We start from the raw sequence: 144,179 nt of genomic DNA, 5'->3' as shown, positions 1-144,179 counted from the left end.
GGGGCTGTATCGCTCCTCAGCGAGGGTTCAGGAGACAGGAGCTGAATCTGGTGTCCGGGCCCTTTTGAGGCCTAGAAACGGGGACTTTTCAATGAAATAACGTGCACACTGAGAAACGTGGCAACGTAACTTTACATAGGCCTGATATTCGTAGTATTCACGAGAACTGGAAACTAGCATACTAGGGATGGACACAACTGTAATTGCGTCTTTAGTCGAACATGGGGGATACACATGCATATTAATCATGCACACATAACATAAGATGGGGAACATGTAGGGGCACAGAACATGGCAAAATTTACTTTTCCACATACTAGGGACTTATAAGGGTACTCCAGTATCCAATCTGGGAGTACCTAAGTATTGAACATAACAATTTAGGGAGAAATCAGATAGACAGGGGTCAGAGTAGTCAGTAACAGCTTATCACCAGGCAAAAAGTGGGGGTTACCATAGAAGCATATCCTGCACTCCTACACACACACCCCAAACATAGGGAATTGAGACTAACCTTGCCCAGCTGAGTTTTCATTTTCTAAGTGGAAATATCTGGAGAGTCTATCTGCATTGGCATGGTTAGTCTCAGGTCTATGGTCCACTGTATAGTCCATCCCCTGTAGGGAAATGGACAATCTCAAAAGCTTGGGGTTTTCACCCTTCATCTGTTTAAGCCACAAGAAGGTTACTTGTAAGCTTAAAAGACATAACTCGCAAAGTATTTATTGGAATGTTGTTATTTTGGTCTTGCTCTATTTATAATACAATACACTATTTCTACAAACATGTGTGGAGCCTTTTTGTGTTTGTGCTTGTGTTACTGTGTGTGTGTGTGTGTTGCACAAATACTTTACACATTGGCTTTTTTATTAGCCTGCCTGCTGTGTTCCATGCTACTCGAGGGCGATTGCAGGTTCTTAGTTGTGTATCTAACTTACCATGACTAGAGTGGTGGGTTCTTCCTGGCCTTGGTGTATACCTCAGTCAACCAGTAACCCCATTTCTAACAAATCTTTCACCCCCTCCTTGTTGTGGAGGCCACTTTTCTGTTCTTAAAACATTCTTTTGGATTAGATAGTTCTCTGACATATGATTGCTTCCCTGCTTGTCCTGGGAACATATCTTTCCAGGGACCCTGTTTATATGATCAAGTTTGTACCACAATGTGGAAAATGTAAGCTCGTTATACTTTTTTCAGGCAACAGTTCTGCTCAGGCTTATTGGTGGCATCCAGCCATCAGAATTTGCACATGCTGATCTACTGACTGGGGTATTGACTTATTCTATGAAAAGCTCTTTCCTAAGATCCTGTTTGATTGTGTGTACGAGGTTTAATAGAACACGGGTGTTGCAGATTTACCCAAATGTCACGCGACGCAGTGCAGCACAGTAAGATACCTTGCTGTGCTTCATTGTGTGACAGGAAGAGGACAGAAATGCCCCATATTACCTATCATATAGTGCATTCCAATCCTCTCCCTGCGCTGGCGCACTATGTGAAAGGGTGCCTGGATTGCAGAATTGATCACTTAGTGCAGGAAGGAACACCTTCCTGCACAAAATAGTCCTCTGAGGATTGTTTCCACTGTCTATGTGTGCTGCAGAATGCAGAAAATGTAGGAAGAGGAAAGAACAAGGGGAAATAAGGATATTTCTCCTCTATATGCCTCCCTTGGGAAGGCGTAGCTTTTTGACGCATTTCCAGTTCTACCAAAAATGGCACATCTAGGAATGTGACAAAATCTATGGGTAGATACATGATAACACTTGTAATCCACCCAAGGAACACCTCCCTGGGGCTGAGTAAGAGAAGACAGTGAATTGTGTTGCTTTGCGTTATTCCAAATTTTCAAAGACACACAGGGTCACACAAGGTGGCTCTGTGCAACTTGGTGAACCTCATTATAGTTTTTGTGTCAACCTTAATCCCCTTTTAATGGCACAAAGGTGATGGAAATCTTTTGATTAATCTTGCCTTGGATCTTTAGCTGTCGAGGAAGACCTGTTGTTGCCACACACTTACCACACAACACACACCGTACACATGTACACAACATGCTTCTACAGAAAGAGGGTTTAGGTCAGCTCATGCATACCATTAGCTGGTGTGGGCAAGCAACCTTCATAAATTGTGTAAGGAATGATTTTCCATGATTGGTATATTTGATTTACTACTAAGTCCCTAGTAGAGTGCACTGTGTGTGCCCAGGGCCAGTAAATCAAATGCTACTAGTGAGCCTGCAACACTAGTTGTGCAACCCACACAGGTAGCCTTTCAAAGGTGTCTAAAAACTGCCCCTGCAGTGTCTGCACACAATTTTTACTGCAATGTCGACCTGGCAACTGCCCCCAGACCCTAACATTCTCTTTTCTTACATGTGATTCACCCCTAAAGAAGGCCCAAGGCAGCCCCATAGGCAGGATCCAGTGTATGTGAAAGGTAGGACATGCGGTAGGGTGTCCGTTTTCACTATTGAAAGGCTGTCTGTCTGATAGGTTAACATGGGAGCTGCCATGTAACATCTTAAAAATATAACTTTACATTTGGACAAGACAGAGAAACAGAGTTTAGGCTCTCTGAACTCAGAATTTAATAACACATCTTTTAGTAAAGGTGGCTTTTAAATTGTGTGTTTGAAAATGCCACTGTTAGAAAGTGGGCGTTTTCTTACTTAACCATCCTGTGTGCCTCTGCCTCTTTGTGTATTCACTGTGTGGTTTTGGAGTGACAGGGGCTGGGGATGTGCATTCATCCTAGATTGTCACAAGGGGGTTGAGGTGTGTCCTGCCTCTCCTAGGTGACTCATAGCCAGGCTGAATAGATCTTTTCTGTATTTAGAGTGGTTGGAGGAGTTTACACTAGCACCTGATTAGGCTGTGTCTGCTCTGTAAAATGCTGTCTCCATCTCTTGTAGTGAAACTGGATCAGGGAGGACAGAACTGGTTTCTACTGAATTCAGATACTTTCTGCCTACAACTTCAAAGGGAAAAGTACATATTGAGGCCTAGACCCCAGACCTTTTCAACTCTTTTGGACTAAGGGCCTGCCAAGAAGAAGAGCTGGAGAAGCTGCCAGGAGGAATTACCACGTTGCTGTGTGCTTTGTTGTGTTGGCCTGCAGTGGCTGCTTCTGGCTTGGGCAGTGAAAGGACTCAACTGGACTTTCTGCAACTTATTTTCCTGAGTTTCACCAAGTGCGTGAGGTAGAGCTTGACCCCTGATCAAGTAGTCTCAGGAACAGCAAAGATTTAAGATCATCTGCTACGAGCACTGGGAACTGTGGGGCATATTACTAAGCAATAGCGATAATTATCGCTATTGCTTGGTTAGAGACAAAAATTTACCGCTGAGCTGCGGTGATTTTTCTCGCAGATAAACCTTGGTATTACCAAGGTTTATCGCAAATGCGATAAAAATCGGCCGCAATGCATGAATATCGCTGAAAAGTCAGCGATATTCATGCATTACCGAGCTATTGCTTTTAATCATGTTATTCACCTCCCATTGGATAACATGGCTAAGAACTGCTCAGGGGCAGGTGTTAGCTTTTGGAGATATTCACGCTTAGCGCGAATATCTCCAAAAGTTGGTAATAGGAGATAGCAATGTTAGCAACTGTTTCCAGTTGCTAACATCTTGGCATGCCCACTTTGCAAGTCATTAGTAATAAATATCACTGACATGCAAAGTGGGGCCCAAGATGGTCGCTATCTCCTACTAGCTGTCGCTAACTGGTGTGTAACAGGGAGATAATTTTATCTCCACTTTCTTGGCTTTTAAAGCCAAAAACGCGGAGATAAACCCCCTTGATAATATGCCCCTGTGTGTCTCATGCTGCAACAGAAGAAAAAGCAACCCGACACTGTTGACGATGACGCTGTTGGCTCCATAACCAGTTTTCACTGCAGAGAGTGCTGCCCCGCTCAGCACTGCAACCCTGGTCTCACTGACGACAGCATGCAGTGCCACCACCCAGCTGCTGTTTGCAGCGCAACCTGAGGGCACCGCACTTTGCACCACCTCGCTTCACATTGCCGCCCTGGTATCGCCGACAATGATGTCCACGCCGACATCGATACCCCTGCCTGTGCCGTGGCCTGGTGGTACCGCTCGTAAGTTACTCAACAAACCCTTCCATCCCACACCGCATCCTTGGCCTACCAACCCCAGCGCCATAGACTCCAGTGATTCAGCAACAACGACGCTGCTGCTTGCACCGTGACCTGCCAGCACTGCGATGAGCATCGCCCCACTTTGCACCGGAGCCCCGGTCTAACCCACACTGCTGGATGCCACCGTCGAGCAGCTGCCTGCACTGCAACCTGAGGGCACTGCATGCTCAACTGCTGCACTTTGCACCGCAGCCCTGATGCCTGCTGAATTCAATGCTCCTGACTTCAACCTCAGGGAGTTCGATCTACACTGCGTGTGAATTCAATGGCCCAATGACTCCTGCACTGACCTCCTGGACCAGCGCACACCTCTTTGGAGCCCAGCGCAAGGTCCACAACGCTCTGCATTTCGAAGGTACTGTTTACAGTTCTTCCCAATACCATAGATGGCCCAAACTGTTGGATTTGTCTGTTCACGACGTCATGATAACCCAGGACAGAGCTAACTACTCTACTCAGAGCTGTATTTTAAGTTTATTGTTGCAAAATTCAAATCTTGATTACAGTATGTTGGATTGCTATTTTTCCAAAACAGGTGTGGTTTCCTTTTGTAGTGTTTTAACTGTATCACTGTGTGTTGTGGGGAAATGCTTTACACATTGCCTCTGAGATAGGCCTGACTGCTCGTGCCAAGCTAACAAGGCAGTGAGTAGGGTTTATAATCGCCCCTATCCTAACTAGAAAGAAGGGTCCCTACTTGGACAGGGTACAAACCTGCCAACCAGAGACCCGATTCCTAACAGATGCCTAATACGCATCTCTGATGGCTGTAGTGCAATGGTAATTCATGGCATTGTGTGGTAAACATCACTTACAACAAAACTTTTACAACGCACTACCATTACAACGCGGTCATTACACCGCAAACTATTACAACGCATTGCGCTGGGGGGCGCTCTAGGATAGGGAATAGGTTAATTTACTATCCAATAACCTTTCCTAGTGTCCACGGGGACTGGAGTTGGAATAGTAAATTAAACTATTCACTATCCAACACCCAAAAGCGCTATGCGTTGTAATGGTATGCAATGTAAAAACCGCGTTGTAAAGGCAGGCGTTGTAATAGCCTGCGTTGTAACGTCATACATCCCATTGTGTAGATGCTACCCCTGCCTAATGGTGGTGATCTTTGGTAACTTTGGGGATCCATCTGATGATGCCCATTGCACATCTGTAGTAAAATGCTGAACCTCTCATAATGAGGATAGTTCTTGGAAACTTGAGGTCATTCATGAGATGTTGCCCACCCATGGTTAAATGCTAACCCTCACATAATGATGGCATTTCTTGGCAACTTGAATACATAATGAAAAATGTCCTAGCTAGCGTAATGGAAAGTTTCAATTCTATTAGGGACTCGGAGGCGAGGATTATGCTTTTCTTTCTTCACTTTATTAACAGCAGCCACTTTAAAGTCAAACAACTGCTATTCCCATGAATCAAAGGGAATAAGCAACAGAAAACAATAGAGTGTCCACATATAGAACATCCCATCCAGAGCACCAATCAGGAGACCACAGGGTGCTGATAGTCCTCTTTAAGTATGTGGGAAATTTCCGAATTCGCGGTCCGCGAATTCGTGCAAAATTGCAAAAATAGTCAGCGAGTTCGCGAATTTTCATGCGAACTCGCGGATTTTTGTGCCATTTGCACAAATATGTGACCACGTGTGCCTGTAACTTTGCCAGCACGCCAAAAGGCGCCGAGGTCCCTTGAGTGAGCTGGCCTTTATAGTGGGGACGGGAGGGAAGACGTTTCATACCGCTAGTGTGTGGTGGATGGGGTCAAACGGGCGGGGCTTCTATGCGAGTTCACATGCATCTTGTTTATAAAGGGTCAGAGACCGAGCAGAGCAGCAGATGAGGAGAAAGCAGCCTCCTAGTCACAGGAGCTACACGGGGATGGCGCTCGGGAAACTCATGGATGCAAAAATACGTTTGGCACAGGACCCCAGATTCCTTCAGATGTCCAAGATAGCTCTGCTGCGCGTGTTGGTACAAAGCCATTCTGATCCTGTTCAGTGGGTTCAGGTGCATGCAGCTGCTGCTGCTGGACAATGTGCCATCACATACTAACTGCCCCGTACAGGCATATGCTGGCGCTGGGCAGTAGGGTGCAGTGGCATGTGGGTGCTCCACGCCTGGTACATGCGCATACCGGTGCCAGGGGGACACGTGTTTATTGGTGCTGTGTAGCAAGTTATGACTTTACATTTTGACTGCACCAGATGGTGGTACCACCTACACGGATCAGGAGCATCCAGGCACCAGACTTCATGGTGCAGGAGCATAATGGTGCTGTGCGGTATGGGTATATTTGTACTGGGGGCAGGGGGACACTTAGCACAATGTGTGCTCACACCCAGAGGCCTCCCAGGCAATTGAGCACAAATGATTTTCACACTGAGAGGGCTCCGGGGCAGTTCAGCAGCACGGGGGCTCACACCCACTGGGCCCCGGGGCAGTTCAGTAGCGCGTGGGCTCACAACCCCTGGGCAGCTCAGCAGCACAGGGGCTCACACCCACAGGGCTCTGGGGCAGTTTAGCAGCGCCACCCTCTGGTTCATCACTGCCACCCTCTGGTTCATCACTGCCACCCTCTGGTTCACCTCTGCCACCCTCTGGGTTATCACTGCCACCGTCTGGTTCACCACTGCCCCCCTCTGGTTCACCACTGTCACCCTCTGGTTCATCACGGTCACCCTCTGGTTCATCACTGCCACCCTCTGGTTCACCACGGCCACCCTCTGGTTCATGACTGTCACCCTCTGGTTCATCACTGCCACCCTCTGGTTCATCACAGCACCCTCTGGTTCACCATTGCCACCCTCTGATTCACCACTGCCACCCTCTGGTTCATCACTGTCACCCTCTGGTTCATCACTGCCACCCTCTGGTTCATTACTGCCACCCTCTGGTTCACCACTGCCACCCTCTGGATCATCACTTCCACCCTCTGGTTCATCACTGCCACCCTCTGGTTTGCCACTGCCACCCTCTGGGTTATCACTGTCACCCTCTGGTTCATCACAGCACCCTCTGGTTCACCAGTGCCACCCTCTGGTTGATCACTGCCATCCCCTGGTTCATCACAGCACCCTCTGGTTCACCACTGCCACCCTCTGGATCATCACTGTCACCCTCTGTTTCACCACTGCCACCCTCTGGTTCACCACTGACACCCTCTGGTTCACCCCTGCCACCCTGTGGTTCACCCCTGCCACCATCTGGTTCATCACAGCACCATCTGGTTCACCACTGTCACCTTCTAGTTTATCACTGCCACCCTCTGGTTCACCACTGCCACCCTCTGGTTCACCACTGCCACCCTCTGGTTCACCACTGCCACCCTCTGGTTCACCGCTGCCACCCTCTGATTCACCACTGCCACCCTCTGATTCATCACAGTACCCTCTGGTTCACAACTGCACCTTCTGGTTCATCACAGCACCCTCTGGTTCACCACTGTAGATTATGGGGAGAAAGCACACCTGCCCAGCCTCAACCGGGGGCTGGTTAATGTGTTACTGAATTTGAGCTTCAAGTCCGGCACCTGCTTCCTTATCTGTAAGTGCTTCCTGTTGTGGTTTAATTTTTGTGACAGCCTGGAGCATTGTGCCATACTTGTAACTATTATCTGACCCTGCTTCGAGGGCCAGAGCAGGGTCAGAGAATAGTTGCAAGTAGGCAACAACTCTGGAGGCGCCGCTCAGGAAGCACTTACAGGGTTACAGCAAGTGCCCAAGTTGAAGCTAATTTCTTTGTAACCATTTTGTAAATGGTTACAAAGAAATTAGCTTCAACTTGGGCACCTGCTGTAACCTTGTAAGTGCTTCATGTACTTCAGTTTTTGAAAATCCGTCCCGAACGCGATTTCGAGGATTTTTCTGCAATTTCGCGAGATTTGCGGACCGCGAAATTGCAGAAAATCTGCAAATTCCGCAAACGGAACGGATTTTAGGCCCATGCTTAGTCCTCTGTCCACGTCCATGCTTCCTCTTTCGTCGCTCAGTCAGCCAATAATTCCACATCATGAGTCCTGTTTACTCAAATCCCCTGGAAATTTAAGAGAAGACGTAAGCGACTGGAGAGGCTAAGGATTAAGCCTAAGAAAGGAAATCGTCAAGCATGAACATGATCACAACAGTCACATGAACATAGTATAACATTGAAATTGAACACCTTACTTACTCCATTACAAGGGAGGGAAGGCGACATTCAAGTTGTACCCTGGGTGGGATAATCCTCGCCTACAAGTCCTTAATAGAATTGAAACTTTCCGTTACGCTAGCTAGGAAATCTTTCATTCTATGTCAAGAATAGAGGCAAGGATTATGCTAGTTTAAAGCTTGCTCACAACCAGTTGAGCCATGTCAATAATTGGTTTGAAGTAAAACCGCTTAAAGGTAGAGTCTGAAGACCAATCCGCTGCATTGAGGATGTCTTCAAGACGAGCTTCCAGGGTAAAAGCTATGGAGGCCATAGCCCCTCTGGTAGAATGAGCCCCAGAGGCTCGTAAGTCAATCACTGCTTCCTGCATAACCCAACGAACCCAACGGGCAATAGTGGAGGAGGACATTGCCTTAGGAGGTTTCTTGAGTGCTATGAGCAACTGGCGTTCCCCGGGGGGTCTCAATTCCTCTGTGATTTCCTCATAAGCTTTAAGACAGGACACTACACACAACTATGGACAGTCCATGAAAGCAGGATAGGAGACTGACATTGTCCCACACTTTGTGTGTCGACGTATAGTAAACGTGACACCTGTGGGAGAAAAAACATCTTCCACACACATCAAGGGCCCTAACATCGGATACCCGTATGCAGGAGATAAGGCACAGCAGCATGGCTAGTTTCGCTGATAACTCCTTTCTGGAAAGGAACCTATTCATTGCCAGGATTTAAAAAGGTTTAAAACCATATTGACATCCCACAGCTGAGAGTAACGAGGTTCTGGGGGAAGTGAGAGCCGAATACCTCGAAGGAAGCGGCAAACCAAAGGATTTTCCCCAATAGGGGCACCATCGATCAAAACATGCCCAGCGGGAATGGCAGACCTAAATGTACTGACGGTCCTATAGGCAAGACCGTCCTCAGCCAGGGATGCAAAAAAATTCAAAATATTGGTCACATCTGTTGCCACAGGTTTGAAACCCCGTCGCAGACATCAACGACACCACCGTCTCCAAGTGGATTGATACCGTTTGAGGGTGCTGTCGGCCTATGCCTTGGACAGGAAAGTCTCAGCCCCTCCCGAAAGGCCCGGGACGGCCCATCGTCCCCTGTAATCCGCCACGCCATGAGAGCCAGGGTACCGGCTCTATCAATGGGTGAGGACGGCCCTCTGGACTCAGAAGAAGAGTCGGAAAGAGGGGGAGTGGGATTGGAAAATCCCAAGAAAGTTCCAGAAGAACTGGAAACCAAACTTGAGACCTCCAGATCGGCGAGATGAGCGCCACGGTCGCTGTCTGGCAACAAACCTGGGCTGACACCAGAGTTATCAATGCAAATGGGGTAAAAGCGTAACCCGCTTCTACCCGCCAATTCTGGAGGAATGCACCCGTCTGCTCCACCAGAGGGTCCGACCTCCAACTGTAAAACCTGGGGAGCTGGTGATCCAGGCGAGAGACGAAGAGGTCCACAGAAAAAGGACCCCAGAGACCCTGGATGTCCGCAAAGACTCCTGGGTGCAGCTTTCAGAGAATCAGGTCATGAAAATGACGGGAGTGGAAATCCGCCACTTGGTTGTCTTTTCCGGGAAGATACTCTGCTGTGATGGAGATGTGATGGTCCAGGCGGTACTGCCAACATTTCGCCGGTAGATCCGAGGGAGCCCTCGATCGCGTGCCTCCCAAATGATTGATATACCGGACCACGGAGACATTGTCCATTTTGAGAAGAACACAGGACTGCACTGAGTCCTTGGTCCAGCATTTGATTGCGAACGAACCCGCCAAAAGTTCTAAACAGTTGATGTGTAACTGTTGTTCTGAAGGAGACCACACACCCCCTGTGGTGAAAGCACCGCAAGTAACGCCCCACCAGGATCTGCTCACGTCGGATTCGATAAAGATATCTGGTGCAGAACCGAAGATGGCGCGGCCAATCCACGCTTCCATGTTGGAGAGCCACCACTGAAGCTCCTCCCTGGTCTCCTCTGTCAGACTTACCTTGTAGGAATAAGGGCGGCCCTTTGGAAGATGCACCGCTTTGAGGCGCAGCAGTGCCCTGTAGTGGAGCGGACGGGAAAAATCACCTGAATAGAGGCTGACAGGAGGCCCACTATCTGTCTGAGAGAAATCTGAGCCATGGATAACGCTCTCTGGATCTTGTGGCAAATTTTCATTGTCTTGCGGGAGAGAAGAATGAGAGTAGACTCCACGGAGTCTATTAAGAAACCCAAGAAAACTATTTTCTGGGAGGGAGAGAGAGTGGACTTTGACTCGTTTATCATGAACCCCAGGTTCTGAAGGAGGTCCACCGCTGTCTGTAACTGTCACGAGTGGGGCCTGGGATCCTGCGTCATCAGCAAGATGTCGTCGAGATAAATGATAAGCTGCATGCCTGACGCTCAAAGGCGCTCCACTACCGGCCTCAAAACCTTGGTGAAACACTAGGGAGCGCAGGAAAGGCCGAAAGGCAGAGTGGTGAACTCGTAGATTTTTTCTCGCCAAGGAAACTGAAGGAACCGGCGATGGGGTTGGGGAAATCTGTATGGCCAGGTAAGAGTCCTTGAGGTTGAGGCGCGCCATCCAGTCGCCCGGCCTGAGAATGTCCCGAAGGAGGTGAATCCCCTCCATCTTGAAGTGGTATTGCACCAGCCACTCGTTGAACTCCCTCAAGTTTATTACGGGACGTTGGCCACCCTCCACCTTGTTCACCAGGAAGAGGTTGCTGGGGAAACCCCTGGGATGGGGCTGTGTTTCCACAATCGCCCCCTTGAGGAGAAGGGCCTGGACCTCCTGATCGATCAAAGCAGCTTCTGCCTCGGAAAACCAAAGTGGCCGGCGAGGAGTTACCTGCGAAGGAGTTCCCTGAAACTCTATATGAAAGCCCTGTACAGTCTGTAGAAACCAAGCGTCTCTCATGATAGAAGTCCACATTGGGAAAAAACGCGGCAGACAGCCCCCCGCTTTTAGAAGGGAAGAAGGGAGAACACTCTCCGAAGGAATTGGAGCCGCCTCCTCTTCTGCCTCCACGTTTCTTGCCACGTCGTCCACGGGTGGGATAGAAATTTCCAAAACGGGCTTAAACTTGGTATTATCCATGGTTGGAGCCTTGCCCTCTGTTCTGATTTGGCCGGACGGACGAATGGCCCCTACCTCATCCAGCCCCTCGGAAAACCCGAGGGCGAAACACTTTCCGAATGGAGGTCTGTGCCCTGTCCAGGGAGGTAAAAGTATTAACAAAGCTCCTGAGCTCCTTGATAAAGTGCTCACCAAAGAGGCCTCTTTGAGCCACTGGGCCCGCCTCGTTGTCAGCAAGATCCCCAAGCTTAGGGTCAACCTTAATGAGGAGGGATCTGCGCCTCTCAGTAGAGAGCGCACAGTTGGCTTTCCCCAGGAATATCACCACCCTTTGGGGGAAACGAGGGAGCCCGAAACCTTCGCTTCTTCTGCCATATCCAAAATTCAGGTGGCAGGCCCCAAGATGTCTTGACAGGCACGCCAGGACCTGTCAATACCCTTCTTGGGGTCCTTGACAAACTTTTGTACAAAAGTAGCCATCCTGGGGTCAATTTCAGGGGTGGCGGCAACCTTCCCTTACTAGGGAAGGGCGGGGACATTCTGCCCTAAGGCAATTCCTAGTGGCAGAATCAAGAGCGCGGCGGATTCTGCTGGCCACATATTGGGCGACTTTTTTTGGAGGGGGCCAAGTCTGAGGAACGCGGGTGGAGGACATCGTCCGGGTCCAGCATGTCCACATATAAATTAGTGTCACCAGCAGGTGCCGGCTTCAAAGGCTACCAGGTAATGGACTGTTCAGGAGAGGTGTCCACATCCAGTGGATCCCCGGGGTCCCCGCCCACAGAGGTGGAGGGCAAAGGCAAAGGCACAGGAAGGGGGGTGGACGGCGGAGCACAACTTGCCTGGAACACCTGTTTAAGGCGAGAGAAGGTGTCGGTACTCATGCCAGTGTCTCTAGCCCGCTTGGGAGGAGGAGGTTGTGGGTCAGTGACTGAAGCACCGGCAGAGGTACCTGAAGAAGGATTCTGTGTGGCGCTGGCCAACCGTTCGCACGCTTGATCTATTTTGCATGACAACCGCTCCTCAAGAGGAGTCATGGCCTGCTCTACGGCCTTGTGGATAGACTCATCCACCGCGTCATAGAAGTCATCCCACCATGAAACGGCCGCTAAGGGGTCCTCTTCCCATTGCTCAACTAAGTATCAACATAGGAGGCCTCCATGCCGAATATATAGGGAAGCAAGGTCCCAGAGATAGCTCACAAGACAAAAGGCTGGGCGTCAGCCTGGATGTGGGTGAGCAATGCTCACAATTAAGGCTCGAGGCCTGGGACCCAACAGCCCTGGTGCTTATGAAATATAAAGGGCGCCTGCTCTGAAATGGTCACTTAAATAAATGCCTACTGACTCTGCCCCCAGAGCCTTATTTGCCTAATTTATTACAGACCCCCACAGCAGAAAATATCTGCAGCACTGCCTGACAGCAGGTACAGACCCATAACCGGGCGTTCAAGGGGGGCGTGAGAGCATTCACAAAGAACCTGCCTGAAAATGCACACAGACCCGATGTGGGCGTAAGAGTCAGGCAAGAAAGGCTCCCACGGCGATGCAGCGCTGGGTTCCGTCTGAATCTTTGAAGCGCGGGAACCCATACGCGCTCGCCACATCGGGACGTTGACAGACTCCCTCTAGCGGTGTCAAAGGAACACCGCGAGCCAGCATCGAGACGGCCGCTAGGGAGGTAAGACGCTCCCACGGCCCAAGCGGTTGCCAAGTAGTGGCGCCCCGCTAATGTAAGGCAAACAAAGGATTAATTAAATCAGCCGCAAGTACTTGAACATCAAAGCAAACTTCAACAACAAAGTTGGGCGACGCGCGTCAGTAGAAAATGGTGCTCGCGCCCGTAAGAACCGCCCTGAGGAGACGGCAGTGCCAATTGTTACCACAGCAAACTCCCAAATAAAGAATCACAGTATAACATTCAGATTAACTCAGCAAATAAGCAGTAAATCACCAATTATTACCAGAAACGTTTAGAGAGTAACTCAGTAAATAAATAGTAAATTATCATTTTTGACAAGAGAAAAAAGAGGTGACGTATCTTGGCTGCAAGCAGCAAAGAAAGAGGAAGCATGGACGTGGATAGAGGACTATCAGCACCCTGGCGTCTCCTGATTGGTGCTCTGGATGGGACGTTCTATATGTGGACACTCTATTGTTTTTTGTTGCTTATTCCCTTTGACTCATGGGAATAGTAGTTGTTTGACTTTAAAGTGGCTGCTGTTAATAAAGTGAAGAAAGAAAAGCATAATCCTCGCCTCTGGTCCTGACATAGAATTGGCATGCCACCCATCCATTAAACCATGCTTGCCCTAGTAATTCTGCAATATTCGGGGACAATCATGGTACATTGGTGCCTATTTCTAGAATCATTCTGGTCCTTGTGCCTTTTCTGACATATTGCATGCATTCTTTGAAAAATGATGCCCACATATGGAAAAAAATAGTCCTGGTAATATTTTTAGTATATTGAGTGTATCAATTGTGCAATAGTGCCCAACCCTGGGTTAATGTTCATCTTGGCACTATGGTGGTATTTCATGTCCTATTTTGAGCATAAATTGGGTAGTATGATCATTCTTAGCACGCTGCAGGCAACCACGGCACTCACACTTTTTGTAATACTGCTCCATACGTTTTGGTGATAATTTATGATACAATAGTACTATAGTTATAATTTGTGGCATATTGTGGGCAGCCATGGCATGATAGTGCAAATAAACTACTGTAAATAACTTTGAATACATAACATTTTAAGAAAGCTCACGACAGAGGAACCAGTTCAAGTGAAAATATGTAATGTGTGTTACAGTGCACATGCTTAATCAACCTTCCTTCCAAAACCCACGATAGATGGGTGTTTGATTATGCCTGGGTTATGTTGAGAGGGCGTGGTAAGGTGAAGGCTACTGTACTTGCAAATGTTTGTTTAAAAGCAGCAATGAAATTTGGCACTACCTTTACCCAGGAGCAAAGTAAATGAGAGCGATGTTACTCCAGAAACTGGACTTGATAATTCTGAGATCTGTTCCATTGACCCTCCACATCTGTGGTGGTATTCTCCTTTTGTCAAGCCTGAATGTTCTCCCTTAGCTGAGTAGAACGTTCTCCCTTAGCTGAGTACAGGCTCATCATCTTCCAATGCACCTTGCACAGATTCGTAATTGTGCACCATATCCAGCCACTCATATATGAATTCTGGCCTTCCCGCCTGCCTCTTGGTCCTTCCAATCATCCTTTCACTACTGATGATGATTGTTTATCTACACAGGGCCAAAACCAAGAAATAAACTTTCGAAGATTATTGTGAAAAAGTGCCAAGACCAAATAAAGCGCCAATCATTAATCACTGTTTATGGGCAACGTGACCTAGTCCTGATCTCAGGTCAACTGCGGTGGAGCATAATTCAGTCAGATACGCCAAGGAAGTTCATCCCATTCAAATATTTCACATTAGGATTTGTCTCTGAAATGGACATCCTTCAATGGGACAAAGTTGTAGACTGTATCTGAAAAAGTCCTTTCAAACCTGGATAGCTATTTGAAGAGGTACAGCTAAAAGTGTTGGTTTTGGAAGGAAAGGCTCCGACCTGGAAAAGTTTACATTTTGCAAAAAGTGAAGTCGTTTGATCAGTCAGATGATTTTCATACCTTCGTCAGGTCAGGCTTTCATGATTCGGACTTAGTCTCTTTTTTTGGAGCTCAGAATCCTCCATCAGGGCAAAGCAACAGGTACGGACTGTATCCGGGAAAGTCGCACCAAAATCAGATAGGCTTGCTGCGAGAGTTCACTGAACAAGTTTTTTTCTATCAAAATAAAGGTCCAAATGGACCAACTTGATTTTATGCCCTGTGAGGTCATGCTTGGAGCAGATAGTCTTAAGGGGTTGGTCCAAATCCTGAGGGGGTCTGCCAGTACACAATTTTGTCTCAACTTTTTGAAGGAATGAAACTAGACACAGGCCGGTGTCCAAGGACCTCAGGGAAGGCACTTGCAGTCAGAACTCATTGAAGCAAAGGCAACTAGCAGGTCCAGCAGCTCCAGTGCAGATAGAACTGCAACTTGTCAGGTGGGCACTTCAGGGAAAAGGCCTCTTGTTGCTTTTTGTGTCGCTGCTTCACACAGGAGGTCAGCCAACTGACCCATGGTGTCCACTTCCATGTCTCCTAACAGGTCTCAAACAGCAGCTGCAGTCCTTCTTCTGTTCTTCTGCTGGTCGGAAAAGTGTTCTGAGGAGTTTGGGTGAGGTGTCAACTTAGTAGGTAGCCTAGGCAGTGGGTAGGGTTATCTCCTTGACTCTCTCTAATCAATGGATAAAAATCCCTGGGGGCAATTCTTCACACTTTCATAACTCATCCTGTTTATCTTACTGCAACTAACCCAGAGTGCACTATTCTAAGGGAAATCTAAGATGGGGCAGACCTTCTGCCTTTGGAGACAGAGTGTGTGCCAATCAGGAGTGTGTTTAGGAAATGAGCAGTCCCCTTATGCTAAGGTGCACCAAACTGGATCTGGGACCAGCTCCCCCTCCTACTGAACTGATACCCCAACAAGCTACTTTTGGCTTAAAGAACAAGGCTATTTATTCCTTAGGGCTCACCTATCAGTAAATTTGAATGGTCACCCTTCACCTATGACCCGTTCAAGATAGTGGTGTTCCTGGAACCTCCCCAGCTGCCCTTCCTGAGCTGATATGTATCACATTATCACCTTCTAGTTAATCCTGTGACCAGGCTAAGACATTGTCTCTGCTCTGGGGCAGTTTAACACCTCATAAAGGTCAAGCACCAGCAGTGCAGAGAGGTCAGGCTAATGCAAATTAGGTTCAGGCAAATAATGGTTTAATCATTTACCTAGTTTGTCCCAAACCCAAGCGTGTAAAAATAATATTTTAATCTGCACTCTAGTTTTCCTGACAGGACAGCCAAAGCCTTCAACAGTGAAAGCATTTTTTGGGGTCTTGCCACTGTGGGACATGGTGAAATTACATTTCTAGGTCTTCCATGTAATAATAACATGTGTAGCCTACATGCCTTATTAATATTTAAAAGGAGGATTTTCCCCTGGAAATAGGATTATTTTGACAGGTCAGGCTGCAGGTTTAAACTGCATCAGTCAGGCTACAATGATAGGCCTAAAACTATGTTTTCATTTGTCACAGAAGTGGAGGCCCCAATCAGTGCTGCAGTCCACAAGTGGTATTTATCTTTTCATGCCATGGGTTTATTTCTGTACCATATAACAAGAACTTTTAAGAAGGGTAAATATGACAATTACGAGTTAGCCAATTTTGTCAGGTTTTAGGGATCAGTGCACATGCACTGGGGCTGATTAGCAGAGTTGCAGTTCACAGAGTCCAAAACCAGCAGCATCAGTCTGAAAAAAAATGTGAGTGTTCACACCAAAAACGGCACTTTCTCCCAATGTAGCGTATAGCGTCATAAACGGATTTTGTTAATAATATTGAAGTTTGTGACCACATTCAAACTGTTCTTCTCTTTCACACATGTATTCACTGTATGCGCCACTTGTGTCCACCAAGCACTTAAACTACAATTGGTTCTTCAGTTATATCCTAACTTTTATTTCTTACATTTTATGTCTCGCCTACGCAGCACACATACGCTGTTTGGGAAAAGGCCTTTAGCCATCGATTCAGTTTGGCTGTCAAAAACGTGCACGTATTACATTGCCTTCAATGGTAACGCATGCACGTTTGGCGATTCCCTTGCGGGAGCGAGCTTTGACATATGGTTCCTGCTCGCTCCCTCAAGGGAATCCGATGCAGGCCCCCTCCTCACTTCCCCTCCCCCTGCTGCCTCCTCCTCTCCTCGTCAGCGCGAGGTGCCCGCTTGTCTTTTTTAGATCCATTTCACAGGGAATCAACTAAATGAAAGAAGGAAAGAGAAGTTGTGAACCGTTTCTTCGAGTCACGGTTTTCAGTAAGTGAGGAGCAAGACAGAAAGAGAGGAAATAATAGGAAGAGAGGGGGGCAGCTGCCAGACATTGTTTTCAGATGGATCTGTGAATTGCTTATGGGAAAAAGTGAGAATTCTCCCTGTTTAAAGTGCAAGCGTATAATGATTGGCTCATGTAAGGGTTTGCAGGCTGTTCTCATGTAGGAGGAGAGCTGACATTCGTCTTTATAATACATGTGTTGAGAGTAAATTTCTCACTGGGCAACTTGAGAGTTCCTCGAATAGAGAGTGCGGAAGTCTGTCGCTTGACTCTACACTGTGTATGACAGAGAAGTGTCAGTAGTGAAGGTGACAGGCTTCTCTTAGTGCACAGGTGCCTTGTGTATGGTCTGTTGTGTGGAAGAGCTGTGGTCGAGTCTCAATTCTAGACTCTGCCCATGACATCCAGGTATACAGAGGAGTCCATCCTGGGTAAGAAGGTCTGTGGTTGTGTCTCAATCCTAGACTGTGCCCACAACATCCATGGACACTGTGAAGTACATTTTCTTAACTACAGGCAAGCTACACGAGATTGATCTACAAACCCTTCCTCAATTCAGTAAATATTTGCTTGTCCTGCATATTGAAATTCTCAAATATTTGCTCAAAGAAGAACCCTGTGTGAGGTACTTGCATGGGCCATTCCATTTCTCCTAAAACTACTCCTCCTCCACAGGACTGATGGAACAGGTGGGAATTGTTAAACGCCATTTATTATTTCTTGAGCTCACACTAGCGTTAAAGAGCTAAAGATCGACAGTTGAAAGCAAGTGTACCACCTTCCTTGGGGACATAGAGCGAGGGATGGACTTCTGTATGGGGCTGGAAATAGTGTAATCCAGGCTATGGGATACCCCCAGAGCCATCAGAAGATTTGGCAGAGGTGAGCTTGTTCTTGGAGCCTGTTCGCATTGCTGAGCTACAACTGGATAAACATGAAAAAAGGTCCTAGATCTGTAATTCGTACTTCAAACAAATTGATTCTTTGCAAAATACTCATACATAGGAGTTAATCCTAAGCAAAAAAGGAAACCCAATATGTTCTTATCCATGTATATATATATATACAATGTACCCAATTAGATGTTCCAAAAGATGTTCATTATGAACATTATCATTTATTCAAATATTTACAATTGCATAAAAATACTTTGTACAGAATTATAAAAGAAATATTATACTGCCAGGCGCAGTAGTAGAGTGCAAGAAATGTGCTCGTGTGATAGGAAAGTTAGATCAAAGAATCAGACAATTCAAACATAGAAAATGAGGTACAATTCCTTATGGCAGAGACCTGACCCGTACAACTTAAATTCAGTTTGTTGATCCAAGAACAAAATGCAATGGACGGGGAAGGACGGGAAAACAGGGAGGGTTCAGGTTTCATACAACTAAGTAGGGGGGAAGGGGAAGGGGAAAATGTCGATGTTTCGACCTTGGCGCGTTGGTGGGTGGATTGACACCTCAGCTACAGGTCTTCATCAGGACTAGGCAGGGACAGGCAAAAGGGGAACCTGGAGTAAAAGCGAATAGATTGTCAAATCCAACGTTCTATATCAATAAAAATAATTTCAAAAAGCCCAACAAATGGGTAGGGTACATTACCTAATGCGTCAGAAGGCAGAACATCACATAGGCGAGCCACCTGGAGATAGATAAAGAACAATGGTCTAAGTGCCAAAGAATGGCACTCGACGGGTGTACACACTACTCATTCATACTAATGAGAAGGAAAAAGATGAGGCACTCACCACTTAATGATGAGCTCCACCCGTAATCAATTAAATTGTATACAAAATATCCTCCAGTCAGTCAATGATAAGGTATGTCCTTTATCGGAATCCAATTCCAAAAGGCTATAATATAAACATGGTTGGAATTCATAAATCATATGTACAACCAGGCACAAGGAATTCACAAAATGCCTCAATCAAATGATCTAGAAGTCCCACTCACCCTGTGAGTGTAATATATAGCCACTCAAAATCAATTTAGACCCAAGAGAGAGCAGAGCTCCGCGTCAGTTCTAAAGGAAAACAATTACAAACGCCATGTCAATAAAGTGAAACCTGGTGGTTCAAGATTATGCTATTAATCACCCAAGAGATATGTAACCATTGCACATACCAGTTCGTCTATACTGACTGTCCGGCAGTTGAGAGTTGTAATAACAAGTTGACTGCGACGGATATACGTAGTCAAAAAACCCTCATGTAGTTCTAAAGAATGCAAAAGCACCCCATTAGTTCAAGTACATGACGTGCATAAGTGGAATCAATTGTCTACAGGAATATATCTCTATGGCACATACCTTTAGATATTAGATAGTTCGGCAGGATTTTACTCTCCTGAAACGCCGTGAAACAAGAGAACCGCATTCAGTAACGGGCGTCTCTAAACACGAGAGACGCCTGCTTCTGTGCTACGTAAAAGGAAACCCGCAGGACGTGTGGCGCTCTCATCTACTTCAAAATAAAAGTTAAACGCTGCTCGGTCATTTCAAAATAAGAGTCCTCTCAGTCATGGGTAGCGTAAACCTTCCTAGATCGATTACAGAATCTCAATGTTAGCGCATTTTTGTGCGGGATGACTCAAAATGTATTCGTTATTGTTCATGTGAAACATGAACCTTTAGACAGCCTGCAATCTACATCTACCGCCTATATTTTAAAGGTCAGGAACAACCCACTGAGAGTTCTATTGAAACTTCATGCTACTAAAAAGCCTTATCACAAGTTAATCAAGTTAGTCAGTTTCATAGAATTTTCAGTATCAGCAAGCAAATCAGAATTACATTAACTGATATTCTCATATTGATAGGTAATATGCAACATAACTTACACGAACATTAAACATCAAGCATAATACATATTGATGGTTGCAAAAGGAGTAAAAAACATGTAACATTGGGAAACACATTTAAATACAATAGACATCAAACACAATTACAAAAGAGAGGATATAGCCCTAAAAGTCCCCTAAAGTCTAATACAACAATAGGTCTACAGTACATATTGAAGGTTCAGTTCTTACCCTCTATATGGTCAATGAGCATCCTACTACCAGTTGTCAAGCACATTACATGATAGCAAAATGGCCGGAACACTACCTACTCTGCAGGGCAGCCATCTGTCTATTGACCTCCTCGTATTCATTCAGACCTCTGTTAACAGTATCGAAAAAGTGCATCCACTTGCATTCACGTATGCTTAAGGTGTTGGCAAAGTTCCCACAACGTGGGTTCCTTGTAACTTTCTCCACCACCCACCATTTCAAACTCTCAGGGGGATGATTGAATTTTACGAAGTGCTCCACCAAGGGGGCACCTTGTACTTTACATCGTACTCGGCTAAAGTGCTGTAGAATACGTGCTTTCACCTTCTGCATTGTTTGCCCGATGTACATAAAACCACACGGGCACAGAATCGCATAAATAACCCCCATGGAGTTACAGTTACTGTGATGTTGTAGGATATGTTTATAGTCGTATGTAAACATTTTTAATTCCAAAGTCATATCACAAGCCTTACATGCCCCACACTCATGATGGCCCAATACTGGGGGCATGTTCCACAATGTTGTCTGATTATCAGTGTTTATCTTAGGGAGAAGAAATTGTACCACAAAGTCCCTGACACTTCTTCCTTTACGAAATGCATGCATAGGTGGGTCCACTATCCCAATTTCATCAGCCACTACATGCCAGTTCTGATTGATTATGTTCTTGATTTAAGTACTACATGTATTATACGTGGTAACACAGGTCATTCTTTCCTTTTCAGCTGGTTTGTCCTGTCTTGGCTCCAGCAAGAAATCCCTATGACAGAACCGTGCCCTCTTCCTAGCTTTTTTAAGGAGACTCTTCGTGCTAAAGGCTCCTGTGTGACGTAGTCTCACTTATAAAGTTTAATAAAGATGTCTTTTAATATTTCAGCTTCTGTGCCTAGTTCTTTTGTATTAGTGATGCTGAAACAAGATAGGGCAAGTCCAAGGAAACTAAAAAGTTAACGATGTCTTGAACATTGATTGGCAATCTCAGATAAAGATCAATCAGGGAAATTGGCTTTGCAGGTCAGTTTCGGGTGACGAAAGTTAGTTTCTTACAGTTTAATCTGGTTAATGTGTACATGACCTGGGGAGGCCAGGCCACTTTGTTCGTCAGCCTAAGTGGCACAAAAGAAAAAAATAAGTCAGATTCAAGGAATTACAGAGCCTTAATATGTGGAATTATCAAAACTGATAGGGTTATAAAAATAAGTGCTACACAATTTGTTTTTTACTATTCATGAAGCTTAATACTTATACTGTGACCTCCTAGCCTTATAATTTAATTTAAGGTATGGTATACTGCATAATAAGGACATTAGCATATAGAATTTCATTTGACCAGGCGTGAAAAACTCATTTTTCTCAGGATTTGCAGGAGATATGTCCAATGTCCAATCTCTGCAATTTGTAAAGAACATTCTGAGGATGATTAATATGTAACATTATTATAGGATATTTATTTTTTAGTGCCCCAAATATCAAAGTCGAATTTGGGTAAAATGTGGGCATTTTTGCCATTTACAATAGCTTTAAAGTGCTTTAGGCTTCAGTAAATGCATACATTTAGGTATAATACAAATTTGCAGGTTTTTCCCATTTGGGTTTCCTTTTAAATAGGTCAGTGAGCCAATGTGCCTGGTGCAGAGGTTTGAGTTTAATATCAGGGTGGAAGGTTTTAACTTTTGCTGGACCTAACTGAGCCTTCATCCATTTAAGGTAGATGAAATGAGTACCATTGCAAACAAGCATTTGTTCTAAAAACTGGTATGTGTGTTATTATGTTCTGCGAATTAGTCACAGTAACTGTTTTAATAATCTAAGTATAGAAATAAAGTGTAGCCCCTAACAGGAGTAATATATATATCATGTGTTTTTAAATAGGGTTGGTTAGTGCAGGTTAGAAAGAGTTGGGAAGTTTTTTTTGTCTTTTTCAGCCTTAGAGTGAGGTGGGAGTTAGGAGTAAGTGTAAACAGATGGAGAAATTATTGCTTGGAAAAGCAGGGCCTCAAAGGGTGTTGGCGCATGGGACACGCAGAGTGTCTGTGAAAAAGTTTTTGGAAAGTTAAAAGGGTTTAGCATGTTTTCAAAAGATGGTTGTTACAGTTGATATTTTGTGTGTTATGTGCAGAAATGTTCGTGCGTTTTACATATTTTTGCATTTTATCCTTTTATGAATTGTTCCTGGTGATGATTTTAAGCCTGACAAATTAAGCAGCCCTGAATATTCTGTTTTGAGCTGCAGGTTCACAGTGCATAAAAGTGCATGCAATAGTGTTGTGTGTTACCGCTTATTTACATATGCTATTGTTTTGTCTATGCTTTTTTTGCTTGATATACTGCGCGTATATCTGGTGGCTTGGCATATGTGTGTTTTTTGTTGGTTTTTTTTGCACTGATACTAAATTTCACAGATATGATTTTTCATGCTGTGAACAAAACAAGACAACACTTCACCAGTGTATGTCAAATTTGGCTTTAATGGTATTTGAAGGAAAATAAAAAAGAGATATACAGAATCAAAGTGTGTCATCTGCAATTAGTCACGATACTGTCCTCTTCCCTTAAAGGAACAGGCAGCCCTAAATTTATGTATCCTGATTGGATGTAAGGATAAATTATAGATTTGTGACTCTTGTACATGGTGACCTAATTTCTATATTACATTAGTCAGTTTTGTTCTGCTTCCTAAGTAGTGTATGGCTTTGTACCATAAAGGAAACAAGGATTCATTTTTACCTAGTTCCATTTCCCTTTTCCAAATTCCTTTCACCAGTTGGTGTATTGCTCAGGTTCACACTTCCAAACTGCAGTAATGTACCAGAGACCCCATATTATGTATAATTCCCTTTTGTATGACCAGACTGGTTTTCTACCTCAATAGGAGACACCTTATGTTTTTTTGAATATGACAAATTCAATGCCTATTTCAATTTGGTTTTTAGTTCCTTTTTCCTGCTGCTTTAATTTTTGATGGACCAGATGTATTTTAAATATTGGAAATACCAGGATTCTCTAGTTCTTGTCTTTTGTTTCCACATTTTGATCATTAGCTTTTGCATTGCATAGTCCACCTGATGCACAATTCTTAAAGGGAGGTATCTACATGTCCCTGATAAAATGTATTATGTGATCTCTCTTTTGAGGTGCTCTAGATAAGGAATTTAGGGAACACCTATATATAATCATTGTGAGGAAAAAAATGTGTTTGCCCCATTAGACAATGCCACCATGTGTGAGGACATCCATTCAGATAGAATTCCCATGTCGCTATCTACCCTTAGATGGTAGAGGATATGCTCTCACATGGAAACCCAATTAAAGAGGCTAGAGGCACTGTTTTGCCTACTGCCTTTGTCTTTGTATTGCCTTTGAGAATGACAGTGTGTTCTAGACCAGAAATGTCCCATGACGTATGGCCACTCCTTTAAAGATTGCAGGCCACTTGCTTGCAGTCCCTTGTTGTACAATGAACTGTTTTTGTACTTAATTGAAGGAAACAACTGTGTCACATTTTCTACGTCACTAGGTTCTGCGGGATCTTCCAGAGTCAAAGGGAGAATGATACCCTGCAGAACGGTGATAAAGATGAGTTCTAATTCTCATCAGTGACAGCTAACAGATGAACAGTCCCAACACCCAGAAAGTGCTTCATCAACTGTATCTCCAACGTATTGTGCTTGCTTCATCAGAAGGCGTTGAACATCAGAAAAGAAGGAGGATCTGATTTTGCCACAGAACCAGAATTTCAGTGCAAAGAGCGAAAGAGAAGGATTCTCGTTGTTTTTGAGGCTTCAGTTTTCCACCCACCTGTCATTTTCTGGTTAACCTCTGACAGTGTGCAGTCCCTTGAGCCCCTTGGCCTAAGTTTTGGCCACACAACCCCTTTTCCTTTGCTCCAACGGAAGGGCAGTGCACCGGAGGATTTGAGATTGGCAAAAGGCACTACATTATGGTGCCCATGAAAGAGCAGCCCGAGCATCCTCTGACATTGAATAGAGAGTGTTGGAGCCTGAAAGTGTTGCTGAGAGTGACAGTCTGTTGCTCTTCCCCGATTAATAGTACTTGGGTCTGCATGAGATGATCTGTGCCCTTGATCAATGAAGAGCACACTTTCTGTAGTGCCTGCAGCACAGGAAATATTGGTGCACTGCATTGAGACATTGAGACTTTCAAGTGAGCTGTGAGTGTTAGCCAGGAAGGCACTCCAACGGATACTGAGTAACATCATTTTCATGAAAGGCCTGAATGTAGAGGCCCACGCAGAAGAAAACAACAGAAACAGGATTTGATGGACAATAGAAGCCTGCCAGAAGAGGCTTTGACGGACTCTGGGTATTTCCCGTGCGATTGTATAGAATTGGTGTTTGGAGACTGATTCTTATTGTTTTATTGGCATTGTCAATAGTCACTGAAATACATAATGTTTGCAAAATAATTTTAGGATTTGCCTGTGTAATGGCAAAAGGGGAGTCTGAGGTTCTTTAATTTTGACTCCATCTTACATTTGTCTTCAATTTGTGTTGCCTTTACACAGACTGCTCTATTCATGAAGTGTTTCTGCCCTTTTGACTGCAACGTGTAGAAAACCCCCTCTGTCCTTGCTTTGAAAGCAATCTCAGACACTAGCTGGCCTAACTGCATACAGACATGTTCTGCCATTACTGAGTGACCTATAAGTGCTGTAATTGATTGACTTGGGCAGAAACACGACGTAAGGGGGACATTCTGGTTACATGATGTTTTTCTATTGGCTAATATTTTGCAGATCTTGTATGTCCATATTAGGTATTTTGTATGCTTGCAAAAGCTAGGACTGCCCCTTTCTTTTATGCTGAGTTTGTAAATCCTAAGCATATAAAAGACCTCTGTGTTCTGTATTCTTTAGACTGCCTCATTCAGGTGCTAAAGGCTCCTGTGTGACGTAGTCTCACTTATTAAGTTTAATAAAGATGTCTTTTAATATTTCAGCTTCTGTGCCAAGTTCTTTTGTATTAGTGAGACCCCTGAGAATGAAGATTTCAGTTCTTCAGAGCACTTCGTAAAATTCAATCATCCCCCTGAGAGTTTGAAATGGTGGGTGGTGGAGAAAGTTACAAGGAACCCACGTCATGGGAACTTTGCCAACACCTTATGCATACGTGAATGCAAGTGGATGCACTTTTTCGATACAGTTAACAGAGGTCTGAATGAATACGAGGAGGTCAATAGACAGATGGCTGCCCTGCAGAGTAGGTAGTGTTCCGGCCATTCTGCTATCATGTAATGTGCTTGACAACTGGTAGTAGGATGCTCATTGACCATATAGAGGGTAAGAACTGAACCTTCAATATGTACTGTAGACCTATTGTTGTATTAGACTTTAGGGGACTTTTAGGGCTATATCCTCTCTTTTGTAATTGTGTTTGATGTCTATTGTATTTAAATGTGTTTCCCAATGTTACATGTTTTTTACTCCTTTTGCAACCATCAATATGTATTAAGCTTGATGTTTAATGTTCGTGTAAGTTATGTTGCACATTACCTATCAATATGAGAATATTAGTTATTGTAATTCTGATTTGCTTGCTGATACTGAAAATTCTATGACACTGACTAACTTGATTAACTTGTGATAAGGCTTTTTAGTAGCATGCAGTTTCAATAGAACTCTCAGTGGGTTGTTCCTGACCTTTAAAATATAGGCGGTAGATTTAGATTGCAGGCTGTCTAAGGGTTCATGTTTCACATGAACAATGACGAATACATTTTGAGTCATCCCGCACAAAAATGCACTAACATTGAGATTCTGTAATCGATCTAGGAAGGTATACGCTACCTATGACTGGGAGGACTCTTAGTTTGAAATGACGGAGCAACCTTTAACTTTTATTTTGAAGTAGATGAGAGCGCCACACGTCCTGCGGGTTTCATTTTACGTAGCACGGAAGCCGGTGTCTCTCGTGTTTAGAGACGCCTGTTACTGAATGCGGTTCTCTTGTTTCACGGCGTTTCAGGAGAGTAAAATCCTGCCGAGCTATCTAATATCTAAAGGTATGTGCCATAGATATATATTCCTGTAGATAATTGATACCACTTATGCACGTCGTTTACTTGAACTAATGGGGCGCTTTTGCATTCTTTAGAAGTACATGAGGGTTTTTTGACTACGTATATCCGTCGCAGTCAACTTGTTATTACAACTCTCAACTGCCGGACAGTCAGTATAGACGAACTGGTATGTGCAATGGTTTCATATCTCTTGGGGTGATTAATAGCATAATCTTGAACCACCAGGTTTCACTTTATTGACATAGCGTTTGTAATTGTTTTCCTTTAGAACTGACGTGGAGCTCTGCTCTCTCTTGGGTCTAAACTGATTTTGACTGGCTATATATTACACTCATACGGTGAGTGGGACTTCTAGATCATTTGATTGAGGCATTTTGTGAATTCCTTGTGCCTGGTTGTAGATATGATTTATGAATTCCAACCATGTTTATATTATAGCCTTTTGGAATTGGATTCCGATAAAGGACATACCTCATCATTGACTGACTGGAGGATATTTTGTATACAATTTAATTGATTGCGGGTGGAGCTCATCATTAAGTGGTGAGTGCCTCATCTTTTTCCTTCTCATTAGTATGAATGAGTAGTGTTTACACCCGTCGAGTGCCATTCTTTGGCACTTAGCTCATTGTTCTTTATCTATCTCCAGGTGGCTCGCCTATGTGATGTGCTGCCTACTGACGCATTAGGTAATGTACCCTACCCATTTGTTGGGCTTTTTGAAATTATTTTTATTGATATAGAACGTTGGATTTGACGACCTATTCACTTTTACTCCAGGTTCCCCTTTTGCCTGTCCCTGCCTAGTCCTGATGAAGACCTGTAGCTGAGGTGTCAATCCACCCACCAATGCGCCAAGGTCGAAACGTCGACATTTGCCCCTTTCCCCCCCTACTTAGTTGTATGAAACCTGAACCCTCCCTGTTTTCCCTTCCTTCCCCGTCCATTGCATTTTGTTCTTGGATCAACAAACTGTTTGGATTTAAGTTGTACGGGTCAGGTCTCTGCCATAAGGAATTGTACCTTATTTTCTATATTTGAATTGTCTGATTCTTTGATCTAACTTTCCTATCACACGAGCACCTTTCTTGCACTCTACTACTGCACCTGGCAGTATAATTTTTCTTTTATAATTCTGTACAAAGTATTTTTATGCAATTGTAAATATTTGAATAAATGATGATGTTCATAATGAACATCTTTTGGAACATCTAATTGGGTACATTGTATATATATATACATAGATAAGAACATATTGGGTTTCCTTTTTTGCTTAGGATTAACTCTTATGTATGAGTATTTTGCAAAGAATCAATTTGTTTGAAGTACGAATTACAGATCTAGGACCTTTTTTCATGTTTATCGCTTGATACCCAGGTCCTATGACTATTTTGGGTGATACCCCATTTTGTTAATAGAGCTACAACTGGAAGCCGAAATCAGACAATATGGCCAAGATATACAGAGGAATGCAGCGAGATCTTGTACTGCAATTATGTAGCTGTTTCAGGCACTGCTTTGTGGAGGAAAGGGGTGCGGCTGGGGGTATTCTGGGCATATGTTCCTGATTTACATGTTTGTGGGGTCTCATCCTGCAGAGTCCTGTGTATGTATACGGACCATCATTATCGTTTGGGTGGCAAAAACCCAATAAAATTTGTTTTGGAAAAAAAGAACCGTAAGGAATGACAGGATCGACCCAGAGTTAATTCTACATCCTTAATTGACAACAAGTGGAAATGCAAGCTAACACTGAATAAATTGTAATTATGGTTAGCAGTCCTTTAAACAATGAGCAGAAACTTCAAAAAAATGGGCCAAAATACTTATTACTCTATGTCTTCTGAATGTCCTAAAGATGAAACACATGGCAGCTGTTTAAAGTGTAACAACAGAAACAAGAAGAAATACAATAAAGAACCAGCATTGCCAGAAGCAATAGGTTTCGCCCGTGAAAACATTTGGCTTTTTCATGCTTGTTTTTCACACAAATGATCGCATTTACAAGCAGGGTGGCTATCCTGGAATGATTTTTCATAAAGCAAAAGGAAAACAGCTAAAGAAGGCCAGTCTGGGGGAGGCTGGGGGGTTTCCTAAGGTTTATTAATTACAGGGCGTGGTGCGAGGCCTGATTATTTCCTCACGATGATACCTATGTATTTGTCTGTTATTCTGCTATTCCTCATGGGTCTAAGAATATCCAGGTGAAGCCTGTATCCAAATAAGTACCATAATGAGAATGTCGATTTGTATACATTTATTGTTATGATGCCATCTGGGGGGGGGGGGGGATTTTTCTTTTGGAACTGTTCAATTACAAACCTGGAAAATAAAGTTAAAAAAAAAAAAAGGCCAGTGTGTAATCATGCCTTCTCATCTTGCAATTGTTTTTCTTATGCTTTACAAAAGTTATTCCATCATGGTGGGCTGTGCATCTGCATTAATTAATGCACAGCACCCTTTTCTGAATGGCATTTCTTAAATAAATAAATGATAATTTCATGATGACCGCTGTCCACACTCTGCATGGTATCCATCTTGGAATAAATTTGATTTTAATTGAGAAACAACATTCAAAGATGGCGGGCATGCATTTGCATGCATGCACGGTCGCCACTATGGAAAGATGTTTTCAATCTTTATTCTAATTTACTGTTCCAAAATAATGGATGACCATTTTGGAATAGAAAATTAAAAAACAACTATGCAATGAATGCTGTGCAAAGGGGGACAAGTGAGCAGTGCAGTAGTATGGTAAAGCTGTTAGGACCCCACAAAAAGAAAAAAAACAATAAAGAAATACATCAGGAGGGACAGGAAAGAGAATGATGCGCTCCTTTGGAGTGCTGAAAAGATATAACAAGCATTGGCATAGCCAATAGGTCTCGACTTTGGAACCTTATAAGCAGGGCCGGCGCTAGGCATGGGCAGTGTGGGCAGCCGCCCAGGGCCTCGCGCTCGGCACAATAACATGGGGCCCCTGTTTCGTGTGAAATACCACACTTTCACAGGCAGCCCTCCTTCTCCCCGAGGCCCCCCTCCCCAACCCGATCACCTTGCTAATGTATTTATAAGCGAGGTGTCTTGACCTCGCTGTTCAGGGCATGGTGGCATTCCTGGGTGTGAAAGGTGGGGGGAGGGTAAACAAGGGGTAGAGAACGTGAAAGCAGCAAAGCCAGTAGTTACCTCAGCATTCTGGAACAAGGGCGGGGCAGCACCTCTGTTAAAAACGTGTGGCGAAATACTTGTCTGCCCTTTGTGTATTTCGTCTCCAGGCGACAGAAGGCCCTTTTGTTTCCACAATGAGCCGGACATTAGCAGGTAAGGAGATGTTGATGAGGGGAGGGGAGAATCTAGCTCAGACTGCCACAGTAAGACAGTGCTCAGCAAAGTGTCTCACTACTGCTTTGATGCACAGAGGAGGTGGTCCTTATCCCCTTTGCCTCGAAGCACTGAATCAGGCTGCAAGGTTAGGTGTGGGGCCCCTTTCACTGGGACTTGGGCAATTATTTAGTGAAGTCCAGGGCAGGGGGGCCTCGCAGCTCTCCACCAGGCTGCAAGGTCCAGATGTGGCCCCCCATCGCAGGACTTTGTAGCCATTATTTTGTGCTGGGAGACCCAGGACAGGGGGGCCCTGTCCTTGGCCTCGCAGCACTACTGTTAGATCATTAATTTTTATTTCCCAGAGAGACTAGCATGTTTGCTTCCCAGTCTAGGCCACCAGTGATAAACCTGAAGGGTTGTCTAGTAAATGCAGCTAAGTGCGTACAAATGGATTACCACCCAATTTCCCCAGCAGGAAGCTCCGTGGCCCCTCTTATCGCGAATGAAGCAGATTTACTGCTTTGTGACACACTTTGAGCCCCTCACTTATGTCAGAGTGGCAGTGAATTTCTTGTCCATTTAATTACTTGTAGGGGATTTCATAGATATTGTTTTGACAGCCCATGTTTGTGCTGCACCTGGGTCTTGTTTAGCAGGGCAGGGAAGGTGGGGTGGGGTGTTGTGGGGTAAAAGGCAGAAGGGAAGTACTGTAGCTGGACAAGGTTTCTCGTTGTGAAAGAGTGTGACACGCTGTCAGCTAATAACCATGAAAACATCTTGTCTGACTTTTCAGATGTAGAAATGACAAGCAACTTCATTGATATTATAAGTTCAAAGACATTGAAAAACATATTCAGTGTAATGTGCAAAGGAATAAATGCATTCCGATGAACTACTCCCGGCAGAGCACCCTTTATCCGTAGGCCCTTGTCCCCAATCAGTTCCTCAGAAAAGCAGCAAGGGTCCTTAAACATCCCTCTTTTTTAGCTCTTCCTTTTGATCTCTGAAGATAGCAAAATGTGGCTGCGCACGTGATTGTTGAAAATCTTTTAGTGCTACTCTGACCCTTTTTAGGGTTGTGCCTGCAAAAACATGCGCTACTGCATGCATCTTGCTTGCGAGACTTTGTTGTATGCATAAAAGGGCTTGGAACCTGCCCGTTGCTTACCACATTTTGATTTGCGTGGTACTCTTCTTTACAGCCTCATAATTGGTCAAGGCAGATCTAACATCACTTCCTTTACTCTCTGTGGAGCAGGGACCAGGCACTGATTAATTCAACTTAATCAGTGCACGTTCGCTGCTCCCAATGTGATTGAGGTACTATTTTATTCTGTTGAACTTTTAGTGTCCTGCAAACAGAAGACGTGAGACCGGTAAAAACGTGCCCAGCAGGACAAACAAAGTTGCAAAGAGTTATTTTCTATAGTTACGTTTCTTTTATTTTGCCTAATCTTCTTTTCTTACTTTTCACTAATGTTTTCTTTTGTTTTTGCTTGTGTACGCTGTTCTCAAATATTATTGCAAATTGACAAGGTTTTTTTCTTATGTGTTTTTTTCTGAAAAATGCTTTAACACATAATAGTTCAGTGCACCTCCAATCGGTCCCACTCTAATCCACGCCAATCCATCCCACATCACCCCACACCAATCCACCCTACTTAATCCAATCCGCCCTAGACCAATCCAAACCACTCCACTCCACCACACTCCAATCCTCTCACCCCACACACCAATCTGCCCCACTTCAATCCAAAACAATCTGCCCCCCTTCAATCCAAAACAATCTGCCCCACTCCAATCTCCGGACTCCAATCTGCCACCCTTCAATCTCCGCATTCCAATCTGGCCCACTCCAATCAAAAACAATCTGCTCCACTCCAATCCAAAACCATGTGCTCCAATCCAATCAGCGCCACTCCAATCCAAAACAATCTGTCACACTCCAATCAGCACCAATCCAAAACTATCTGCCCCACTCCAATCTGCACCACTCCTGTCTGCCCCACTCCTGTCTGCTCCTCTCCAATCCAAAACAATCTGCCCCACTCAGTTCAATCCCTCTCCAATCCAATCCACCCAACTTCAATCCAATCCACCCAAATCCAATCCAATCCACCCAAATCCAATCTACCCCACTCCAATCTGACCCACCACACTCCAATCCAAACCACCCCAATTCAATCCCATCCACCTCACCCCACCACAATCCAATTCACCTCAATTCAAGCCACCACACTCAATAAAATCCACCCCACTGCAATTCAATCTACTCCACTCAAATCCACCCCACCCCAATCTAATTCACCACAACCCATTCCACCCCACCTCACTACATTATACCCCACTCTAGTTACCCCCACACCACTCCACCCCACTCATGTTCACTCTTCTCCACTCCAATCCACTCCACCCCAATCCAGTCCTCCCTTCCCATTTTAATCCACCCCAGTTCAGTCTAATCTATCACATTCAGTCCACCCCTCTCCACTGCAGTTCAATCCACCCCACTTTACTCCAATATACCCAACTCACCCCCAATCCAATCCACCCCGCCCCATTTCAGACCACCCACTCAGTCCAATCCCTCCAGCCCACCACACTTCAATCCACCCCACCCCACCCCACCCCAAACCAATCTAACAGAACCTACTCCAATCCACCTCACCCCATTTCAATCCATACCACTCCAATCCAATCCACCCCACCTACCCAGTCCAACTCACTCTACTCGCTCCATCCCAATTCAACCCAATCCACCCCAATCTACTTCAATCCACTCACTACCGCAGTTCACCCAACCCACTCCACCGATTCCACCCTACTCCAATATACAGCACTCCACTCTATGACTCTGAACTTGATGACACTGCACTCTACGACACTCTCTGACACTGAACGACTAAACTCTACTCCGCTCTACTCAACTGTATGACACTCTACTCCCCCTATTCCACTCTACAACTACTACTCTAAAAAATCCAGTCAATTATACTCTATTCCTATCACTTCACTCAAGGACACTCCATGCCACTAACTTTTAACCATGCTGAAAAACAGTCACACTGGTGTACAACACGGCAACTCAACATTGACAAAGCCAATATTTGTTCTGGCAAGACCGATTGGCTTTGCCAATGCTTGTTAATGGTGATGTTATTCTGAGCCTTTGCCTAAAATATTTAGCATGAAAAGAGGCACACAGCACATTGGATATTAACCTAGTGGTGAAACGCACAATACCTATGTGGTGGTGTGGCAAAGGTATTTTTAGCTGTCATTTGAATTATCACGTACATATAAAGGTGTTTCATTCCACTTTTTCTAAGGAGTTACTATTATATTATTTATTGATGCTCAGATAATGGATCCTGGAAGAATGATTGTGTCTTGCATAGATTCAAACTACTGATCAGCAGTTATATAGCCAGGGTGCAACTCACAAAACTATTATGCTATCAACTGTGAACAAACTGAGGCCTTTGCTTGCCTCCTCTCCAGGCTTTGTTTGTCAACAGATTTACTATCCAATCCTAGGCCCCAATTATTAGCGACAACACACAATGATGAAGGCCCGGCAAGTATTTAGCCATGTTTGTTGAATGTACTAGTACAAATCCACTTTACGGAGAGATCAGCAAGAAGATAGACATTGTGCAAGGGGTTCCTATTGTCCTCGCATGTAAAAGTGTAGCCATAGTTGTGCAATGGTGCTCACTAACTCATTCCTTAATTCCCCATCTTCAGAGTTTGGTTTTGGTACATTGGCAAGATGGCAGCCATTTGAAGCTTTCCATATCAAAGGTTTATCCTTGAGAAACGTAATTTGTAGTGTTGCGAAAAGCATACATTACTGTTACCAAGTTTAAGGATACGTTAATTGTAGGCTGGACAGCCTGTTAAGTGAGTAATTAAATAGGTACACTTCTGAAATTCTACATGAAAGATGAGAGGTCTGAACTTCCATGCCAACCTTATGTCAGCTAGCCTGCTCCAGTTTGCACGCTCATTACAAAAGACATTACGTTAGTCCACCAAGCAGCCTTTTAGATTAACATTCAATGCTGTGTAATCCACAGCAGCAATTTGGAAGCATTTCTAATTCATTTGAATGGGATTTTAGCTTTTCAAGTGTCTTACTTTGATGTGTCCAATTAACATATTGTATGGTATTGTAGCATTTGTTTAATGCTTACTATTCATGTGTGAGGCGCTGAAGCACTTACCAACATAGATACGAAGCTACAACATGTGTGTGGTTGGAAGGGTGTTGTGTTGTTTTGAGCTTATGTGTAATGTTTTTTATGTCCTGCTTGATGGTACAGCTTACTTTATAGGACGCAGCACCAGAGGGTGAGATGGGTGAGGGTATGTGAGAGGGAGACTCACAAACTGTAACTATAATAAGGAATTCCCAGCTTAGCCACAGTGCTAGGGAATGATGTGTGCCTGTTCCCCAAAAAGGGTGATAATCATAGAAGGCCCAGTAATCCACATGGTGACATGTGCCTGGAAGCAAAGGCTTTCAATGAGTAAAAAGATGCCCAAATTTCTAGAAAATATTAATTGGTGACATAAGCTGTAGCCATGCACTATTTTATATATTTATTTATTTAGAGGCAGAGATATGGCCTAATGCAAAAAAAGTACACCTAATTAAGGAGGAAGGAAGCCGAAGAGAAATCAAGGCTGACAACCTCAGCAGACACAAAACATACTTTAAAACATCCGAATTCCACCGACTTCTAAGGGCCGAAGGAAGCCAACATTTTTAGCAGGACTTCACACAAGCCTCTCTCAAGCGGCAGAAGGCTGTCAAACGCAGATAGTCACCAGTTGGACGGGTCTTTTTTGGATTGTGGTTCAGACCCCAGACACACTGGTACCCTGCGGGGATATGCTGCACTAGGATCAAGTGCCCTCAAACACCTGTATGCGTGTCATGCTTCATCATTGGGAAAGCTCCATTTCAGGTCAGCACTGCAATGCCCAATGGGCACCCACAAGGGGGCGCTTTACCGGAGATCTTTTCATAGAACTTTTGGATCATGATATATAGTAAGGGGCATGTATGCTGGACCTAACCACACCTAACACCTTGTGATGTCACAAGCAAATTAGAGGGGCCTCACATCTTCACTTTCGCCCAGGGCCCCACAAGTCTTAGGACCGGCCCTGCTTATAAGGGATGTATGTCATTACATCGCATTCTAATACCACGCATACCATTACAATGCGGGTATTACAACGTGATGACAATGACATCGCATGCCATTACATCGCATACTTTTACCACGAGTATGCTTTTACCACGCATGCCATTACAACGCAAAGGCATGCGTGGTAAAGCTATACTTATGGTAAAAGTATGCAAGGTAAGTTACATCTCTATCCCTACACCTACACAACAAACTACTCCCACCCTTACACTACCCCAACCCAAAAACATTACTACACTACCCACACTACCCACACTACTCCCAACCTTTAAATTACCCTAAACCCTAAAACACTACTACGCTACCCACACTACTCCCACCCCTACACTACCCTAAACCCTAAAACACTACTACGTTACCCACACTACTCCCACCCTTACACTACCCTAAACCCTAAAACACTACTACGCTACCCACACTATTCCCACCCCTACACTACCCTAAACCCTAAAACACTACTACGCTACCCACACTACTCCCACCCCTACACTACCCTAAACCCTAAAACACTACTACGCTACCCACACTACTCCCACCCTTACACTACCCTAAACCCTAAAACACTACTACGCTACCCACACTACTCCCACCCCTACACTACCCTAAACCCTAAAACACTACTACGCTACCCACACTACTCCCACCCCTACACTACCCTAAAACACTACTACGCTACCCACACTACTCCCACCCTTACACTACCCTAAACCCTAAAACACTACTACGCTACCCACACTACTCCCACCCCTACACTACCCTAAACCCTAAAACACTACTACGCTACCCACACTACTCCCACCCCTACACTACCCTAAACCCTAAAACACTACTACGCTACCCACACTACTCCCACCCTTACACTACCCTAAACCCTAAAACACTACTATGCTACCCACACTACTCCCACCCTTACACTACCCTAAACCCTAAAACACTACTACGCTACCCACACTACTCCCACCCCTACACTAGCCTAAACCCTAAAACACTACTACGCTACCCACACTACTCCCACCCCTACACTACCCTAAACCCTAAAACACTACTACGCTACCCACACTACTCCCACCCCTACACTAGCCTAAACCCTAAAACACTACTACGCTACCCACACTACTCCCACCCCATCACTACCCTAAACCCTAATACACTACAATAAACATACACTACAACACTACACTACCCTAAAACCTAAATCACTACACTACATAAACACTACACTACCCTCCCTAAAAAAACACAAACATTACCACACTACTTTAAAACTGCCCTAAACCCTACATAAGTAACCCCCACCCCATGCGCAAAACCACTTACCTGTCTCCTTTCCAACGTCGCCTACGGATCCTGCTTCCTCCTTCCTGCTGAGTTCACGTCGTTGTGAATAGCCGCCCCCGCCGCCGCCGCCATTACACATTACATCGCATGCGTTGTAAAAGCGCTTGCGATGTAATGGTATATGCGATGTGTTGGTATGCGTGGTTTTACCACGCGTTGTAACATCACATGCGTTGTAATACATGCGATGTAAAAGCAACGCGTGGTAAAACCCACATTGTAATGGTTGTTCCCCGCTTATAAGTGTTTAGCCATGCAACACTTGATGTTGTTGCACCAAAGCTATTGTGCTGGATAACTTAACACTTATAAGTTCCAAAAGGCGAGACCTATTGGCCATGCCAATGCTTGTTAAAGCTTTACTACCTCTACAGTTTGAAGTATAGCAGTGTACTGCTTTTATAGTCCATTGTCTATTCGTACATTGACTGATTTAGTGACAGGTTCTGCAATTTTTTTAACACAGGTACCATTGTTGCCTTAATTGCATTTATTTCAGTTTTTATCCCATGTTGCTGTTGAACCTTATGTATGCCGTTGTGTAAAGTATACTAAATGTAAAGCGGCTTCACGTTTAAAAAAAGTATCCAGAATTTAATGTGCGAAGTCGGGCGGAAGCCTGGATTTCACAATGCTTAAATAAGAATTCAAAAATTGAGTTGAAAAATCGAGTCCTTTCTTTTTAATATTCTTCACATTTTTAAAGAATATGCCACTATGCCCTAAAGATACATTGGATATTTCAGTTTAACGAACATTACAGCTGTGTTTGGTACAATACGCCACATTATCTAATTTAGGAAATTCTGAATACATTGCCAGCCAAATTAGCGCTTTTCATTTCCAAGAACTATTCACTGAAGCAGAACTGTGTACCTATTTCGAAACGTTTAAAGAGCCAGACAATCCCCTCAAAGCGCATTCCACACTAAGCAAAAGTGAACAATGGGAGTGCACACATGGAGGCAATCTGAACTGCATTGTAGTTTCGAACAGAAAGACCTACACATTTACCTTGCTAAACTAGAAAAGTCCTCATTTATCAATGTACAAATATGTTTAACGGGTCACTTAAGAGAATGTATTTAAGCGACGCGGTGCTCATCTCTCCACTGCATGGAGCCTGCTAACCATCCCGCATCAAACATGGCAAAGGTGAGAGAATGCTTTGTCAAAAAAATTATTTTTGGAACTTCAAATCATAGACCGGCTTTCATTATTTAAAAAAATACTTCTTCATGTAGGCTGTAGCCAGGGGCGCAACTAGAGCTAAATTCCTTTTTTTATGGGGGGTTGGGCGGGGGACAGAGGGGGCAGATACTTCCAGCAATGTTGAGCCAAATTTTGGGGAGGGAGTAAGGGGGGCGTAATACTTCCAGCAATGTGTCTTTGTATAATGTAATCGGCTGCTCATGCAAAGTGTCTCAATACCTCCGGATGGAGTTTGAGCTATATACAAATGTAAAAGAACGAAACCTAAGGTTACATTTCTGTAAATGCATTTTCACACTGTGGCAGCAAAAGTAATTTGCAATTGTAAAGGATTAGGCAGAGTGTAGATGCAGGGGCTCTAGGATCTGGTGAAAAAACAACAAAGCCTCATTATCGAGTAAATGGTCCTTTAAAGACCTGCCAAATACGCAGGTGCAGCTGTGGGAAGACGCCAGACCAGCCAGCCGACGGCAGCTCAAGAACTGTCTGTGAGTGTGTGGGGAAGCTGTCTCAGCATGAGCTGACACACACGATGAAGCGCTTTGAGCCATATGGAGTTGCACGCCTTTCCGTAGCACTACTATAAAAGGCCAAAAGGCCGCCTATTTTTGCCCGCCTGCGTTTTGTCTGTTTGTTTGTCTTTAACCACAGAGCGTATTCTAAGGTGAACTCACACAGTAATTCTTTGCTCAGCTTTTATGACCTACATTACTACCTGCTACAACTGGCCGTTGGTGGAACGGAGCCCGCAAATGAGCAATAGCCCCGACTTAGCCCGAGTGACAATCAAAATGGCCACACATTTTGAGTGCTTCCGTTCCGTTGTTACCATCATCTGCCCGAACAGGGGGCTTCAGCCAAAGAATCATCCATCATTCTAATCCACGGAGAGGACATACATTTTATCAGTGCCGCTTCCACGCGAGGGACTCTGCCAAGAGCAATACTGGTGCACATATTCAATCAGCTCACAGAGACACTGAGGCCCATATTCATAAAAAATTCATGCAAAGCAGTAAGACCACTTGTTGCGCTGCATGAAAAACAAATGGCAGGAACACTGTCCTTTCCTCGCGCTGGGACACTTTTGGCTGCCTAGCAGCAACTCCGGGTCCCATGTGTCAATTTGCAAAGGTAACTGAGTTGCAGGCAGGATTGTTTTTGTGAAGGAAGGGGCAACTTCCTGCACAAATAACATCTTTATATGCATTTTAGTCTTTCTATGTATGCTGCAGATTGCAGCACACACAGAAAGAGAAACGATGAGGAGAAATAAAGATATTTCTCCTGACTGAGCCTCTGGTAGGGAGGCGCACAATTCTGACACAGTCCTAGCTCTACCAGTGTCAGTAAGTCTGAGACTGTGTCGGAATCCATGGGTGAACATGTGGGAAAACCCACTCTCCTCCCATGAAACGCCTCCCAACTGCAGAGTAACGCAAGACAGCGATTGGCGCTGCCTTGCATTACTCTAGATTTATCAAGCCATGCAGGACCATGCAAGGTGGCCTTGTCTTGTTTGTAAATCTCATTTAGGTTTTACGTCACACTTGCGCCCCCTTGTGCGGTGCAATGGTGATACAAAACCTTGATAAATATAGCCCTGATCATTATCCCAGGCTGAAGCTCTGCTAATAGAATGCCAGAAAAGTATTTTGTCTCAATGTCAAGCAGGTTAATGAGGCTGTATTTTTTTGGAGAGATTTTATCGCCTGTTTTGTGATTTGGAGAAATTGCAGAGCCCTTCCAGGAGACTGGGAGTTGCCCCAGCTGCCTGATTTCACAAAAGAGAGAATCTAGAGTGTCTGCCCATCTTGTTTGAAGAGGGCTGGAGGAATCCCATTAGGTTCTGGTGTTACCTCGCTCCTGCCTTTCGAAATGTAATATTAAATGTTGGCTATGCCAGAAGACCTGTCTACTTCCTGATATTTTACTTTGGTTTTGGGAGTATGATTGCTCTGGAGGACTTTGGCTGTGTTTGAACCTATCGTTGCACTCTCCCGGGCATTCCTGATTTGCTCGTGAAAGTAAGATCTCAGAGATGTGTGATGTCACTCCTCCATGCAGTGGGCACATCACTATATTCACCATAGCCTAAAAGAGCATGATGCTTTTGGCTTTATGGTTAAAAAGGACTTTAAGCCAGAACTCATCTTCTCTAGATCTGTTAATGTCCCATTATAGGGCCCGATTCTGATCTCGTAAGGAAAGCATCCTGACCGATTCACATCCGGAATGTTTTCCGTACGATTCAGAGTGCTGGAGTCTGACCGAGCGAGTTCGATGCATCCGCATGCTTAGAGACTTGGTTCGCTTGGACTCTCACTGAACTCTATCGGGACCTGTATACTGAACGTACACAGGCTCCCAAAGCAAAAAGGGGTGGTTGGGGAAAAACGCACACCCTGTGGTGGGCGATGGTGCCCGCCACACTGTGCATGCTTGGATCAGAGGGACTCACGGGCATCCACACAGGTCTAATTTGGAGGGCTCCAGGTACAGGGGGCCTGCCATGGGCCCCCAAAGAACGATTCTGGATCCCTTTTCAATCCGGACAAACCGTTTTGTAAAGGCTGTCCGAATTGTTCATCGTACTTGCTCGCTCTTAAACAGAGTCCATAGAGCTGTACGAATCGTCTCCGTATTGGGTTAGTAAACTATTCAGTCAACGTGGACGCGATATTCGCATCGTACTTGGTCATTCAGAATGGGTGACAAACCAGTCGGAAACAAGGGCTCCGTAATGGTTTAGACCATTCCGTACACAAATCGGACTCTTTCCTTATGAGATCGGAATTGGGCCCTTAGTTTTTTAAGCATAGTTGTTGTTGTATAATCTTTATTCGGTAAAATTTCTCACCATAAAAGAATACATTTTACACAATAAAACATTAATAAAAACTATCAGCAATAAAATCCATGATTAAAAGGTTCAAACCTTCACATTATACTGTACAGTTGTGATTATTATGGACCCCAATCAACCTCCTCGTCAGTACATTATTACATAATGGTTACTACCTTCAATTCCATCCAGACAGATCATAGCGACCTACCAATAAGGCCTGCTAACAATTTGGTAAGGTGGAGTGTAACTTCAATCTCCTGGAACGTGTCAACCATGCACTGCTCAGATATTTAGCCACCCCACATACCATGACAGAGGATGTTGGGTCCGTAGTAAGTACTCGTAAGGCCATTCTGTGGCACCTCAAACCCAACCCCCTACATACTGGTTTCAACCAAACCTTCCTTGCAACTTTGTAAGCGGGGCAGGCAAAAAGTAAATGCGCCACTGACTCCTTAGGAGCCGCGCACCCAGGGCAGGGTCGCGAAGGACCACCAGCATTAAACCACCCGCTGTAAACTCGTGCACCGGAAGAGTCCCGTACCTGAGTTTTAAATAGAGGGCTCTGTCCAGAGGCTTGGCTATGATGTCAAGGAAGGGTTCCAACTTTCTAGCCCATTTAAACTCTAGAAACCGTTCAGTGAGTGAACCCCCAGCCCCACTGCGTGTTGCCTCTGCCTGTACCCAATCCCAGTATAACTTCTTAATCACTGGTTTGGGGGGAGGCATTTGGCTCTCCCACACATCACTCAAGCCCACTTGCATCGCCAGTTGCCTCACGTTACTCAACCACCCAATCTTATTACTAATATCGAGCAGTATTAGTTCATCCAGCCCAGCAGCGTAATTAGCAAGCTCCTTGGTCCTTCGCAGCCGAGCCCAGAACAATAGAGGGCGCAGGTCTAGATCTTTGAAGGATCGCCTGCCCAGATCTAGCCGCAGTGAGATTAACGGGGTAGAAACGGGGAGAGCCACCACGTCCCTCAAAAACTTATTTTCCGCTAAAATTAGCTCAGGAACACTTTCAAACCCCCATAGCTCAGAGCCATATGATGCAGCCGGGAGTATCTGACCCTCGTAGATTGCCATAACCGGTGTCACAGGTTTACTCGTCGACTCCCGATGCTCCCTCAGGGTCGCCCCTGAAACTCTTTTGTACCCAAGTAACATTTTGGCCAGGTGATCCTTCCAATTCATCCGACTGTTTATCCGCACCCCCAAATAGTCGAATGAATCAACCAACTCCAAGGGTGCCCCATTGAGCGTAAAATTGTTTTTAAATTTTTTGAAGGGTGAAAGGGCCATGAGCTTAGTTTTTGAGGTGTTGATAGTAAGGCCTCTGTCTATGCAAAAGGTACTAAATCGGTGCAAAAGCTTTTGGAGTCCCACCGGGGATTTAGAAATCAGTATGGTGTCATCCGCGAAGAGTAGAGTGGGGATTCTTTCCCCCGCCAGGGATGGTGCATCCGCCTCTTCCTCTCTCAGATGGTCCACCACTCCATTCACAAACAAGGAGAAGAGGGTCGGAGCCATAACGCATCCCTGGCGAACTCCCCTCCTCACGGGCACCCTATCTGTCAGCTGTCCCTGAGATCCCCATCTGATCCTCGCGTAGTTCCCCTCATGGAGCCTTACAATAAAACTCAAAAGTGAACCGGGGAAGCCCATCCTCTCTAGTGTCTCCCACAACTTGGCTCGAGGGACCAGGTCAAAAGCCGTCTTGAGATCTATGAAGGCCATATAAAGGCTGCCCTTTTTGATGGTAACTGACTTCCAATAGATGACAAAAAAACGAAAGACCTGGTCCATCGTACCCACCTTTCGGCGGAATCCTGCTTGGAGGTGGGAGAGGATGTGTTTCTCTTCCATCCATTCACCAACCCTTAAAATAATGACCCTGCCAACCACTTTCTGGATTACATCTATCAAACTGATAGGTCTGTAATTGGCAGGGTCCTCTCTAGCCCCCTTCTTAAACACAGTGACCACCTCTGCCCCCTTCCAGGAGTCTGGCACGGGGTGCCCTCTGACAATCAAATTCATTATAGTGGCAATTAAATTGGCCCAAGCCATAGGTTCCTCGATCAAAAGGTCCCCTGGGATCCCATCCGGACCAGCCGCCTTCTTCGGGGTCAGATGTCTAATGGCCACTACTACTTCCGAGGCCGAAAATGGGTCCTCGGGCTCCCCTATAGGTTCCCCACCCCCACCTCTAGCTACCGTTGAACAGGAGGCGACTTCAGATCCAACATATAGAGCCGAAAAATGATCAAATCATTGCTGGCTTGTTATGTGTGCAGCTAAAGGCTGAGCACTCCGCTGCCTAGCTCTATTGATAAGGTCCCAGAATAGCCTCGAATCCCTCATGCTCGCTGCACCTTTTAGGTCCTGCCAATGTTGTTCCTCCCACTCTCGTTTGGCCAGTGCCAATACTCTCGAGTAATCCTTCCTAGCCGCTCTAACTAGTGATGGATCTTTTTTTAGTAGGGCAACTGTTAGCTCTTTCCTTTTCCCCTTGCACTGGGTCGAGTACCAAGGGTTACTAGAGATGGGAGGAGTGTTGTTAACTCTATGGCATTTCCCTTTAGAAAGGAAGTGTTGGCTCACTTGCTCTATTGTGGTTTTGTAGGCTGTATCAAGGGAAGTGGGTGGCTCCGGGGCACTTCCATTTCCTTGTTCCCATGCCTCCAAATCTACCACAAGATCTACCACAAGAGCTTTTATGCTCCCCAGTTGATCCTCCTTCAATTGAGCCTTGTCCCATTTCAGCCTGCGGTTACTATTGTATGGAATAATCTCTTTGGTTAACCTCAGAGGGGCACTCATCCCCTTACCCTTGGGGTTGCCCCACCTAAACTTACTGCACAGAGGGTTGTGGTCCCTATCCTGTGTAGCTACCACCTCCATATCTAATAGGTCTTTCCACAATCTAACGTCCAGTAAGATATAATCGATTCTGGACGGACCATTAAGCCTGTTGAAGGTCATTGCACCAACAATGTCAGACAGGGTCCTACCGTTGAGTGCTCTTAGTTTGTGTTCCCTAGTGAGGGCATTCATTTGTATTGCCCTAGCAGACCATTTTCGGATAGGGGGTAATGACAAGGCTGGGATGGACCATTTAGAATCTTCTTCCTCGGTGCCTAGAGGATCATCTCCAAAAAGAGGTTCGTACATACAATTAAAGTCCCCACCCACTATGATTTTGGCCGCTGGGGGGCACTTGGCTAATGCTAAATCTAAGCTCGTTAAAGTTGCTGAAGCAGTATCCCCCGGTGCCCCTCTAGCATAAACATTGAATAATTCGAGCCTGTTCCCCTCACTATATCCCCTAGCAGAGAGATGTAGTATATCCCTACACTCTGAGTCATGAGTGGCAACATCCCAGTCCAAATCAATTTTTATCCAAACCGTGAGTCCTCCCGCTGGTCTACCCTTCCCTCTGCTTACTGCTGGAGAGAAAAATGTGGTGTAGCCAGATTTATTTATTGGGAGCAAACTCCAGGTTTCCTGAAACAGGCATACATCAAACTTCTCAATGAATTTGTGCCATTCTGGTAGGGCCATCTTCCTTTTTAACCCTGCCACGTTCCAAGATAATAGGCTTATTACCCTATGACCCTTAGGAACTATAGCAGGGTCCCCCTTGCTCCCACCCCCTCCACCCTCCTTGGGCGTGGGACTGCCATCCACACAGATAGATGACTTGGGGGATGCAATGCTACCAACTATATTATCTGCACACAATACATACAAGGGGGCTCTGGTAATACTACAATCCATACTTTGGGCTACTGGGGGGCCCTCCTGTCTAGTATCTTTACATCCAGCTACCCTTAGAGACTCCAAATCTGTGCCCCTTAAATTCACCGCACCTGATCGTCCTCCTCTCTCCCCCTTAGACTGTAGACATCAGTCGCAATCTTCCATACCGGATAGCAACGAAAACCTATTGCTAGTCTCCAGAGGAGTAAAGGGTCTCAAATGTTCCATTCTGCTATTGTTATTTCTATTATATCTCTGGGGTGCCGTAATCCAGCCAAAGGGATCAGCCGCCTGGGCTGGGTGCTGCCCGTAAGGGACATAGATGTTACTATATAGTGGTGGGAGGTTGGGTCTGGGAGGGTAGAACCCACTTACATGATTGGGGGGAACACAACTGATCTAGGGTAGAAGTATGTCAGAGCCCGGGGGGTAATGCAATTGTCCCTACTTCCGGTGGGCCAATTTAATATATAATCCACTGCCCGTGGGTCTCTGAAATTAACCACCACCAGGTCCCCCTCTATGTCTTTGCATCTGCTACCCAACAAATTAAGCCGCCTGACATGCACTATGTCCCCATCAATATTATGTGTAATGGGCCTATAAGTACTCAGCCAGTGTATTATTTTATTTTTCAGTTGAGCATAGCCCTCCTTCTTGTTATCTACTAACGGCGGAACCCCAGTCAAGACGACCACAAAGGGCACTGCTTGTGGAGGAATCTCCACTTGAGGGCCCTTGGTCGCTGGGCCTCTAGTATATCTACCATTCCCCTGTTCCTCCCGTTTGTTTCCTGTGGGGGCCTTTGTCACTACCCTTTGGGGGTCACCCCCAGGCCCTACTGCTGGGGTGTTTATGTGTTTTGGAGGGAGCAGTTTTGGAAGAACAGGCTCAGCCCTACCATGAGACTGTGGTTTCAGTTTAGGGGGCTGAGATAAAATAATAGGAGCATTAATAGCATTAGTAGAGGGTAGCCTGACCGAGGGTGTGCGTGGCTCAACTCCACTTCCCTGGGCTTTGGTTAGAGTAACCATGCTGTTTATGGCAGTCTCTAAGATGGTCAGTCTAATTTCGACTTTCTTTATACTCTCAGTAATAGGCTGGAGCAGAGATCTGAGTAAGAATTCCAGGTTTCCTACTGAAGTAGGGAGGGATATAGTGTTTGGTGGTCGATCACCAGAGTTAGTATCGTGATCTACAGTGTTAGTGCCCATAGCAAGTGAGGTTGCCACTGGCAATAGTGCCTCAGTTGGGAGAGATTCTGGCACCTCCACTATTGCACTATCATGAATAATGGAGGGTTTTGACACTTTACCAAAGTCAGAGTGGGGAGTTTTAGCTTTACCCTGCCCTGCCCTCATTTTCCTCCTTCGCTTACTAGGTGGTGGGCCGTGCATCTGTACCACAACTAGTTGTTTTGGCTTCGTCTTCCTAGGCATTGCTACGATAGGGGTCTTGGAATTTCGGTCAGCAGCAGTACAACAGAGACTAGGGGGGGGGATGTACTTACAATCTGATCGGGAAACAAACAGGGAGTAGGAGTACAATCGCGCAACAAAAGAGGGACACCATCCTGGCTTGCTACTTCTTCACTAATATCGAGTGAACCTCCCTCCTGGGCCATAGTATAAAGAGCAATATCAGTGAGGGACCTGTTTTTTAAACTTTCAACTGAGCGTCGGCGCTCAGCCCTACGCTCAGCCATAGAGGATTCCTTATCACCATCGCTCAAGACCCTAGGAAAATATTTGTCCAATGACCCATTCCTTAATCTACCCACTTTCCCAGTTGTTCCCTCCTCAGACGGCATAGCCATGACCGTCTCCTATATCGAGGTCCACAGTTCCAGGTCACTACAGGTGTTAGAGAGTAGGCCCAGCCCGGCCTACGTTGGCCTCAGAGGGTCCGCCCTTTGCCCGGGCTTAGCCCTGGGCTGAGTCCCGCGCGCGTCCCGCGTTCGCGGAGGGCGTAGGAAATTAATAAGGCGGAGGAGGAGTCCGGGAAGAGGCCACAGGTGCGTGAGTGTGCTATGCGCAAAGACCTGTGGGCCTCGCAGTCCCGGGCTCTGAATTCCAGCGGCGGTCGTCTAATCACCGTCGGGGGAACAAGCAATGTGAAAACCCAGCAGCAGCAGTATCCTTCCCCACGCAGAACAAACCAGGGAACAAAGCACAGTCAGAGCGGCGACTACGAGCGGCTCCCGCGGAGCGGGGGCCGCGATTCGCTGATAAGGGCGCCAAGATCACAGGGAGGAGTCCGGGAAGAGGCCACAGGTGCGCGAGTGTGCAATGCGCAAAGACCTGTGGGCCTCGCAGTCCCGGGCTCCGAATTCCAGCGGCGGTTGTCTAATCACCGTCGGGGGAACAGGCAATGTGAAAACCCAGCAGCAGCAGTATCCTTCCCCACGCAGAACAAACCAGAGAACAAAGCACAGTCAGAGCGGCGACTACGAGCGTATAGTACTTTGTTGCCGCAATGAAGAACTGAGGATTAAATCTCCGTCTTTGTGCCTCAGTAGTCCGAGCGTTTTGTTTATTGATTTTTTCACTACTTTTAGTTGGTTTCGCTGTGCGCTGGGTACTTTGTTTACACTGCGGGGTGTTCTGTATTTGAATAAATATGCCCAATACCTTGATGGTGAAAGTTTCCTATTTACTGACAGGGTTGCTTACAAGCCCATTTTGGTTCTGTGGCATGCCCTTCACAGCCTGGAGCACCTCCCCTGGGTTAGCTAGCGAGGATTAAATTATTTTAAGGTTAATTATATAGCTGGAGTGCAATTGCCTGAGGGAGTACCTATTGTGGTTGATAGTCACTGTCCCTTTTATCTGCAGAATCAGAGTAGAATGAAGCTGCTGATGGAGAATCTTCAGGGAATCTGCTGTTTAATACCCTAATCGTAATATGCTCCAGGTCTTCCAGTAGACGTCTGGACATGTTGCTCACTCTGCCGTAAAGGCTTCTTTTTTGTTCGGGAATGTTCCAAAGCAGAGATTGAGCCAACACCTCTTCATCATTCGAGGAGCCCAAGAAATATAACTGTAGGTCTCCTGAGAGAATGACGTTAGGGGTGTCCTTTTTGCTTATGGTTGACAAGAGATGGTCCATGGTGTGCCTAGAGTATTGTTTTTTTTGTTTGGGGTTTACATAGGCATTACAAATTAACATCTCATTTTGTATTTCTAATATCATGGGAGGTCTTGATTGTATTGACAGTCATTGAGGGAGAGGGAAATTCCTTTATAGTGGATATGCTTGTTGTTGACACGTAGGCTGCCAGCCCGCCTGCTAGATTGCCGTATCATGGAGGAGATATGGGATTGGCTTGAGAAGTGGCAGCCCTGAAGATCCAATTGGGGCTCCTTTCCCAATCGTGGACCGAAGAAGAGTTGTAGGTCCCTAATGGTTGGACCAATATAGGTAACCCAGCAATCACTCTCCAAGGAACAAGGCACAGACGTTCTGGAATCAGTTCGGAGTTAGGCTAAATTGGTCTCCTGCAGGCCTCAACTCTGAACCACTGAAACTTTTCAAAATACATGGTGAATTAGCACCAGTGCAGTGGGCCTTCGGGTCCAGATCACTAAAAGTATCTGAATTTAACATAACCTTGCTCTTATAGAGATAATAATGTTGATGAGATGCTGAGTTTGCCTGTGTGGCTGGGTAAAGTGACCATCCACAATACGGTGTAATTCTGGATCAATCTATCTGTCTAAGTTTTATGCGGATAGTGGAGGCAGAATTGATTATGCCTCCTATATTATTTCTGATTACTCACCCCTGCACATTTCAGGCTTGGTTTAAAGCTGTGGTTTGAATTACATTTTAAAATGGGTTGACAGGCCCTTTATGTTTTCAAAGTATGTGCAGATGCAAGATCAATGCACAATAATGTGAGCTTGGGAGTAGTTGGGAATGTTAATAATGTTGTTTACATTCATAGGCTCGTTATTGCATAGGTACTTCAGAATGACATGTTGTTGAAATGGCTATCGCATGCTGTCTTGTGCTTTATATGCAAACTTAATCGCACACAGGAAAGGCACCCTTGAAATTCCCTTGTGGAACTTCAACGGTCTGGGTAATAAGAACGAGAGTGGTTTGGTGAACCAACAGATGAAAATCAGCAAATACAGGCAAAACAAAGCACCTTTTGAGACCCAAATGCTTCATCTTTTTTAATAAACTATGAATCTATGTTAAAAATGTGTTGGGGATCCGGCAGAAATATTAATTTTGCCAGGGAAACTTTGAGCCTAATTCAGGACATTACATTGATCTTTTATGCTTTGGAAATGTTTTAATTCAACTAAAACTTAACAGATAAACTTTCTCATTCAATTCATTTTAACTGGTTATGTAAACTGTGTTAAATCCAGGTCATCTTCTATGAGGACCGGAACTTCCAGGGCCCTTTCTATGAGTGTGACTCTGACTGTGCTGACTTGCACTCTTACTTCAGCCGCTGCAGCTCGGTTCGAGTGGAAAATGGTAACTGGATGCTCTATGAGCATCCCTACTACAGGGGACACCAGTACTACTTGAGACGAGGTGAATACCCAGACTTCCAGCAGTGGATGGGGTACCGTGACCCTATCAGATCCTGCCGCTTGACCCCACAGGTAAGTAATACCATGATTATTAGGCCCTACTGTGTGAACTTCATCATCATTACAATGTAAATATGTTTAGAAAGATAAATAACTTTCATATTATATAGTGACATATTTAGTAAATTCACTGTTGGACATTACCATCTTTTGCATGGTATTCTCTCAGATGAATTGCCTTCTTTAAAAGAACCTGTTTTGTTGGGCATAGGACTTTGCATCCTTTATTCCTCCTAACCAGTGGTAAAGGGTTTGTGCTCCGCTTCTAAACATGGGAAAATTGTCCCTTAATAAGCATATATAATTTACTTCTAATTCCCTAATATATGGTACTACACGGACCTAGGATTTGTAAATGAAAAGCAGCTAGTGGGATGCAGCACTCATTGCATCACTCACTAATGTATCCCTGTAAAACATGTCTCCAGCCTAGCCCTTACAGCCTGTGCGCAGGTTTAAACTTACATCCCACATGCCAAAATAAACCTTTTTTGAGGTCTATACTAACCCTGGGCGTAGTGTGCGGAGTGGGGCTCCGCGGAGCTACGCGAAGTGGGCACACAACTACGCCCACCTGCGCACTCCACATAGCCCCACTCCGCGCCGCCCGCCTCCCTCCCGCCCTCCCTAAATACATCAATAAAAGTATAAAAAGCTATTAAAAACACTTACCTTGTCTGTCGTGTCCCCGGGGCTCCCTCTCGCCGTCCCGCGATTCGCTCCGCCACCGACCCGGATACTAATGCGCATGCGCGGGCGGCCGCGCATGCGCATTCCTCATGAGAAATGCGCATGCGCGGCTGCCCGCGCATGCGCATTAGGACCCGAAATGGCGGCGAGAATCGCGGGACGGCGAGAGGGAGCCCCGGGGACGCGGCAGACAAGGTAAGTGTTTTTAATAGCTTTTCATACTTTTATTGATGTATTTAGGGAGGGCAGGAGGGAGGCGGGTGGCGGCCGGCTATGCACCGTCTGCGGAGCGCGCGTAGTGCCGCCTGGCTACGCCCGCTACGCAAAATGCGTAGGAGACGGCACTCCGTGCACTCCATGCACGGAGCGTAGCTGGCCGCCCACCCTTAGTCTATACCTTTATTTTTTAATTTTCGTAAGTTTCCCCTGAGGTAGGCCCTAAATACCCATAGGATGGGGGAAGGTATTTGAAAAGCAGGGCATGTATATTTAATGATTTACATGTGTGGCAGTGAAAGAATCCAAAAGTCTTTTTTCACTGTAACAAAGCTGGGTCTCCTATAAGGAAATGATGGATTACATTATAACAACATATAAAGCTTAACTTCAATTCAGGAGCAGTAGGAAAAATGATTCCAGAACTCATTTTAATAGTAATTTAAAATCCAACTTAATGGTATAGTTAGATGATATATTACTATTTTGAAAATTGTACTTTCAGAAAGTTGTCATTTTCCTGCCTAAGTCAAATGTGCCAAATCTGCCAGTGTCTAGTGTTACCTGACTGGTGAATGAGATGTGGACCACAGACTTGGATGCAAAGAGGTGTTTTTTTTCTTTGAGCAAGATGGCCTGGGGGATGGCCTGTGCCCAGCCCCTTCCTAAGCTTCACAAGGCGCCTACCCTTTCACTCGGAGATATAGGTCACACCTAGGCCCTCCTCTATTTGTCTTCCTATTGAGCTTGGCTCCAAACCCAATGGGAGGGCACAGGAGCCTCAGAACTGGTTAGGAGTGACCACAAGGAAGGAGTTTGCCATTTCCATAGCCATTTCTCCAAGTGGGCACAGTGAGCTCTGACCTATGGAAGAAAAGTTCTGACATCTTGGATTTAGATAGAGAAGAGTGATCTTGGATAGCTTACAGTAAAATACACAAGACATGCTGCACATGTAGGTAGGGTAACCCCATGGAAATGTTACCCTGTTGGTTAGGAGGTGGCCAGTAGTTTTCCCCACTACAGGTTAGAACTGGGTATAAATGTGGCACCCCAAAAACCCCCTCAGAACACTCCTGGACCTGTGAATATCAGAAGGACTGCCCTGCTGTCTATACTTTAGAGCAAAATACTTGGTGCAAAGACACATTTAAACAAAAGCACTACGAACCACAACTGCTCGCATTCTGTTTTGCGAATGCGTTTGCTGCAATTTTTTACAGCAAATTGGACATTACCCTGAATAGTATGTTAATATGTTAAGCTGTATAATGGCATCATTTTGGGAATTTTGTGTAACAAGCATAACTCAAAATGCCTCAAATTAAGCAAATTACAGCAACATAATATACGTTTCATCAAGGTATACGTGTAACTTGAGTGCTGCTCAATGCCAGCCACTGATCTAATTTCCACTATTTATATTTCCATTTCCCGGGGCCTCCCAATGTTTCTACTTTGGTGGAGGGGTTTCTAGCATATGCATTCCTCCCTTCTCCCATAGGCTTTCTTATAGTGGAAAGATGGACCCAGGTTTCAGATCCATGGAACATAACAGCACTGTTGGTCACCAACAGTAAAAAGAAGGACCCTTCAAATGAGGTTTGTGAGAAATTAGGTTGTTAGTTGAAGGGAACATGACCCCTACTTGGGAAACAGCCACATTCCCTGTCAGTGTGAACCACAAAAGTCACTAAATTAACCTTTGCTTAACCCTCTGGTAGCTTGGCACAAAGGCTTAATTTAGAGCCAATGTGTACAGTATATATGAGGAGGGTGGGCACACACTGCCTCACATCCCAACACTCAGTTTGCCCCGATGCATTATAGTAAATGCAGTGCATGATAACACTTACTTCGGTGACAGGTTTCAGTTTTTCACCCTTGTTGGTGCAGCCATTGCTGGTATCTCTAGGCACGTCTTTCAGGATAGGTATCCTTCTTAAGTTAAGAGCAACACATTATTTCTGGGGGTGCTAGAAATGCTGCTCAACGTCTTCTCAGGGCTCCATGCCACTCGCTGGGCACAGGTGCAGCAAACAGTGCTTGTCAGCTCATTAGCTCAAGGGATTCTTTTCAAATGGGAGGTCGGTGTGTGTACACTGGCTCACATCCCATCACTCAGTTTACCCTGCTGTATCATAGTAAATGAAGTGCACGATAACACTTACTTCGGTGACAGGCTTTAGTTTTTCACCCTTGTTGGGGCAGCCAGTGCTGTGTATCTCTAGACATGTGATTCTGGATAGTTGTCCTTCTTCAGTAGAGAGCAACACATTCTTTTTGGGGGTGCAAGAAATGCTTGCCAAAGTCTTCTCAGGTCTCTGTTCCACTCCCTGGGCACGGGTGCATCAACCAGAGCTTGTCAGCTCATTAGCTCAAGGGAGCCTTATTAAACAGGAGGAAGGTGGGCACATACTACCTCATATCCCAGCACTCAGTTAGCCCCGATGCATCATAGTAAATGCTGTGCATGATAACACTTACTTTGGTGACAGGCTTTAGTTTTTCACCCTTGTTGGTGCAGCCAGTGATGTGTCTCCCTAGACACATGTTTCAGGATAGTTAACCTTCTTCAGTAGAGAGTAACACATTCTTTCTGGGAATGCTGGAATGCTGCCCAAAGTCTTCTCAGGTCTCCGTGCCACTCGCTGGGTGCAAGTGCAGCAAACAGAGCTCGTCAGCTCTTTAGCTCAAGGGACCCTTTTCAAACAGAAGGAGGGTGGGCGCACACTGCCTCTCATCCCAGCACTCAGTTTGGTCCCTATATTTGGCTCTCTTTGCATCTGCAAGTTATGCATCTGCAATGTCATTAGCTTAGTTGTTCATTTATCATCTTCTTTTTGATTAACATTTACCTGGACCATAATACCTCAAGAAACCCATTACCAAAAAACAAAAAGACTGCCTGGTGTCAGCTCTCTTTTCTACACAAAGTCAAATTTTTTTTTCCTGAAAGCAACTGCTGTTCAAGCCCTTTTACTCTAGCATCTGGCTGATGGTAATACCCAAATCTATGGCCTTACAGATGCCACACTGGCATCCCTTAAGCACATCCTACCTGCCACAGTATGTCTCATTCAGAGCCTGAAGAAATATGATCACATCCCCGCTATTCTGAGTTTACTACATTGGCTCCCCTTCCAGCCCCCACCATCTTCAAAACTCAGTGCATCATTTACAAAGTCATCATAAACTTCACCTCTGCTTATGTTGCAGACAAGGGCAACATCTGTGTGATTCTGGGCACACCAGCAGCCAGTACACCATCAGCCAGCCCACTAAGAAGTGAAAATAAATTAAAAAAAACAAGAAAGCAGGGATTTTCTATTGATGCACTCAGGATCTGCAACTACATCCATCAGCACCGCCCTAACGCTCCTCCAATTTACAAAAGAGTTGAAGACTCTCCTCTTTAAAGAGAACTACATCGTAATTCATTAACCTTCCGTGTGGGAAATTGGGTTGTTGGTTGAGGGGGGTATGAGCCCTTCTCAAGCAACAACCACAATCCTCGTCAGGGTGAAACATAAAAGTCACCAAATTGACCTGTGCCTAAGCCACTGGTAGCCTGGAACAAAATAAGTCAGGCTTAATTTAGAGGCAATGTGTAAAGTATGTATGCAGCACTCAACATTAATAAAGGGAATGCATACTACACCAATTTAGAAAAATAGAATAATATCTAATACATTATTTGAGATAAAGACAATAAAAATCCAATCAGTAGAACTGGCGATATGCTACATCAAAGATTCATGTAAAAATAGTGCGTAGAACCAGAAAACTCCAACTGTGGTTATATGGTTGCGCCGGAAGGGGACTTAGTCACACATTCAGCCCAACAGCGATGGAGCGTGGGCTGGATACAGGTACAAAGTTAGACCCACTGAATATGGTACCTTAAATCCTGGTTTGCAGAACATAGTGAGATCCATCTTTGAGAATGCATTGTGCAGCTGCAGTTCTGAAGAGCTACAAGGCTGTGATGCGGAGTCCTGCGTCGGAGATGGGTCTTACACAGGTGCTTCAGAGGAAGCTGGTGGGTCGTGATGTGGAGTCCTACATTGTCATCAAGGATGCTGAAGATGAGGGGCTTATAATGCAAAGGCCTGGGTCAAGGATGCATAGCGCCGCAGTGGTTCTGAGGAGACTGCGGGCTGTAATGTGAGGTCCAGCTTTGAGAATCTGTCAAACTACAGAAGTTCTGAAGCAGAGCTGCAAGGAGATGCATTACACTCCATTGGTTTTGTTTCATAGGACCACAGCTGGATTGGCAGAGCACCTTCAGTCCTAGATCCAAGGATCCAGGACTAGGGTGGACCCACTTGAGGGGGTAGGACTCACTGCAGATAGAGACCAGGTGTGGGGATCAAGGCTGTTAGAGCCTTTTCTGTCCCTGAGAGCCTGATTAGGTGTCCAGCCAAATAACCCTTTGAAGTCCCTCTGGTAGTACTGGGTTTAAGATGCCGGTCCAGCCTTTCATTCAGGGAGCAGGGCAAACAAGTAGGAGTCCTTCTTGCAGAGCAGCATAGCAGTCCTTCTGGGTCTTCCACCGGTCCACAGGTGTACTGAAATGTTGGGTCAGAGGGCCCAATGTTTATACCTGGTGCCCACTTTGAAGTAGGAGAAAGTTCTGGAGGTGTCTACCCTCAGAGGTGTCTGGAATTTCCTGGCACCCTGCTCTGGCCCCAGCTTGTCTAGGGCCACAAATGACTAGTGTCAAACCATTTGTGAGTGTGCTCAGGCAAAGCCTTTGTGATGTGCAAGTGTGGTAAGTGACAGCTCCTCCCCGTCATCAAGTCAGAGAAGGTCCATCCTTGCAACAACTATTGCTACTGTCTGGGACCATTACACAAAGACCAACTGTCAGCTATACCAATGCAGGTTGCAGGCACCAAATGGTAAGACATGTCAACTTTCTAATGATGGCATTTTCAGAACTGTGACTTGAAACCTGACTTTACCTTTAAAGAAGGTTTTAAATTACAAATCCTTAGATACCAAAGCTTTCAATATTAGGAGAGTTCCATAAATGATCAAGTTCCAGCTTACTAAGCAATCCTCCTTTTTCTTTTAGCCATAAGATTGAATGAAAACGATCTGCCCTTATAATATCTTTTAGGGCATTTGCAAAGTGCACAAGTTCTGGCGTGGTCATTAGGCGTCTCCAGTATAGCAGCGGACGAAGCCGTGCCAAATCCTTCATACTTTTCCTACCCAGATCATAGGCCAATGCTACGGTAGGAGTACTTTGGGGGACCTCAATCAAGCGGCGGAGAAAACTATTTTCCGCCAATGTTAATTGTTTCAGGTTGGAGAAACCCCAAAGTTCCGAACCGTATAGGGAGGCACTGACTACCTTCATGTTATACATTTCTAGTGCAGGTGTAATAGGCTTGGTCAGCAAAGTTTTATGTTTATGAGCCACTATGCCTGCCAATTGATGAAACTTCAACACAGCCATATCAGTATGTTTTTTCCAGCTCAGATTACTTTGGAGGCTTATTCCCAAGTATGTGAAAGCTTCAACCTGTTCCAATGTGGTGCCATCAAAATTTATAGAACCCCTAAAGGTGTTCCGCTGGTTTAAGCACATGAACTTAGTCTTAGATGTATTTATCTCGAGTCCATGAGCTTTGCAAAACTCTCCGAAGGCATTAACTGCCTTCTGGATTCCACTTGGTGTACGGGAAACTATGAGCGTGTCGTCCGCAAACATGAGAACGGTTACTCGAGCTCCAGCCAGTATCGGTGCATCGGTAGGTGAACGGCTTAGATGGTCTACAATCCCGTTGATGTAAATGGAGAACAATGTCGGTGCTAGGACACACCCCTGCCGCACCCCACGCTCGACAGGGAATGTGTCAGTCACCTCGCCCTGAGCACCCCACCTGATTCTCGCATAGTTGCTCTCATGCAAGCGGACGAGTAACGTCAATAGTTCCGGAGACAATCCAGCTTCAGCAAGTACCCCTCAAAGTTTGGAGCGAGGTACTAAATCAAAAGCTGATTTTAGGTCAACAAACACAGCGTAGAGGGTACCATTGGTGAGAAACACATTCCTCCAATACAGAGCTATAAAGAAAAAGACCTGGTCAACTGAGCTTGTGCAGGGGCGAAACCCGGCTTATTATGGGGATAAGATATCGTTTTCATCGATCCAGGTTTGTAGTTTATTTTGTATTAGACGACCTATTATTTTTTGAGCAGAGTCTATAAGACTAATAGGTCTATAGTTGCTGGGTAATGATTTATTTCCCTTTTTAAAAACCGGAAATATTTCTGCGCCCTTCCAAGAGGCAGGTATGGGAGCACCTCTAGCCACAGAGTTTACTAGCCACACAAAATACTGGCACCAGGATGGGCGATCACTTAAGAACACATCCGCTGGTATGGCGTCCATTCCTGGGGCGCGGCCCCTAGTCACACAATCCAATGCCATGCTGACATCTTTTATAGTAAATAACTGGTATTGGTAGAAGATTGTAGGGGGTAAAGTATATTCCCCTTTAGTTGGCGCAGAAGCGTATTGAGGTCTAAAGAAATCTACCCATTGGTTTTGGGCTACGTTATTTTGTGGGGGTTCGGCCACCCTTCCTCTATCCCATTTAACCAGAGCCCAAAATTGCCTCTGATTCCTTAAGTCGCAGGCGGATTTCAAATCACGCCAATGGGCCTCATCCCACTTTTTCTTAGCCTCTTTTTGTACCTTCCTGTAGTTGACCCTCGCTTTTCTCACCCCTAGAATATTCTTGTTTCTGAGTTCTAAGCTAAGGTTCTCACGGGCTTTTCTACAGGTCTTATCATACCATCCTTGTGTGGGTTTTTTATTCTGAGCATATCCTGGTTTATTCTCCCTCTTAAAAAAACCCTGGAGCTTTGTAAAGAAGGTCGAATGAGCGTCAAGCATGATTTCAGGAACATTTTGCTTGTTGACATGTGTATTAATCTCAGCAACCTCTTCTAACACAGCTTTTTTTAGGTCCTCTAATCTCTCCATGTTCTCAATAAGTCTACCCCATTTAATATGGCACTGGTTGTTCGAAGATACTATGTCTAGGGTAGTTTTATCTTCTCCTAGGTTTGGCATTCTTAATCCTACATTTACTTTGAGAACCATGCAAAGTGGATTGTGGTCACTTTCTATTCGAGTTTTAACTGCCATATCGATCAGGCTATTCCGTAGTCTGACATCCACTAAAATATAATCTATTCGACTGGAGGACCTACCATTATTAAATGTTTTGTTCCCCTGTCGATCTGATGGAGTTCTTTCATTTGCTGCTCTAATTCCTCTTACTAGGCATAGGGCCTTCAATTGGATGACCGCATCTGTCCATCTATTAACTACAGGAAGTTCTAACTGTGGAATACCCCATGTGCTATCTTCTTCATCTGTTAAAGTTTGGTCTTCTTGGCCAAGCGGTTCAAAAGTGGTATTAACATCGCCCCCTACAATAAAAGGCAAGTATGTTGGGAGAACTTCAAGCTCATGATCCAGAGCGGTTATTACTTCTGATGTTTTACCACCCACTAATCCCCTGGCGTAGATATTAAATATGACCATCCCATGACCATTAGTCCAGGTAAGAGTAATTGGCAATATGTCTACTGATGGGGAGCTCCTTTGATGAATACTGCAGCATAGATTTTGGCGAACCCAGATTATTAGTCCCCCTAATGGGCGTCCCTTAGGGTTTTTTGTAGCTGGAATATAAAAATTAAGGTACCCTTGGTGGAGTATTGGGGTCATAGACCATGTTTCCTGGAACAGTAGGATGTCGAATTGTTCTATAAATGTGCACCATTCAGGAGATGTCAACTTGTTGGTTATTCCAGCAATGTTCCAGGAAAGAAAGGTCAACCCTGTCTCTTCTATACCAGCTACCACTGCCTCAGATGGAATCTGGGGAAGGGGAGATCCTTGGAGATCATCACCCCACCCCCATTCTAAATCTAGATGAATATTATTGTGATATGGGGGTTCAAGCATGGGTGCAGCTAGGTCAGGAGCAGATTCCACTATCAAAGGATCTAACTGTGACTTCAAAAGTCTATTCATATTTCCACTACTTAAAGTAAATATTTCCTCTGCCCTTATCCCCGTAAACGAGGAAATGGCATATGTCAAACAGTGCTCCTCCTCTGCGGGGGTATCCTGGTTAGTTAACTCCGCTAGCTTATTTTGTACTGCTCTATCAGCCGGTTTGAGTCAATCACATTCATTCAAATTCGATAATGCCCCAAATCGGTTTTCTAGGTTAATTTCCCATTCGCTAGGTTGGGGAACCTACCCCACTTGTGTGATACCAGGTTCCACTTTGTTTTTAGGATGCTCGGGTTCCCTATTTTACTACTATGGTAGAAAAAATCCAAAGTTAATGGAACGATGTCTGTGCTCCTACGTTGCGGTGGAAAAAGATTTCTCAAAACCTCGGGGAGTACTTCCGGGTTTAAGAAATGTATCCTTCTTAAGTTAAGAGCAACACATTATTTCTGGGGGTGCTAGAAATGCTGCTCAACGTCTTCTCAGGGCTCCATGCCACTCGCTGGGCACAGGTGCAGCAAACAGTGCTTGTCAGCTCATTAGCTCAAGGGATTCTTTTCAAATGGGAGGTCGGTGTGTGTACACTGGCTCACATCCCATCACTCAGTTCACCCTGCTGTATCATGTTATAGCAAATTTCTTGAGCGCACTGACACCGTGAGTTTCCTGGCGCTGATCGGATCCTGAAGAATGATAAGGGTATTTAGTGAAGATGAGGAAAGAGTAATGTTTTTAGGGATTTCCTGAAAGAGAGAAGGGAGCAGGAGGACTTGAGTGAAAGTGGGAGGGAGTTCCACAGCTTGGGGGCCAGACAAGAGAAGCTGCGGCCACCCGATCTAGTGAGTTTAAAGCGGGGGACGACTAGGAGCTGGAGGTGGGTGGACCTCAAAGTGCGAGAGGGACAATAAGGAGTGATTAGGGATTTAAGAAAAGCAGGAGAGGGACCGGTGAGGGCCTTGAAAACCAGGCAGTGGACCTTAAAAGCAATTCTTTCACTGACTGGTAGCCAGTGAAGATGACGTAATAAGGGTTGGGCCGACTGCCATCTGGGGATTTTGAGAGCAAGTCTAGCGGCCTGGTTTTGGATGATCTGTAGCCTGGACAGCTGAGATTTAGGGAGGCCGTGGTATATTGAGTTGGAAAAGTCCAGCCGGGACATCACCAGGGCTATTAAGACTTGTAGCAAGGCTTCCGGAGTCAGGAGGTGGGCGACTTTCCGTATCCTGTATAGCTGGAACATACAGGAAGATGTTACTGCGCTCACTTGGGCCTTGAGAGAGAGCCCAGAGTCGATCAGGACCCCGAGGCTCTTTACACAGCCAGCAGGAGAGGGGGGTGTTCCGAGCTCAATGGGCCAGTACTGGGGACCCCAATAAGGGGCACTTCTCCCAGGGAGGAGGAGCTCAGTCTTGCCCGGATTCAGCTTTAGTTGATTTTGATTCATCCAGTGCTGGATGTGTGTCAATGCCGTCTGAAAGTTGGTGACAGCATCAGGGGAGGTGAGGGGGAAAATAATTTGTAAATCATCCGCGTAGTTAAACACGGTGATATCCCACTTACCTAAAGAGTGAAGGAGGGGTTGAAGGTACAAATTAAAAAGGAGGGGGGACAGAGAAGATCCTTGAGGGACCCCACAAGATGACGGAACGCTGGTGGCGCGAAAAGGGCCCAGGCTGACTGCCTGAGACCTCTCCTCTAAGAAGGATTTAATCCAGGACAGAGCAGCCCCACAGACTCCGGCGGACTCGACACGGTGGATTAAGATGTTATGGTCCACCGTGTCGAAAGCCGCCGATAGGTCAAGTAGGACTAATGCCTGGGGTTGTCCTCTGTCATCGTTGCTTCTGAGGTTGTCCAACACGGCAAGAATCACAGCCTCGGTGGAATGGGCTGGTCTGAACCCGGCCTGGTTGGGCGCCAGGAAGTTGGACTCCTCGATAAATTGCGAGAGGCAGGTCGTGACATGAGCCTCCAAGATTTTAGATAGGAAGGGCAAGAGGGAGATGGGGCGGTAGTTAGCGAGGACCGCAGGATCGGCGCCGGGTTTCTTTAGGAGGGGCACCAGTACGGACTCCTTGAATGAACTGGGGACCGTATCAGAGTTAAGGGAGGAATTAAGTAGAGGAAGAATGCAATGTGGAAGGGTGTGACAGATGTCGCGGAACACAGAGGGGGGGCAGCAGTCTTTGGGGAATCCGGATTTCACGCGGATGGACAACTTGGCGAGAGATTCCGGGTCAAGCGTAGGGAACCGGGAAAAGGTGGAGGTGTTAGCAGGGGAGGGTACTGCTGTGACTGGGGGAGGGGAGTGGGGAATGGAGTTTTTAATTGTGGTGATCTTGTCGATGAAGAAGGAATTTAAAGCATTGCATGATTCTGAGGAGGGAGGCGGGTTCGGAAGTGTCCTGGCGTCCGATGTTAATTCGCCGAGGACCTTGAAGATCTCATTAGATCTGTTGGGGGCTGTTAAAATTCTGTCAGAAATGAAAGCAGACTTGGTTGAGATGATGGCATTTTTGTAAGCTTTTCGCTAGTAGTCGCATAGTAAATGAAGTGCACGATAACACTTACTTCGGTGACAGGCTTTAGTTTTTCACCCTTGTTGGGGCAGCCAGTGCTGTGTATCTCTAGACATGTGATTCTGGATAGTTGTCCTTCTTCAGTAGAGAGCAACACATTCTTTTTGGGGGTGCAAGAAATGCTTGCCAAAGTCTTCTCAGGTCTCTGTTCCACTCCCTGGGCACGGGTGCATCAACCAGAGCTTGTCAGCTCATTAGCTCAAGGGAGCCTTATTAAACAGGAGGAAGGTGGGCACATACTACCTCATATCCCAGCACTCAGTTAGCCCCGATGTATCATAGTAAATGCTGTGCATGATAACACTTACTTTGGTGACAGGCTTTAGTTTTTCACCCTTGTTGGTGCTGCCAGTGATGTGTCTCCCTAGACACGTGTTTCAGGATAGTTAACCTTCTTCAGTAGAGAGTAACACATTCTTTCTGGGAATGCTGGAATGCTGCCCAAAGTCTTCTCAGGTCTCCGTGCCACTCGCTGGGTGCAAGTGCAGCAAACAGAGCTCGTCAGCTCTTTAGCTCAAAGGAGCATTTTCAAACAGGAGGAGGGTGGCGCACACTGCCTCACATCCCAGCACTCAGTTTGGTCCCTATATTTGGCTCTCTTTGAATCTGCAAGTTATGCATCTGCAATGTCATTAGATTAGTTGTTCATTTATCATCTTCTTTTTGATTAACATTTACCTGGACCATCATACCTCAAGAAACCCATTACCAAAAAACAAAAAGACTGCCTGGTATCAGCTGTCTTTTCTAGACAAAGTCAAACATTTTTTTCCTCAAAAGCAACTGCTGTTCAAGCCCTTTTACTCTAGCATCTGGCTGATGGTAATACCCAAATCTATGGCCTTACAGATGCCACACTGGCATCCCTTAAGCACATCCTACCTGCCACAGTATGTCTCATTCAGAGCCTGAAGAAATATGATCACATCCCCGCTATTCTGAGTTTACTACATTGGCTCCCCTTCCAGCCCCCACCATCTTCAAAACTCAGTGCATCATTTACAAAGTCATCATAAACTTCACCTCTGCTTATGTTGCAGACAAGGGCAACATCTGTGTGATTCTGGGCACACCAGCAGCCAGTACACCATCAGCCAGCCCACTAAGAAGTGAAAATAAATAAAAAAAAAACAAGAAAGCAGGGATTTTCTATTGATGCCCTCAGGATCTGCAACTACATCCATCAGCACCGCCCTAACGCTCCTCCAATTTACAAAAGAGTTGAAGACTCTCCTCTTTAAAGAGAACTACATCGTAATTCATTAACCTTCCGTGTGGGAAATTGGGTTGTTGGTTGAGGGGGGTATGAGCCCTTCTCAAGCAACAACCACAATCCTTGTCAGGGTGAAACATAAAAGTCACCAAATTGACCTGTGCCTAAGCCACTGGTAGCCTGGAACAAAATAAGTCAGGCTTAATTTAGAGGCAATGTGTAAAGTATGTATGCAGCACTCAACATTAATAAAGGGAATGCATACTACACCAATTTAGAAAAATAGAATAATATCTAATACATTATTTGAGATAAAGACAATAAAAATCCAATCAGTAGAACTGGCGATATGCAACATCAAAGATTCATGTAAAAATAGTGCGTAGAACCAGAAAACTCCAACTGTGGTTATATGGTTGCGCCGGAAGGGGACTTAGTCACACATTCAGCCCAACAGCGATGGAGCGTGGGCTGGATACAGGTACTAAGTTAGACCCACTGAATATGGTACCTTAAATCCTGGTTTGTAGAACATAGTGAGATCAATCTTTGAGAATGCATTGTGCAGCTGCAGTTCTGAAGAGCTACAAGGCTGTGATGCAGGAGTCCTGCGTCGGAGATGGGTCTTACATAGGTGCTTCAGAGGAAGCTGGTGGGTCGTGATGTGGAGTCCTACATTGTCATCAAGGATGCTGAAGATGAGGGGCTTATAATGCAAAGGCCTGGGTCAAGGATGCATAGCGCCGCAGTGGTTCTGAGGAGACTGCGGGCTGTAATGTGAGGTCCAGCTTTGAGAATCTGTCAAACTACAGAAGTTCTGAAGCAGAGCTGCAAGGAGATGCATTACACTCCATTGGTTTTGTTTCATAGGACCACAGCTGGATTGGCAGAGCACCTTCAGTCCTACATCCAAGGATCCAGGACTAGGGTGGACCCACTTGAGGGGGTAGGACTCACTGCAGATAGAGACCAGGTGTGGGGATCAAGGCTGTTAGAGCCTTTTCTGTCCCTGAGAGCCTGATTAGGTGTCCAGCCAAATAACCCTTTGAAGTCCCTCCGGTAGTACTGGGTTTAAGATGCCGGTCCAGCCTTTCATTCAGGGAGCAGGGCAAACAAGTAGGAGTCCTTCTTGCAGAGCAGCATAGCAGTCCTTCTGGGTCTTCCACCGGTCCACAGAAGTACTGAAATGTTGGATCAGAGGGCCCAATGTTTATACCTGGTGCCCACTTTGAAGTAGGAGAAAGTTCTGGAGGTGTCTACCCCCAGAGGTGTCTGGAATTTCCTGGCACCCTGCTCTGGCCCCAGCTTGTCTAGGGCCACAAATGACTAGTGTCAAACCATTTGTGAGTGTGCTCAGGCAAAGCCTTTGTGATGTACAAGTGTGGTAAGTGACAGCTTCTCCCCGTCATCAAGTCAGAGAAGGTCCACCCTGGCAACAACTATTGCTACTGTCTGGGACCATTACACAAAGACCAACTGTCAGCTATACCAACGCAGGTTGCAGGCACCAAATGTTAAGACATGTCAACTTTCTAATGATGGCATTTTCAGAACTGTGACTTGAAACCTGACTTTACCTTTAAAGAAGGTTTTAAATTACAATTCCTTAGATACCAAAGTCGACATTCCTTATTGATCTCAATTGAAAATTAGCACTTTTTAATGTAATAAGGTAACACAATGATATCCTATGGGAGAGGTGGGCAGTGCAGTACTGAAAAACAAATTTAAGAGCTTTTCACTACTAGGACATGTAAAAGTGAAAAGTACATGCCCTACTTTCTAATTACACTGCACCCTGCCCTATGGTATATTTTGGGCTTACAACAATTACAACAATTTCAAAGCTTTATTCGACAACAGTCATAATAGCAATTTTACATCCTTACTTACACAATACAATAAATACTAAGACAAAGTTAAAAACAAAATTTTTTAAGACACTTATTAAACATGGTACTGTTGTTTACGAAATTAGCTACATTAAATCATAATAATATTCAACCATATCAATGGTATCTTTAGACTGTGCCTAGCTGCTGTAAAGTACGAGTACGTACAATCCATGACCAGCCTAGGAATTTTGCGATAGCAATCGCCAGGTAGGGTGTACAGTCTAATTCCATTATTCTTAGTGCCTCTGTGCACCTACGTGTTCCTAGGTTTAGGCACACTGGTTTTATCCATTTGCGTTGTGGATTGACATACAAAGGGCAAACAAACAGTATATGGGCTGTATCCTCTATCAAATCTTTGCAATGGGGACATTTATCGTCCGTGTTTGTCGACCATTTGCAGGTAAACGCCTTTATGGGAAGCGTCCCAATCCTAAATTGAAAATACAGTTTTCTGTCAAGTGGTTTTTCGATAATGTCCCAATAAAGTTCACAGGAGGGTACAGATTTGATGTTCAAATAACGTACTGTTAAATTTGTATTAGAACCTGTACATTGGGTAGACAACCATACCATTTCCCAATACATGTTCTTTAGCGTAGCCTTTGGTGGGAAGCTTTCAATATTAGGAGAGTTCCATAAATGATCAAGTTCCAGCTTACTAAGCAATCCTCTTATTTCTTTTAGCCATAAGATTGAATGAAAACGATCTGCCCTTATGATATCTTTTAGGGCATTTGCAAAGTGCACAAGTTCTGGCGTGGTCATTAGGCGTCTCCAGTATAGCAGCGGACGAAGCCGTGCCAAATCCTTAATACTTTTCCTACCCAGATCATAGGCCAATGCTACGGTAGGAGTACTTTGGGGACCCCAATCAAGCGGCGGAGAAAACTATTTTCCGCCAATGTTAATTGTTTCAGGTTGGAGAAACCCCAAAGTTCCGAACCGTATAGGGAGGCACTGACTACCTTCATGTTATACATTTCTAGTGCGGGTGTAATAGGCTTGGTCAGCGAAGTTTTATGTTTATGAGCCACTATGCCTGCCAATTGATGAAACTTTAACACAGCCATATCAATATGTTTTTTCCAGCTCAGATTACTTTGGAGGCTTATTCCCAAGTATGTGAAAGCTTCAACCTGTTCCAATGTGGTGCCATCAAAATGTATAGAACCCCTAAAGGTGTTCCGCTGGTTTAAGCACATGAACTTAGTCTTAGATGTATTTATCTCGAGTCCATGAGCTTTGCAAAACTCTCCGAAGGCATTAACTGCCTTCTGGAGCCCACTTGGTGTACGGGAAACTATGAGCGTGTCGTCCGCAAACATGAGAACGGGTACTCGAGCTCCAGCCAGTATCGGTGCATCGGTAGGTGAACGGCTTAGATGGTCTACAATCCCGTTGATGTAAATGGAGAACAATGTTGGTGCTAGGACACACCCCTGCCGCACCCCACGCTCGACAGGGAATGTGTCAGTCACCTCACCCTGAGCACCCCATCTGATTCTCGCATAGTTGCTCTCATGCAAGCGGACGAGTAACGTCAATAGTTCCGGAGACAATCCAGCTTCAGCAAGTACCCCCCAAAGTTTGGAGCGAGGTACTAAATCAAAAGCTGATTTTAGGTCAACAAACACAGCATAGAGGGTACCATTGGTGAGCAACACATTCCTCCAATACAGAGCTATAAAGAAAAAGACCTGGTCAACTGAGCTTGTGCAGGGGCGAAACCCGGCTTGGTATGGGGATAAGATATCGTTTTCATCAATCCAGGTTTGTAGTTTATTTTGTATTAGACGACCTATTATTTTTTTAGCAGAGTCTATAAGACTAATAGGTCTATAGTTGCTGGGTAATGATTTGTTTCCCTTTTTAAAAACCGGAATTATTTCTGCGCCCTTCCAAGAGGCAGGTATGGGAGCACCTCTAGCCACAGAGTTTGCTAGCCACACAAAATACTGGCACCAGGATGGGCGAACACCTAAGAACACATCCGCTGGTATGGCGTCCATTCCTGGGGCACGGCCCCTAGTCACACAATCCAATGCCATGCTGACATCTTTTATAGTAAATAACTGGTGTTGGTAGAAGATTGTAGGGGGTAAAGTATATTCCCCTTTAGTTGGCGCAGAAGCGTATTGAGGTCTAAAGAAATCTACCCATTGGTTTTGGGCTACGTTATTTTGTGGGGGTTCGGCCACCCTTCCTCTATCCCATTTAACCAGAGCCCAAAATTGCCTCTGATTCCTTATGTCGCAGGCGGATTTCAAATCACGCCAATGGGCCTCATCCCACTTTTTCTTAGCCTCTTTTTGTACCTTCCTGTAGTTGACCCTCGCTTTTCTCACCCCTAGAATATTCTTGTTTCTGAGTTCTAAGCTAAGGTTCTCACGGGCTTTTCTACAGGTCTTATCATACCATCCTTGTGTGGGTTTTTTTTTCTGAGCATATCCTGGTTTATTCTCCCTCTTAAAAAACCCCTGGAGCTTTGTAAAGAAGGTCGAATGAGCGTCAAGCATGATTTCAGGAACATTTTGCTTGTTGTCATGTGTATTAATCTCAGCAACCTCTTCTAACACAGCTTTTTTTAGGTCCTCTAATCTCTCCATGTTCTCAATAAGTCTACCCCATTTAATATGGCGCTGGTTGTTCGAAGATACTATGTCTAGGGTAGTTTTATCTTCTCCTAGGTTTGGCATTCTTAATCCTACATTTACTTTGAGAACCATGCAAAGTGGATTGTGGTCACTTTCTATTCGAGTTTTAACTGCCATATCGATCAGGCTATTCCATAGTCTGACATCCACTAAAATATAATCTATTCGACTGGAGGACCTACCATTATTAAATGTTTTGTTCCCCTGTCGATCTGATGGAGTTCTTCCATTTGCTGCTCTAATTCCTCTTACTAGGCATAGGGCCTTCAATTGGATGACCGCCTCTGTCCATCTATTAACTACAGGAAGTTCTAACTGTGGAATACCCCATGTGCTATCTTCTTCATCTGTTAAAGTTTGGTCTTCTTGGCCAAGCGGTTCAAAAGTGGTATTAACATCGCCCCCTACAATAAAAGGCAAGTATGTTGGGAGAACTTCAAGCTCATGATCCAGAGCGGTTATTACTTCTGATGTTTTACCACCCACTAATCCCCTGGCGTAGATATTAAATATGACCATCCCATGACCATTAGTCCAGGTAAGAGTAATTGGCAATATGTCTACTGATGGGGAGCTCCTTTGATGAATACTGCAGCATAGATTTTGGCGAACACAGATTATTAGTCCCCCTAATGGGCGTCCCTTAGGGTTTTTTGTAGCTGGAATATAAAAATTAAGGTACCCTTGGGGTCACAGACCATGTTTCCTGGAACAGTAGGATGTCGAATTGTTCTATAAATGTGCACCATTCAGGAGATGTCAACTTGTTGGTTATCCCAGCAATGTTCCAGGAAAGAACGGTCAACCCTGTCTCTTCTATACCAGCTATCACTGCCTCAGATGGAATCTGTGGAAGGGGAGATCCTTGGAGATCATCCCCCCACCCCAATTCTAAATCTAGATGAATATTATTGTGATATGGGGGTTCAAGCATGGGTGCAGCTAGGTCGGGAGCCGATTCCACTATCAAAGGATCTAACTGTGACTTCAAAAGTCTATTCATATTTCCACTACTTAAAGTAAATATTTCCTCTGCCCTTATCCCCGTAAACGAGGAAATGGCATATGTCAAACAGTGCTCCTCCTCTGCAGGGGTATCCGGGTTAGTTAACTCCGCTGGCTTATTTTGTACTGCTCTATCAGCCGGTTTGAGTCAATCACATTCATTCAAATTCGATAATGCCCCAAATCGGTTTTCTAGGTTAATTTCCCATTCGCTAGGTTGGGGGATCCTACCCCACTTGTGTGATACCAGGTTCCACTTTGTTTTTAGGATGCTCGGGTTCCCTATTTTACTGCTATGGTAGAAAAAATCCAAAGTTAATGGAACGGTGTCTGTGCTCCTACGTTGCGGTGGAAAAAGATTTCTCAAAACCTCGGGGAGTACTTCCGGGTTTAAGAAATGTAGGACTACACAGTCGCCTTTGAATTTTTTTACACCATTCCCTATCCAAGCCACCCTTCTTGCCATAGTAATTTCTTCTGCTAGTTGTTGTTTACCCCAAGAGGATATCACCATATTATTGGATAGCCAGTGAAAAGCTTTACTAATCAAGGAAGCTGTCGGTTCTGCTTGGCCAGACTTTAAGGGAGGTACATTGGCCAGAACCAAAACTAGGGGGGAGGCCTCTACTACAAGTTGGACCGGGCCTTTCTAAGTACCTGTGCTCATGAATTTGGGTGATTGAGTTTCAATGTTAATTCCCTGGTCATTATTGGATGCACAGTAAGGGGGTATTTGAGGGATTTGGGCAGTTTTTCCCCTGCTTTCTATCCCAGCACCTGGTGCATTTACTATTGGATCGACCCTACTGGAGGCTGGGGTTGTTATATTGCCCACCAATTCCACAGACTGGTTTATGATACCCCCAAGCCTAGAAACCTCTTCTGTTAGATGATCGATTTTGTCTATCAGGGGTTTAACAATGTTTTTGATCTTGGCGTCAATCATGCTCACAAGTATTTTGATTTGCTCTTCCTCCAGAGACACCTTCTCACCAAGCTCCCCAATTGTGTCTTTTGCGGGCATAGTTTTAGGAGGGGAGACAATCCGTTTCCTACTAGAGCGCAGCCCACCACGTTTATTCAAGCCCTTTCTACAGGTTCTAACTGGTCTGGTTACTGGGACAGACACAGGGGAGGGTGGGAGTGATTTTTCTTGGGTCGTATTGGATTGTTCTAGGGAATTGTTTGCAAAGTTAATAGCAGTGGAGGTAATTTGGTCAGGGTTGTCTTCCTGAGTAAATACATTATCAAGGGAGTCACTATGATGTACCTGTATCGGAACTTCAACCTGGTTAGGTTCTAGTAGGGAGTTCTCTATAGGGATTATGGGAGTGGAACTCAGACCCAGGGATAATCTTCTAGACTGATTGTACTGACTACCTGCACTAGGTAGTTGTCTATGGTGTTGGTAGCAGAGGAAGACTTCTGTTTAGACATATTGCTCTCGATAAATTGATGCCACAGTTATACAAAAAGCTCCAACAGCACCAAGAAAAGCAATTAACAAAGTAACACAGCACCAGCAATATGCAAGAGAAACAACAACAGAGAGTCTTACGGTCAGAGTACCATAGGGAAGCAGCAGGAGCAACGGATAAAAAACCTGGCCCCGTCCAGTCACGGTCAGTCTCGGACTGTCTCAGACTGTCCGCCCTTTGTCCGGGCTTCGTCCGGCATCCCGCTCGCGTCCCGCTATGCGTTGAGGGGCGTGACTAATTAGAAGGAGCAGGGGCGGGAAGAGACACCAGGTGCGCTGTGTTGGACGTGCGCGAAGGACCCTGGTTCTCGCAGTCCAGGCCCTTGTGTGCAATCCGTGGAAATTCAATGAAGATAATATCCCTTCAGCAAAGCTGGCTGGCACTCAGTAACAGAGAAAGGCAGGATCAGGTTGCGTGTCCCAAAGTAACAGCTACGAGCGGCATCCTAGGTGTAACTTATATGTATTAAAAAGGAAGATTTAGTTCTGGCAAAATGTTTATTTTTCTAGGTCTAAGTGGCAGCTTAAAATAGTATGCAGGCTGTAATTGCAGGCCTGAGGCATGTTTAAAAAGGCTACTTAAGTGTGTGGCAAAATTACTGCTGCTGGCTTACTAGTACCATTTAATTTACAGGCCCTGGGTACATGTAGTACCACTTTAATAGAAACTTACAATTAAGTTAAGTGTGCCAATTTGGCATAAGCCAATTTCACTATGTTTTAGAGAGAGAGACCACAATCACTTTACAACTGGTTAGCAGTGGTAAAGTGTGCATAGTCCTAAAGGCCAACAGGAATGGGTTCAGAAAACAGAAGAGGGTAGTCAAAACATCTGGGAATGATCCTGCAGAAAGGGCCAAGTCCAACAAACTCTGAGCGCAACTGGTGACCAACGTAGTCTTTCTCTAGGATAGGAAGCGCTCTTAAATGATAGAAGGGTTCACACACTTCAATGTAGATGATGGGCACAGATTTTCAGTACTACATACACCTTTTTTGCAAAGAATGCCACTTTTTAGATTTGCACAGGAACCCCCCTCTATGCAGAAGATGTTTAGACTGACATTGAAGGTATATTCATACTAGTAAGGGAGTACCTAGATGGCCTGCCAGTGGTGTTGGGTTCGGTTTATGCCCTCAACATGGATCACCTAAGATATTTAGTGTATCTCTCTATGCACCTAGTGCCTTGGGTGGATCTCGATTGGATCCTGGGTGGAGACTTTAATGCAGTTCTGGATATTACATTGGATTGTTCAGACCCTCCCTTTAGGGGTACCCTTTGCAGTATGTAACTCTGCAGCGCTAGCTGACTGGCTCTATCACTGGAGCCTGGTCAATGTTTGAAGGACTCAATACCTTTCGAGCAAAGGAGTATCTGCCAGATTCATCAAAGACCCGTTTTGCGAGTCTTTAATAGCGATTCACAAGGAATCGCTATTAAGGACTTGCAAAACGGGATTCATGTAGGAATTGCAAAAAATATTGCGATTCCTACATGTTCCTTATTTGCGATTAGCAAAGCGCTAATCGCAAATAAGGAATAACTCCCCATGCATTCCTATGGGCCAACAGGCCCATAGGAATGCATGGGGAGTTATTCCTTATTTGCGATTAGCACTTTGCTAATCGCAAATAAGGATGCGATTTCAAGGGTGCAGGGGTGTCCAAAGGACACCCTGTAGCACCCCTGAAATGTGAATTTACACTGATGTTGTGCACACACATGTCCAAAGGACATGTGTGTGTGTAACATGCAACTTCGAAAAATGCATTTAAATGCATTTTTCTAAGTTTTCGCTATTTACCACGAGGTTTGACCTCGTGGTAAATAGCGGTCCTAAATTGGGAATTCGCAATTTTTAAATGTTTCATGAATAGCATTTAAGGAATTTCTAATAGAGATTCCTTAAATGCTAATCCTCGCAATTTAGCAAATTCTTTATTAGCGATTTTTGCATTTGGGATGATGAATCCCAAATGCAAAAATTGCACTCGCAAAGGGCCAGATTCTCAGAATCTGGCCCTTTTGCGAGCGCATTTCGCTTGATGAATCAGGCTGTATATGTTTTGTTCCCTTGCTCACATTCTACATGTTGGTCATGATCATCTGGTTTGCCCAGCTTCCTTGCAAATGCAAGTCCTCCTCGTTGAATATGTGGGTAGAACCCTATAAGGCCATAACCTGCTCTTTTTGAGCATTGTTTGGCCAACCTCAATAGCTACCTGGAATTTACAACCATTATGGTTGAAGGATGGGATGTTTAAAGAAACTCTATATGAAGCTTGAATAAGGGGCATATAAGGCCTTTATACAGGGAGTCACCGTACGCACCACGATTGGTGCACCTGACCCGTCTGACCAGCTATCTGAGACTAAAAACAAACATGTCAACCTCATGGAAAAGTCGATTTGTTTGATGCAGCCGCTTATGTGGCCAGAACCTATGCCCAGGCTGATAGACTGGGCAGGTTGCAGGTACTTCTGACTCAGCCCTCCATCCACATGCCTCAATACAGTCCATTAGGGACTCTTCCAGATCGTTGGTATACACACAAAATTATATCAACACTGCATTCACACATCATGATAGGGAATTGTAACGATTGCCCCCCTTCGTTTCAGTTAACGGTCCTTCAGTACACTTTGGAGGTGCTATGCACATCACCCACATGCCTCTGTGGACCTTTTGGCACTCTAGACCCTACCTCACTACAGGAAATCTGACAGGCAATTCAGGCCCTAGAATGTAGGAAAACCCTTGGCTTGGATGGCCTGACTGTGGAATATTATGCAACTTATGAGACCCTCATTGCCCCTCGTCTGGTGACCTTATTCTCTGAAGATTTTCATCTGGGTAGCATTCCTCCTTCCATTAGTGAAGCAATCTTTACCTCCATACCTAAGACAAACCGGGATCCTGCAAATGTCACCTCTGGCCGTCCATTATACATCATTAATATGGATTGCAAACTCATCACCAAAATCCTGGCTTAATACCTTCTTCTCCATCTTCCATACCTCATTCGTCGAGATCAAAACAGATTTGCAGAGGGTTGTGGTCTGGCCACAAAGGAATATGGCTGCTTGATCCCGGAGCCTTGCACTGAGACAGGCTCAGGAAGGTGGCAGTGGCACAATCGGCTTGGCGGGGGCTGTTTGAACCATTACCCCGACTCACCCGACGGGAGTGCCTGCTGATTGCGTTCCCTGACTGTCGCCAGTAGCACTAGAGTGGCTCCAGTTCCTCACATCCTGGCCCACACAAAGAGAGGAGCATTGACCTAAAAGGCACAAAGGAAGCCTCTGTTCGGAGCACACAGTGCAGCAAGCTTGCACCTTCTCCAACGGGGGTCGTTGCCCTCATTGATGCCCGGCCCTGCCTCAGAACCTGAGTTGAACTTCACCGGGGAGGGCCATCCACAGTTTATGGACGCCTGGCCCTCCTGACCTTGAAGAATAAAGGGGGTCCGGTGACTAGCCTTTCTGCCCCGCCAGCAGTGACCAACACTAATTTCCTGCCCTCTGACCAGTGCTGACGGCCTCATGGCTGTACTGGCATCTCCTGACCCGGCTCGCATGGGCGTGAAGCCGCTGGGCCTGGAACTGGACAGAAGGCCTCGACCCACAAAACTGCAGCACTCCCCATCCGGTCCACCTCCTGGGGCCCCACCCTAGCTGCCGAAGCAGACGTCACCCTACGATCAGTGACCATAGCTGTACCGGCAAACAACCATAGGGCCTGGAGGCAAGTGGGAAGCCCCGTCCCGCAGCCCTGCAGCAATCCTGGACTGAAGGGCTCTTGCTGGGACTCACAGCACAGGCCACCACCCGGCCCTGCCTGGATGGGATGGGACTCGACAACCGGCAGTGCTGGCGTGATCATGCAGTACAACCCAGCATTCACACTACTAGCCGTGTCCTCTCACCAGCGGGCACCATTCACTACCTGCCCGCTGATGTCCCTGGATGCCGATGGCCCCTGATGAACCAGCTACAGGGGGTGCAGGATCCCTATGGAGTGGTGACCTGGAGGAGAAAGTCAGGGTAGATCCCTCTTGACCCGTTTGTACTGATGTTACCCCAAAAAAGACCCTGCCTGGGCGGGCACCCCCCACTGTCTGAGCCTTGCCTACTGCCCGTACAACAGGGAGCACCAGTCTGACCCGTTGGCATGCTGCTGGGTCCACTTGCCCATGTCAGAGTGAGGGCAGCCCTCCTCAGCATCATTTGTACTGAGCAGACCCGCCAGCCACTCCTCGCTCCACCACACCGCCATCTGTGAAACGGCTGAGTTACCTCCCCCGGTCATTGCAGTGTCTGGTCAGTCTGTGGTCCATGAGCTACTGGATCATCTCAGCCAGCGGTCCCTTCTGCCTGTGGCGGGACCCTCCGGCACTACCTGACCTACTGCCGGACAGACATTGCTGATCAGCGCCTATCACACCTCTTTGGTTCTGCAGGAAGTGCTGTGCAGGGACTTGTGCCACATTAACTACTTGGCCCTTGCCCTGCCTCGACCTGATACACAGGTGAACCGGACAGCGTGCACCAGCCACCAACGGATGTCTCCAGGCAAGTACAGGAGAAAAACCAGCACAGCAACTCCTCGTCACTATAGCCCTCCAGTATACTCACACCATGGCTAACCCAAGGGTTCAGTGTCCCCAGCGACCATTCAGCCCCAGTCTCCCACAAGCAGCACACAGGATGCCACTATGGAGCGCATCATTCAAGAAATCATGGCTTGAGGAATGGAGGGCATGGACCCAAACATTTCTGCATTAACGGTAGAGACCAAGTCCATCTGACTTGGAAAATTGTGGGTTTTCAGGCATGAGTTGATGGGCAGGGTGTTGCTGCAGAAGAGGACCGTCTAAACACTCTACTGGGGCAGGACCAGGAACTCCTATTCTTGCGTAGCAAGCTCATTGACCTTCCTTAGAGACATCCTCCTAAAGCTTACCGGTCTTGTCTTTGACCCCCCGACTGTAGATGCAGCGGGTCCAACACATCGGCCCGCCACATGGGGACTCTTCAACGAGCCCCTGACCCTCATTGCCTGCTTCCTACGGCATTAGCAGGCCCGACAACTACTCTCTGCTGCCCGTTCGCATGGTCCTTACACCCATGAGGGCAATGAAATCTGCATTGCTGTGGACTTCTGGCAGGAAGACTAACGTCTGCCGCAAAGCCTTCCTTTCTCCCCGACCCCGGCGCCACCAGTTGGACATTAAGTATGGCCTCTTCGAACCAGTCCGGATGCGGATCACCAAGGATGGCGCCTCAAAGGACATCTATGACCCGGAGGACCTGCGCCTCTTTATGGATGGACTCTCCATGCAGGACACGAACACTGCCTCACCATTAACCATGGAAGCCCTCCACTCAGCAGGGACATCCCTATCCACTTTCTCCGGTAGCTGATGGTGGAGTGACAATGGAACCCGACACCAGGGCAGAGACCCTGACAGGATGCGTGCTCCTTTGGCGATAGAGGGTAGGCCCTGCAAAAAAGGAAGGGGACCCCCTCTATATGGGACCCTTTGTAGGTCAGGGAGAAGAGGGGGAAAGCAGCAAAACACATTAGGAAAACTCCCTCATGACCTATATGTCTTTTTTATGATTCAAATTTAAATTCACCATAGGCTGTATTTACAATTAAACCATAACAAAATCCAAAGACATAAACAAAAATAATTTTTTAATTCTTAGCTATGTTTATTCAAATAATTCTTATAAACATGTATACATCATTTTACAATATAATAACATCTTCACATCTCAGCATCGAATACCTCCAGGTAAAAAAACAACAAGAATTGGCATTCCTACAGGCTCTCATACATTCATACCTTCTCAACTACATTCATACTCCATTCACAACTACATATCTCTGGAAAGTCGGGGACATAGACATGGTTACGATCTCCGTGATCACTATAAGCAGCTGCATATTGCAGGATCTAAATAGCATTAGTCAACGCGGTTCGGTGGTTTGACGAAAGGATGAGCAACACCTTCATCAGGACCCGCCAGATAACAACCAGAGTCACTACACCCAGGGGATACTATCACTATTTCTTGAATGTTGAATATGCTGTTGTATTAACCGGCCCTTGACATCAGACTATTGTTGCCGTTCTTCTCAGTATTCAATTTGATGTTTATTACCCTCGATACTGCTGCAGGTATTGTCGTTAGAGAGGAAATCCTTATGTATAAACTTTGATGGGACTACACAGTCCTATATGTTAATATTTAGCCCTATCCTTGTGGCGACATCTTGTGAATAGGGGCCTGGAGATGTTACAAAACTCTCCTTCCGGCCCGGCTTCTTTTGTTAGCGCAAATCCTCAAATGGCATCAACGGTAGGGACGGTCACATAAGAGGTCAGATAGAAGGCAGGCCCTCCAGGCCGTAGCTGTCCTCACCGAGGACCAGGAAAGAGAAAAATCTCACTCCCCTGAAACCTGCTTCCACTGTGGAGTGACCGCCCTGGGTCCTACGGGCTCTGTCAACCCGGCAAGTCTGGGGGCGCCACTGCAGGAACGTTGGGATCGAGGGCCATTGGACCTCTAAGTATTGCCAAGACTGCATGAATGCTTGAATTTCTGAATGTGTTAATTGTTAATGTTGCATGTACGCTATGTGCATTGTATGCTTCTTTGTTTGAGTTCCCCCTGCGGGAGCAATGCTAGACTTCCAAGTGCGATAGCAGGCCAGTGACCTGGGGTTACACTGAGACCCTTTCCCCACTCCCAGCCTCCCCGCATACTTGGCTGGCTCCCTGCTGGCAATTTTCTGGGCTGCACTGTGGTTCTATTTTCTACTGGGAGTTATGCTGTCCCCGAACCCCTTGTTTCTGGACTCTTGTGGTTGCTTGGAACCTGTATAAAGATAGCCCCCCAGTCCTCCTCCCCTCAGGATCGTCCCCTGCTTGCTCATTCTAGTATCCCACCCCCCACCATTGACGGGGTTGCCACTGCCCTGACTACGGTAACCCACTGACATCCTGCTGCCAGGAGCGTGTCGCTCACCTTGCCCACTCCATCCCAACCCACTCCCTGGCTGCAGCGCCTCACGAGGGGATGTGCAACCCCCTGGCAAGGGGAGTGCAACCCCACACCTCACTACACTCACAGCGCCTCGGGCCTGTTTACATTAGTCCCACCACTCAGTGAGCCCTAGGAATGTCTATCCTTGCTCTCTAACCCCCATGGACCTTGATGGATATCCTAGGCTCCCACCCACACATGCCCATGCCGGGCTGCCATCCAGACCGCCCTGCCTGCCACGGTAAAAGGTTTAGTACCTCCCATGCTGCACTTCTGTAGCAACTTATGACAAATCTTTCCCCTACCATCCCATTGCCCTCTCCAATAGCTCATACCCAAGGTGCCACCTGCTCGTGCACCGCATTGGGCAGCAATCTGTGGGGAGCCCTTTCCCTGCATGTCCAGTATATTACCTGCCCTCCCTCCCTTTCACCCTCCTTTTCCCGTCTCCCAAAGGACTCTCCTCTCCCTTTACCCCCACCCTCCTCTCTATCACCCTCTACCACCTCTTACTTTACTCCCTCCAGACTCCCCCACCCCACCACCTAGGCCTGCTCCACTCACACCCCTCTCCTCACCCCAGCCACCTCACCGACTGTATCATCATGCCACACGCATAGCTCCTGCACCACTGCTGTCGCTCTACCTGCGTCTGAATCTCCCCTGCATCCCACCCTAGCCCCACATCGCTGCAGGTCCTCTGTGCGCCCATGTCTACCCTTGCTACACACTCCTCCCACCCTCTTCCCCAACCTCTCCTGGAATGTTTTTTTTTTTTTTTTTTTAAACCTTTATTAGCAAAATTATGGAAGTACAGATTCTCGCCTACAACCCTACGGGCCGGCCAGGAAAACATCACAAGGTATAACATAATACACAGCTCATCAGCCGACAACCAGGGGTCCGGCAGCCACGGTAAGAAGATCGTTAAGTTCCAAACGACAGGATACGAGCGGTTTCATTTTATAACATTCAAACAACAAAAGAAACAAGGCTGCACTCCGATCATGATGGTCGTTTCGTGTGTGGCAGGAGGAGGCGGTCAGGAAACAATAAGGGAGACAGGAGATGGTACAGGACACGAAAAAGAAAGGGAGGGAGGGACAGAACGGGAGCCCAGAGCCGGTGAAAATATCGATAAATCTGTACATGTGGGAGCCGGAGTGTACAGTCAAGGGGAACAAGGAGTATCAGGGGGATCTACGAAGGGGGGTACACAGATGTCCCCACGGAATGCATTCCACTGGTTCCATATCCTACCCCACTTTTGGGGCCTGCCACGGGAAAGGTAGACAATTTTCTCTCTGAACATGCACCAGTCCATGTTGTCTTCCCATCCAGAGACCAAGGGAGCCCTATGAGACCCCCATAACTGCGCAATGTCCCTCTTTGCGATCATGTTGCCTAGAGTCACCCATTGAGTCTGAGCAACATTACAGTCGGTCGGTTCCCACACATTCAAGAGACAGCGCCTAGGTTCAGGTATCAGTCGAACATTCGTGACTTCATTCATCACTTCATGCACTCCCCTCCAGAAGGACTCAACCACTGGGCACTCCCATACAATATGAAGGAAAGTAGCAAGCATACCACAACCCCGCCGACACAGTCCATCATCAGAAAAACCCATACGCATCAGTCGAGGACCAGTGACATAGACACGGTGCAGGACTTTCAGCTGAACAAGTCGCAAGCGCGCCGGAATCGCGACCTCTTTAGGAGAGGACACCGCAGCCTGCCAATCTTCATCGTCTAGCTCCAGCCCATCGGCCCATCGGCAGTCCAGGCGTCACGCAAATGGACCAGCAAGTCCGATCGAACATTAATGAGTTTTTTATAAATAAGAGAAATAGTGCTGTCCGGAACATGACCGTCCAGCACCCTATCCTCCAGGGGGGAACTCTCCGGAATATCAGAACCGGCCGGAAAAACCGACCCAACGGCGTGGCGAACCTGAAGATATCGAAAAAATTCCGAGTCATGCAGACCATACTCCTGCTGTAGTTCCGCAAAGGTCTTCACTCTATCCTTAACCCAAAGATCGCTCAATTTACTAATCCCGATGAGATCCCATCTATCGAACCCCTTTGACGTCCATAGTTCACCCAGCCTCTCCGCAGCAAATAAAGGGGTCGCCCTGGTAAGCCTATCTGTCCACCCGGTAGCCGCGGTCGCGCTGCTCCAAACCCGCACCGCCACTGCCGTGGGACCCGTCAAGTTCCTCCTAGCACTCCTAGAGTAAAATGCCCTATAGTAATCCCCCCCAGGTAAAAGCCATCGGTCCATTTCAAAAGCCGGATTCGGGACAGGACCATACATAGCATGGTTCACGGCACTCAACTGGGATGCCCAATAGTATCGTCGTATGTCAGGTAACGCGATGCCCCCATCATACCAGGGTAGCGTGAGTTTGGCCAATGCTATACGGGGCCGACCAGCCCAAACCAGCTTCCTCTGGAGGCACTCTATTTCACGAAAATAGGTAGCCGGCACCAAATCTAGCGTGTTTTTGGACGGCATACAAGAACCGGGGGAGGGACATCATTTTGAACAATGCCGCACGTCCCAAGGGGGATAGGGGCAGATTACACCACGCCGCAACGTCCGACCGGAGCCGAGCGAGCGGAGGCAGCAAATTCCGATCATAACGCAGCACAGGGTCAAGTGAAATATAAATCCCCAAATATTTGAAACCATCAGTGCAGACCGGGATCGGACATATTCGGGGCAGAGAAAGAGGGTCACTAGTAAGCGGAAAGATACAGGATTTAGACCAATTGATAACCAACCCGGAGTTGCAGCCAAAAGAGCGCAATACGTCGATGAGAACTACCAGCGATTTGCGGGGGGACGTCAGATATAACAGGATGTCATCGGCATAGAGAGAGACTCGGTCTTCAAAATCCGGAGACCAACGAATACCTTTTAGAGAGGGTTCCCACCGAAGCCAGGCGGCCAGCGGTTCAAACGCAAGCGCAAACAACAACGGCGACAAAGGACAGCCCTGCCTCGTGCCACGCCCGAGGGCAAAGGGCGCCGAGGCTCTGCCATTAACCACCACCTGCGCAAGCGGCTGTTCATACAGGAGTTTAACCCAGGTGATGAATTTAGGGCCAAAACCGAACTTGGCGAGGGTGGCCCACAAATACGGCCACTCAACCGTGTCAAAGGCCATCGAAGCATCAAGAGAAACCAAGATGGCCGACTCACGAAGAGATCCCGCCCTCGCGATGACGCCATGCAGACGGCGAAGATTGAGAGCAGTATTACGCTGGGGGATAAAACCGGACTGATCTGGGTGAACCAGTCCGCCGATCACCGTGACCAGTCGATTTGCCAGTATTTTTGCCAATATCTTAGGTTCAGCGTTCAGAAGGGAGATTGGACGATACGATGAGCAACGCTCGCGGGGCTTACCATCTTTATGAATGACCACGATGGAAGCCAGCCTCTGGTCCCCGGGAAGAGAGCCAAGATCTCGCGAGGCCGCAAACATACGCAGCAAATACGGCGCCATTTTGTCTGGACACAACATATACAACTCAACCGGTATACCATTAGGGCCCGAAGCCTTCCCCGAACGAAGGGAGCGAATGGCAAGCGCAACCTCATCAGCGGAAAAATCAGCCTCCATTAACACCCCGTCAGACTCCGAGAGACAGGGCAGCGCAAGGTCGCGAAGTAACAAGCACGAGTCCTCCTCCGGGAGGCCCGAAACCGGGGCATAAACGACCCGAAAATGCTGAGCAAACACCTAAACTATCTCCACCGGGTCCACGACTCGCACTCCATCATCTCTCTCAATCACTGGCACCACACGATTCAATCTGTCTCTCCTGTCCAGCCACGCAATCAACTTCCCGGCCTTATCACCCACATCGTAGAGTCGCCCTTGCTGCATGCGATGAATCGCCTCAGCAGCAGCAGTCACAAGTGCCCTGTATTCAGTTTTGCTTAAGAGCCAAAACATGCAGAATCTCAGGCGTCACTCCAGCCTCCAATCGCCCCTCAAGCACCGCAATCTCAGATTCCAAACTCACCACTTCTTGGTTGCGCCGTTTCTCATCGGCCACAAGGGACAAGATCTGACCTCGGATCACCGTCTTATAGGCCTCCCACAATGAAACAGGGGAGGAGACAGATCCCTCATTTTCTGCAAAATAATAGTCCACACACTTGATCACCTCGGATCTGAGTCTAGGGTTCTGGAAATGCCACGGATTGATCGGGGCGAAACGTCCCCCCGTCCCCAAACAAACGTCTAAGTGAAACCATAACGGGGAATGGTCCAAGATCCCCCTAGCCAAGTGTCTGATTTCACGCACCGAGGCCAACTGCACCATAGGCACGACAATATAATCAAGTCTCGAGAGACTTCCGTGAGCCCCCGAATGGAAGGTATACTGAAGTTGGCCAGGGTGCAGCTGCCTCCAACAATCGGCCAACCCAAAGGCATCAAGGAATTTCCCCAACCACAACTGCGATGCAGGGATGAGCCGGGGGGGGGCTACGATCACTCTCACCATTTGCCACCGAATTGAAGTCGCCGCCCAGTACAAGCAAGCCTTCGGGCAAGCCCAGAATGACCTCGCCCAAGTCAGCGAACGTAGTAGACTGCAGCCCAGGCGGAACATAAATAGACAGTATGGAGATCAATTTCCCCTCCCATCTCCCGGTAATGCCAGCATAGCGGCCCCTATCATCTAACAGTGTGGTATCCACCTCCAAGGGAAGGGAATGCTTGACCAGGATACCAGCCCCTCTCGATCCCGAGGTGAAGCCGGAGTGCGCCACCATACGATAGCCTCTCCTGTGCAAAGCGTGGCACGTGTTGCCCACCAAATGGGTCTCCTGAGCAGGACCACATCCGGGGAGCACCTCTTCAAGTATTGCAGCACAATCCCACGTTTTATCCTGTCCCAAGACCATTGACATTCCAGCTCAAAACCCTAAGCCCCCTACCCCCCATCCCTGAAGCAAACCGACCGCACCCCCCACCTCGAAAAAGTCAAGTGAAAGCAAGTGAAAAGCAGAGCACAGCCTCGAAACAAACAAGAAGAAAAAAGCCCCCCCCCACCCCCAAGGAACCCAATAGTAACGAACCCCCCACCCTGCACCCCTGCGGTAGACCCAAAAGCCACCCCAACTTGCAGTGTGCCTGTCGCCCCATTAAACTAACCTACAGAAAGAGAGAAAAAAATCCCCAGAGGAGGAAGATCCCTCAGACCCCCCCACACCCCCGGGCAGTCACATAATACTCAAAACACAGTCCAGCAGCCCCTGCGATGCATTCCGGCTGGCCAACGCAGACTCACTGCTCCTGGTCCTCCACACCTCCCTCGGCTCCTCTCGAGTCTTCCGGGCCCTCGGTACGCTTCGGCAAAGTGTCCAACCAGTCACTCACCACCTCAGGGCGGTCGAAGAAAAAGGCACGCTCAGCATGTTCGATTCTCAGGCGGGCCGGGAAAAGCATGGCATATTTCAGTCCCAGGTCCCTGAGGCGCCTCTTCACGCCCGTAAAGCCCATCCTCTGTTTCTGGACAGCTTGCGTGAAGTCCGGATAGAAACTAATCGAAGCGTTCTCAAATTTAATGGGCCCAGTGGTTCGCGATGCGTGCAGGATAGCGTCTCTATCGCGAAAGTTAAATAGTCTAGCTATAATAGGCCGTGGAGCGGCACCCAGCTTCGGCTTGCCTCCCGGAACACGATGGGCCCTTTCGACCGCAAAAAATTTACTTAGGCCCTTCGCCGCAAGATGCTTCAACCCAAGGTCCTCCACCAGGATATCAACAGGCATATCGGCAGAATTCTCCGGGACACCAACGATGCGGACGTTGTTGCGCCTGGCCCGGCCCTCAAAATCCTCCAACCGATTGGCAAATAGGTCACAAGTGGTCCGAAGATTACGGACCGTGGTCTGGAGGTCCGAGACATCCGTGGTCAGACTAGCGGTCTTAAGATCAAGAGACTTGACACGCTCGTTTGTTTTCCCAAGGTCCGCTCTGATGAGGGAAACATCAACCGCCACCGTGTCTATTTTAGCAGCCAGGGTTTCATACTGCTGACCCATGCTGGATTGAATACTCGCAATGGCGCCCATCACGTCTTTCAGAGTAGGCTCCTCGTCATCAGGAGCACCATCCCCAGCTTCCTCCAGGGCACCACTCGATCCGCCCGGGGAGCCCTTAGGTCGAGTAAAGCGATCAATAGTCTGAGAGTGGGTGGCCCCCCCCTCGGGACGAACCTCTAGCGCCGCGTCTCTCGACAACTGTCCTGCCCGTCATGACTGGGGAGAAACTCCAACTGGAAGTGCGAAACTCGGGCAAAACAACCTTCGTCGTGGCAGGCACCGAATTGCGAGTGAATAAGGGCACAGCACAAGCACTAGACTGGCAGTTGCAGAGCAAGAACTCCGATCGGGAAGTGGGCTGGCACAAGGAGCAGAAACGAAACCGAAAGCACACCAAGGGCAGAGGGCGTGGCCTACCAGCCGTTGTTGTTCGATTGCCACCTGGGTACCTCGGGGACTTGAGCCACCGGTTGGCATACGTGGTAGGCCTCAAAGTTCAGGTCGCAGTAAGTTCAGCGTGCGACGGCCAAAACAAGGCCCGAAAAGAGCGCTGGCATCAGCAGGGCGTCAATGAAAAATATCAGTCGTCAGAAGCAGGATAGATGACAGGATAGTCGCCGGAGGTGGAAGGGGTCCCGGGAGCTCTTAGCTCACGCGTCCATCTTGGAATCGCGCGAAGCTCCTCCTCCCTCTCCTGGAATGTTAATGGCCTCACAAACTACATCAAATGGAAAAAGGTGCTCTCTTACCTCCAGATTAGGTGGGCAGATGTGGCTCTCTTGCACGAGACCCACCCGGACAACTAGAATTCAATAAGCTGCAGGAGATTGGGTGAATAAGGTGATGCATAGCAGCATTGCAGCTGTGCCACCCTCTAAGTGTGGGGTGGCGATCCTCATCTAGAGATCTTAGCCTGTCACAGTCATAAAAACATGGTCTGATCAGGCTGGCAGGTACACATTTGCCAAATTGCAATTTGCGGACAGGTCCCCCTGAGTAGGATCGGTATACGTGCCCACTGGGGTGAAACTCCCCTTCTTTCTCCAGCTGAATCGCCTGTCGGGGCCTCACTGTATGTCATTGGAATGGACTGCAACTTCACCCTTGATGCAGTCCTGAACAGGACAGGCCCCCTAAATGAATACAATGCCGCTGACAGGGACCTATTGAGAGACGTGGCCTTGGACAACAGTCTGGTGCACCACTGGCATCTCAGTCCCTTTCAGACAAGGAATACACCTTCCTCTCACCTGTCCATGGCACACAATCTAGGCTGGACTACTTTCTCATTTCTCAGAAAAAGAAGCTACACTATCTGACCGCTCCCCGGGTCTCTTATCCCTCGATGTGGGCTTACCCTCCACGGGGCACAAACCATGCCACCTAAACATACAGCGATATTGCACCCCTTAGGGCAAGTCTGAATTGACAGCTCATGTCACCACATACTTGTCGTGCAACAGGGACTCAATGGAATCCCACAGAATCCTGTGGGCACCTGTGAAGGCAACAATATGGGGCCAACTCATGAAGGATTGTGCCCTGTCCAAAAACAAGCGACTCTCCGCTGGACTAAACTGGCGAGGCAGAGAGCCTCCCTCACCAGCACTTACTGCTCTCAGGCTCACCCCACCCTGCCCAACAGCTGACACCTGGAACAGGCCCGCATGGCCCAAATAGCCTCTCCACCTCTAAAGCTGAATATGCACTATAGCGCCTGAAAGGGTATTACTATGAACAGGGGGAAAAGGTGGCCCAACTGAGACAATGGGAAGCTGCCATGGTCGTCCCTGCCTTTCACTCGATGAGTGGGGAGATTTTCACCTGAACCTAGGACATTGTTAACAAATTAGCTTTGTTGTACAAGACACTGAACACCCCAGAGATGCCAGCAACCGCAGAATGCTTGGCTACCTTCTTGGAGGGTATGGACCTCCCCTACCTGTCAGACAAGGGTAGGAAACTAGTGGTGGGGGAGATCAGTAAAGAAGAGATTACGCAGGCCATTTCCAAATTGCACTATCACAAGCCACTTGCGAGGGGTACTTCCCTGTGGAGTTCTATAGGTAGGGTGGTGAGGAGGAAGTTGACTCCTTGCATGCCTCCTTCCAGAAGGTGGAGTGGGCTGCATCCCTGGGACCCCTCTCCAACAGGGCGGTTCTCGCAGTTCTGCCCAAACCTGGGAGAGACCCATTATTATGTTGCAGCTACAAACCCATCCCTCTGCTGAACGGCTAAATCCAAATCCTTGCCAGCATTCTGGCGTCACGCCATGACAAGGTCATTCCCTCCCTGATCCACCACATGTAAAATGTAAAATGTAAATTGATACTTGTATAGCGCACTACTCACCCGCAAGGGTCTCAAGGCGCTTGTACGAATACCGCTGTGGAACCCATCCTGGTTTTCCCTGTGAGGTGTCCACTCCTGGGCATCCCCAAGGTGGAGGCCAGGCATCCTTAGCGTTGTGGGGGCCGTTGTGGAGATTAAATAAGCTATTGCCCAGAGTTGCAGAGTGGGACTCCATGATTGGAATAGGCACCGAGGCGAGAATTATCAGGTCCGTGGAATTTTAAGCTCAAGACCCGCTGAGGCGGGGAATTGAACCCTGGTCCCGGGCTAGACCTCTGCATCAGGGTCTGCCGCTCTAACCATTGAGCCACACTTCTCCACTGGGTGGCTTTGTACCGGACTGCTCTTCCAGGAACCATCTTCACACCCTGGCCAACACCCTCTGGGCAGCCAAGGATCTCCCAGCCGATGTGGTGGCCCTCTCCCTGGACTCCGAAAAGGGTTTTGACTGCATCAAGTGGGCTACTTTTTTGCCACCATGAAATAATTTCGACTCGGGGACTAATTAATCGCCAAAGTACGACTGCTGTATGATTACCCAACAGCCCAGGTCAATTGCTGGGGGTATCTCTAAGACCCCTTCTCAATCCCTCTTTCTCCCCTCCAATTTCTCCTGGCCATGGAACCCCTCTCCCCCGCTATCTGTCACTCGCCTCACACAGCGGGTGTTCCTCTCATGGGCATACTGTCCAAGGTCTTTCTCTATGCCGACAATGTCCAGCTCACCCTCACAGACCTCCACCACTAGCTGCCAGCTCTCTTGGAAGTTATCTATGACTTTGCTGCCCTATCCGGTTATAAAGTAAACTGGGAAAAGATTGAGGTCCCACCACTCTCATCCGGCACCACGAAAGTGCCAATACATGGAAATCCTCAAATCTCAAATACCTAGGGATCTTGAATAATAGAGGGCTGGACGGGACAGTGTCGGACAACATAGGCCCACTGACAGCCCAGATTTAAATGGACTTTGAGAAGTGGTCCCTCTTGGAGTTCTCGATGAGGGGCAGGGTGCAAGCAGTGAAGCAGTGAGAATGGTCACTCTCCCGTGCTTCATGCTCCCAGTGTTAGAGCTTTTAACCACCCTCTTCCTCATTGATGCACAGATTCTTCCTTTGCATGGGGCTCCTTGCGGCCCCAGTTAGCTGCGTCCAAGCTTACGGCATCTGCTCATGTGGCGGGTTGAGTCTACCATCAGTAGAGTACTATGCACTGGCTCTTCACCTCTCATTAATGGCATACTTGCTCCCTGGTACTCTAGATCTACCGCTGTAGAACCTCTCAGAACAAACTCTCCTTTCTGGCAGCGAGGGACTCAGCCTTCTCTATGGGGACCCCTCCACCCAGCCACGCAACTCACACCCTGTGCTGCACCCACGCAAAAGGCTTGACTATGCTCCTATCGCCTCTTTGTGGTGGACCCACATTTGCATGCTGGGCACCGCTGTGGGGCAATGATGGTCTACATTTTAATGAACAGGCCCTACGCTGGATCCCTTGGATGGAGGCGGGCATACTCACCCTGGACCAAGTCCTACAGGACAGAGACCTGAAATCCTTTGGGCGTTTGAGGGAGGAATTTGGTCTCTACCTGCAGCAAGCCTGGCACTACCTGCAACTGCAACATTGTCTGCAGTGTTGCTTGGGCCCACACCCCTCGTCCTTATAATTACCAGTAGTAGTAGATTACCTGATTACGTGGGGCTGCCACAAGGGAGTGATGTCGGGGCTGTACGGCATACTCGCGGGCGATCTCTTTTTCCGACCTCCCCTATGCAGCCTCCTTACCAAATGACAAACTCGCCTGTAGATCACCTTCTAAGAAAGGGACTGGTCTGATATTCTGAATGCCCTGGATAGGGGCACCGTGGAAGCACGCTTAAAATTCTGCTCCATGACTGGCACTGGACACCGACTAAATTGAACAGGGCAGCACACATTTCATACGCGAACTACTGGAGATGTGCAACTACATGCTGCGATCCAACTCATATCCTTAGCGAGAGTCCCTTGATCCAATCTTTCTGGTCTCTTGTTGGGAACACCTGAGGAGCGTCCATGCCACTTTCCCTTTCCCCTACCATGGAGTGGAGTAGTGTGGCTCACTGGTTAGAGGCGGCAGACCCGGAAGCAGAAGTCGGCCCGGGACCAGGGTTCAATTTCCGACGCGGCAGGGTCATGGACTTGGGTCAGTGGACTCTATAATTCTCGCTTCGGTGCTTACTCTAATCAGGGGTTCCACTCGGCAACTCTGGGCATTAGCTTGCCTAATCTCCACAACGGCCCCATCAATTCCGGGGATGCCTGGCTCCACCTTGGGGACTCCCAGCAGGGACCATCCCACAGGGAAAGCCAGGACGGGTTCCCCAGAGTTATACAGCGCCAGGAAACCTACGGAAGGGTAGCAGTGCGCTTTACAAGCTCAAATACATTTACATTTACCATCAATCTTCTCTATGACACAGGGGATTCCCTGGACATAGCGGGTCCACAGTGTCACCCCCCTCCATATGACCTCGGGCCACGGCAAAGATATCTATCCTTCGCCAATGGAGGTCATCCACGTCCCCATCACTGGAGGACTGGAAAGTGGCAATGATACAGAAAGCATCACAATAGAGTGTTATCTACAACTTATAGGACCATGATGAGGTGTTCATGGAGACATTGCCTCCCTTTTCTGAGAAAGAACCCCTGAAGTGGAGGACATTATTCCCATCCTTGCCCTCCACCTCTCCTCTTTGTATCCCCTCGTGTTCTGAGATCAGTGTCCCGTGTTCCATGTAGCTGACTCTTGCCATACTCAAGGGAGGCCCACCACTCCCACCTTTCCTCCCCACCCACCTTAATCTCCGCAGCCCAGCCACCTCTTTTTCCTTTCCTTCCCCCTTACAAACTATGTACCCCTTCCTTGCCTCCCCTTCACTTACTCTCTACTTTTCTCCCCGTCCCCTCTCCAGCCCCTTCTCTGTCCTCTCCACCTCCCCCCTTCTCAATACCCTGCCTCCACCTCCTTACACCCCTGCCCCCTTTCTCCACCACTCCCTCTTCCCCCACACATTCATCCCTCCCTCTACCCATGTACACGAATGCATGCAGAACTCCTCTCGGGCGGGACTGCCACTGTATCCCTCGTCAACCGCTATGTCGACATATGGAGTACTCCTCCTATCTCTCTCATCGGTGTGCTGGGGAACTTTTTGACCCAATACAGTGGCCCCTCAACCAGCTAGTGCATATAACCAGTCTTCCCCGACTCCCCCCCACCTATACTATCCAGCCACATAGAGCAAACCCCTCTTCTTCTATCCTCCACACTGACTGGTTGCTCCGATCTCCGCTGCCCCCCCATTGCGTAGGCCCCAGACCAATGAATCCTCGACCCTTGGCACCTTGGGGGATGCCTAGCATCATTGCAGTAGGCCTTCCTAGTTCTATGTGTATCACGCCTCCATTTCACACCCCCTCCACCATTACCCTGTTGAATTGCATTGCATTGTTTGGTGCTTTTATGCCAACGTACCACACTGTGCAATTGCTGTACACTTCTGTTTCAATAAAAAAAACTAATTACGACACAAAAACAGACTTGCCAGTCCTGCGGCGTAACACCTCTCTAAACATATGCCGCTTGTAGCATGTCATGGACAGGGATTCTCTGGGTTGGTTGGAGGCAGCATGTAATATGGCAACTCTTGCCTCTTTTCTAGCCAGGAAAGTGTGGGCATTGACTGACGGTAATGTTGGCGCTGCGGGTGGTCTAAATCCTGATGCCGCCGCTACATGGAGAGCCAACCCTTGCAGGTCTGGCGAGGGAGGGCTGTCGGGCCACCATATAGACTGATGTTGCACTATGCACCACACAAAGACTTGATACCTCTTCTCAGGAGGCCTGTGAAGGTCAGACTTCTACTGCAGACTTGAGTCACCCCGCAGATGGTGGACAACCTAGTCTAGAGTGGCAGTTCTTGACCCTGTAATATTTTGTATTATACATGTTCTTGCCTGATCACTTTACTTAATGGCCTTGACTGACAGGCCTGTCCAGTTGCCAGATGTCTACTGTGCACTTACCTGCCCTGCCTTCTTACCTCGCTTGATTTTATGCCTGAATGGAGCAGGCTGGCCTGTCGCTGGTTCCCCCTCCTTCCTTATTGCAACCTCTTTTCCCATCAGTTAGCTTTTTCTGCACTCCTCCTTGCACAGGGAAACCCTCTTGAGTGCCACATATGCACCAGTGGTATTGGTATCACAAAATGGGCTACACAATGTGACCCATGGGCGCTCAAAGCAGGTGCACCTGCTGTTGACTACCCCCCCCCCCCCCCCCTGCGGCACTTTCTGTAAAATGGTTGCAGGTTTGTAGATCTCGCTCTACTGTTGCATGTTGAGCTATCACCAGGTGCTAGATGTTTTTGGCACCCCCAACTTTGCTGTCCTGGCAAAGGATCTTCTACACTGGGAGCAGGCTGAAGGCATCTCCTTGCATAGGGAGGAGAAATGTGGTCTCTGTCGCAGTCCGATCAGTGGCCTGTGGGATGCTCTTACACTTGCCCATAAAAACACAGCTGTCTAACGACGACCTCCCACCTTGAATTCTTCTTCTTGGATATCCTGATGTAGATTGTTGTGACTGCCACCCCCTCTTCTTCGTTCATGGGAACGTTTGTCCCCAGCCTCCTTGTGATGTCCCCTCAAAGGGAGAGACATGTAACAATGTGATGCTAGGCTTTGCTTTACTTGGATTTGTCATCTGTACTGGAACGATTTATAATCATGCTAGGATTTTCTCACTTAAGCTTCCTACCCTTATGGTTGAGTTATGCTCTAAAGTTAATGTTTAGACCGCATCATTATGGTTTGAACATTGTCTGGTAATGGTATTGGTATAATATGTCAGCACCTTTTTTTATGTAAGCATGTGCGAATTCATCTATCATCCTTGTATTGAACCATATGCTTATGCCGAAAGTAATACAAATGGTGTTGAGAAAAAAAGAAAAAAAAACGTTTCAAATAAGTAAATCACACTAGAACAAAGACACTCTCTGAGTACACTATTCATGTTGATACTGGAGTCAGACAAAAGAGCAGGCATTACAACGTTGTCCTTAAGGGTGGGATTGATCCGCCACCTAGTAAAGTCCAAAAGAGCAAAACCTCTTATCGGCGCGCCTAGTTTACTCAGAGGAGAACTGGAGTAACAGGTCTCCAGTGAACCCTAGTTAAGTAGTCAGCTACTCCATGTTCAGTGCTTATATTATTCACCAATACGGTTTTTTTCTCTCTCCTCTTTCCACATTCCTTCTCTTTCATTGCTCCTTCTTTTCATTCACATAATCTGACTTTCATGCACAGAGAGAAGACACTGTCTTATTTAGGAAAAACAACATAAAAATGTATACATACGGCAAAGCAACAGACGAACTACATTTTACTAATCTCTCAGCGTACTTAGGTTGAGATGTGCTCATTTTTAAATGTACACCTGCATAGTCCCTACTTTTCCAAACCTTTACATCCGACACCATTGGGCTTTTTATCACACTTGTAAGTCTTTTCTTATCCATTCTGCACTTGTGTTTCATAAATGTGTATTCTAAAAGGTCATATACAATGTTGTAACTCACGTAATGCTCAATAAAATAAAAAATGAAACTAAGCCAACTCTATCATTGTTGGAACTGTAGAATGGAGCTGACAGCAAGGACTTTGGTAAGGAACTGCCAATAGAAACTGCGACATCATTGTAGAAGTTACTCTCAGATGGAAATGACTACTGCGAATGGCTTAAAGGCAGTGGGACACAGGTGGTTGGGTGGAAATAGTGATAGTGGTTACTGCAGAGAGTGAGTGTGGCATTAAGACGCTTGTTTGCAAATTGTCATTGGAACTGTGAACTGGAGCTGTCTACAGCAGGGCCTATAAGGCGGAAAGGACTGCACAAACTGTAGGGTATAGTAGAGGGATAGAGTTGGCTGCACAGATTTCAGAGTGGAGCTTGTTGCTGAGACAGTGAATAAAAACAGCCTTCTGGAAGTGGGTGCAGTGGTGTAGGTTGAAGCAGGCTAGATGGGTAAGCTCATAACGTTGTTTCTGTTTGCATGCACCATTATTAGCACCCTGAAACTCATTACCAGACTTGTTCGCCCAGTACCAAGGCTTACAACATATTCATTAACGTTTTGTCTTCTGAGTGTGAGTATGAAACAATGTTTTTAGAGCAGATGGGGAGAGTGTGTGAGGCCGATTAAATAAATCGAGGTGGTGAAGTTGGAAATGAAGACATGAAAAAGTAGATGGAGGAAAGATAGCGGTAGGGTGGTCATAGAGTTGGGTGAGGGGTCTTAGCAAGGAGGGAAAACCGGGTGGAGAATATTGAGATTGGGAACAAGTGCAGGCCTGGGTGAAGCACATGTTGGTGAGGACAAACCTTGGGTGGGTTAGTCAAATTTGGAATTAGAACCAATTGAATGGAAATAGTACTGAATAGAGAGCAATTGCGAGATGGGTCATGACAGGGGTTTCGAGGATACCCACGATAGGGAAGAGGAGTGAGGACAAAAGAGCTAGAAGGATGGTCACTACCGGTTTCCTTGCTGTGGTATATTTATACCATCATGAACAGCACTTGAACAGTAAAATTTTCTATTTGTGTTAGTGAGTGCAAATGTGTGCACATGTTCATAGTCAGGATAGGATTTCTGTACTTCAACAAATAAAGTATACTTAATATATCAGGGTAATTAAATAAATGTAATGCTCTACAATGTCTTAAAGCATTTTGAATATATGTCTAATAATTTACAAGGTTGATTCATCAATTGTGGGACAACAGAAATGATACCCTGGAGTTTACAGTGGTCTATACCGTGACTTCATTATTGTGCACGCATTTAATGATGCAGTGGAGCTGGAGCTACCATGCTCTCAAAAAATTAGGAAGAACTGGATACTAGGGTTGGTTTAACACCTACCAGAAGTTTGAAATGAATACAGTCTTATTTTAGTGGGAGGAGCTTTTACACAAGTTATTAATCTAGTTGAAGTTAAGGATAAGCAATGTTTTGTATTGAGAGCAAATATTTATAAAGTTCCTGATATTGTCTCCCCTTCAGGAACATTGCAATGTTCGCTGGTTTACCTGCACCGTAACAAAGATTTGCTTCAGCATTTCAAGATAATTTTCACCACATAGGAGGTTCAGTTACCCTCTAAGCGAACAAAGCCAGGTTGGGGAATTAGAGTTACTGGGCCGACTGGAAAAATCACTAGTGCATGGTATTTCACCTTGAGGTTTCACTTGTTGTAATAAGGTGAAGTCTCGTGATGGAATATCTGGCAAAGTCCAAAGGCCTGCATCAGCATGGTAATTCTGATTTCCACATTGTAAGAAATTGGATTACTGGTTGAGGGGGGTAAATCCCTTCTCAAGCAGCAACCACAATGTTTCTCAGGGTGAGGTAACAAGTAAACCATCAATTAACCTGTGCCTAACCCTTGGGTAGCTTGGCACAAAGCAAACAGGCCTAACTCAGAGGCAATGTGTAAAGTATTTGTGCAACACTTCAAATAATAACACAATGAAAACACACCACAAGAGGATCCCACACCAGTTTTAAAATATAGAGTATTAAAAAAAATATATAACAAGACAAAAATAACAGAAATCCAATCAGTGTAACTGGAGCTAGGCAGGTTTAAAGATTTTACTAAAAATAGTGGCAAAAAGCACAAAGCACCAACTGATTCTATCTGGTGACCCCGTACGGGGACACAGTCACAAGTTCAGGCTGACAGAGATGGATCACGAACCGACTTCAGAGACCCAGTTGGGTCTACTGAAAAGAGTACTCTACATCCTTGTTTGCGGAGCGTTGCGAGAATCCGTGCTGAAGATGCATCACACAGTCAAAGTGATGTGTCAGTTCCAAGATGCAGCGAGGCTGTGGCGCAAGGTCCTGTGTCATCTTCAAGGCTCCCGTTGATGAGGGACTACGATGCGAAGTCCTGCATCAAGGATGTGTTGCACAGTAGGGGCGATACGTCGGTTACGAGGAGGTGCAAGGCCGTGATGTGGAGTCCAGCTTCATTATCGAGCCTGCTGCCGATGAGAGGAGCAAGAGCCTGCACTGAGGATGCATCACGCAGTGGCGGTTCCAATGGGACGACTGCTAGGATGCGATGCGGGTCTTTTGGGCGGTACTGATCCATGCAGTAGTCGCAATGCATCGGTTCTGCTTAGAATTGCACTACGCAGCAGAGGAGATGCGTTGATTCCACTGGATCCCCAGAGGCTGGAAGAGCACCTTAGGCCCACTTCTAAGGGTCCCAGATTCGGGTGGCACCTCTTGGTAGATGTCAGAGTCTAGGTGCTGGGTTCAATGTTGCTTGAGCCTTCTATCCCTGAGGCTCAAGCCAGGAAGTCAAGCAGCTAGCTCTTGGAGTAGCTTTGGGGTACTGGGTTCAACAAATGCAGTTGGAGACCTTCTTACACAGGCAAGAGGGCAGCAGGTCAGTACAGCAGGATAGCAGTTTTTCAGGGCAGCAGTCCAGCAGAGTGACAGTCCTTTCAGAAGCACAACAGTCCTTCTTTCTAGCAGAGTATCCCCAGGTCGGCGAGTGTACTGAAGAGTTTGTGCCTGAGGTCCAATATTTATGCTTGGTGCCCTTCCTCTGGAAGATGTGAGAAGCTTCTAGAAATCCCTTTCATGTACCCAGATATACTGCCTTTCCAGTCCTGCTTCCAGACTAACTACAGGGGGAATAAAGTCCTTTGTGTGGAGGCAAGACACAGCCTATTCAAGTGTAACTAGAGATGGGCCCAGCTCCACCCTCCCTTCCTACCAATGATAGCCTAGCCAGGCACACCTAAGGTTTCTATTGTGTATGGCTGTCTAGGAGGAATAGAGAAATCCCAACTGCCAGCTACATCCAGCAATGTGAAACAAAGACAGGCTACAGACAAACAAAATGGCTAATGCAGGAAAATGCCAACTTTCTGAAGGTAGCCTTTTGAAAGTGGTAATTTTAAATGCCTCTCTACCATAGAAGATGATTTTTCATTACAGTTCCAAAGACAACACAAGAGCTGGTTACCTTTTCCCATTTGAAAATGATAGCTAAATAAATGTAATAAGGTAACTCCAATGTTATCCTATGGAAGAAGTAGGCCTTAAAAAGATGAAAAATGATTTTAAGCGATTTCCACCACGAGGACATGTGAAGCTTAAACGCACATGTCCTATTTTTTAAATAGACTGCACCCTGCCCCCTGGGCTGTCCAGGGCCTATTCTAAGGGTGACGTATAGATATTAAAAAGGAAGGTTTGCGCTTGCGAAAGGTTTATTTTGCCAGGTCAAACTGGCAGTTTAAATACTGCACAACCAGGATGCTAAGGCAGGCCTGCGCCATGTTTAAAGGGGCTACTTAAGTGGGTGGCACAATCAGTGCTGCAGGCCCACAATCTTGAAAGTCTTGAAACTCCCGCAAAGAGGGGGAAATATGACTCAACTCCTGAACAGAGAGGAACTCAAGTCCATAATCACCTTTGACACAATCAGGAATGGCCTGAACAGGAATGAAGACTGGACAACCCTACTATAAAGTACTCAATCCAAGACTTTATGAACTAAATAGAGCAACCTGCCGGGCCTAAATATGGTTGTTACTTAACTAGGCTTCTTGAGCCTTAACTGACATTTCTAAATGTTTGTTCCCCTTGTGTGATATGTATACATCTCACAGACACTGTTGGGAGTTTTCTTTAAAGAACGTGACATAGGGAGTGCACTTATTTTGATCCCTTCGGTTAGGCACACACAATTGTTAGAAATTAATATTTCAGACACCACTGTGAGTACCTCAGAGAGCGTGCCCATAATAAGCTCTTTTTGCAATCCTTAAATGACATGGATAATTCGCAAATGTAAACTGTATATAAACCTCCAAGGCTTAAACTGCTTAAAATCTAATTTGCCAGTTTTGCATCATCTACATTAATTGTATTAATGCCAATTTGCTCTAGATACGTTTCCAGCATTTACTGTGCTAACTATTGTTTTATTCCACGCATTGAAGTTTACTAGCTGTTCACCTTTTTTGAAAACCCCTTTTCACCACTTTGAAATCCTCTTATTTGTGCACCGCATTATGTAACTCTTCTTATTTTCGAGTACGGTCACTTTTCCACCTAGCGATTGAGCGTAATTCCAAGCGTCTCCACCGAGGTAGTCTTTTCTCACTTTCTATCCCTACACTCACTAAAGATGGCGTCCACCCCTTGCCTATAAACACAACTCGGATAGTTATGCCGACAGTTCCTGCCAATGTGCGAGTGAACCCGCGATTCTGCGCAAGGCTGATTTAGGTAAGCGAGATAGCCCCGCTCTGGACTATAATGCCCGTCCACCCCAACCCCTTCCGTCGGACCCCTAACCTCCCTTCCTCTATTCCCAGCCACATGGAGCAAGTTGACGTTCCACGCACGCGCTCCTAGAACCACACCCATTGACTAATGGAGTAGAAACCCGATGCCTCTACCGAATACAGCATCGCGCCAAGGTTGTAGACCCACTACGCCATCATCAGGTAATTACTGGAACCCTCCCCGGTCTCCCCCCGCTTGCTCTCGACTCGCGAATTAGACACTGAGATAACGGACAGCTCTGCTCGATTCTTGTATTCCTCTCATATAGTACCAATTACCACCCATCTGCAGCCTCCGATACCATATCTGTCCCCATGAGGTATGTTCGTGAGACATTCCACTTATTCTCAGTTTAAATCACGTGTACTCACTATCCTCCGTTAAGTCTAGGCTATCATCAGTCATATTCACTTACCGTTCACGGCTCGACCACAGCGTTGATCAATCTTCACTTTGCCCAAAAACAACACCACCCCCCCTCCTTTTTCACCCCCAACTACCACGGACTTTTAAACTGACACCGATGCCAGTTTGCTTGGAGATATACCGGTAAAGCACAGGAATGCACACTCACGGCTTATTTCTCACACCTAGGCATGCGTCCTAACCACAAACGCATGTCCACCTTTTGAGTTAAAACTCTTCAATATTCTCTCTATGTCAAGCATTGTATATACCAAGTCACTTACAACTATTTAGGCACCACTTTGCTTAGCTAAATGCATGTCCTTGCTGTACCATGGATAGGTTGATTGTTTCCCACTGAGTGTTAGTCTTGACAGACTGCTTTGTTTTTTCTCCAATTTCCTCCCCCGCAGGCATTGTGTTAAGCATCAGGCACTTTATTTATATAGTCCTGATGATGATCCCTGTATTATAAGAGCTTGGGATCGAAACGTCGTCGACAATAATCAGTACCACTTTTGTTTGAATTCCATAGAAGTTGTGGTGACTGTTGAGGGTTAGCTTGCTTGACTCTATGACCACACCAAGCAACCATAGCTCTTTTGTTGCCTGAAAAAACCCTTTATGTCGTTTGCGTTGTATGTTTTCTCTGTAATTTTTCCAATGTTGGATGCAGGACTGTGTCCCTTTCATTATATGTGTCGCTTCTTATGCATAAGATTTCTTCAAATATATTGCTTATTAAAATTCTCTGTCCGGCTGGACATTGAAAGTCTATAGTACCGATCAAGGTCTATATGTTATCTGTTCTCTGTATAACTTACTTAAGGACCATTGTTCTCAAAAATAGCAGGCCCACTAGTAGCATTTAGTTTACAGTCACTAGGTATATGCAGTGCCAGTTTACTAGGGACTTATGAGAAAATTAAATATGCCAATTGGGGATAAGCCAATGTTACCATGTTTTAAGGAGGAAGCACTTGTATCTTAGCACTGGTCAGCAGTGGTAAAGTGTGCAGAGTCCTAAGGCCAGCAAAAAAAAAATCAGCAAAAATGAAAGAAGGAAGGCAAACAGTTTGGGGGAAGACCACCTTAAGGTTGACAGGTCTATCACACATGTTGTTGTCCAAAAATATATATTCCCATTATCCCACTCCCGAAATTGCCAGAACCTCCCAGTAATGAAAATTCTGGAGGAGGAAATTCTGGGAATTATAAATAGCTATTTGCAAGGCCGACCCATTGGCCTCATTTAGAGGTTGGTGTTTACGGAATATAGACCAAAAGCCAGCAGATACTAGTCTGCCAACCTCTTTGTCCCTCTGCTATCAGGAGAGTTGCTGATGTTCTACTAGCAGAGCCTCAGCTGTCTCGAGTTTTCGAAACATCCAGTATGGCAGCCACTGCTGATCCTCAACTCAACAGCATCTGAAGGCTCATCCTTATTGGAACAGCCCTTCCAATTCAGTGTTCTACAGTTCATGCCAGCCATGCATGGCATGGTGAATGCAAAGACGAAAAAAGCAAAAAGTTCTCCAAAGTCTGGGAGAGAACTCAACCATATCAGAGATATGTATTTTAAAAAAAAACATGTTGGGTTTGTTTCTGAAAGACAAATAGCATGCTGACCTGGTTGGAATGACATGATGACACTCCCATTGCATTTAAAGTGAAGGTATTCTGGTGCTGTGTCAGCAGCATGTTTGTAAAAAAAATCTGGCTGACAGAGGCTGCACAGCCAGTTGAGGGACTGCCTCCATGACTCTGATGCCCTGATATAGGCCCACTGAACTTGAAATGAACTAACTATTTTCTGCAAAGAATACGCTAGGGAGAATGATATTGTTATAGTGTAAATTTGTTTCAGTGTTGTCATTATCTCATTTCACAACATACCAAGTTACATATCTAAGTTTGAAAATTGTATAAGGGCATCAGCTGAGACATGACATTTTCCAATGACATAAAAGAAAACAAATAACTCCCCCCAACAACCTCACAAACTAAACTCCCACCCGCCCAAGTACCAATTGATATGCGTCTAGCAATGACTCTGTGCCTATGTCTATGTGAGGGCCCTTCATTGTGTGGCGTTGTCGTTTCCAGTGTGGGATGAGTCTGTGAGTCTCAGTATTCGTAAGTAACGGTGATAAGTCAATACTCGAGAGAGTAGTGATATAAACGTGCGCCAGGTGGTGCTAAAAGCATCTCCTCCAACAGTGAGTGTATGGGTAAGTCTCTCCATCCCTAGGACCCCCCACAAGCGGTGCAGTCAGCCCAGGTGTGTCGGTATAGTGGTGGATCCCCAGAGTGAGAGAATAGTCTGGTGTGCGGCACCCAACGCTATTCCTATTTGGCGTCCTCTGTGGGATGCTAGGGGGTAAGTAAGGGGATTGGGGAGGCCCAGCAGTATGTAAGACAGGATCCTTGGGAGTTGTGTTGAGAAGTGAGAATCTATGTCATTTAGGATCGGCTCCCAAAACAATGTTATTTTTGGACACTCCCAAAGGATATTTGTAGGCGTACCTTTCTCGCCACATTTCTTCCACCATTCATCACTACGGGCTGGGTTGCCCCTATGCAACCGTACTGGTGTGAGGTACCAATTTGAAGTGATTTTCAGAGCCGTCTCTATGCCAGCTGTGTTCTAAGTTGTCTGTCATGCTCTGTAGTATATGGCTCTCCAGTCTTTCGGAGAAATCTGACGCCCTAGTTCCGCTTCCCATCAGCGTTGGGCTGGTCTTTTGTTTGGCTTCTGCGTGGGTCGCAGAATAACAGACCGTTCCGATAGGAGGCGTTTGTCAGAGCGTTTGCTCACCAGCCAGCTCTCAAAGGAGAAGTGTGGCTCAGGGGTGGAGAAGTGTGGCTCAGGGGTTAGAGGCGGCAGACCCGGAAGCTGAGATCGGCCCTGGACCAGGGTTCAATTCCCCGCCTCGGCGGGTCTTGGGCTCATAAAATTCCATGGACTCGATAATTCTCGCTCCGGTGCCTTCTCGACTCACGGGTTCACACTCTGTGACTCTGGGCAATAGCTTGCTTAATCTCCACAACGGCCCCTCGCGGCGGGATGCCTGGCTTTCACCTTGTGGATACCCTGCCGGGGTTATCTCACAGGGGAATACCAGGACGGGTTCCCTAAGCAAGCGCTTAGATACCGACCTCGGTCAGTGATTTGCGCTATATAAATACATGTACATTTACATTTACAAAGGGGGTCATTATCCCCTCAACTCCATCTCTTATGTTTGGATGTAACAGCTAGTGCCTTATCTGGAGATATCTAAAGCGTTTGTGCTCAGGGAGGGTTCAGTCTTGCTTAACGACATCGAAGGGTATTAGGCTGTTTGTCTAAAAAAAGTTACCTGCTGCCCTGCATGCAACCTCCCTCCAAACCCGTAAGGCAGGTCCAGTCCCTGGAGCAAAGGCTGGATTGTCAATGACCAATGTTAGGGGAGATGGGAAGGTGGTTAATTGCCCTCTGCGCACACAGCCATCCCACTCCTTCATAAGAGTGTGTGACAGGAGAAATATATAAGCTAGACACGCGATGGCGGTGCTGTAAAAATGGGACCTTCTCCAATGAAGTCCCAGCTATTGCCCGATCCATAAATAGTCAGTGTTTCACTGACTCGGGTCTGGATCAGCTACCTGAAAATATCTAAGAAGGCAAGGTATCCCAAGTCCCCCTTCCGCCGCTGGAAGCCAACTGCGCCCCTTGCTCATCCTCGGTCTCTTACCCACCCACATGAAATGGTGGAAAGCAGCTGCAGGGTCGGTATTGTCCCCAAAAAGGGGGCAATCAATGGCAGAATCTGGAAAAAGAAAACTATTCTAGGTAAGGTGGTCATTTTTAGGGGTGCAATGCGGCCCATCATTGAAAGTTGATAGTGCTTCAATTGCTCCAGTTCTGTGCACACACTCTTTGTCAGTTCTCGGTAGGTGAGAGCGTTTGTGCGCTCCAGTGTGGAGCATAGCTAGACTACCCAGAAATCTGTCTGAACCATGCCCGTACACCCTCATCCTTGCTGTTGGGGATCTGTAGCCGCTGAGAACCCAAAGTGCTCCAGGGTCACATCCAGAAATGGCCAATGGACCCAATCGAACGCTTTCTCGGCGTCATCCGATAGTAACAAACGGGTCCCCTCCTTACGGCACGCATTATCAATGATGTGGAGCAGCCGCTTAGTATTGTCCGCGCATAGTCTTTGTGGTATAAACCCAGCTTGATCGGGCCGATCAGTCCCTGCATAAAGGGATTCAAACGGGCTGCTATTATGCTCGTAAAGAGCTTGGCATTCGTATACAAGAGTGAAATAGGGCGGTAATTAGCGCAGTGGCGTCTGTCTTTCCCCGGTTTGGGGATAACAACTATTTCCGCTTCTTGCATTGGGGAGGGTAGACTGACCGTGTGCACTCTATCATTGAAGAGTCGGGTGAGGACTGGGGCTAACTCCAGAATCATATTGTTAAATCATGTTGTTATTGTTACATAAAGATGTGTGTGACAAATTATTGTAAATGTCATAAACTTCTCGTATGGCAAAGCCAATAAAATTTGTTTAAATAATAAAAACGTACCAACTTAGCACATTTCTATGTATTCCATCACCTGAACTTCAAGAAATGATGGCTCTTGCACTTCTTGCATAATTGCATTTATGCTTTTAAAAATTGTATGCATATCCATAACTAGCAGGTTCTGGATGTCTGTTTTGTGTGTCCTTTGCACAATTAACATTTTGTCAGCAAATCCGATTTTAAATGCATGCATATCTCGTGTATAGGACATGAACAGCATGTATGGTCATTTTAGGTGATTGACTAGAGCCATACACTGCAGAAAGATAGAGTTATTTAAATCAGAAATAATGTCAATTAAATAAAATGCAGATTAGATATTTAATTCAGAAACTTAATGTCAGCGTTCTTCTTTTCCTTCTTTGTATCTCCTCACAGTACCACGGCCCATACAGAATAAAGGTTTATGAAAAAGAGAACTTTGGGGGCCAGAAGATGGAATTTAAAGAAGATTGCCCACATGTTCATCAGCACTTCCATTTCCATGACATCTACTCCTGTAATGTGCAGGATGGTCATTGGGTCTTCTATGACGAGCCGAACTACAGAGGACACCAGTACTACCTAAGACCAGCAGAGTACAGGAGATACAGTGAATGGGGGTCCTCAAGTCCACGGGTTGGGTCTTTCAAACGAATGAGAGATAATTTCTAAAAATACTTTCAATTATGTTACAGACAGCTGAACTGAATAATAAATAAATTGTGGTCCTTATGTGCATTTTTCTACTTTGTGCTGGAGCAAATTGTATTTTATCAAATATAAAGGTTATATGGATTTTCCTATTTGGTAGTCTCAGGGAAGTACTTATTTTATTGATGACACAAGGCTTAGTATTATGCCTCTCTTTTACTCAGTTTACTATAGAGCAGCAGTAAAACTATGCTTCGCAATATTCCTGGGAAGAATTTTGTCCACTCTTGCATTATTTTTTAGAGCGAGAATGAGTGCTCATTAACACCATATAAGGGCCCAGGACTGTTTGGAAATCACTTGGGGGATGGGAAACAGTCTCCAAGAAGCCACTAGCAGTCTCTAAGGCAAATCCAGCTGGAACTGGTTAGTTGGGATCAGCACAGATGTGGTCTTCTTGCAGCTATTATGTTCGTGGAAATGAGGAGGAGGATAGGTAGTTAGCCGTTGGAGTCCACTTTTCTGTCCTGAACCAAAGTGGGGAGTAGGTCATCCCTTGGGGTTTCTCTCCACAGGTTAAATAGCAGATGCAGTGCTCGGCCTTCCACAGGTCCAGAGGTGTTCTGAAGAGTGTACCACTTTTATGCCCAGTGCCATCCTGTGGATGGGAGAAACTTCTGACCAACCCCTAACCAATGGGATAAAAGTTCCATGGGGTGTCTTTACCCACTTTTGAAGCACTTCAGGTATGTTGTAATGCAAACTATCCCACAGTGCCCTTCGCTGTCAAACCCAATTTGGCAGAACTTTTCTTCTCTTTGCAGAGCTACGGGCATACCCATGAATTGTGCCATAGGGAAATGAAAAATTCCTTGTAAACCAGTTCTGAAACAGGTTTCCCCCACAACCAGACTGGTACCACTCTAGCTACTTGAACAATGGCAGGCCTAGGTCTCGGTTATATACGCCTGTTACAAGGGATGCCCATTTGAAGCTTGTGCATTTGGAGGCACATCCCCAGCCCATCCAGCCAATAACCTTTTGTCCTTTTTCCTGGGATCCATTCACACCTAGCAGCAGGCCACCAGGTGCCAGTAGAGGTTTAACTCTTGACAGGCTACTAGAGGCTATAGGCAGAAAAATGCTAACTTTCTAAAAGTGGCATTTCCAAAATAGTAATTTAGAATCTGACCTGCCCATTGCTTTGGCTAATAATATGCTTTACATGTTTGTCCTTGTTCTTTGGTTCGAGCTATTGCCAACCTAAATGTATGCATTAAAATGTATTATAATGTAACACAGTGCTTTTTCTATGTGAGAATCAGCCTTGCACAGTGAACAATGACTGTGGGTGTTTTTTCGTTGCCAGGACAAGTAAAATGTAAGGACAAATGTCCTACATTTTAAATACCATGCACTGTGCCCTATGGACATTTAGAGCCTCTCTTAGGGGTGACTTATTCGTTTTAAAAAGGAAGGTTTAGGGCTGTTAAAAGATTTTTTGCCAGGGTGAATTTTCAGTTTTGAAACTGCACACTCTGGCTGCAGGGGCAGGCCAGAAGACATGCTCTGCCTTGTCACTTTAGTGGTGGAATATTAGGTACTGCTGTTCACTAGTGGCATTCAACTCACGAGCCCTGGGTCTACAGAGTACCATAAACTGCAGACTTACAGGTAAGTTAACTATGCCAATCCGGGATTATCCAATTCTATATGTTTTTAGAGGTTCGAGCACATACACCGGTCAATGAAAGGCAGTGCCCCAGTGTTCAGAATCTGTATACCAGTAATAAAATCCAGCAAAATCTAAGGGGGTGCGGGGTTATTACGCAAAAGGGTATTGTCTTACACTAATTCTGCAATGTCATCCAAAAACATGCACCTTTTTAGATTGGAGGTATAACCATACTAAATAAAATGTGGATGAATAATACACACCTCAGTGTGTCTGATAGAAATTGAACTTTCCTGACATTATCAAGTAGAAAACCCCATATTATAGATGGATGTTTCATGTTACAAATTAAATTATGTCTACTGGGAAAAGTCCCTCAAGTGCACTGCCTGTGTCCAAATTGGAATCAACTCCAATCAAAGTTCAAAATGTTGATGCATCGAGCTTTTTATTTAGGTCATCATAATCATCATTACGATTTCATGAAAGAATCCAGTCATTCATGTGGTGGTGTGTATTAATGAAGCATCATAAAATAAGGTGCAAATCGTCTCCAATGCATTTCGAACATGGTGAATGCCCTTCGTCAGGGAGTATGCTCCTAAAAAAAAACGAAAAGCCGAAATTAAATGACAGTACCAGGAAGTGGGTTTGCCACTTATCCCCTGTTACCAGTGAAGGTTCCAGTCCAGGTAAATCACAAACTCCTATGTGACATAACATGCAAGACAAACAGGACACAGTAAGAAATGGGCAAATAACCAAACCAAACACGGCTGGACAAACATGGTAAACTAAGTGTGTGGTTAATACACGTATTTTCAAAGCAACAAGTGTGAAATACGAATATCGAATGAAATTCAGATACCAGGAAGAAGTCTCATGCTGAACAGTGCTCAAACTAGTTAGTAGTGATGCAGAATTAACTCTTAATCCAGTGTTCACGTGTCAAGAAAAGCTCTCTGCTTAGAACTGACCATGCACTTAGTGACTAGTTAATGATGATGTACAGTTCACGTGTAAAGAGAAACTTTCGGTTTTAAAATGAACATGCACCTGATGACAAAAAGGCTTAAGCACGCCGTGGTTGAAAATTCTGATCAAAGAGATAAGTGTGGAAAGCAAATATCACGTGAAGCCGAGAACGAAGATCGAAAAAGTGCTCATACTGGTTTATAACCATCGGTGATACAGAATTCTTGCTTAATACAGTGTTGTTTTTCTTATCGAAAAAACTCTCCACTTTAAAGTGAACATGCATTTAGTGGCAAAAGGTTTACACGTGCCGTGGTTATTAAAAAAACTCTAAATTCCCTATGCAGTCCTAAAACTACACGTCTTTCTTAGGTCATGAACATTCACCGAAGGTTTCAATTGGGGGATAGAAATTGAAAAGTGTCGCCAAAAACAGCCGCCATGTTAGAATGCTGTTTCATGCACGTTAGGTGTGTGCATACTATAAGTGTTTTGCGAATATTGCCAGTGAAAGAGGAATGCTTTGATATAAAAATATTGGTGGAAAATGATCCGACAGTGGCAATAACCAGTGGTGAGGGAAACAAGGTATTGAAAAAACAGGCAGTTGAAAAGGAGACATGAATTGCAAAACTTACCAATAAAGTTAGTTCAAAGCTTTGACATTGAGGCGTGTTTAAAAAAATAGGGGTGGACTCATACAAAGCAATTAGAACAGGATACAAGAGTAACCATAAATCAGAATGACGACTGACTTTAACCAAAAGAGATAAAAGAAGTAATGAAAATAGAGATAATGAACAAGAGAAGACAATAGAGAGAGATGAATAGAACTAGTATTTTGAGAAAGTCTGAAGTTTAAAAAAGGAGCTTGAAAAAACATTGGTTAAATATAACATCTATATTCAACACGGTCATTCAGACCATGGGACATCAAAGTGTTCATCCTCTTAATCCAAAATGTTTCTCGTTGCATAAGGAAACCGGTCCTAGGATGCTTGTTTCCAGTCCAGGGAGGACCTGGCCTGGCAGTTCGCGCTGGACTATTTCCATTGGGCACAGGGTCAAGACTTATTTGCATATGGCTGGGTTCAAACAGGAATGGCATGGTGAGCAAAAAAACAATGGATTTAGGCCTAAATGTCTGTACTGGGGTAAATATATGACATTGTTCTGCATTCTGTCCATCAATTGTTGTTTTTGCATTTGTCACCCTGAGTGGGAAGGTTATGCCCCGACGTGGGTCCTGTGCTCTCCATGCCAGTGGAGTCAATCTATCTTGGCTTAAGAGGGAAGAAACCCCGAAACCAGTCCTAGGAGGCTTGTTTCCAGGCCAGGGAGGACCTGGCCTCGCAGTTCGGGCTGGACTGTTCCCATTGGGCACAGGGTCAAGACTGATTTGCATATGGCTGGGTTCAAACTGGAATGGCATAGTGAGCAAAAAAACGATGGATTTAGGCCCAGATATCTGTACTAGGGTGATTGTATGACATTGTTCTTCATTCTGTCCATCAACTGTTGTTTATGCATTACTTGTACCAAAGCAGTTAAATGCGGTGCTTTAGTCGTCATGGACACATCTTACTACAACCTCAGAATCAACGAGCATGTGGAGGACAAAACAATATACATGGAACTTGGGTACAACTCGAAGGAGGGTTTTAGAGATGAGCTCAAAACACTGGCTGACAACGCAGTAGCTTCAGGCACCATTACTGATACAGATCGAAAATACTTGATACAGGAATTTCCAAAGAGCCCAACCTTACACATATTACAGAAGTTTCACAAGGATCTGTGGAAACCACCATTGAGACCAATTGTATCAACACAAGGTTCAATACATTAACCTATTGGCAAATATCTTGATAGACATCTACAAGGGTTTGTACAAAGCATGTCAACATACATTAAATACACTAGAGATTTCCTGAGGAAAATTAGGGACATTCAAATTGATTAGAAAAAAGAATAATTTTTTTGTACCATTGACATGACAGCTTTGTACACTTCTATTCTCCACGATCTGGGCATCGAAGCCATTGAATTTTTCCTACTACAATCCGACATCAAGCAGGATTTAAAAATATTTCTTATGGTGGAGTTGCTCCAATTCACCCTATATCATAGTTGCTTTGTTCACAATGACATGTTTTTCTTGCAAGTCACGGGAACATCCATGGTAAATTGCACAGCTCCCAGCCACGCAAATCTCTTCATGCTTAAGTTCGAATTGGACAATGTTCTGAATAATGAAGCATAGCAGGAACATTTGGTGACGTTTCTACGATACATGGACGACATTTTCGTCGTGTGGCAGGGGCCAAAAATCTAACTTCAGCAACTGAAATTTTAAATCAAGTAAAATACCGTAACAAGTTCACTTACAATATCAATGAATCTAAAATCAACTTTTTGGATGTCTTTATTTACATCAGGGATCAACAGCTTGAGACTACCTTATATAGGACGGAGACAGACCACAACAATTTGCTGCATTGTAGCAGCTTCCCCACCAAAACGCACTCAAAATCCACCTACCATAGTCACAACTCCTATGGGTTAAAAGAATTGTGTCGGACCCAGAACAACCTTCTCCGAATATCACCAACATGATAGATTGTTTTAACCAAAGAGGATATCCTACTGATGTCAGCTACAAACAAGGTAACTGCTCTTTCCCTCATGCAACTATTGACCACATCTTAAAAGAAAAAAACGACATCAAACAGAATGGTAATGGTCTCCAAGTTCTCTTCAGAAAGTGGTAGACTCAGGAAGATTATCCTCAAACAGTGGCCAATATTGCAGCTGAAGCCAGACTTTTACAGATCGACCACTGTTTGCATAAGAAAGGAGAAAAAATCCCAAAGAATTGCTTAGAACCAGAAGTTCTAATACCAGTGCGGAAACATACAAAGGCACAATTCCATGTTTGAACTGCAGTAACTGCAATAACATCATTAAAGGCAATAACGGCAACCATCCAATAAAAGGCCACAATATCAGAATTTTCTGAACAGCTACATTCGACTCTAAACATCTAGTGTATATGCTCAAGTGTCCTTGTGGGCTTGCTACACAAGAAAAACAGAGAGAAACATTAAAAAGAAAATCAACAAGCTTAAAAGTAATATTAGAAACAAGAACACAAAATCTGTTGTAGCCACACATTTTATGACACACAACTACAGTATCAGTCAACTGCGTTTCATGGTCTTGGAGATTGTGAAATTGAAAGAAGGAAGAGACAACCAGAAATTCCTTATCCAACGAGAAACATTTTGGATTAAGAGGAGGAACACTTTGATGCCCCATGATCTGAATGACCGTGTTGAATATAGCTCTTATATTTAACCAACATTTGTTCAAGCTCCCTTTTCAAACTTCCAGACTTTCTCAAACTCCTAGTTCTATTCATCTCATCTCTTTTTTCATTACTTCTTTTATCCCTTTTGGTTAAAGTCAGCCGTCATTCTGATTTATGGTTACTCCTGTTTCCTGTTCTAATTGTTTTGTATGCGTCCACCTCTATTTTTTGTAAACATGCCTCAATGTCAAAGCTTTCTACTAGCTTTATTGGTAACCCTTGCCATTCATGTTTCCCTTTCAACTGCCAAGTTTTTTAATACCTTGTTCCCCTCACCACTGGTTATTGCTAACGTCTGCTCATGTTTCACTAATATTTTCATATCAAAGCATTCATCTTTCACTGGCAATATTCACAATACACTTCTACTATGCACACACCTCGCTTGAAACAGTCTTGTAACATGGCAGCTGTTTTTGGCACCCGCTTTCCATGTCTATCCCGCTATTGAAACACTCAGTAAATGTTCGTGACCGAAGAAATACGTGTAGTTTTGGGACTGCATAAGGTATTTAGAGTTTTTTTAATAACCACGGCGAGTGTAAACCTTTTGCCACTAAATGCATGTTCACTTTAAAGCAGAGAGTTTTGTCGATATGTGAAACAACATTGGATCAAGCATGAATTCTGTATCACTGATGCTTACAAACCGGTATGAGCACTTTTTCTATCTTCGCTCCCGGCTCAACATGATATTTGCTTTCCACACTTATCTCTTTGATCAGAGGTTTCAACCACGGCACGCGTAAGCCTTTTTGTCATCAAGCGCATGTTCATTTTAAAACGGAAAGTTGCTTTCTACACGTGAACTGTGCTTCATCATTAACCAGTCACTAAATGCATGGTCAGTTCTAAGCGGAGAGCTTTTATTGACATGTGAACATTGGATTAAGTTAATTCTGCATTACTGCTAACTAGTTTGAGCACTGTCCAGCATGAGCCTCCTTCCTGGTATCTGCATGTCATCCGATATTCGCATTTTACACTTATTGCTTTGAAAATACATGTATTAACCATACACTTTGTTTACCTTGTTTGTCCAGCTGTGTTTGGTTTGGTTATTTACCCATTTCTAGCCATGTCCTGTTCGTCTTGCATGTTATGTCACATAGGAGTTTGCGATTTACCTGCACTGAAACCTTCACTGGTAACCGGGGATAAGTGGCAAACCCACTTCCTGGTACTGTTGTTTCATTTCTGCTTTTTTGACTTTTTTTAGGGGCATACCCCCTGACGAAGGGCGTTCACCATGCATGAAATGCGTTGGGGACGATTTGCACCTTATTTTATGATGCTTCATTAATACACGCCACAACATGAATGTCGGGAATTCATGAAATCGTAATGATGATTATGATGACCTAAATAAAAAGCTCAATGCATCAACATTTTGAACTTTGATTGAAGTTGATTCCAATTTGGACACAGGCAGCGCGCTTGAACGACTTTTCCCAGTGGGTAAACGCGGCAGTCTCATTAAACTTTACGTCCAGGCTCAGAGGACGATACCTCACTGCACGGCAGGTAAATTAGTGTATTTTTCCACACAAAGGTTTGAACTTTAAATTACCCCACGGAGTGCGGAACCCATTACTTAGTGACCAATTAATTTATGACAAGTGGAGTTTAATGTCATACTCCTGTCGTATCATGAACGATGCACCTAACCCATCAAACTCTTGGTTCCCCTACTTTGCTTAGAGTTAGGGAAGGTACAGTGGAGAAGTGTGGCTCAGGGGTTAGAGGCAGCAGACCCGGAAGCTGAGATCGGTCCTGGACCAGGGTTCAATTCCCCGCCTCAGCGGGGCCTTGGGCTAAAAATTCCAGGGACTCGATAATTCTCGCCCCGGTGCCTCCTCGACTCACGGGTTCACACTCTGCGACTCTGGGCAATAGCTTGCTTAATCTCCACAACGGCCCCTCGCGGCGGGATGCCTGACTTTCACCTTGTGGATACCCTGCTATCTCACAGGGGAATACCAGGAAGGGTTCCCTAAGCAAGCGCCGGGAAACCCACTGCGGGTAGCTGTGCGCTATATAAGCTCAACTACATTTACATTTACTGCATGTATGGCAGTGGAGGCCTTTGATCTGACAAACCATCCACTGCAAAGCCATCAAGTGAAAGGGTTTTGCATCAAAAGCTCAAAAGGCAGCACTTCTGTAACACTCCTCATTAGTTGGTCCTATCATAAAATCTATTTAATAAAGTGTTTGCTCCCAAACTATATTGAAGTAAGACTCGTGTGAAAGGGAATAAGGGACTACCAGTGTTATGGTTAGGAGATAAGGGTGTCTGGCATAGGGATTAAAACAACAAGATTAAGTGTTAGGGGTGTATGGTTGAAATGGTTAAGGGTTTGGCGTACAGTTTTAAGTGTTAAGATTTTGAAGTATGTAGGTAAGAGGTTAAGAGTTAGGGAAATAAGGTTAATGTTATAAAGGTATAAGAGTGAACGGTATGGGGTTAGATGTTAAGGATATACAAATATAGGGTTAAGGGTTTGCAGTATAGGATTCAAAATTGGTTTCTGGAATTTTTGTAAAACATTTTTCTTTCAATTTTCCAGTACTGAAGCTGCACATTCACAATAAGCACCAAATAATTTACACAAAACTGCGACACTGTGTTAGCTTTTAATGGAGGCATATTTTGGTGTAGTCTTTAGGACTGCAGATCACAGGGGTGATCCAGGTCCTCTGACCCCCTCTATTCTCTTTCGCCTCATGTCTCTTGTGTCTCTTCTCCTGTGCTATCTGTCACTCTGGGGGTCTCCCCTAAACCATAGTAGCTTAGCCAATATCCCCAGATTTGATAGAAATTATGGGGACATTCTCTTGTCTTGTAAATCATTCTTACTGCTCCCATATACAAGTCTATTCCCTGTTACCAGTGTTTATTCATGGGAGTCCGGTGGGATCCTGATGTTTTTGCCAGATATGTTTTAGTAACCACTAGTTCCAGCAGGCAGAATATTAACTTAGGGAATGATTACGGATTTGGTGGTCTGGGAGCAGGCCGACATGCCAGACCCCCAGACTCAAACTGCCAAAGTCGACAGCCGGCTGCCCGCCAGATTACAAGTTGTTTAATTGTCTGGCGGGTGGACACCACAGCGATCCCACGGTGTTGCCTTTCAAAAGGCACCACAGAGGGAGTACCACAGCCCGTACCTGCACGGCATGGACTGTGCTGTCCATGTTGTGCAGGTACTGGGGGCACATGCATACAGGGGGGCACACAGGTGCCCCCCTGAATGCATCTCATGCAAAGGGCAAAAGAGGGTTCTGTGTGGCCCTCTTTCTTTCCCCACTACCACACATTTCATGGTGGGCACACTACCATGGAAAGGCTGGATGTGATAAAAGTTGTAACTTGCTTGATGGTGCCGCAGCGGCACCGCCAAGCATATTGCTTCCCCTGACCGCCGAACAACCACCATGGATTGCTGATCTCTGGCAGCAGTGAACAGGATGAAGAAAATTACATCAAGTAGTTTTGTTTTCGGGCAGGGAACTAGACAAGTTTGCCCACTGTCTCAGCTTCTATTCGCAATAAGCATAGAACCCTTGACCTTCTGGGTGAGAGCACAGGAAGATGTAAGGTGATTTCAGGCAGACAGAAATGATAAAGAGGAAAAAATCTTGCTGTACACGATAAATATTTTACTATATGTGGCATGGCTGGAAATCACTATCCTTAGGGTGCTTCGGATGTTCACGGAATACGAAGCACACTCTGGATGAAAAGTAAATTGGGAAAAATCAACCACATACAAAATAGATGGCTGGGTTCTCGGATAGGAGATGGCCCCAGAGATCTAGGTCTCTAAAGAGTGCTTTAAATAGTTGAGAATTTGTGTAATACCAAACGTTTATCTATTTCTTTTAAGGAACATAGACTGCATCCTGAAAAAATGTTGGATAGATGTGACCACTGGTGGACCCTTACCCTTCCCCTGATGAGACAACCAGCAATTTTTAAGATGAAAACTCCTCAGAAGATGCTACATAGTAAAACGCCCATCATATCCAATACCAGATCCAATACAAGAAGCAATATTTGATAAAATGGAGAGTTAAGGACTCCATTGTGGGATGGAGGAACTCCAAGAATAGCAATAAGATCCATAAATGGAGGTCCCTCCATGGTTGGGATTTGAGCCTCCCTGATGTCAGGGCCTACTTCTGGGCAATACAGATTATTATTATAATGGACTGGATTTATGCCCCAAGAGATGACCTTCCATTTAGAAAGATCAAAAATAATCCAAACCACATTTATTCCCTATCTTTATGGGTGTTGGGCATGGGTTCACCTATTGCCAGTCACACAGGTGGTACTGGTGGTCTGGGAGAAAAACATTGAACGGAAAATAAATTCATTAAAAAAATGCCACTATGTGAAAGAAAATTACTAAGGAAGAATAGCAAGCAGAGAGGATACAGGACATATAACACATAGGAATATCAAAAGCGGGGGACCTGCTTGAGGTTGACTTAGACCCTTAGGGGCATATTATCAAGGACAGGCGATACATTATCGCCGCTTTTATCGGCAGGAAACTGCCAATAAAGCGGCGATAATGGCCTTGATAATATGCTCTATGAATTCCAATCGAAGCCCATGTTAGATGTGTTCACATGTTCTTAATAAAAGTTTTGGAGATAGAAGAGACTGTCTCATCTAACATGGGCTTCGATTGGAATTCATAGAGCATATTATCAAGGCCATTATCGCTGCTTTATCGGCAGTTTCCTGCCGATAAAAGCGGCGATAATGTATCGCCTGTCCTTGATAATATGCCCCTTAGACCTTTTGCAATCCTGTAACAAGAATTAGTGGTAGTCCAAACTCAATTATTCAAATACATCCAATTTAGGCATACAGTACAAGTGGAAGATCTGGTATGGGCTGAGATTCCAAAACATGGCCCTCTGGAAAGCAGAGTGATGATGGACGAGATGAGACAGTCTCTTCTATCTCCAAAACTCTTATTAAGAACATGTCAGATAGATCAGTACATCCAAGAACACAGTGGGAAAATGAACAGAGGGAAATGTAAGATATTGACTGGGAGGCAGTGCTAATACACCAGAGAGAGATCACAATAAAGACAAATCTATGCATAATACAATTAAAAATACTATATTGAGCATGCTACAATAGGGGTAGTAGCCATAAAATAGAATGGGCCACATCCCAATGTACTTGAAATGCAATCAGTAGAAGGTATGTTTCTGCACACAATGTGTGGGTTCAATATGATGCAGGAATATTGGAGAATTATAAGTAACAAGGGAACTGGGGCAAATCCTTGACTGTGACATCCTAATTACTCCCCAGTGTTTCATTCTGGGTATCCTCAATGATGTTGATACAACTAGAAATATGGGCCTGATAATAGGACCATCGCACTCACGGTGGAGGTGCGTTGGCGGTCAAGGCGCTGAATTACGAGTGCGAACCGCCATGGGACCGCTGCAACTGCCAGGGATCCGCAATCCCTGGTGGTTGCGCGGAGGTCAGGGGAAGCAATATCTCTGTGTCAATTTTAATCTCCCTCATTATCTGTCTTTCAATTCCCATCTGTTTCATTTTCAGTTTGATCACTTTTGTATTGCATTCCTTTTCAAACTCACAATTAATGGGGAGTGATCTCAGTTCACTCGCACTTGAAATTCTGCTTACCCCCAGCGCCAAGATCTCTCTAGTCAGAAAAAAAATGTAATCTACCCTTGATGATGTATTATAGATTCCTGAGTAGTATAAGTATTAACATTTGTTGGGCTGCTTTAGTTTTCAAACATCTGTGAGGGCCGTCGTCCATTTGAAAGTTCCTAGGTGCCTCCTTTTCTTGTGATGCACTATGTGGTTGGAAGTGCTATCTCCTACTCGCATCATTACATCATTGAAATCCCTGCAGCTATATGCAATGGGGTGTGTCTTATTTTTTCCAGCACCTACTGTTGGAGCCGTGGTGGAACGCAGACACTAATCACCATCATATTGTGTTTAGTCCATCATCCCTGCACTCCCATATGAGTTCCACTAGGATCTTTTACGTATTTGGAACAGGCGGCTTTTCTATGCCAAGATCATCCAACCTCTAGTCCCCCTGGTGAATAATGAGTGCCCAAAAGATATATATTAGCTTATTTCAAGAAATCTTCACATATTGCCAATAAAGCACATCTCCTGAAGAAGCAAAACATCTGGCCTATGTATCTGTATGTACTTGGCTACCAACCCTTGCTTCATCTTCACTGCCCAGAGCCAATATATATTCCAGGACATCAATTTAAACTGTCAATTTGGTGTTCAAAGTTTCAGTTTAAGGAAGGAGTATCTCACACTGTATGCAGCTTCATAGTCAGTACAGATGGCAGGCATGGTGTCAGCATTAAGCTAATAGGGCCAACAGGTTTGTTAAACAATATTTGAAGCCATGGAGATTGATATCTGAGGGTTGGATCATAATACTTAGGTTGAAGTTAGCTCCCTTTCTGATTATGGTAAACTGAGATAATAAGTCTTTTCCTATAAGTCATTTTTGTATCTTGTAATATTAAGAATAAAACCCATAGTGTATGAGTCCAAGAGGGTTCACCCTCTGTAAAATAAATTTGGTCATTATTGATGGAGCTAAATCTGAGATTATGGTATTTGTCACTGATTAAGATTTTCCAGTCTCCATGAGAGCATAGTGATGGTTGTTTTTAAGGGCAGTTTTAAATAGGGCTGGTAAAGACAATCTATGTTTTTTGGTTACCTGAAATGTATTATGAAGCTCTGTTTATTTTACATTTGGTTACCATAACAAGAAATGTGTAAGCTTTTGATCTTGAGCAGCAGACACAGTCACAATGTGCAGCCATGAATTCTCACTAGGCTATCCTGTTTTAGGTTTAAATCTCTAATAACTGATAGCCACCCCCCCAAGAAGGGAAAGAACCTTTATCAGTGCAAACATATAGGCACTGATAAACACCTGCAAACCCACAAACTAATATGTCATTCAAAAAAAGGAAAGTGAAAGAGCTGAGCCAGTTTTATTTCTTCCTGAAGGGGCCACAATATGAACTTTATTATACAAAGTAATCACAAAATCAACGATTATTATTCTTCAGTTTTGATTTTAGAGATGTCACAAAAATATTGTTTCTTCTTCCTGTTGTTTCCTCCAGTTTTGTGGTATTAGATTAAAGGCACAGGGCATGTTTTAGGTTCAATCTAAATATTGTACACACTGTAGGGAATATGGGAATATGACAAATAAATGTGAACATTTGGCAGAGTTTAATTATTTCAATGATCGCTGAAATGGCTGGCTCATAGAAATTTTTGCCAACACATGATATCCAATTTACTCGCAGACACAGAATGGGTAAAATTCTTAGATACATCAGCCCCCTTTGCTCACATGTCAGTATTGATAGCAGGTCAAATGCCAAGCACTCGTGGCTTTAAACAGTGCAAGGTGTAGTGACAGGTAGTTGTGAAAAGAGTGTTATCACTAAGCACATGGACTATTGGTGAAAACCTGACACATTGCTTCAAACGATGTATCTGCAAAGTTGGTCCTATTGTTATGTGTGTTACCTTCAGCAAATTCTAGCTTTTTACCCAACTGTACTTTACTGCTGGGTCTTTGAGCACATAGGTACAATAGTAAATGAAAAATTTCAACAGGACAGTGACATTACTGGTTTTCCCACCAGAAATGTCTTTAAAATAAGATGCCAAGCAAGATAACTTAATTTCCCATCACCTATCAGCACAGGACGTGACATCACTGGATCTCCCATCATCCACCTATACAGAAAGTGACATCATTGAATTTTCCATCATACATCTGGACAGGAATTGACATTACTGGTTTGTCCCACCAGAACTGTCTTTAAAGGAAGAAGTCAAGCAAGAGGACTGCATTTCCCATCACCCATCAGCACAGGAAACTACATCACAGCACCCTGTACTTCTCCCCTTCGCAGGACCTGCTTAATGGCAGCTGCACCCATACGCGCCTGGACCACACCCAGTGAATTTAATCATGGTCTGATCAACATCCAGCTATACTCTGAAACACCACTTAGGTTTCTAGACCCCATTCCCCAAACTGCTGCGGTGCAACACCTCACACCACGGTAGGATCTGTCACCTGCATCCACTGTCAGTTCTTTAGCAGCCACACACTAATACCCCCCCACACAAATACTAACAATGTCCTCAACACCCCCTCATAACACATGCCACACAAGCACCAACAATGACTACACCCCCACTCTACACCACACTCCACAGCAAACCCGCATGTCAACACCCTCTTGCATGCATGCTTCTCAACACAGGATCACTCAGAAAACACACAACCGAAATGTGGGACCTCCTGAGTAGCGATGCACCTCTCATTCTCTTTTTCACAGAGACCAGGCTCAACTCCTCATTGGCTCCCGAAATCGCCATGGCAATCCCTGCAGGCTTCAAGATCACTGGACAGGACCACCTCCACAATCCAGGAGAAGGACTCACTATTGTCTACAAGGAATCCATCAAATGTACATCATCCACAGAGAATGCCACTCCATTTGTGGAACACCTGCAATTCAAGGTGCAAATCTCAGAAAACTTCACCCTGAACAGAATTCTTGACTATTGAACATCTGGACCACAAACCACCTTTACAACCTTATCAGCAACTTTGTCGCTCTGCTCACCATCAGCTCCAGAGCATACATTCTCCTCAGTGACCTCAACTTTCACCTGGAAGACTGAAACAACCCCTGCCCCACAGCACTCCTCAAAAGATTAAGAAACATCAGTCTCACTCAGCGCATCCCAGAAGCAATACACAATGCAGGACACACACTGGACCCTATCATCATCACAAGCAACAGCAATAAATACAACTTCACCACACTGCTCTTATGGACCAACCACTCTGTCATCCACTTCGGAATCAACACACCTCAAGTTAACACCCCTATAAGGTTCAGTATTCCAAACTGCAGCTAAGGCAAAATCATAGAAGCAAACTGGCTCAGAGCTCTCAGTATGGAGCAACCTACCCTCACAGACAATCTTGACAAGGACATCAACAACTTCAATAACTAGATCAAGAACTGAACTCCCTCACACCAATCAAACCCAACAAGCATACAATGCCAGCTGGTACACAGAAGACTTCTGAGACACCAAACAACACTGCAAACAGCTAGAAGGGAAATAGAGAGCCAGCCATGACACCACCTACAGAACTACCTAAAAGACTGTACTCAGACACTATCACCAGCCAATAAGAGACACCAATAAAAAAACATCAAAGGAAGCTCAAACAGCTGCAGGGAGATCCTCTCAATTGTTAAGAATTTCACATTGTCCGCAGCCACTGTCACAAACGTCACTGCCTTCTAGCAACTCTGTGACAACCTATCCAACTTCTACCACAGCAAAATCACAAATATCTATAGCAACTATGCTCACTAACCCAACCCCGGAGAAATCTTTACTAACCCACCCACCCCCCACCATGACAAAATGGACAACCCTCACCAGAAATGCCATAACTGCAACCATGTGGACCATCCACTCAGGCGCTCCAACAGACCTGTGCTCCCACCACATCTACAACTTGGGAACATAACCAATCAGCACTACTCCGACCCACATCATCAACACCTCCATCATGTCCAACACTTTCCTGGATGAATGGAAACTTGCAGAATTCAATGCCCTCCTCAAGAAGCCCACAGCCGTGCCAAATTGACCACTGAGCAATTTCAGGCACATCTTCTTGTTTCACTATCCAGCTAAAGTGATTGAGAAGGCCATTAACATGCAACTCACAACCCACCTCTAAGTTTACCATCTTCCAGACAATACTCAGTCAGGATTCCAAAAAAACCACAGCACCAAACCAGCACTCATTGTGGTCACCTACGACATTCAAATCATCATGGGCTGAGGAGAAACAGCAGCCCTCATTCTGCTCGACCTCTCTGTGGACTTCAACACTGTCTCCCATAACACATTCTTCAGAAGACTCCACGAGATTGGCATACAAGGATGCACTCTCAAATGTATCTGTTACTTCCTCACAGGAAGAACCCAGAGGGTAAGCCTGCACCCTTCACATCATATACTTAGAAATTGGTATGCAGAGTCCCACAGGGATAATTCCCCAGCCCCACCCTTTTCAACATATACATGACACTACTGGCTAATATCATCCGATCACAAGACATCACCGTCTTCTCCTATGCCAATGACACCCAACTCATTCTCTCCCTGACGGAAAAAACAACTACTGCCAGAGCCAACTACACCAACTTCATAACCATGGTAGCAGACTGGAGGTGAAAGAACTGCCGGCAGCTCAAATCTAAGTCGGACATACTGGTCTTCGGCAACAAGACCACCACTTGGTGGCCATCGGAGCTAGGGTCAACACCCACAAACCACACAAGAAATCAAGTGATCATCTGAGATGACAAACTCAACATGGCAGCTCAAGTTAATGTAGTGTTCACTTCTTGTTTCAACATCCTACTCATGCTGTGAAAAATCTTCAAGTGGTTGCCTCAGAACACCAGAAAGACAATCACACATACTGTGATCACCAGTATGCTGGACTACAACACTCTCTATGCCGGAATCTCCAAACAACTTCTACACAGACTCCACACCATTTAGAATACCGCTGTAAGACTAAAGCTCCACCTTTCATGCCACACAACTTCACACCACACCTCAGGAAGCTTTGCTGACTCCCACATCACAAGCGCAACAAATTCAAACTTCTCATGCACAAATACAAAGTCCTACACAACACAGAGCTAGAGTACCTGAACAGCTGCATTCACTTTCACGAACCCAATAGACATCTACGCTCTGCCTCACTCTCCCTCGCAAACATTACCTGCATGCGCAAAAGCAAAACTGGAGGTAACTCATTCTCCTACATCTCACCCAAGACTCAGAACAAACTCCCTCAACACATCAAAGCCTCCTTTTCACTTCTTGAGATCCACAAAAAGCTGAGGGACCTGGCTCTTCACTAACTTACGTACTTGCCCAAGCGCCTGGATACCCTCTTGGGTGATTAGTGAGCTATACAAATTAATATAACACAACATAATATTACAATGCAGTAAAGCAAAGAGTGCAGAACAATAGCAGTGAGCAAGCACAGAGCATCGATTTTCAAGTGCCTTAGAGTGCAGGGCTACAAATTAATCTGGGGTAATTCAAAATTTGTACGTTTTCACAAGGCATTAGGCAGCTGTCAGGGATGACCACCTCTAGAATGTCATAATATTCTGTAAGGAGTAGGTTAATGACCCCAATGAGTCCAGGAAATTGTTTTTTTAAAACATTTGAATACAGCACTCTTACTTTTCAATTCCATTAATGGTCCTGTTTACCATAGTCCTGACAGAGTGAGTGTGAGAGGTAATCAGATATGAGTGAGAGTGAAACTGAAATATACAAAGACTTTCTATGCTTCAAACAGTCTAACATAAGTCATTTGGGCACATAGCGATTAGAATGGCATTACATACCCTATGTTACTCCTTTAAATTAAATATGTACTTTATTATAATCACTGCTATAAAACAACCTTTTATATAAACACTGGAAACATTCAATGCATGTCTATTTTTGGGATTAGGCAGCGGAATAAATACTGAAGCACTAATTTTAAACAGTTTTGGAAAACACTGAGAAAACACAACTGAAACACACAAAAAATAAACACTGAAAACAGGACAAAGTAGTTATCACTCAGTACAGAGAGAAAATCTCATAATAGGATGTCACATTACTTCTTATACAGGACATATAGTTGCAAAATCACCTCTGGTGCAACAAAATCATGAACGTGCAAAATATTAAGGAACATACAGCAAATTTAGGAGCAAAACACATGTAAGTGTACAATTATCCTTGGTGTTATTCAAACAGGAGTATGGAAACACAGGAAAGAGTAAAAATCACATTTAAGTACAAAAGACATTTAAGTAAAACACATTTCTGTGTAATATCACCTTGGTACAATACCAACAGGAGTGTGGAGAAATGTTTTGCTGGAAAGACACTTTTATCATCACAAATCGCATTTATGGTCCTCATTACATTGTCTGTTAGAAACTAAACCTCCCAACTCCTTGTCGGATTTGGCTGCTACTGACTCGCGGTCGGCAGTTCCACCCGACCAAGGGCCTAATTCCAATGCAGTTAGGAAGGGCTCCTAACACCATGTGCTCCATCCAAATCAGATCAGGAACATGTCTTTCTGACCAACTTGGAAAGGTTTCCGACCGACCGAGTAAAATGCGAGTTAGGCGTTAGGAATATTCCAATCCAAACCTGACGGCATTTAGAATGACTGAGTCGTACGGAGCAGAATCATACATCTCTACGGGCTGTTTCTGAATGACGAGTACAATGCTGGATTTGGACCACCTTTCCGAATCGTGTCGTCTGACTCGAATGGCAGTCAGAAACAGTCTTTGGGGGCCTGTAGTGGGCCCCCCTGCACCTGGAGCCTTCCCAATCAGTCCTGTGGGGGTACCCATGGGTCCCCCTTACCAGCCATGCACAGCATGTCAGGCACCAGGGGGTGCACACCACAGGGTGCCTGATTTTTCCAGCCACCCCTTTCTTCAATGGGAGCCTATACATTCAGTTGGAACAAAGGCTCCCTTTGAAGTCAACGAGAGTTTAACCTAATCATATCTGGAAGCATCCGGATGCTTCGTACTCGGTCGGTTGGAATTTCCTAATCCGATTCAGTCGGAAACCCTTCCCAAACCCATTCGTTCGGGACGTTTTCCAATACGCATCTGAATCGAGCCCCAATTTGGAATGCTTCCGAACATCATTCGGAAGGACTCCCCTTCACTTCAATGGAAACCTGTATTCCAACCGACAACACAGGCTCCTACAGGGAAAATGGGTGTCTGCGGAAAACCTTGTACCCTGTTGTGGACACCCCATGATGCCTGCCACACTGTACTTACAGGGCGGTCTCTTGGGTAGCCCTCGACTCTAAACTAAAGCTGCAATCCAATTTCGTAATTGGTCAGCTGGGAACGCTGTCCATTGAGCTGTACGAATCGACTCCGACCGACTCAGATTCTCTCAATGCTGGTCGGAACCGATACAGAATGACCGAACAGTTCCTCATCCGACAGTGAGCATTGTAATCGGTAGATCGGACTTGTTTCTGACTGAGTCGGGCTGATTGGTTCCGACACAGTCTAGGGAAATCCGTCTGTCGGTCAGAGGCTTTTCGACCGTCATCGTAATCTGGCTAACACATTTAGGTGTGAAAATTGCTGTTCATGCAATTTTAGTTGGAGTGTGGTATCATATTTAGATGCACAATTACCTGACATAGATATAGTAGTAAGATGTCATTTTGTGAATATGTGTGTGTGTTCATATATAGGAGTGTGCTATCACATTTAGGTGCAAGATCACTCAGCACCAAGGAACATGTAATGATGTCACATTATGTGTATATGTGTGATTCTAGAGCTGAATTTCTTTCCAATGACCTCTGCAAAATGTATAACTGCACAATAGCCCCTGGGCTGATAAGAAATGTGAAAGACAAATCCAACAAATAATGGCATAAGTAGACTTACCAAAACAGTCCAATGACTGAAGGGAGATGACCCACGCCACAATATGAGCTGTGAGAGACAATTAAAGCTGTGTGTAATCAGACCTAAAATCCTAGGACAGATAGGACACACCGCACTATTGATGAGCTCCAGCAAGGCCAGTGAAAATACTATCATTCACATCTTTAAAAAAAATGAAAATACTGCTCACCGAATCCACAGAGAAAGAGAGATGTCTCTGCCACCCACTATGATAGAAACCCAATGTTGGAAATGTAACAGAGTAATAATGAGGGTGCATTTATATTAGGGGTGGGCAAATAATTCTGTTCCGCCAGCAGAGTTTTGGCCACTCCGCGTGCTGCTTGGAATGTGGAGTTTCGGCAAAATTCTGCCAAAAGCTGCGCAGTGGAGTCTTTTCTCACGCGCAGCTCGCCAAAGTTAAGATGGATAGTGCGAGCAACACTTTGTGTCCCTTAGCATGAGTTTTGGGCTCTAGAAAGCCTCCCAGTGAGATTTATCAGCATTGGTGGTCGCAGCAGGCCACAAGCTTTTGCGTTGAGCTAGCTGCCGATCGAGTAGAAAATCTACTCTAGTGGCGGAAAGAAGCCGCACCCTCAGGCGTGCTGCGTGGTGCTCTTTGTAATTAATTTTAAGAACAAGCTTCTGGTGCTAGAAATCAGCATGAGTAGTGTGATGTGCCGAATTCTGCCCACTCACGGAACCCTGCAGAATCTCTCTGAGTTTTTTTTTTGTAACTCCACGGAATTCCGCGGAGTGAAACTCCGTGAATTCCGTTCACCCCTAGATGGCACTAGCTTCAGATATGAGATGGCGTATTTTGGCCTATTGTGCTTCTTGCAACATGAGACTCAGAGACTGTACACAGCCTTTTGTTAATTGCACATTGAAACAACGTTTATAGTTAGTTAAGCTGAACTATTCCCCCACAACACAATTACTGCCAATTAAACATTATTCATTTGCAGACATGAAACTGTGCTTTTTGTAGTTACAGACATTAGAGAAATTAAAGAAAATGAAAGGGTGATTATCTCCTCCACTGCAGCAAGGAAAAGAGGGAATACTAGGTACAGATGAGAATCTTATGGACTGTACAGCCTGTGAATTAGTGCTGGGTTCTGTGTGCCCATTGAAAGAATTGAAATTCTTCCCACGGGATCTTGACAACTGTAGTTTTGCTTGGTACTGTATGATAAAGTGCCAAAGAGAGATTCATAATATTGAGAAAAGCACTAACCTCAATATCTGAATCCGTCAGGAATTATGTCTGTTCAAACTTGCCCTGCAGTCCCTGAAGGGTCCAAACATTGCTACAATGCATGCAGGGGATCGGGAAACAGAGTAAGAGAGAAAGTCAAGAGCAGGTTCCAGTGGCTCACAAGTAAGTAACCATGTCCCAATCCAGGCTTTCCCTTCAGCTTGCAGGGAATTGGATATGAGACACAGTTATGGAGACCAACAATCCATCATGATATGAATAGTTAAGTATCTAATGCAATAGTCTCTGTTTCTGTACATGATGTTTACCCAACTGCCTGACCATATTGTCTGTTTGCTGTGCATTTTAAGTTTTAGTTGCATTAAATGAACTGATTGATCAGGTTCGATATGACGAAAGACACAATAGTAATATCTTATGTATCTTATTTATACCTACACTTCACTCTCTTTGATACTCGCAAGTTGTTTTAGTTATGAGAAAATCCCTCTTTTCTGTAATTACCTCTATTTATTGCTGACAGGTGTGGCAACATTATGAACTCTGTGGCGGCGCATGCGCAGAGGATCCGGGCAGAGAGAGTGACCATCGCTGACAGAGGGCGGTTGGGTCTTACCTGAGGGGGGCCGGGACTGTCTCAAAACCTACACTTTATACCACGAATTGCATGAAACGGCTCCTGTGACCCTTTTAAACATCAGTGGGGTTCGCTCCGGTGAATTCTGACGTGCCTCGCCCATGAAGCCAGGGAGTGTAACGGACTGCCCTCGGCCCAGGGCCTGTGTGGCAGTATGAGGCGGCCCAGCTTAGGCCTGGCTGCCGGTGGGTTCAAGGAGGCCCTGCTTGTTCGCAATCCATACTCCGGTTTCTTTTCAACGTAGTTCTTATGTCATTAGATTCAGCTACAGACAGATTCAAATCTTTCGAAAACGAATTTGTACAAATCTAAAATCCAACAAAAGAAACAGTGGCGAGCAGTACAGAGAGCTTTGGGTTAGCCACAGGCCCGGACTGGCCGTTGCGGGCACCGGGCAATCCCCCGGTGCGCCGCAAGGGTGGGGGCCGGTTTTGGGCCCTGGGGGCCGTTTTTGTTACAGGGCCGTTTTTGCAGCATAGCAAAGAGCTCGGTCGCACCCCCAGGGGGCCGGCCGAGCCCTTTGCCAGGGCCGGTTTTGGTTCTCAGTCCGGCCCTGGTTAGCCATCCTTCAACCATTGATTATGGAGTGTTTTAAGGGGTTGCCATGGCTTGGGTGGGCCGTCCATAATGACCAGTCCACTTTGAGGATGGAACAAGAAGAAGCTCTTGTTGGTTCCCTTTAGGTTTGTTTTGTGATGGAGCATCAAGTAGTCCGTTTGTTAAAGTCAGATGCGACCTATAGCTTGTAACTGAGACTCTGTGTACGTGTTTGCTGGTGTAACCATGTCACAGTTGTTGCATCTTTGTTGACACTGTTGTAGGCAGGTCGCTCCCCAAGCCGCACAGCTCCACCAGTTGTGCCTGTGTCCCTCGCTCCTTACCTCTCGCTGTTGCTGCGAGTTCCAGGCCCTTCTCCACCCACAGGCTCCAGCCTGCACCTCATCCCTGGTGGCCAGTGGTGAGCCGTAAGTATCTCTCTGCCCGCTCTGTCCCTTGTCATTATTTCTTTATTTTATTTTCTCTTAGCTATAATTGTACTGTGTTGTATTTGTAGTTTTATTGTATCTGCGGTGTAGTCTGCTTCTACTGCCCCTGTATTCATTCTCTGTCCGTTTTCCCCTCAGCCCTTCCTTGTGTTTTTCAGCCGTCTCCTCTCCTGCCGCTGTGTCCCCTGCGGCCTGCCCCCCTCGCTCCCACCTCCCAGCTGCTCCTCCCTCCCACCTCCCCTTCCTATGGCGGCAGCGTTGTTGTCACGTCGAATGTGTGCCTAAGGCAAGCCTGTCTGCGCCCGTCTGTGCCTGGACCACACCCAGTGCCAGACCCACCGGGCCCCCGCGAACGGCACACTGCCCGACGCCGCTATGACAGCAGCACCCTCCACGCACTCAACACCTGCCGATCACACACCTGCTTCCAGGCCATCCCAAAGCGGACCCATGGACCCTTCTCCTGCCTAAACAGCCGCCCCACCAGTCTCCAAAACACCACCATGCCCACCGGGGTAGGCCGCAACAGTCTCGGCTGCCTTCTACTCAACACCGGCTCCACCCGCAAGCACGCCCACGAATTCTGGGACCTACTCAACTCTACCTCCTCAGACGTCACCTTCCTGATGGAGACCTGGATTAACGCCTCCTCGGCACCCGACATTGCCATAGCCATCCGTGATGGCTAAAAGATCACCCGCAGGGACCACACCAACGGAACACGAGGAGGAATTGCCATCTTCCACAGAAACACCCTCAGAATCTCGACCAGCACCGACGACACACTTCTCACCACCGAACACCTGCACTTCCAGATCCACACCGACCCCAACACCACCCTCAGAGGGACCCTCATCTACAGACCACCCGGCCACCAGCTGCAGTTCAGCGACTCCATCGCCGACTTCGTCAGCATGCACACCCTTGCACCCAAAGACTACATCCTCATCGGAGACCTGAAATTCCTCCTCGAGAACACCTGTGACAGCAACTCCACCACCCTTCTCGACAACCTGGCCAACTTCGGACTCAAATAGCTCGTTACGATCCCACCCACTCTGCCGGACACACGCTCGCCCCATCTTCTTAGCCAGCAACCACGTCAGCTTCAGCCACACCACCGAACTCCACTGGACCGACCACCGATGCATCAACTTCACCTTCGAGAAGCCCACCACGCACTACCTCACACAACAGGCCCCCCCACCGCAGCTGGAGCAAAGTCATTGAAGACCAGCTAGTCACCACTCTTGCCCGAAACCCACCAGAGGACACTAAAGACACTGACTCCGCTGCCCTCGACCTCATGCAATGGATCGACGACAGCACCAACACTCTCGCCCCGGTCAAGAAACCCTCGAACAGACGCACTGACAGAAAAGTCATCTGGTTCACCGCCAACCTCCAGGCATTCAAGCAGGCCTGCCGTAGGCTGGAAAAGAAGTGGCACCACGAACAGACACCGGACAGCACCACAGCCTACAAGAGCGCCATCTGCAGACACCACCAACTCATCCATACCTCCTTCAAAGAGCACATTGACAACAACGCACACAACAGCAAAGAGCTCTTCAACATAGTGCAGGAACTCTCTAACACCAGCTCCAACTCCAATGACATCCCGCCATCACAAGACCTCTGCGACTCCGTAGCCACCTTCTTCCACCACAAGATCGTGGACATCCACGAGAGCTTCAGCGACCAGGCCCCCCCGACAGACACAGAAACCTCAGACTCACCGCCCTCCAGCCACATCAACATCGACCCCCTGCTTTCCTGGACCCACGTCAACAATGAAGACACCATCAAAATCATGAACACCATCCACTCCAGTTAACCATCTGACCCCTGCCCGCACCACATCTTCAACAAATCAAGCTCCACCATTGCACCCCATCTCCGCAAAATCATCAACAGCTCCTTCGAGACCGCCACCTTCCCGGAGTGCTGGAAGCATGCCAAGATCAACGCCCTACTGAAGAAACCCAAAGCTGACCCCAAGGCCTTCAAGAACTGCCGGCCCATCTCCCTCCTCCCGTTCCCGGCAAAAGTAATCGAGAAGATCGTCAACAGGCAACTGACCTTCTTCCTCGAATAAAACAACATCCTGGACCCGTCCCAATCTGGATTCCACAGCAATCACAGCACTGAAACAGCCTTCATCGCCCCAACCAACGACTTCAGGGCCATGATGGATAACGGAGAAAATGCGGCCCTCATGCTCCTGGACCTCTCGGCCGCCTTCGACACCGTCTCCCACCACACCCTTCGCACACGTCTCCACAATGCAGGGATCCACAACAAAGCACTGGACTGGACCACCTCCTTCCTCACCGGCAGAAATCAGAGTGTCCGCCTCCCCCATTCCACTCTAAAGACACCAAGATCACTTGCGGCGTACCCCAAGGATCGTCCCTCAGCCCGATACTCTTCAAAATCTACATGGTACCGCTCACCAACATCGCCAGATCGCACGACCTCAACATCGTCGCATATGCTGATGACACCCAGCTGTTCCTCTCCCTCACCATGGCCCCCACCACTGCCAAATCCAACCTCTACGAAGGAATGAAGGCCATCGCTGAATGGATGACGATCAGCCTCCTAAAGTTGAACTCTGACAAGACGGAGGTCCTCATCATCGGATCCAACCCTTCCACCTGCGACGACTCATGGTGGCCGACCACACTGGAAGCTGCACCGACGCCCACTAACCACGGACGCAACCTGGGAGTCATCCTGGACACCGCATTACCCATGACCCAGCAAGTGAACACCGTCTCCTCCTCCAGCTTCAACACCCTCCGCATGCTCTGCAAGATCTACAGATGGATCCCCACCGGTACCAGAAGGACAGTCACCCAGGCCCTCGTCACCAGCAGACTGGACTACGGCAACGCTCTATGCAAGAACATCAGCCAAACTCTAGAAACAACTCCAACGCATACAGAACGCCTCCGCACGCCTCATCCTCAACATCCCTTGCCACAGCCACATCACAGCCCACCTGAAAGACCTACACTGGCTCCCCATCAACAAGAGGATCACCTTCAAGCTCGTCACCCACGCTCACAAAGCTCTCTTCGACACCGGACCAGCGTACCTCAACGAACGACTCACCTTCTACACCCCGAACCGCCAGCTAAGCTCCACCGACTTCACCCTCACCACCGTCCCCCGCATCGTTTGAGCATTCTCCCACCTCGCCTGCAAAAACCTGGAACATCCTCCCCATCTACCTACGACAGACACAGGACCTGCTGGCTTTCAGGAGACTCCTCAAGACCTGGCAGTTCGAGCAGTAGAAGCACCCCGCCCCCCCCAGTGCCTTGAGACCCTCACGGGTGAGTTGTGCGCTCTACAAATGTATTGATTGATTGATTGCACACTAGGGGGTTGCTCTCCAGTGGGTGCATTCTTGCATCAAAAACATGACAAAATTGCCTTTTTAAACTTAAGTGAACATTTCAAATGAACCTTTTTTGCAAAAACACAACCCTTCTTTTAAATCTTAAGTAAATTACCCTTAAGTAGGCATTGTAGCCCATAAAGTAGGGTGCCTAGTAATACAAAAGGTTTTCATGTACCTCAATTAACAAGCTCCCAAAGGTATTTTGACTGTAAAAGGCTTTACCTCTTCCTAAGAGGAAAACTAAAGTTCACAATAAAATACTATTTTTGCTAACTGGGGTTTGGGATTAGATACAGGAATTATTCAGCCACTTTTGTTTATTAATTAGAAATTCAATTTATTGGTGATGTCAGGTTTTTGCTAAATATTTAGGAAACGTTACTTTTAATGTATTAGATTTTGTCTTCCTGAACCTCCAGAAGACTACTTAGCCTTATGATTGATGACACCATTAATGATGTATAAAAACTGTTCCAAGAGCAGAAACAATGGCTTAGACCTTTTTTGTAGGAAGGCTTGGTGTGAGGTATGTGACTCCTATCAGCTCAGGAAGGATTGGAAAGGGTTCAGGAAATTCATTGACTTGAAAGAGACCAGGGTGAAGCCTGGGCATTCAAAGTTAAGTGTAAAAGGAAACCGGGTAAGAGAGACAATTGTTCCTGGAGCTGATTGTAGCCAGATTGGCATAAGCTCATTAGTAGGAGGGGGAGCTTATTTTTTGCAGGAGTTGAGGAGAAGTGGATTGCTCATTTCTTTAACTGCACCCTGGGTGTAACACCAGAAACATCAAAAGGGTGGAAGGGTGTTGCAATGTTAGACTTTGCTCAGAATAGTGCACTGTGGGATAGCTTTCGGTAAGGCAAGCAAGATGCACTTGAAAAGTGGGAAGGATTGCCCCTGGGAACTTTTTTCTCACTGGTTAGGGAGTGTCCTGGGGGTAACCCCAACCCACTGGGTTGTGAATTCTATAAAAGTGGCACCTCACCCACAGCTTATCAGAACACAACTGGACCTGAGGAACAGAAGAGGACTATACCTGCTGACTCTGACCTTCAGGAGAACTGAGGTTTTAAACTACATCCCAATTTTACCAAGGTCTGAAGAATAGACACAAAGGCCAGATGGTTTACCTCCTCCATGGCTTCAGCAAACCCAAAGCTTAAAGAGGCATTTTTCCTGGATTGCCTAACAGTGATGCAGTACACTGTTCCCCAGGTGTAGGTTACCAGGCTACCCGCACACCTACAACCTAGATTAGGGTACTTGATGGTTTTCCATAATGAAGCAGGGGTCCCTGTTGAGGAATCTCCCTGTAAGGCCCACGACAAAGAATGAGTGTTCCCAACAAGCAAGTGCCTCTGCAGGTACCTCAAAAAGGGGAGGGGGGCACCCACCCACTACATAATCCCATGGGGAGGCCACTCTTAGTCCTCCATCTCGTCAGGGACACAACTCAAGGTAGCCATCTCCCCAAGAAACCCAAAAGCCACTCAGGATCTTGGGTGGGTCTTGCACATAGGGCCCGTTGTGAGGAGCGAAAGTCGAGCTGAGTAGGGACCCTTGCCTATTCGAGCAAGGCTGGGACTCAGTGGTAGCCTACCCACTTGGCAGTCCCTCTGCCGTGAGGACATACTTGAGATGCAACTCTGGGGCAGGTCACCACCAATAAGGTATGCTTCATGGTTTCTGTGGTGACAGTCTCAGCAGAGTTCACCCTGCCTGTGCAATCAGCCAGCCCGTGTCGGGAAGCAAGCCTGGCTATCCAGGACAGGCCGGTCTTCAGGGTTGCAGCGCGGGGCATAAACACGACACCCGGCCTCACAGCTCCATGGGCACATTGATAAATCATGATAAATGCACTCAGTCAGTGAGAGTCCCGGAGCGAAAAGGACCAAAGTAATAGACAGGCTGCTCTTGGGGATCCAGGAACAGCACTTCACTATACACTGGTTTAAAACTGAAGAACTCACCTTGTGCTAACTTTAACAAGAAGTTAGAGACACTGGAGCGTTACACAGCACTCCAGCACAAAATGAGGGAAAACAGAAATACCTCCAACAACGCTTACCACGTGTTGTACTAACATGGACAAGGGGCCCAATACCAGCACTACTTGGAAAACATTCGGGGGCACAAGTCAGGAGCAGGCAGGCAGACAAGCACATCAGGATCATTAGGCAAAGTTGCAGTCCTTCTGGTAACCCAGAGGGCCACTGGTCAGCACATCAAGCCAGTTAGTCCAATGGTGGTTCTTCCTCAAAGTACAGTAGTTCCTTCTGGCATTGGGCAGTTTGTAGAGCCAGCAGTATCTGTTTACAAGTCCCACGCACTGTCGAACATCATGGGGTCACAGCACCTGTACTCCGAATGTCTTTGTTCTGGAGGTAATTTCAACCAACTTTAGAAGTGTACAACACTCTCATTTAATCCCCAGCCCTGGCTCTAGACACACATCAAGGGGTAGAGACGGGGAACATCCTTTACAACGCAACTTTTACAACGAAATACCTTTACGATGCAACCATTACAACGCAACTTTTACAACGTCTTGCGCTGGGGGGCGCTCTAGGATAGGGAATAGTTTCCAATACCTTCCCTACTATCCACGGGGACTGGAGTTGGAATAGCAAATTAAACTATTCACTATCCAGCGCCCCCCCAACGCAAGTCGTTGTAACGACTTGCGTTGTAAAACTTGCTTCGTAAAGGCATGCGTTGTAATAGCATGCGTTGTAACCTCATACATCCGGTAGAGACAGCATTGAGAAAAGCAAGTTCAGCCCTATTGAGGTGCAGGTGACAAATCCTCCAACCACTTTAGCCCAGGAAGACTCTTCAGAATATGCGGGGCACACCTCAGCTCCCTCATCTAGAGTGAATGCACAAAAAATGCCCCTGTCAGTTTAAACCAGACGTTCATTGTGATCAGGCTGCAGAGCACAGAGTCAGAAGAACACAGAAATGCCCACTTCTAAAAGTGGCATTTGTGAAATAGTAATAAAAAAATCCCCTTTCACCAGTAAGTGGGATTTATCACCATGGAACTGGGGTTGCAAGCAGACGGGAGGCACATGTTGTTCCGCCCTGAATGCATTCTCATGGCAAGGGGGGCATGAGGGCCCTGTAGAGCCCCCTTTGTTCTCCCACCGCCAACCTTTTTGCGGCAGGCTCACTGCCATGAAAACGCTGGCAGTAGAGGAACTTGAAATATGCTTAGAGAGACTGTGCCAGTCCTCCTCAGCATACTGAATTGCCCCCCGCTGCGCCACAGGCCTTTTAAAAACCATAATCCGCTGGTCGGACCACCACCACCACGAGTCTGGTGGTCGATGGACCACCAGAATCCTAATCAGCCCTTTTGCTCTCCTGGCTAATTCATGTCCAAATGCATAAAGGTACTTAATTTTTTTTTCCTACCCTGAAATTGTATAATTCCCAATCTTGCAAGAAGTAACAATGAGCCGATGCATCTTTGTCTCTACAGGTCTGATAATGTTAATTTGGTAAAGCCAACCTCTGCTACTCAAAATTACAGGTGATGGAGATTGAATGAAAGTGATTCATGCAAATGTTTATTTCCACTTTAAAACGTTTCTCCTATTGCTTTTTCTGTATTTACATTGGTTAGCAAAACTGGAATGCATGTTTGAAAACATCGACTAAAATGCAATACTCCCAAAGCTTTGCTCCAGGTGAATGGCATGCTCCTGCCTCTGTGGGTAGTATGTAAAGGAATGGTGGTCACACTTTGAAAGCCTTTGTATTGTAGTAGAATGATAACAACAATTAATTTATACAATTAACCTGTTGTGTGCGCACATTGGCCAACGGCCGTCACAAGCACTACCTCGGTAGTGCTGCGCACATCCGGTGGCCGGCGCGGCCCCACCACTCAATAGAACTCCCGCACCGTGGCGGAATTTGCGCCGCGGTTAAGGAGAGTGTAACTACTGTCCTCTTTACTTTGAGTTGGTAAGTGGTGCCTTTGTTAGGACTGAGCAAAGCCAATCCAGGAACCTCACTAAAATAATAAAAAAAGGCTTACTTGAACTAAGAACAAGAAAGTTTGCATATGCTCTCGGATATTTTTTAGCTGTTCTGCCTAAAGAAACACATTTATTTTTCACTTTTATGTAGCATTTTGAAACACAAATGCATTTCGTGGTAATAGAACCAGACTAATATTATAGAGCACTTCTATACTTATTTACATCATAACTCAGGGATCACTAACAGAATATAGGAAGCAAAAATATTGTGTGGACAGAATCACAAGTCACAAATATTGAGGATCAAAATATTAAGAAGGTAAGGGCAAATATGTAAATAGAGATTTACTATTCATAACTCCACATCTACATACATTGAACAAGCTGTATCTAAGATTGAGTGGATGTTATTGTTAATGTCAGTTTATATAGCGCCAAATCACCGGCAGGTCTCAGGGCGCTTTGGACCGCAAAACATAACAACCTGATCAGCGACGGGGGAACGAGTAAAAACTATACTGGGCTCAGCGCTGCTCTGAATAAAATAGTCTTTAGGGCTTTCCTAAAGTGGAGCCGGTGTCCATCTTTACGAAGAGCCTCAGGCAGTTTATTCCAGATCCTAGGCAGCACGACCGAAAAAGATCTTCCGCCTTTTGTAACCAATTTAAACCGAGGACACACGAGCAGTTGAGCCTCGGAGGACCTTAGACTTCTTTCAGGCCGGTAAATCTCCAACCTTTCTTTTATATAAGCAGGGGCTTGCCCATAGATCGACTTATGGGCTATGCAGAGACTTTTAAAAACAGACCTTTGCGTCACTGGCAGCCAATGAAGGCTCTGCAGCAGCGGGGAGGCATGGTGATTTTCTTGGGAGTTTGAAAATAAGTCTTGACGCATCATTTAGAACCACCTGCAGTCTGTTAGTTAATACCTTTGGTAAGCCCAAGTAGATCACATTTCCATAGTCCAGCCTCGAGAGTATGGTGGCAGAAACTACAGTACGAAGCATGGACTGGGAGAGAAGCGGAACTAGTTTGCGCAATTGTCTTATGAGACCATTACAGGTTCCTACAACGGTGGAGATCTGGCTCACCATTGAGAGGGCACTATCTATCTTAATGCCAAGGCTTTTTACCAAGTCAGCTGGCTTAGGAGTGGGGCCTAATTCCTGGGGCCAGTATAGGTCACTCCAGGGGGAGCAGGTAGATGAAACTATTAACACCTCGGTTTTTTCGGGGTTATTCTTCAGGAGGTTCCTAGACATCCAGTTAACTGTGAATCTAAGTACCTCCTGTGCCTGTGACTGGGCCCGTTCAGTGTCATCCATGCTCAACAACAACTGAGTGTCATCCGCATAGTTGAACACGCGGCAACCCATCTCGGCCAGGGCTTTTATTAGAGGTTGTAGATACAAGTTAAACAGGAGGGGGGACAGGGCAGAACCCTGAGGAACACCACATGTGAGTTCTCCCACCCCTGATACCATATCTCCCAACTGAATCCTCTGGGTTCTCCCGGATAAGAAAGATTCCAGCCATTGATAGGCTGAATCCCGAAACCCAAAACAGGCCAACCTGTCCAAAAGTAGAGTATGGCTGACAGTATCAAACGCCGCTGACAGGTCTAAGAGTATCAGTGCGCTTGTTTTTTTACTGTCAGCCATCAATCTGAGATCATCCAGCACCGAGAGCATAACCAACTCGGTGCTGTGGTGTGCTCAAAACCCTGCCTGCATCTCATGGAGAAAGTGGTTAGACTCCAAAAACGAGGCCAGGGATATCAGCACATGTTGCTCATGAAATTTGGACAGGAATGGTAGCTGGGAAATCGGCCTATAATTCTTCAGCACTTTGGGGTCTGCCCCTGCTTTCTTTATTAGCGGTTTTACCCGAGCTTCTTTAAGGCTAAGTGGTAGCCGTCCTGTGTCTAATGACTTGTTCAAAATGGACAAGATGTGATCCTCTAGGCTAAGGCGAGCTAGGCCAAACACACTTGGGGGGCATGGGTACGCTGGGGAGCCTGACTTAGTTTTCCTCATCAATGTTTCAAGACCTAATGAGTCCATCGGGGGAAATTAGACATATGAATTCCGACCGGAATTTGAGCAACTTGTGGTTCCATAGGGCCAGTGACAGTGTTTTTTTATCTCCTTTAGAATAGTGTCAACCTTGTCCACAAAATATTTCAGAAAGGTGTCAAAACTAATTGTGGTATCCGTACCTTGGGCTCTCTTACTTAGTTCCGCGAGTATTTTGAAAGTTTCTTTCTGGACATTGTCCGCCTCATTAATACGATTTTCATAGAATGTAGCTTTAGAGTCCTGTATATATTTTTTATAGGTACGAAACAACTTCCTATATTGTTCATAGGATTCTTCATCTTTTTTCCTCCTCCAGATTCTCTCTACATTGCGTAATTCTTTCCTATGCTCTCTCAGAGCAGGGGTGAACCAAGGGGCACCTTTTCCACCACAGTTCATTTTTTGAAGCTTGGATGTATAAGTGTCTGGATGGAGGATTTAGTAGGTGTGTGACTCACTGTTTAAGTTAGTGATTAAATGTGTCTTACTGAACACATGGGTCAGTGACTAAACTGTATGAATGTCTGTATCAGTCTGTCTGTTGTTGTATAACCTGTTTCATCAGTTGGTCAGTAGCTCCACAGGCATCTATAGGGACTATTGATTAGTTGCCTGAGTAATTGTATAGGAGACTGAGTGTGTGTGTGTGGTTGGGTGGGGGTTGTGTAACTCTGTGCATAGATGTGTGATTGGTTGATTGGGTATCTGACTTTAAGAGTGCATGTTGAAACAGTTCTATGGCTGAGTGCGTGTATGGATGTGTTGGTGAGTGAATTGGTGTCTCAGTGGTAGTTGTCCAAGTAACTACAAAAGTAAAAGGCAGTGTATGTGAGACCTGGAGTATATAAATGACTATATGTGAGAGTCCGTGATTGTGGAAGTGGCTGTATGGATGAGTGTAGACTTTTATTAGTGATTATATAAGAGAGTAAGTATGCATTAGTATCTGTATGAATAAATCAGATGGTGTGTGTATAACTCTGTAGGTGAGTAAATGGAACTGTGATTGATTCTTTGCATGACTGACTAGAATGAGTGTATGACTGACTTGGATGAGTGGTGGTGTGTGAGTGTCTGTATAGGTGTATGAGTGCATATGATTGTGTTGTATTGATCAGTGACTACATGTATGAATGGTTCCATGGATGCATGAGTGCATGTGTCTGTAGACCTAGGAATTAGTGAGTGCGTTTGTAGTAACTGGTATTGGTGTGTCGATATTTTTGAAAATGGTAGTCTGTATTTTACAGGGGGTGTATCAAAGTTTATATTAGGGTGTAAGGAGGTGCATCAGATTGTCACGTGGATGATGTCATCAGTGATGTCATTAGTGATGTCATTGACCCTTTATGATTGAATCTCTGTGTCTCATCCAATGATTACTGTTGTACGTGTTGCCACCACCAACCATTCCCAGAGGGTTGACTTACAATCACCCCACACGCAGCCACCACAGACGTCACTGGACATGTTACCCTGTTAATAAAAAGGAATCAAGCGTACATGCCTGTATCCATTTCCACTATCTATCTGTTTCCGTGTGTTCATTATGTATGCAACATGCTGCCTCTAGACCCTACCACATTACATAGTGCTCTGGACAGCGTATGCAACCATCTTACCTTTTACAGTGGGGGAAAACTTTAATTATGTAACCTTGTCTCGGTCATTGTACAAGTACATATGTAGAGACTGCATCATTAGAGTATTGCAAGGAGAGTGTATAGTGAATTTATGGGTGCGTGAGGATCGTCGGAGTGATTGTATAAGTACATATGTTGGCGCAGCCTAACTCCGACAACGACCTTGTCTCTAATTGGCTGCCCTCCATGTGCCAAAAACTGAAACTTCAACTTTCCTTGGCCCTGTATTGCTACAGCTGCAATATTCCACTGAATGTGCAACAAACATTCATATCTACACAGATATCTCATGTCCACCATCTTTCTTGTGTGGAACTATGGATGAATATAGGGTCAGTAATTCCACGTACCTTCCATGTTGGCCATATTGTGGGACTTGGCTCACAGAGTCACACTTTGGCTTTTGCAATCCGGGTGACGGTAGCACTCCAACACGGACACTCGCATCCAGTGTTGTCAGATTTTTTAAGCTTTCTATAGCCCAAAGCTAACCACAAAGTAGCCCAAACTAGCCCAATATTGCTATTGTAGCGAAAGAGGGGCAGGGACAGCATCAAGCAGCCCGTGAATGCATTGGAATTGATGTAGCAGCAGTATGCCAAGTAAATATTTGTCTAATAAAGCGTTTTAACAAGGTACTTTGCTGGAGCGCTCTATATATATATTTATAATCTGGCAACTAGCACAAACCAAAATTTTACCACACAACCGGAAAAATATATCTCAATTGTGCGTGATCTAGCCCAATCTGGCAACACTGAATTGCCACATTCACTCCCTCACAGCTGGTGTACACCCACACCACACCCATTCAGCACAGGCATCACAGGACATGTGACCCTGCTAATATAAAAGACAGGGCGCACTTGATCTATGCCATTTTAGAGTTTAGAGTACGTGGCCTCACTTCTCACTGAGTTAGTAGCACCGCAGGCACTGAATGGGTGTACAACCTGCCATGATGATAGGTGCACTAGTATGTTCTCTGCCATGGCAATATTAAGACTCAGTACCAAATGTAAGACCTATTACCTTGCATAATGGAGCTGCATGATATGGAGGATGCCGTGACTGTGAAAAGGTGAGCAGTGAGGCCTCTGGGCGGCAGGAGTGGGTGGGGTACAACAGCCTGAATGCAGAAAGACGGCAGAGCAATTTAGGCATACGCACTAGTATATACTCTGCCACAGCGTCGGATTGGTATCGCAAACACTGGTGCAATGCCCGAGGAACCAGTGCTCAGTTCCAACTGTGGGATGCTTTTTGGAAAAGTCTGGGGGGCAGATCTGGGGGTGTCGCTGTTGTTAGGATACAGCCCGCGGCCCAGTGGATGTCTGAATGGCCTTTCTGGAGGCAGTTGTGTGTCATTACCTCACGTTTAGCAACAGGCAGAGGTATCACTTACTTTCTCTCGTAGGGCCACCCATTAATGTATGCATACTTAGCAGGGCAGGGGGCCTGAACAGAAGTGGCCTCACTTGTTTTTAAGTCACCAGTGTAAACAAATCCATGCATTTTTTTTGCATCTCCCCCACCCCCCTTTCTTAAATACATTTTCACTGAAGCAGTGTTTTGAGGAAAGGCAATGTGCAAATGTGGGCAACTTTTTTTTTAACGTTCCTGGGCCGATTTTGAATCCTAATTCAACCCTGCTCTGCCATTGCTAAATCTGTACTATCTTTCAGATGTGGGATCTTGAGAGTTCCACTATGTCGCGGCACGTGGTTGGAGACAGAGCGGTGGCGTAAAGGTAAGCTGTGACGGTTTTGTACACAATGTGGGCACTCAGTGTCCCTCCTCATCTCTTCCTTTCTCTCCCTCACACTCTTTCTATCTCCCTCTTCCTCTTACACTGTTTGTATCTTTCTCTCTTTCTTCCTCTCTCTCTGTTTCTCTCTCACTCTCCCTCTGTTTCTTTGTTCCTCTTTCTCACACTCTTTCTCTCTCTCGCTTCCTCTCCCACTCTTTCTCTCTCTCTCTCTCTTCATCTTTCTCACTCTTTCTCTCTGTCTTCTTCTCACTTTCTTGTGCAGCAGTCTAGGCACACAAGAGCGCACAGACACCTCCGAGCAATGGGAGTGGATGGAGTGCACCAGCCTCTTTGCGCATTAGCTAAACAGAGAATTACGCGTGTGCAGTTGTATGTACTCTGCAATTACTAATTCTATACTATTTTTCAGATCACTAAAATTGAGGGCTGCACTATCTCGCGGCACGTGGTTGGAAACACCCTGGTAGCACAAAGGTGAGCTGCGAAGATTTTCTCCAGTGTCAACACTCCCTCTCCATCTCTTTCTTTCTCTCACTCACACTGTTCTCTCTTTTTCTGTCTCTTAGTCTCTCTCTCATTCTTTCTTTTCTCTTCCTCTCTCTCACTCTTTCTTCGTCTCTCTCACTCTTTCTCTCTCTCTTCCTCTCTCTCACACTGTCTCTCTTTCTATCATCCTTGTCTCTTACTCTTTCTCTCTTTTTCTCTCACTCTTTCTCCTCCTCTCTCTCTCTCACTCTCTCTCTTTGTCAGTCCTTCCTCTCTCTCACTCTTTCTCTCTTCCTCTCTAACTTTTGTCTCTCTCTCTTCTTCGCTCTCACTCTCTCTTTCTTTCTCTCTTCCTCTGTCTCACTCTTTCTCTCCCTCTCTCACTGTCTCTCTCTCTCTCTTCCTCTATCTCTCCTTATCCTCTCTCTTTTCCTCTCTCTCACACAGTTTCCCTCTTTATCTCTCCCTCTTCCTCTCTCTCACACTGTTTCTCTTGTTGTCTTCCTCTCTGTCTCACTCTTTCTATCTTTGTCTGGCTTCATGTCTCTCACTCTTTCGCTCTCTTTTACTCTCTCTCTTTCTTTCTTTCTCTTTCACTCTCTTTCTTTCTTTCTCTTTCTCCTTTGCTGGATGCATGACAAACCATCTTATCTTTCTTTTTGTCTTGCAGGCTGTAATTCACAAATGGACCAGCGATGACACGCCACGCTGTACAAAGTTTTATTTGTTGTTGTTTTGTTTTAATAAAATGTTTTATATGTTAATCTATACATGACTTAGATTCTTATTTATCCAACCTCACAAGCACTTTTTATTCCGGGCCCAAGAAGGTTGTTGGGAGTATGCTGGTGATGTGGGAAAGAGGGTGCGTTACCCTGCTAATGTGGGAAGACGCAGTGTGAAAGGGGTATCTCTCACAGGAAGAGCTCCGGTATGTTTTCAGAAATGCCTCGGACGGATGCCGGCTGATGGACCCCCTTTTTTCTCAGTCCCCCCTTGACGAATCACCCCCCAACTTTAAGGATAGGAGCTGACCTGGATAGACTTTTTCTTTAGAGAATTTCTCAAAGATTCGTCGAATGACGCCAAAGTTATTAGCAAATCAAAAAATGCTTTTCCTATGGAAACTAGGTTGTAACTATAACTACCTACTGGTGACAGTATTTATATTTATATATATATATATATATATATATTACCTACTGGCGGTCGCCAGTAGGTATATATAGTTAGGATTTTTTCTCTATGGGATTTTTGAAAATTCTATGTCTAATAACTTTGGTGTTTGTGGACGGAATTGGCTGAAATTTTCAGGAAAATGGAACATTTTGTTTCTGAGCAGCCCCTTAAAATTTGGGGGGGGGGGTTCGTCAAGGGGGGGCGAGAAAAAAGGGGGGTCCCAAAACGCGTTTTTCCCATGTTAATTTCCATAGGGCGGTTGGCCTCACTTTTAGCCCGAACGGCTGAATGGATTTGCATGATTACATGAAACTTGGCAAAATTGTAGGGACTGTTAGCCCGATGTGCCTTTGCTAGGTCTCAATATATGTGCTCCAGTGGATTTTGATAAATTAACGTTCAAAAAAATATATATATCTGTAACAACGCTCCGGGTAGCGCTCCGGTTCGCGTACTTGACGCGTAACGGAACTTCGCGAAGCGAAGCTGATTGGCTCTCCAGTGTCTGTCAACATTCTAAACAGTCCGGAGCGGTCGCCATCTTGTCTCTCGGTAGGATCGAGAGACAAGAGGAGGCCAAAACAAAGGGGGAAATGACCATAAGGGGGCATAGTAGATCCTCCCTCACCCTCTAGGTTTGATGTGGAGGCTTTAAAAGGGCCCCGCGGGGCAAAAAAAAAAAATCGTTTTTTTGCGTGGGGGAGCGCCCGGTACGCTTTTGTGCAATGGGCGGTGGTAATCTAAATGATGAGGGGGGAGGGGGGGCAGCGTTCAAAGCACATCAGCGTGCATAAACACAAAAATGTTTTTATCTACCACGTACTTGACTTATCTCTAGCTTTATTAATACAATAATCAATAATGAAAAATCGACATCAATAGGGTTGTCCGTATTCCCAGTCAGTACCCTTCCCCGCCCGCCATGTGCACAAAGACCGCATACATCCCCCATAACGTCAAGGCTAAGTAACTAGAACGTCATAAGGAGTTGCAAGTCGCTCCCATACTGGCGCCATTTTGGTCGAGGCCAGGCAGGTCCAGAGTATAGTTCAATGTCTCCAATAAGTAGCGGCAGGACCAGAATCCCTTTCGGCAGTTCTGGCTTCGTCATTACGAGCACTAGAAAACAAGACATTCTGGGCAATACCACCCTTGACGCAGCCCTTTATTCTACAAGATGGTGTCTTTCAAAAGCCAGGGGTATAGGAGTATGTAACAAGCGGTCCATTTAATTGAAAAAACTAAACGTGACAAACGGTTGCAGGATCAGTGAAGGTTGATTTTATAATTGAAAGTATAACAGGATCAGTTACAATAAAATCGTTCATACGCACACCATGGGCGAGTATCATGGGTAACATTATTTCGAAGCTTTATTAATACAATAATCAATAATGAAAAATCGACGTCAATAGGGTTGTCCATATTCCTAGTCAGTACCCTTCCCCGCCCGCCATGTGCACAAAGACCGCATACATCCCCCATAACGTCAAGGCTAAGTAACTAGAACGTCATAAGGAGTTGCAAGTCGCTCCCATACTGGCGCCATTTTGGTCGAGGCCAGCCAGGTCCAGAGTATAGTTCAATGTCTCCAATAAGTAGCGGCAGGAGCAGAATCCCTTTCGGCAGTTCTGGCTTCGTCATTACGAGCACTAGAAAACAAGACATTCTGAGCAATACCACCCTTGACGCAGCCCTTTATTCTACAAGATGGTGTCTTTCAAAAGCCAGGGGTATAGGAGTATGTAACAAGCGAGCCATTTAATTGAAAAAACTAAACGTGACAAACGGTTGCAGAATCAGTGAAGGTTGATTTTTTAATTGAAAGTATAACAGGATCAGTTACAATAAAATCGTCCATACGCACACCATGGGCGAGTATCATGAGTAACATTACTTCGAAGCTTTATTAATACAATAATCAATAATGAAAAATCGACATCAATAGGGTTGTCCGTATTCCCAGTCAGTACCCTTCCCCGCCCGCCATGTGCACAAAGACCGCATACATCCCCCATAACGTCAAGGTTAAGTAACTAGAACGTCATAAGGAGTTGCAAGTCGCTCCCATACTGGCGCCAATTTGGTCGAGGCCAGGCAGGTCCAGAGTATAGTTCAATGTCTCCAATAAGTAGCGGCAGGACCAGAATCCCTTTCGGCAGTTCTGGCTTCGTCATTACGAGCACTAGAAAACAATACATTCTGGGCAATACCACCCTTGACGCAGCCCTTTATGCTACAAGATGGTGTCTTCCATTCAGAAAATATTGTTGGCAGCATTTTGAAAGGAAAGATAAACGGCCGTTCTCCTAGTGAGTCTCACATTGTTACATTTATGAAGAATGTTGAAGAGTAGTATGTTGAAAATCTGAAGCCATCGTTCTACAAACTCTCAACCAGCCTTGGATGGAAAAATCCTGAAGAATGTACAAACTGAAAACCAGTTTTTGTCTGCATAGCATCAGCAGCAACACTTGAGTCAGCTTTGTGTGAAGCCGCCATCTTGATCCAATCAATACTGTCCACCTGCACACATTCAGGGACCAGGCCGCATTGCGAGGGCACCGCAAGACGTGTCTTCAGGTCAAACGGATTGTGGGACAAGGTCCAGAATGAAGAGTCACCAAAAGGCAAAAAGTTCCGCCGGACCCCGGGAGCCGGCCGCCTATGTCGGGGGCGATCTCAGGCCACACCAGGGCAACAAGACTTGGGGAGGGGGCAGGAGCCAAGCGCACCCTCCCAGTCCGCGCCACCAAACCGCCCCTCGGGGGCCTCCGTCAAGCGGTTCAGGGAGGCACCGCAGGCAGCGGTTCTTCAGATCAGTGGTCTCACCGGCAAGGCTCCCCTCCATCAGCAGCGATCGTTGGCGCTGTGGTTGTGGCCGGAGGCCCCGCCTAGTCAACGCCCCGGCCTCTCCATCTCGTAGGCTGCAGAGTAGTCGGGGAGAAATCCCGGGAACGGGGGCATGTATTTGGATCGATGTTGCAGCAGGCTGCCATGTAAATAGTTATTTAATAAAACATTTTACCCTGTTACTTTGCTGGTGTGTTGTATATATTTATTATATTTGCATAGGGTTTGTCGTTATTTTGGGCGGGGTGGGCGGCGGAGCCGAGCTGTCTTGCAGCCATCATGGCATCGAGCTCGGTTCCTCTCACTAGTTTCATATTTCTCATGAGGGGTTGTTCCTAATGTTTCTATTTTAGCGAGGTCAAAAAGAGATCCCATTAGTGGCCCACTGATTTTGCTCGATTCCTTTTGTTTTTTCTAACAATTTTTCACTATCTGCAAAGACTAAACAGAGTATTGCGACTCTGTGCTTGTTTGTAAATAGAGAATGAACCAAAGAGAAGCAATTCCAAAACAGTAAATGCTTGGATAACAATCAATCAAATGGAGAGGGAAGCAGGCACGACGGATTACAACGGGGGCAAAGGCCTGCGTTACCTACCCTTCACTATCTGCAAAGAGAGAATACTCCTAAAAGAAAAGAGGGGGGGGGGGGCAGCGTTCAAAGCACATCAACGTGCATAAACACGAAAATGTTTTTACCTACCACGTACTTGACATTTTAAAGCTTTTGATATTTGCTAATAAAAAACCATTGAAATTCACTGAAAAAAACATAGGTTTAGACCATATATAGTTAGGAATTAGCATTTACAAAACCTTGAAAATTCACTGAAAAAACCATGGGTTATAGACCATATATAGTTAGGAATTAGCATTTACAAAACCTTATTTTACTCACACAAAACCATTGAAATTCCATATATAATTAGTTGCACTAACTATATATCGCGCACCCGCAATCCACTGCTGATGATGTCACATATTACATCATTCATGACATGGTCAGTGACATCACTGATGACATCTCAAATGACATCACTGATGACATCACTGATGACATCTCAAATGACATCACTGATAACATCACTGATGACATCTCAAATGACATCACTGATAACATCTCAAATGACATCACTGATGACATCACTGATGACATCTCAAATGACATCACTGATGACATCTCATTTGACATCAATGGTCACATCACTGATGATATCATTCATGTGACAATACAATGCATCTCCTCACACTTTAATATAACCTCTGTTACACCCAATGTTAAATACAGAATATAATTTTTTAAACCATTGACACACCAATACTAGTTACTACATACGCACTCACTGATTACTACGTCTACACACACATTCACTTATTCACCCATACAATCATTCATACATACAATCACTCATCTTTACAACACTATCATATGCACTCATACACCTATACAGACACTCACACTCTGCCACTCATCCATGGAGTTACTCACACACCTAGTCAGTCCTGTAAAGAATCAATCACACTTCCATTTTCTAATCTATACAGTTAAACATAGAGTACCTTACATTTTCAAACATATACTAACACACACTTACTCTCTTATACAATCATTGATACAAGAACACATTGATCTGCACAGAGTCACACATCTCCCAGCCAGCCACACGCACACTCAGTCTCCCATACAAATACTTGGACAATCAATCAATAACCCATATAGTTACTCATATAGCTACTGATCAACACATGCAGCAGTTTACAGAACAACAGACATAATGATGCACAAATTAAGACAGTTTAGTCACTAACCCATGCATTCAGTGAGACACATTTAATCACTCACGCACCTACTAAATCCTTCATCCAGACACTTCTACATCTACTCATTCTTCAATATGTAAAACATATTTAAACTTTACAGAAACACACAGTCACTGGATGATGTCATCAGTGATGTCATCAGTGATGTCATTTGAGATGTCATCAGTGATGTCATCAGTGATGTCATTTGAGATGTCATCAGTGATGTCACTGACAATGTCATGAATGATGTAATATGTGACATCATCAGCAGTGGATTGCGGGTGCGCGATATATAGTTAGTGCAACTAACTATATATGGAATTTCAATGGTTTTGTGTGAGTAAAATAAGGTTTTGTAAATGCTAATTCCTAACTATATATGGTCTATAACCCATGGTTTTTTCAGTGAATTTTCAAGGTTTTGTAAATGCTAATTCCTAACTATATATGGTCTATAACCTATGGTTTTTTCAGTGAATATATATATATATATATATATATATATATATATATATATATATTCACTGAACAAACCATAGGTTTCACACCAGTTATAGTTAGGAATTAGCATTTAAAAAACTGATGAAATTTAATGAAAAAACCATAGGTTTCACACCAGTTATAGTTAGGAATTAGCATTTTAAAAACCTAATAAATTCACTGAAAAAACCATAGGTTTCACACCAGTTATAGTTACCTGGAAATTTTACTGACATAAAACCTTTGAAATTCCCACGTTATAGTTAGTTGGACTCACTATAACTTGCGCGTGTAATGCACTGCTGATAACATCACATATTACATCACTCATGACATGGTTAGTGACATCACTCATGACATCACTGATGACACCATCCAGTGAATGTGTGTCTTTCTGAAAAATAAATATGTTTTATATATGTATATGTAAAGGTCGATGGAAGAATACATGTTTAAATAAGTGTCTTAATGGATGTTTTTTTTTTAAATTGATTGGTTAACTGGCTTATTAAGTGTATCTTAGTAAATACATATATTAGCGAGTATTGTTTAAATATTTAAATGTTTGTTTCAGTGTTTCATTTTGTGTATAATTGGCTGCATGGGTTGGTGACTGATTCACTGTTTGTATGAGTTTTTAAGACACCATATGTGCAGGACTGCATGGGTGGATGAGTGTGTATATGTGTGTGTTAGTGAGTGAATGACTGTCACACTAGTATCTTTATCATTAACTACATTTGTTCTAATCTAGTATATGTGAGTATTGATGTATATAAGTGAGTATATGTGAGAGTGAGAGATTGAAAGAGTTCTTGTTTAAATAAGTATGTGTTTCTATAAGTGATTGTTTAATTGAGTAAGTATGTGTAATTTCCTTAGAAGTAAGGTGGTAGTGTGTGTATAGCTGTATATGCAAATAAATGGATGTTCAATAGTTTATTTGCATGTGTGAGTATGTGTGTGAGTAACTTTTTGATGACTGTCGGTGTGTAACAGGATGTATAGGTGTATCACTACATATGATGAGTGAGTATATGTATGAGTGACTATATAGAACTATTGATGAATGAGTGGATGTGTATATAGATCGTGATAATACTGAATTGGTTGTAACTGGTATGGATATCTCTTTTTTTTGGAAAATGTTAGTTTCTTTTTTTGAATATGTGTTTCAAGGGTTACATTACACTGAAAGGAGGTCTGTAACACTGTCACAAGGATGGTGTCATCAGTGATGTCATGAGTGATGTCACTGACCATGTCATGAGTGATGTAATATGTGATGTCATCAGCAGTGCATTACACGCGCAAGTTATAGTGAGTCCAACTAACTATAACGTGGGAATTTCAATGGTTTTATGTCAGTAAAATTTCCAGGTAACTATAACTGGTGTGAAACCTATGGTTTTTTCTGTGGATTTAATAGGTTTTTAAAATGCTAATTCCTAACTATAACTGGTGTGAAACCTATGGTTTTTTCATTAAATTTCATCAGTTTTTTAAATGCTAATTCCTAACTATAACTGGTGTGAAACCTATGGTTTTTTCAGTGAATTTCTTAGGTTTTTTAAATGCTAATTCCTAACTATAGGTATGGGAGATTGAGTATGTGTGGGGGTGGCTGGGAGGTGTGTGACTCTGTGCATAGATTTGTGAGCAGTTGATTCACTAGGTGTATGAGTTCAAGAGTGCATGTGGAAACAGCTACATGGGCGGTTGACTGTGTGCATGAGTGTATTGAAGAGTGAATGGATATCTGAATGCTACATGTCATAGTAAGTACATATGTAAAACACAGTACATGTGAGAATTGGCATATATAAATAACTGTGCATGAGAGCCAGTGAATGTGTGAGTGGCTG

General features: G+C 45.6%; 1 protein-coding gene across 1 annotated transcript; it reads left to right on the top strand.

Moving 5' to 3' along the window:
* Positions 1–37,483: 37,483 nt before the first annotated feature.
* Positions 37,484–100,181, top strand: LOC144824611 (gamma-crystallin-1-like). Its single transcript, XM_078683665.1, has 3 exons — positions 37,484–37,507; positions 48,560–48,802; positions 99,846–100,181. The coding sequence occupies exons 1-3, from the start codon at positions 37,499–37,501 to the stop codon at positions 100,119–100,121; spliced, it is 528 nt and encodes a 175-aa protein (XP_078539791.1). The 5' UTR covers positions 37,484–37,498; the 3' UTR covers positions 100,122–100,181.
* Positions 100,182–144,179: the final 43,998 nt, after the last annotated feature.

The sequence above is a fragment of the Lissotriton helveticus genome, chromosome 3_1 (assembly GCF_964261635.1).
Source record: "Lissotriton helveticus chromosome 3_1, aLisHel1.1, whole genome shotgun sequence".
NCBI classification, from domain to species: Eukaryota; Metazoa; Chordata; class Amphibia; order Caudata; family Salamandridae; genus Lissotriton; species Lissotriton helveticus.
This window is presented reverse-complemented; position numbering and strand designations above follow the sequence as displayed.

Bases quoted from the DNA above. Each gene is read 5' to 3' on its own strand.
- LOC144824611 (XM_078683665.1), top strand. The intron at 48,803-99,845 runs GTAAGTAATACC...ATCTCCTCACAG, and splicing joins CCTGCCGCTTGACCCCACAG to TACCACGGCCCATACAGAAT.